The 121,896-nt window shown below is 34.2% G+C and overlaps 2 protein-coding genes across 7 annotated transcripts; one reads left to right on the top strand and one right to left on the bottom strand.

Moving 5' to 3' along the window:
• The first annotated feature begins 434 nt into the window (after nt 1-434).
• On the top strand, nt 435-82,603 carry LOC136034136 (troponin T, skeletal muscle-like). Of its 6 annotated transcripts, XR_010619120.1 has the most exons (10): nt 435-558; nt 19,522-19,609; nt 21,609-21,793; nt 24,780-24,958; nt 39,025-39,139; nt 42,815-42,880; nt 59,921-60,117; nt 62,692-63,505; nt 78,907-81,141; nt 81,444-82,429. XR_010619120.1 is itself a non-coding variant. In XM_065715306.1 (9 exons), coding segments are annotated over exons 2-9 (1,869 nt in total). In that variant the 5' UTR covers nt 435-558; nt 19,522-19,607; the 3' UTR covers nt 79,218-82,603. The 6 variants fall into 6 exon arrangements, 5 of the variants coding, with proteins under 5 accessions (XP_065571378.1, XP_065571380.1, XP_065571379.1 ...); XM_065715306.1 differs by having other exon boundaries at nt 78,907-82,603; XM_065715307.1 differs by having other exon boundaries at nt 439-493; nt 78,907-82,603.
• A 19,846-nt stretch (nt 82,604-102,449) lies between these two features.
• On the bottom strand, nt 102,450-104,127 carry LOC136034135 (ATP-dependent RNA helicase DDX19A-like). The gene is made up of 2 exons (XM_065715305.1): nt 103,012-104,127; nt 102,450-102,941 (listed from the first exon to the last, which is right to left on the bottom strand). Exons 1-2 carry the CDS (start codon nt 104,118-104,120, stop codon nt 102,650-102,652), a joined length of 1,401 nt encoding a protein of 466 aa, XP_065571377.1. The 5' UTR covers nt 104,121-104,127; the 3' UTR covers nt 102,450-102,649.
• Nucleotides 104,128-121,896: the final 17,769 nt, after the last annotated feature.

Here is a 121,896-nt window from a genome sequence, read left to right as displayed (position 1 = left end):
TTTAATAATACCGATTTTTTGCTAGCGCTAATTTGAGCTATTCAAGAATTTTCATAAATTTTACAGCCAATCGGAAAATTGTAGAAAAATCTGATTGGTTCAACGTAGCACTAGCTAAATCCTGGTATTCGTAAAACATCATTATGCATAGAAACCTTTGGATAATTTCGAATATCTAAAACAATTTTTTGCAACAAATATTGTAATATTCTAAAAAAGCCCTTTTCTAAGAGTCAGATATCCTTGTTTGCATAATGACTGTCGTATTTTAAGGTTTTTCCTAAACGATCAATTCCCGTGCATGCCCCAGCCCCTGGGTAATTACAAAAACGTAAAACAATTTTTAGTGATGAATAGATCGCTGTTCTCAAAGATTCCTTTTCCAAGAGTCAGATATGATTATTTTGAATGTCGGATGTGGCAGTTCTAATTTTGTCCCGAACACTCATTTCTCTTGGAACCTTCGCCATTTTAACAACTGTTTTCTTGAAAGGTGGTTGATTAGTTTCTTTTGCATTCTTTGGATTACTCTGAATAATATTTTTTGAAGAAAGCTAGGTTTGTACAAAATTATTTAACTACATTTACGATTGAAAATAATAAAAATGTCGGTAAAGCTAAAGTTGGTGCTTTGATACCCGGGCTAGGGCTTTTCGGGTCTAAAGCTGGAACGGTAATACTGATTGGTAATTGTGGTGCTCAGGAAAATCAATAAAACATGGATGATATGCTGGTAACTCCGTGCATACAGGGTAATTTTGGTAACGTTGCTTACTAGAATCGTCATACTTGGAAAACAGAAGTCGATAGTACACACAGAAATATGAGGACAAATACCCGTTGATGCATTACCACCAGGCCCGGATGGAATAGGTGCGGGGCTCTCTTTATGTATTAAATATTTAAATAAATATTTCTGCATAGTAGTTTACGTAAGTAAAGTAGTTCCCGAACGTGGTGCAAACTCTTATATCTTGTATATATTCGCATATATAGATTATACATTCAATTTCTTATGTTGATTAGAGGGTATGTGTTCTTTTAACATTCGTACGTAGCAATATACTAAAATCAGTGTAAGGATGTTATTTGAGCCTTCTTTGGGGAGTGGAGGGGGGAGGGCTGTAGTGATAAGTGCAGAATTTTAAAATGCTCTAATAAGTCCTTGAATTAGACGTTGGAGCTGTTTAAACAATAAAACCTCCTCGAAACATTTGTAACGTTTACACTTAATATGGCAAAACACCAGTAATCCTACTATTATTATTACTGCTACTACTACTAGTGCTACTACTTACTGGCACTACTACTACTACTATTACTGGCACTACTACTACCACTACTACTATTACTACTGCTGCTACTACGACTATTACTGTTACTACTACTGGTAGTGCTGCTAGAACTACTACTGACAACGTGTTACATCACCAAGCAGTTTGAGGTTAACACAGTTGCATAAAACGTTTCTCCTCCTCACTATGTTGGGACTCATACTCCTTCACATGAAGCTTGGTTCCCACCCAATTTAAGAACACCCTACTTTTCTGTTGAAAAGCAGAACTTCAGGAAAAGAATTCTTCCAAAGGAAACAATAGACCAAGAATAAAAGTTAAAACCACCGTTGAAAGAAATATTTCTAGGTTCTCATTGAAGTGTCCCTTGATGTCTTAACTCCCGGTAGCAGCTTTCTATTTTCTTTAACCTTTGAAAACCAGAAAGTAAAATAAATGACATGATAACATATCCTTGAATATATACTTGAACAGCCATCATTCTTTCCGGACAAAGATAAAGGTTACATTCCATGAATTTGGATTTTTGGTTCTTGGGGGGTATGTTGTCGTCATCAGGGCCGGATAAAGGGTGATTGGAGTGAGTGGGCCCAATAGGGCCCACGTTACCATCAAAATTGTTTTTGACCATAAGGGATAAATTATGAATTATTCAAATAACTAAACATATATTTATTTTGAGTTTGCATTGCTGGATGCGCTTTATTAGAGTTTGCGCTACGATCTTATATCCTTTACATTTTACTTTTATATCTCTCTTGATTTCAGAAAGAGTCGAAAATTCAACCTCACAAAAAAAGGTAAAGGATACGGCATTAGACTTTTACGGTCCCTACCGGTGGTGCTGATGGCTCTTCAGCCAGGAAGTGCAATGGGGGTTTGGGGATCAACCATCCTGTGCTTTCGCACACCCTTCCTGTTTACCTTCCCCAGATTTTTCCTGGTCCCCATTTAGAGCTGGGTCGACTCTGGCTAAGCTTACAGAGTCACGCCACTGACCCCCGTCCCAAACAAAACAATTGGGTACACATGATTTGAACCCACGTCCTCTCAGACGAAGGGTCCTGAATCCAGCGCACCAATCCACTCGGCCAGGACGGCCCACATAAATATGAATGGAAAGAACAACACAACTTTAATTGCTTGTTGAGCTTTTGTTATTTACTTTCGAAATACATGGTAGCTAATTAGCCTCGGCACATATTTGAGAGCCAATGATCTAGATTATTGTTTTTCAAACTTTTAAGCCTCCATAAAAAAAAGACAGAAGTTAATAATGACGAAGACCACACTGCCTTTCCATAATACAACTACAGAAGAGAGAATAATGAGGACTTTTTTCCAAGACTGTGAACCAACAAAACCTATTTGAATATTTCGGCCCTTTATCTAAGGGCCGTCTTCAGCAAAGAAAATAATAAACCATAAAACACTTACAATAAAAGTTTTCGGTTAAAAATCCATTCTTTTTTTAAAAATAGCCTTGGCATCATTACTTCTTAACGAAAAGTTCAGCCAAGACTGTGTGATAAAAGCTAACATTTTACAAGCTAAAAAGGTTCATTCATTAAACTAACTGTATTTACTTAAAAATTGGAATAATTTCTTATTGCGATATTTGCCTTCTCAGCAGCTAATCTTGTAGTTCTGTTGTGATTGGGCTTGTTTTTATTCGTTCCTAGTTTTGTTTTATTTTTAATTAGATTATTTTCTATAATTAATTTTTTGTACATAGGGTTGAGTGTGTATTCACCCAAGTCTCTATTTAGGGATGTATTATTATTTAAGTTTCGTTTGATGTCGATTGCCTCGCGGACAGTTTGTTTGACTCCTAGGTCATTGCTAATTAGAATTGCTTCGTCAAATAGAACATAATGGTTTTAATTTTCAAAAATATGATTGCTTAAAGCTGAATCGAAAGATATGGAGTTATTTCTAGATTTTAATGCTTTTTTAATACTTTCTTTGTGTTGCTGTAATCTTGTTCCTAAATTTTGGTGGTTCGACCAATGTAATAATTTCCATAACTACATGGTATTTGATACGTCCCTCTTAGACGAGTAATTGGGGTTTTATCCTTACCAGAATTGAGAAGATTCATTATACTTAAATTACTTGTGAATACAACACGTAAATTGTTTTTTGAACAGACTTTTTTCAGTTTTGAAGTAATTTTCGGATATTAGGTAGGTAAATCGTGCCTGTGGGATTATTCGAATCGTTTTCTGGTGTGGGATTTAAGGCTTTAGAAGAATGCATCTTTAATCTTTGAGCAATAACAGTATTTATGAGAGAAATTGGGTACCCGTTGCCAAAAAGTATGTCTGTAATAAAATTTAATTCTTTTTTAATATACGGCTCTGAACAGATATTAAGTACTCTATCCACAAGAGATATTACCACACCTCTTTTAACCTGTGGAGGATGGTTAGATTTGAAGTGAAGGTATCTATTATTATGCGTAGGTTTTCTGTAAACCGTAAAATCAAGTTTATTCACACTGCGTGTTGTATATGGGAATATACCGCATTTTGTATATGGGAAATTGAAACCTAACTAGTTGGGTTTTCTAATATGCTGAATCGGACGCTGTATTTTTACTAGGATAGCTTGACTTTTTGGGTTTTTTTTCTTCCTTTTTTCAAGAATCAGGCAGTTCTTATAAGGCTCGCATCTTTTGATGGGTAACGAAAAACTTGATGAATTTAATTTACTTGGAATTAGCATAAAACCTATTATGAGTTTGCCATAATATATGTAAATCGGAGCTAGTATTTTGAATTCTAAGAAATAGAACATTTTTAATACTAACCTACCCTCCTCCTGTTCTATGTTACTATACAAGTTAATCACAAATTTGTTTTTCTTCGCTATCATCTTTTCTTAAAAGAATATTTTTGTGACTAAAGAAATTACTGTATATGTTAAAATATATTTAAAAAAAAAAAAAAATGGACTTCCATCTTCTCGGATAAAACTTTTTCTTTAGATAAACTTGTGTTTGGCAGAAGTATTTATTCAGCAGTTTTGTTTCAGAGGTGGCCAAAACAGTCTGTTTGTTTAGTTTTAAATTCTTTAGTTTTAGCAAGATAAACCAACTGCTTTGTAATGAAAACAGGTAGAATCAGTAAGAAAACAGTTAAAATCTTAGACACTATAAAGAAAATTGATAAACATAAAAACTATTATGATTCTAGATATTTATGACACATAATTTTTTTTTTAAAATGTACAAATTAACCTAACACATGCTATATCTACTGGTATTCCTCAGGACAACGTGAAAGAATAAATTCACTTTGAAAGAAAATGAATAAGTGTCAAATACTCTCCCAAAAGGTAGGGTCACCATTTGGGTGGGGGAGTTGGCAAGAGGAAAATTGTTTTGCGATTTTGAGCTTTTTCCACTTTCTAACAATACAAAACTAAATCACAAAAGATGAAATAACGATACGGGGACCTCTAAAACAATTTACAGACAACAAAAAAGACCTTGCCATTGACCATGTCAAAAATCAAAAATGCTGTCATTTCCAATATATTCCTTCAAGCGGATCTAAGAAAGCAACAAAACTTCGTTCAGGGATGGATAATTCCCTTGTAATGGCGGATTCACACTACGCCGCAGAGCCTTCAAACAGTTCGTGGCAACGAACTGTAGTAAGGAGCGACCCGGCTCAATAGTAACCGAAACTCTAAAAAATAGAATTTTGATTTCAATAGTTACATCAAAAAAATTTGATTTTAATGCTGATTAAAACTTTCATATTAGCTGATAATATATAACTTTCGTCAAGACTAGTCTTATCTATCAAAAGTTACGAGCCTGAGAAAATTTGCCTCATTTTAGAACACAGGGGAACACCCCCCCTAAAAGTCATACAATCTTAACGAAAATCACAACATCAGATTCAGTGTAGCAGAAAACTTTACTGTAGAAGTTTCAAGCTCCTATCTACAAAAATGTGGAATTTCACATTTTTTGGCCAGAAGACAAATCACGGATGATTGTTTATTTGTTTTTTGTCTTTTTGTTTGTTTTTTTCCCCAGGGGTGATCGTATCGACCCAGTGGTCCTAGAATGTCGCGAGAGGGCTCATTCTAATGGAAATTAAAAGTTCTAGTGCCCTTTTTAAGTGAACAACAAAATTGGAGGGCACCTAGGCCCCCTCCCACGCTCATTTTGTCCCCAAAGTCACCGGATCAAAATTCTGAGATATCCATTTTATTCACCATAGTCGAAAAACTTAATAACGATATCTTTGGGGATGACTTACTCCCCCGTAGTCCCCGTGGGAAGGGTTGCAGGTTACAAACTTTGACCTGTGTTTACATATAGTAATGGTTACTGGGAAGTGCACAGACGTTTTCAGGGGGATTTTTTTGGTTTTGGGGGGAGAGTTGAGGTGGAGGGGCTACGTCGGAGGATCTTTCCATGGAGAAACTTCTCACGGGGAGAGACTTTCAATGAAGGGGGCGCAGGATTTTCTAGCATTATTAAAAAAAAAACAATGAACAAATAAATATGAAAATTTTTTCTACTGAAAGTAAGGAGCAGCATTAAAACTTAAAAACGAGCAGAAATTATTACGCATATGAGGGGTTTACCTCCTCGTAATACCTCGCTCTTTACGCTAAAGTATTTTTAGTATTTCAACTATTTATTCTACGGCCTTTGTGATTCAAGGGTCCTTCTTATGGAATTGGGACAAAATTTAAGCTTTAGTGTAAAGAGCGAGGTATCGACGAGGGGTGAACCCCCTCTTATACGCAATAAACACATACAAATATAGAAGTTCGTTACGTAAGTTAATTCGTAAATTATGTATATTTTTTACTAATGAAAATGTTCGTAGAAAATTAAAAGTTTAGTTGCCTTTTTAAGTAATCAAAAAATTGGAGAGCAACAAGGCTTCCTCCCTCGCTCCTTTTTTCTCAAAATCTTCCGATTAAAACTATGAGAAAGCCATTTAGCAAAAAAAAATTAATATGTAAATTTCGTCCAGAGATCTTTTCCAAAGAGGAAAAGATCATAACATACATTAATTAAAAAACTTCCAGAAATTAAATAAAAAAACAATTTTTTTTAAATGAAAGTAAGGAGCGACATTAAAACTTAAAACGAACAGAAATTACTCCGTATATGAGAGGGGCTTTTCCTCTTCAACGCCCCGCTCTTTACGCTTAAGTTTTTTACTGTTTTAAGAAATAGAGTTAAGAGAAAGAGTCAAACTTTAGCGTAAAGAGCGGGGCGTTGAAGAGGAAAAGCCCTTTTCATATACGGAGTAATTTCTGTTCGTTTTAAGTTTTAATGTCGCTCCTTACTTTCATTTAAAAAAACTTGTTTTTTATATTTAAATCATACTAAAGTAAACTCTGTCTGTAATATATTCAGTCAGTGGTATACGCGTGCCGTACATAGGATTTTACATTGCGTAGATTCATGCTAAGTTTTTAAAAAGTTAACATAGTACCAGTAAAAAACACTTTGTGGATGAGTAATTAGTAAATCTTGGAAAGTAATTAATACAAAATTTGCCTTGAAGGTCTTTCATGATTGATCAGAGCTTGATTTTCCATCTCCTTTCCTCGCATTTGATGCGAGGAATTTTTTGATGCGCATTTGATGCATCTGCTTGTAATAATTGCGAGGATCTTAGACGATGACTCTGATGGGTTGTTGATGGGTTCTGATGGGTGATGAATTGTAGTGAAGGGACATGTTTCAAAGTGACATATTATATTTAACTTAATTTAATTTCATCAGTTATCATATTTGACTCTTCTTTAAATTTGTGGTGTATAAAAAAAGAGTATGTGGAGTTAGTTGAGTATCAAAATGTTGAACTAAGTTTTTGTAAACTCTATAATTTATAGAATTAAGGTATCCTACTTTATAACTGAGTGGTTTATGTTCTGAACTTTTGATTTTTTTTTTCAACTTACTTATAAAAAGATACTAAATAATAAAAGATATATCAAGGACATAAGAACCTCCAAAAATCTTTGCAGACGGCGCAGCAACCCCTGCAAACAACAAACTTAAACAGCGAATGTACTGTTACATTACATAATAAATAAGATATTTTAAGACTTAATTTAATGCAATAATTTAGACTGGGAAGCACAAGATGACGTATATTGTATACTATCTATATCAACTATAAGATATAAATCTCAAGATTCAAAACAACCACGATAAAATTTCTTATATAAGCCATTAGTTGGGCGACCAGTAGTAGTTTTAGCAGGTCTAAAACCCTGCAAACAACAAACTTAAAGAGCGAATTACATAAATAAATAATTATCATAATCATATTATGATATTATAATATATAATTATATATAGTTATAGTTTTTATTATAATTATATTATAATTATAGTAAGGAGCTATTAATTATAATATAATTATATTATAATTATAATTATATTATAATATAATTATATATTATAATTATAATTATATTATAATTATATTATAATTATATTATAATTATAATTATAGTAATCATATTACATAAATAATTTGTTAGATCCCACTGTTCTTCCATTCATAATGAAATGAAAATATGCAACAATGGGTACAACTTTTGATTAAGACAATTAAAAAAGTATCTTCATTAAAATTTTTACCCATGATTATATTTTTTTTTATCTTTTTTTCATGATGAATTGCGTTGCAGACGCAACTCTTGGTTTTATCCCGATTTTTCATAGTCGGCCGTTTAAAGCTTATTGCTAGAAAGTCGTAAGTGTCTAACCTCCACAGTTCTGATAAAATGTATGATACTCAGGCCGGGTTGATGAAAATGACGTTCCATTTGGCAAAGCAGCGCATAATTCTTGGTTGGAGTCAAAATCGGTGGTTTTCGCTAGCAATTGAAGTAAGGGCTATAATGAGATAAGGTTGAAATGGATAGCTAGGACTCGGTTTGCCGATGAAGGATGACGGATTGCCCAACATCGTCTTTTATCAAAAGATCGTCTTGAACCAATGAAAAAACAGGTCGCTCCGAATGGGATGGAAGCATGTCTTAAGGAAATTAAATAAAAAAAAACTAGTTTTTTGTACTGAAAGTAAGGAGCGACATTAAAACTTAAAACGAACAGAAATTACTCCGTATATGAAATGGGTTGTCCCCTCCGCGGTCCCTCGCTCTTTACGCTAAAGTTTGACTCTTTGCCACAATTCTACTTTTTAAAACAATTAAAAACTTTAGCGTAAAGAGCGAGGGACTGCGGAGGGGACAACCCATTTCATATACGGAGTAATTTCTGTTCGTTTTAAGTTTTAATGTCGCTCCTTACTTTCAGTACAAAAAACTAGTTTTTTTTTATTTAATTTCTGAACGTTTTTGAATTAATGCATGTTTGATTTTGGCTCTCCGCACATAAATTATTGAAATGAAATTAGTATATTAATTTTTTTTTGGCTAAATGGCTTTCTCTTAGTTTTGATCAGACGATTTTGAGAAATAAGGGGTGGGGAAGGAGGCCTAGCTGCCCTCCAATTTTTCGGTTACTTAAAAAGGCTACTAGAACTTTTAATATTCAACGAACGTTTTTATTAGTAAAAAATATACGTACCTTAAGAATTAACTTACGTAACAAACTTTTATATTCTTATATTTTTATTATGTGTACGAGGGGGTTTGTACCCTCGTTAATACCTCGCTCTTTACACTAAATCGTAAGTTTTGTCCCAATTCTTTAAGAATGACCCCTGAATCAAAAAGGCCGTAGAATAGATAGTTGAAATCACTAAAAATATTTTAGCATAAAGAGCGAGGTATTTATCTCCTAAATAACTCGCTCTTTACGCTAAAGTATTTTTAGAACCCCTCATATGCGTAATAATCTCTGTTCGTTTTAAATTTCAATGCTATTCCTTACTTTCATTTGAAAAAACGTTTTCATGTTTCTCCCTCTCCCATGCTCAGCCCTCTCCCATCAACCCCACCCCCCAAACCAAAAAATTCCCATGAAAACGTCTGTACACTTCCCAATAACCATTACTATATGTAAACACTGGTCAAAGTTTGTAACTTGCAGCCCCTCCCTCAGGGATCATGGAGGAGTAAGTCATTTCCAAACGACATAGTTATTATGGTTTTCGACTATGTTGAACAAAATGGCTATCTTAAAACTTTAATCTGTTGACTTTTGGAAAAAATGAGCATGGGAGGGGGCCTATTTGCCCTCCAATTTTTTTGGTCACTTAAAAAGGGCACTAGAACTTTTCATTTCCGTTAGAATGAGCCCTCTCGCGACATTCAAGGACCACTTGGTCGATAAGGTGACCCCTGGGAAAAAAAAAACAAAAAAAAACAAACAAACAAATAAACACGCACCCGTGATTTGTCTTCTGGCAAAAAATACAAAATTCCACATTTTTTAGATAGGAGCTTGAAATTTTTGCTATAGAGTCCTCTGATATACCAAATGCGATAGTGTGATTTTCGTTAAGATTCTATGACTTTTAGGGGATGTTTCCCCCTTTTTCCAAAATAGGGCAAATTTTCTCAGGCTTGTAGATAGGAGCTTGAAACTTCTATAGTAGGGTTAAGTTATATATTTAGAATCAGCGTAAAAATTCAATTCTTTTGATGTATCTTTTAGCATCAAAATTCCGTTTTTTGGAGTTCCGTTTACTATTGAGCCGGGTCGCCCCTTACTACAGTTCCTTACCACGAACTGTTTGAAAAGAAAATAATTCGGTATTTCGGGGCTTCTGACATTATTACTCCTTTGCGGAAGTTAGGCTCAAAATTGAAAAAGGATTATATTTTTTCTCTGGGCCCCTTCCACCTCTTAGTTCGTTTATTTTCCCGTTAGTTTTCACCTGTTTTCGCTTTATAGTTGTGTTATCTCTTAGCAGTTCTTTCGTTAGTTGAGTTATGGTTGTGGTATATATGTTTTATCGCTCGTATAGTTGTGTTATTTTCGAATTATACTCCATAATAGAGAGGCTCCGAACACCCAGCATTGTATATTAAACTCTTAATTTGACGTTTTTTTCTAACGTGACCAGATTCGTCCTGCGCCCTTTTCATTGAATTTTTCCCCCCATGGCATATTTCTCCAAGGAAATATCCTCCCACATAGCCCCCTCCCTCAACCCTACCCCCAAAACCAAAAAAATCCCCCCTGAAAACGTCTGTACACTTCCCAATAACCATTATTATATGTAAACACTGGTTGAAGTTTGTAACTTGCAACCCCTCCCCCAGGGACTGTGGGGGAGTAAGTCATCCCCAAAAACATAGTTATTATGATTTTCGACTATGCCAAACAAAATGGCTATCTCAAAATTTTGATCCGTTGACTTTGGGAAAAAAATGAGCGTGGGAGGGGGCCTAGATGCCCTCCAATTTTTTTGGTCACTTAAAAAGGGCACTAGAACTTTTCATTTCCGTTAGAATGAGCCCTCTTGCGACATTCTAGGACCACTTGGTCGATACGATGACCCCTGGGGAAAAAAAAAAAAAAAAAAAAAACAAATAAACACGCACCCGTGATTTGTCTTCTGGCAAAAAATGCAAAATTCCACATTTTTGTAGATAGGAGCTTGAAACTTCTATAGTAGGGTTCTCTGATACGCTGAATCTGATGGTGTCATTTTCGTTAAGATCCTACGACTTTTAGAGGGTGTTTCCCCCTATTTTCCTAAATAAGGCAAATTTTCTCAGGCTCGTAACTTTTGATGGCTAAGACTAAACTTGATGAAACTTATATATTTAAAATCAGCATTAAAATGCGATTCTTTTGATGTAGCTATTGATATCAAAATTCAATTTTTTAGAGTTTTGGTTACTATTAAGCCGGATCGCTCCTTACTACAGTTCGTTACCACGAACTGTTTGATATTCAAGAGAAATGGGAACTTCTTAGGAGGGTTAAAAGAGAAATAATTTGAAAAGGTTGGGATGGAAGAGGAGCGTGCGTAGCTTTGCTGGCCTCGGTGCTGCAGTAAGTTGTTATTAGTAATAATAATATTGATATTATATTGATAATATAATAATCAATATTAATATTGATAATATTGAGCCAAGAGTGTGTGAGTCTAAGTAGAGTTTCTAGTCTATTTTTGAGAAGACAATCTGAAAATATGCAGTCAAGCCTTTATTCCATCGAGCTTTGTTTCTGCTTTCTACTGGGATTGTCTATTCTAGCATGCAAGCACATTAGCCTCAAATTAAATTGTGATTAAAATTGAAAAGTACTTAAGCTGTGTGACGATTTTCTGTTCCCTCTAAGAAACTGGAGCTTCCCCTTTGCTCCTTTCTAAGTAGTTATATTAGAAAGCTGGCCTGTGGAATAAAAAAACAACTTTTGATCAACAGAAAAATTCAACTCTGATCAATAGTCCTTTATGAGTTTATCAAAGTATAAGACATAAATTTTTTTTCATACAAAAATCCATTCAAGTGACACACTTTTAAAAATTTTGAAGAGTTGACAACTTAATTGTTGTGGTACACGTTAAAAGAAATCTGGCTCATTTTTGGTTTATTTCGTTTATTGATAATGATTTATGCTCATTTTGAGCTGAAATTAATATTTGACTTTATGTCTGCTCTTCTGTGGTTTAGTTAAGCTCGTTTTTTTTTTTTTTTGAAAAATATCTATTGTGGACAAACCAAAAAAAAAAAAAAAAAAAAAAAAAAAAAAAAAAAAAAAAAAAAAAAAAAAAAAAAAAAAATAAAGAGGCAAGGAAAGAAACTGATAGCCTTATAGTACCTGTGGTTCGATAACATAATATTATAAGTTTTGAAGTTTTTCATGGGACATGACATTTATAAGGTTTTGAGGGGTTAACAGCTCTAGTTCCAGTTTACAAGTTGAAAGAAAGAATCCAGATTGAAACTCAAAAGACAGTTTTGGGAATTAAAAATAACATTCAGCAATTAGGCCATCTATGCCAACGAGAGTCTATCATCTTTTCTAACTTTGGTGCGCTCATTATTGGTTCTTCAGATGCATTTTAGGCTAACACAGGTAATTGTCTATATTTCTTTTGCCGGAGACATTTGAGTGTAAGTAAATTTGGCTCCATGCGGTTACGAAATGATCAAACAGTTCGTGGTAACTAACAGTTGTAAGGAGCGACCCGTCTCAATAGCAACCGAAACTCTAAAAACTAGAATTTTTGATACCAATAGTCAAACAGTTCGTGGTAACGAACTGTAGGAAGCAGTGACCCGGCTCAATAGTAAACGAAACTCTAAAAAACGGAATTTTGATACCAATAGATATATCAAAACAACGGGATTTTCATCCTGATTTTAAATATATAAGTTTTATCAAATTTAGTCTTACTCATCAAAAGTTACGAGCTGGAGAAAATTTGCCTTGTTTTGGAAAATAGGAGGAATTACCCCCTAAAAGTAGTACTATCTTAACGAAAATCACACCATCGCATTCACCGTATTAGTGAACTCTGCTGTAGAAGTGTCAAGCTCTTATCTACAAAAATGTGGAACTTAGTATTTTTTGCCAGAAGACCGATCACGGGTGCGTGTTTATTTGTTTTTTTTTTCCAGGGGTGATCGTATCAACCAAATGGTCCTAGAGTGTCGCAAGAGGGCTCATTCTAACGGAAATTAAAAGTTATAGTGCCCTTTTTAAGTGACCAAAAAATTGGAGGGCACCTAGGCCCCCTCCCACGCTCATTTTTTCCCAAAGTCAATGGATCAAAATTTTGAGGTAGCCATTTTGTTCAACATAGTGAAAAAACATAATAACTATGTCATTGGGGCTGACTTACTCCCTGACAGTCCCCAGGGGAGGGGCTGCAGGTTACAAACTTTGACCAGCGTTTACATACAGTAATGATTATTTGGAAACGTACAGATCTTTTCAGGATGATTTTTGGTTGCGGGGGGGGGGGTTGAGGGGAGGGGGATAGGTGGGAGGATCTTCCCTAGGAGGAAATTGTCATGGGAGAACAGTAATTCCATGAAGGGGGCGCAGGGTTTTCTAGCATTATTTTTGAAAAACAATGATAAAATAAATATGAAAACGTTTTATCAACTGAAAGTAAGGACCAGCATTAAAACTTAAAACGAACAGAGATTGTTACGCATATGGGGGTCCATCTCTCCCTAAATAGCTCGCTCTTTATGCTAATGTATTTTTAGTAATTTTAACTCCTTATTCTACAGCCTTTGTGATTCAGGGGCCAATCTTAAAGAATTGGGACAAAATTAAAGCTTTAGTGTAAAGAGTGAGGTATTAACGAGGGGGCAAATCCCCTCATATACATGATAAAGATATACGAATATAGAAGTTCGTTACGTAAGTTAATTTGTAAGTTATGTATATTTTTTTACTAATAAAAACGTTCGTTGAAAATTAAAAATTCTAGTTGCCTTTTTAAGTAACCGAAAAATTGGAGGGCAACTAGGCCTCCTCTCCCACCCTTTTTTTCAAAATCGTCTGATCAAAACTAAGAAAAAGCCATTTAGCAAAAAAAAAATTAATACGCAAATTTTGTTTTAATTATTCATTTGCGAAAGCCAAAGTAAAACATGCATTAATTCAAAAACGTTCAGAAAAAAAAACAACAGTTTTTTTAACTGAAAGTAAGGAGCGACATCAAAACTTAAAACGGACAGAAATTACTCTATGTATGAAAGGGGCTGTTCCTCCCTCAACGTCCCGCTCTTTACGCTAAAGTTATTTACTGTTTAATAAAGTAGAATTGAGAGAAAGAGTAAAAATTTAGCGTAAAGAGCGGGACACTGAGGGAGGAACAGCCCCTTTCATACACGGAGTAATTTCTGTTCGTTTTAAGTTTTAATGTCGCTCCTTACTTTAAGTTAAAAAACTTGTTTTTTTTTATTTATTTACATTAATAGAATCGCATTTTAATGCTGATTTTATATATAAGCTTCGTCAAGTTTAGTCTTACCCATCAAAAGTTACGAGCCTTAGAAAACTTGCCTTATTTTAGAAAATACCCACTAACACCCCCTAAATAAAATCACTCCATCGCATTCAGCTTATCAGAGAACCCCACTGTAGAAGTTTCAAGCTACTATCTACAAAAATGTGGATATTCGTATTTTTTTGCCGGAAGACCGATCACGGGTGTGTATTTATTTAATTGTTTGTTTTTTTCCTTTTTCCCAGGGGTGATCGTATCGACCCAGTAATCCTAGAATGTTGCAAGAAGGCTCATTGTAAAGGGAATTAAAAAATCTAGTGCCATTTTCAAGTGACAAAAAAACTGCAGGGCACGTAGGCACCCTCCCACGCTCATTTTCTCCCCAAAGTCGCCAGATCAAAATTCTGAGATAGCCATCTTATTCCCATAGTCGAAAATCCTAATAGCTATGTCTTTGGGTGCGACTTTCTCCCCCACAGTCCCCGTGGGAGGGGCTGCAAGTTACAAACTTCGACCAGTGTCAAACAGTTCGTGGTAACAAACTGTAGTAACGAGCGACCCGGCTCAATAGTAACCGAAATGATGATTTTAAATATATAAGTTTCAGCAAGATCAGTTATACCCATCAAAAGTTACGAGCCTGAGAAAATTTGACTCATTTTAGTAAATAGAGGGAAAAACCCCTTAAAAGTCATATAATCTTAACGAAAATCACACCATCAGATTCAGCGTACCAGAGAACTTTATTGTGGAAGTTTCAAGCTCCTATCTACAAAAATGTGGAATTTCGCATTGTTTGCCAGAAGACAGATCACGGAAGCGTGTTTATTTGTTTTTTTTTTGTTTTTTTTTCCCAGGGGTGATCGTATCGACTGAGTGGTCCTAGAATGTCGCGAGAGGGCTCATTCTAACGGAAATTAAAAGTTCTAGTGCCCTTTTTAAGTGACCAAAAAAATTGGAGGGCACCTAGGGCCCCTCCCACGCTCATTTTTCCCCAAAAGTCACCGGATCAAAATTCTGAGATAGCCATTTTATTCACCATAGTCGAAAAACCTAAAAACTATGTCTTTAGGGACGACTTACTCCCCCGCAGTCCCCGTGGGAGGGGCTGCAAGTTACAAACTTTGACCTGTATCAAACAGTTCGTGGTAACGAACTGTAGTAAGGAGCGACCCGGCTTAATAGTAACCAAAACTCTAAAAAATTGAATTTTGATATCAATAGCTACACCAAAAAAATCGCATTTTAATGCTGATTTTAAATATATAAGTTTCATCAAGTTTAGTCTTACCCATCAAAAGTTACGAGCCTGAGAAAATTTGCCCTATTTAAGAAAATAGGGGGAAACACCCCCTAAAAGTCATAGAATCTTAACGAAAATAACATCATCAGATTCAGCGTATCAGAGAACCCTACTGTAGAAGTTTCAAGATCCTATCTACAAAAATGTGGAATTTTGTATTTTTTGCCAGAAGACAAATCACGGGTGCGTGTTTATTTGTTTGTTTTTTTGTTTTTTTTCCCCAGGGGTCATCGTATTGACCGAGTGGTCCTAGAATGTCGAAAGAGGGCTCATTCTAACGGAAATGAAAATTTCTAGTGCCCTTTTTAAGTGACCAAAAAAATTGGAGGGCATCTAGGCCCCCTCCCACGCTCATTTTTTTCCCAATGTCAACGGATCAAAATTTTGAGATAGCCATTTTGTTCAGCATAGTCGAAAACCATAATAACTATGTATTTGGGGATGATTTACTCCCCCACAATCCCTGGGGGAGGGGCTGCAAGTTACAAACTTTGACCAGTGTTTACATATAGTAATGGTTATTGGGAAGTGTACAGACGTTTTTAGGGGGATTTTATTTTGTTTGGGGGGGGGGGGGCTGAGGGGAGGGGGCTATGTTGGAGGATCTTTCCTTGGAGGAATCTGTCATGGGGGAAGAAAAATTCAAGGAAAAGGGCGCATGATTTTCTAGCATTACTATAAGAAAACAATGAAAAATAAACATGAAAACGTTTTTTCAAATGAAAGGAAGGAGTAGCATTGGAACTTAAAACGAACAGAGATTATAACGCATATGAGGGGTTCTAAAAATACTTTAGCATAAAGAGCGAGGTATTTAGGAGGAGATAAATACCTCACTCTTTATGCTAAAGTATTTTTAGTAATTTCAACTATTTATTCTACGGCCTTTCTGATTCAGGGGTCATTCTTAAAGAATTGGGACAAAACTTAAGATTTAGTGTAAAGAGCGAGGTATTAACGAGGATACAAACCCCCTTGTATACATAATAAAAATATAAGATCATGAAAGTTTGTTACGTAGGTTGCTAATTTATAAGTTACGTATAATTTTTACTAATAAAAATGTTCGTTAAAAATTAAAAGTTCTAGTTGCCTTTTTAAGCAACCGAAAAATTGGTGGGCAACTAGGCCTCCTTCTCAACCCCTTATTTCTCAAAATCGTCTAATCAAAACTAAGAGAAAGCCATTTAGCCAAAAAAAGAATTAATATACAAATTTCATTTTAATAATTTATGTGCGGAGAGCCAAAGCCAAACATGCATTAATTCAAAAACGTTCAGAAATTAAATAAAAAAAAAAAAAATTTTTAGCTGAAAGTAAGGAGCGACATTAAAACTTAAAACGAACAGAAATTACTCCGTATATTAAATGGTTTGTCCCCTCCGCAATCCCTCGCTCTTTACGCTAAAGTTTGATTCTTTGTCACAATTCTACTTTTTAAAACAATTAAAAACTTGACTCTTTGCCACAATTCTGCTTTTTAAAACAATTAAAAGCTTTAGCGTAAAGAGCGAGGCATTGCGGAGGGGACAAACCATTTTATATACGGAGTAATTTCTGTTCGTTTTAAGTTTTAATGTCGCTCCTTACTTTCAGCTAAAAAAATTAGTTTTTTTTTTATTTAATTTACATATAGTAATGGTTATTGGGAAGTGTAAAGACGTTTTCAGGGGATTTTTTTTTGGTTTGGGGGGAGAGTTGGGGGGGGGGGGTTACGTTGGAGGATATTTCCATGGAGAAACTTCTCATGGGGGAAGAGAATTTCAATGAAGGGGGCGCAGGATTTTCTAGCATTATTTGAAAAAAAACAGTGAAAAAATAAATATGAAAAGTTTTTTCTACTGAAAGTAAGGAGCAGCATTAAAACTTAAAACGAACAAAAATTATTACACATACGAGGGGTTTACCTCCTTGTTATACCTCACTCTTTACGCTAAAGTATTTTTAGTAATTTCAACTATTTATTCTACGGCCTTTGTGATTCAGAGGTTACTCTTAAGGAATTGGGACTAAATTTAAGCTTTAGTGTAAAGAGCGAGGTATTGACGAGGGTTGAACCCCCCTCATATACGCAATAAAAACATACGAATATAGAAGTTCGTTACGTAAGTTAATTCGTAAGTTAACTATATTTTTTTACCAATGAAATCGTTTGTAAAAAATTAAAAGTTCTAGTTGCTTTTTTAAGTAATCAAAACATTGGAGGGCAACTAGGCCTCCTCCCTCGCTCCTTTTTTCTCAAAATCTTCCGATAAATTGCAATTAATTAATATGCAAATTTGGTTTTAATTATTTATTTGCGGAGGGCCAAGATCAAAACATGCACTTATTCAAAAACGTCCAGAAATTAAATAAAAAAAAACAAGTTTTCTTAAATGAAAGTAAGGAGCAACATTAAAACTTAAAACGAACAGAAATTACTCCGTATATGAAAGGGGCTTTTGTTCCTCAACGCCCCACTCTTTAGGCTAAGTTTCTTGCTTTTTCAAAAATAGAGTTAAGAGAAGAGTCAAACTTTAGCGTAAAGAGCGGGGCGTTGAGGAGGAAAAGTCCCTTTCATATACGGAGTAATTTCTGTTTGTCTTAAGTTTTAATGTTGCTCCTTACTTTCATTAAAAAAACTTGTTTTTTTTAAATTTAATTTTACATATAGTAATGGTTATTGGGAAGTGTACAGACGTTTTCAGGGGGATTTTTTTGGTTTGGAGGGGGGTACGTGAGAGGATCTTTCCATGGAGGAATTTGTCATGGGGAAAGGGAATCTCAATGAAGAGGGCGCAACATTTTCTAGCATTATTTAAAAAACAATGAAAAAATAAATATGAAAAGTTTTTTCAACTGAAAGTAAAGAGCGGAATTAATGCTTAAAACAAACAGAAATTATTACGGATATAGGGGGTTCACTCCTCGTAATACCTCGCTCTTTATGCTAAAGTATTTTTAGTAATTCCAACTATTTATTCTACGTCCTTTGTGATTCAGGGGTCATTCTTAAGGAATTGGGACAAAATTTAAGCTTTAGTGTAAAGAGCGAGGTATTGACGAGGGGGTGAACCCTCTCATATACGTAAGAAAAGCATATGAATATAGAAGTTCGTTACGTAAGTTAATTCGTAAGTTATGTATATTTTTTACTAATGAAAACGTTCGTAAAAAATTAAAAGTTCTAGTTGCCATTTTAAGATATCAAAAAATTGGAGGACAACTAGGCCTCCTCCCCGCTCAATTTTTCTCAAAATCTTCCGATTAAAACTATGAGAAACCCATTCAACCAAACAAAATTAATATGCAAATTACGTTTTAATTATTTATTCGCGGAGAGCCAAAATAAAAAAATGCATTAATTCAAAAATGTTCACAAATTAAATAAGAAAAACAAGTTTTTTTAACTGAAAGTAAGGAGCGACATTAAAACTTAAAACGAATAGAAATTACTTCGTATATGAACGGGGCTTTTCCTCCTCAACGCCACACTCTTTACACTAAAGGTTACTGTTTTAAAAAGTGCAGTTAAGAGAAAGAGTCAAACTTTAGCGTAAAGAGCGGGGCGTTGAGGAGAAAAATCCCCTTTCATATACGGAGTAATTTCTGTCCGTTTTTAGTTTTAATTTCACTCCCTACTTTCAGTTAAAAAAAACTTTTTTTTATACATTTAATTGTAAATAAAGATGCACCAAAATTAAGTTGTTTCTTAACTGTTATAATTATTCTGTATATGAGGGCCTTACCTCGACCCTAACTGAGGTAGCGAGGTATATATATATATATATATATATATATATATATATATATATATATATATATATATATATATATATATATATATATATATATATATATAAATGTATGTGTGTATATTGCGAAAAATTAGCCTTCAAGCCATTTACGAATATTTCTAACCTTAATTTCATGTACCGAGAAAAATGCATGAATTATGGCCGAGATTCCGTATCTTCTGCTATTCATATGACCGCATTAATGTTTAGTTATAATCTATATATATGCTGACAAATATAAAGTTTATTTCTTCTAGATTTACTTTGTGCCGTCTGTTTGTTTAATAGCTTAGAACGTATTGTACATCTGTGTCTTTGGAACAAGTTCAGTCAAAGCTAGAGAATGTAAGTTATTCCTTGCATGTTCATTGTTTACAAAAATTCTGTGCTTCTAACGTGCTTTAACGGTGACGCTGGTATTTGGTTATTTTGGTAAAACACACAAATATATCCAATCTACATTTTCTATTTCGAAAACGCTGTTAAGAGAGAAAGCAACTTTTTATGAAAAAAAGAAAAAAACTTTTCGAATAGAGCATTAGATAGTAATCCATTCATTCTACGATTTTTAATTAGGACTTTGGTGGTTTTGTAATTATAGAAAAATATATAAATACAGATGAGCGACATTACACAGTTAGTGATAATGAACTGTAAGTAATGAGATAATGTTTTAAATAATAGTATCATATTGCTGCGGTACAAGGAAGAAGTGTGGCTAGTAGTTGACTCAAAGGCATAGCATGTTGCAAATGATACTAAATCCATCCTATTAAGCGAGCAATAATTGTATTCATGTATTTTTTTTTTTAAAGCGGCAATAAAGTTTTTTTTTGAAAATTGGCATACTAACTTTTTGCTGTGTGAAAAAACGATCTAGATAGGCTATAATTTTGTAAAAATTGGTTTTCCCCTCCCAAGCCCCGTAGCAGTTTTTGTAAATTGTCTGCTGACTGAAACTAGACACCCCTGAAGATATAAAGCCTTGCGCATGACTAGGAGAAGTTACATTGTTTGCTTTACATGCTATGTATTGCGGCAGAAAAAGTACTGTAATAATTTGTATAACAGGATACAGAGCTTTGATCGGTGATTATTGTTTGTTTAAAAGTATTGTCTGTAATAAGATAATTACTCATTTTTCGGTTGAAAAAAAAAAACGATCTAGATAGCACTTCAGAAAAATTTGCTTTAGAACTTAATTAAAAAAAAAAAATTTTACACGAGTGGCGTCCCAAATACCCAAATGTCCAATACCCCAGTAGTTTTACTTACAACAACGAATAACATGAAATGGAATTAAAATTGTTTCGCGAAAGAGTTTAAAAAATGTGCCTTTCTTTTCGCTTAGCGAAGCTCAGTCGCCTGGAACTATTATTAATGACATTCAGTGTAATATATCTACTAATGATATATTGACTTCTTAAATGTAATATTAATACATTGTAAAATCGTGCATACAGTTATTAACTATCGATGTTATATGTATCAATAACCCATAACAACCAATTAAAAATCAACAATAGTATAAATTAATAAGACATTTGTAAGATTGGTAACGTTTTACTGTGTTATGAATTTGGGGCATGTGTACAATAGCATACAATTATAATAACGTTTTGCTAGCGTCTTGATATTATTCATGTAACATTAGCGTAATGGATAAACGTTGTTTGCAGGTGCTAATATTTTTAGCATTATTTATTTATTATATGATAATAATGCCCAATAGTTGTTTAGACATTAACGATCGAGTGAATTAATATGGTGTATATTCGACTTCATGATATTTTATAAGCCTATTAAATTTCGTTTATTTTTATTTTTACGCAGGATATTGTACTAAAGAATAGAGTTGACTGATTTTTTTTTGTCATTTATGGCATTTATTGCCATTAACTGTATTATGGAGGGCCATTTGTACAATAGCATACAATCAAAATGACGATTAGCTTAGTTGAATAGCACGTTTTTTAGCCGTTTCTCCACCTCAGGACAGCTAGAATGAATAAAATATGACTCAGCAATATTAGTGTTATGTTGCTGCGTTTCAATAGTTGAGTGTCCATTTTCCAGATAAGGTTCAAATACGTTTACTATTTCTTCGGTTTTGTATTTACTCATATTTGAATTCCAAGGATTTAGTTTTAAATCCCTGAAAATAAAAATAAAAATAAATTGAAGAAAAGATATTTATTTTAAAACAGAAAAGTGAGTTGAGCGGCCCCCTGTACAACAATGAGCTAAGAGGCTAACTGAACTCGTTTGTATACTCGTATTTATAAATTCTGATGCACTTGAAACCGTACTTGTAAGCATTAAGTTGTGTTTAAAAATCTTACAGGCCTCCCATTTGGATATTTCAACCTCCACCAGTTCCTGCCAGTGGCCAGCGGAGAACATCTGCCACATCTATAGTACTTTCACAACCTCTTTCGAGAAGCAATTCATTGAGTAACCAAATGGCACCAACGATTCCAGGGCCACCACCAATGCCCCCAGGCCCGCCCCTTCCACCACCCATGCCAGGTAAAGTTTTGTCGTCATTTCTTGTTTTCCTACAATATTTTACGATGACCAAGTGAACTGTCAATAGAAATGTGTAACTGTCGATTAAATTAATTCTTTATTTTCCTAGTAAATTTTGGCTAACGGTTTCTTCTGATGTCATTTGCTAAAACGTCGTGACGGTATGATGTGACACCAGAACGGGTCTCAATCTTTCCAATAATCTGTATTTCTCCCGCTTTAATACCTAGGCACAACGAAGTTAAACATGTCCATGATTTACTTTGGCAGACTATGCAAGAAGTATTGAAGTAAAGTTATGAAATTTATTCCATAGCCCGTGTGGGGGTTCTTCAATGTCACATTATTATTATAACTCTAATAACGATAATAATAATAATAATAATAACAAAAAGAGGAATGTATAAGCTATACAAGGTCTCAAAACGCTACATTCCGCATTCGCAATAGCAACAACGCAAAATAAATAACATAAGTGAAAATTTTCTCTCGTTTTCCCTCCACCCCGAACAGTCATAAATTTACATCCTTTTTTAGGATTCTTCATGCACACATGTACAAATACGAACTATTGTCCTTTCTACAGTCGTCTGCAGGATCTCTGACGACTCAAGGATATCATAAGAAAAATGTTTAAAAAAAAAGATAGCAGCTGGCAATTCTCCAAGAATGTGGACCACTTCATCATATCGTGAATTATATATGGGGCAAGAGACATCCTCTAATGCCTATCAAACAGTTCGTGGTAACGAACCGTAGTAAGGAGCGACTCGGCTCAAAAGTAAACGAAACTCTAAAAAACGAAATTTTGATACCAATAGATATATCAAAAGAATTAGATTTTTATGCTGATTTTAAATATATAAGTTTCATCAAATTTAGTCTTACTCATCAAAAGCTACGAACCTGAGAAAATTTGCCGTGTTTTGGAAAATAGGGGGAAATACCCCCTAAGAGTAATATAATCTTTACGAAAATCACACCATCGTATTCAGCGTATCACAAAACCCTTTGGTGAAAATTTCTAAAGTTTGGGGAAAATTGCTAAAGTTTGACTCTTTGCCACAATTCTGCTTTTTAAAACAATTAAAAACTTTAGTGTGAAGAGCAAGGGATTGCGGAGGGGACAACCCATTTCATATACGGAGTAATTTCTGTTTTGTTTTAAGTTTTAATGTCGCTCCTTACTTTCAGTTAAAAAAAAACTAGTTTTTTTTATGTAAAATGATACAGTCATGATCTTTATCGTTTGAGCAGTAGCATCCCAGAATAAGTTGTTTTTGCTAGTTATCTCCGGGTAGGATTACTAGCTGTATAATTTTATTTATATAGGCAATTAAATTCAGATGTAATTCAAAATTATGTGTTATGAACCATTCAACAAAGAAAGAAAATACGCAAAAAGTAATCAAATATGGCTGGAAAGTACTCAGGAGAAGGGGAACTGGTTTTGATCTCCCCCACTTCCCCCCAAAAGAAATATCAAACTCGTAAATTGGTATAGAATTGCAGGAAAAAACTTCAGCCCCCTTTCACAAAAATTCTTTGGGTAACCCACTGTAACAAAAATTATTTCTGCCTTCCCTCCCCCCAGACAAAATCCTGGATTCGGTCGTCTTTCGTTGTCTACTAATTTTGTATGTAACCATTTCTTCAATATAGTAACATTTAAAAAGAAGAGAAAAAGAACAGCAATATGTAATCTCCATAAGTGTTTTTGTTCTACGACACAAGGAGAAGAAGCGATCTCCCAGCGTCGGGAGATTTCTTAAAGCATAGGTTAAATTTCTGGGGATTTTTGAATGAAAATAAATATAAATAAACTGAGATTACTTATATTTTAGATATTTAATCAAAGTTCTTATTTTCCAATATAAGAGCCAGTAAACCATCTTGCAATACACCCCTAGCATATTGTAATATATAAGTTACGAGATTTTACTCAAAATGTAAATCATGATATTTTATGGATGTTATATATTTTATGGGCGGTCACGTCAGTTAACTTGAGAAATTAGTACAAGGATCTGAAGTAGAGAATAAAATGAGGTAGTTGGTGGGGGGGGGGGCAATTGTTCCTTTGATTACACAGTCTCTAGACTCTTTAGAATGCTTTTTTTGGCCCTTTCATTAAAAAAAAAAACAATAAGAAAATTGCCCCCTAGATTTGGGAAAATACATTTCTTTTCCCCCTACATTTTCGTGGATATACGTCCCTGAATATGTCTGCGAATCCTGGCTCGTCTTTAAAACGATTACAAATCATTTTGAGTTTCACTATCGGTGACATCATTCTTTTGGCAATTTCTTAACTTTATAAGTTTCTTGAAGCTTTTATCAAAATGTCTCAGCAACAAAATATACGTAATTTGCAGTATTATATTTTCATTTAAAATGTTGGAAAACCATTCGTTAAATGAAACACCTACAATAAAACGACCTTTTTTTTAGACTCTAAAAGACTTTCTGGAAACATTAGTGGAACTCCACTGTTAAAGGTGTCCAGTCTCTACTTCTCTCTATATTTTTGCTTGAAAGTGTTCTTTCTTTCATTTAATCAGTAAACAAATTCGTAAAAATAAACTAAGAAATTAAAAACTACGTACTCAACTTAACGAAAACATTTTTATGTCACTTTGTCATAAATCAGTAACCAGGAATGGTTATCTCTTCTCACTAAAAAAAGGATTGAGAGACGGAATTAGTTTTGGAATATGTGGAAACGGGAGGATTCGTTTATGTATGAAAAATATGAGTTGACGATATCCCATGAGAGCTAGAGAACATAAATAAATATATGAAAACTTTTGAGAACATAAAACGCATGAAAGCACGATCAAATATAAAGAATGAACATATTATTTAGAATATGAGAACATAAATAAGTCAACTTGAAACAATACAAAACATAGAATACGTTTTATATTATTTATACATTTTATATTTTTTAATGTTATTTTATATTATATTTTATTTTTGTATTCAGATAAGAAAGAAATATCGGAATCTGCAAAAGCAAAGTTAGAAAGACTGAGGCAAACACCGAGGAAAAGACCAGATTGGACTACAATGATGAAAGAGGTTGAAAAGGGGATCCGTTTGAAACACGTCCAGCCAAATGACAGAAGCCGACCAGTACTACCCAAAGCTAAAGCCCGAGGAAAGGTAAAACAGTCTTCATTGAACAATTAACTACTCATCCAATAATGAGAAGCCGTGGGGGTGAAAAAGAGTAGACACACTGGATACTCGCTTCATTTCCATGTTAAGTTCTTCAAGATACCATCAAAATCTGGTTAGAACTAAGCTTACAGCAATTCGTTTCGTTTAACAGGTTTAACAATGAAGCAAATGACAAAAAAAAAACCGATGTAAAAGAAAATATTTTTAATAAATCTCACAGGAGAAGGGGGAGGAACAGTTTCAGCTACAAGTTTTCTACTTTTTCAGGGTGTGGGTCTTGCACGCATCACCAGGGGGAGGGTATCAGAAATTGATTTGTAACACATTTGAAATAAAAGAGATTGGGCAGTGGATCAGTCATACCTTCAATCAAATTATAGAAATAGACCAATTTAGCCATCATTAAAGGGCTGAAAAGGTGTGACATATTCTACTTCCTAAAATGGCCTGTATTTTCATTCATTGATTGTTATATCTTTTACCACGTCTAAGGATTGTATAAAGCTAATTTTGATGTTTCTGAAACTGTTTTTTTTCACTGACTTACCTCCCCCCAAAAGAGTACAATTTGGTGTATTGCTTCATACACTATAAAACTCAATCTGTTCTTAAAACACAGGGAGAAATAAGAACAAGGCACAGGGTGAAAGCCCATAGTTAAAGCTTAAGGAAAAGTGAATGATTTGGGCAAAGGGCCTGATATGCATTTAATAATGACCATATCTTTTGTAAACTTTCAGGTTGAATAATGCTAATTATTAGCATATAAAACAATAACTTTTTTAGGGGGGAGGGTGCATAAACTTCCGAAAATATGTAGAATGTACGGATTCTCCATATTTTCATTGTCATTAAATTTTTCTGAGTCAGTGGGTGAGAGGGATAATGAATATTACCCATTTTCCATTCTCTTGCCACACAGTAGCTTGTCTCATTTATAGGTAGCAGATGAGTAGTGATGCCACACTGGTTTTAAGCGCATCCCTATCCCTAGTTTTAACCGGTGCCCTAACCCATGTTTCCATGGGAACCCTATCCCGTCATTCCATGAAAACTAGCGGTTCTTTGTTACGTCATAAGGAATGTTTTCTAAGAGATTCAGGTGGTTGTTGCGTAATAGGGGATGTTTCCTAGGAGATGCATGTGTCTGTTACGTAATAGGGAGGGTTGCTATATAACAGGGTTTGTTTAATTTTGGTTGTTACATAATAGGGCTTTGACTGCTACGGAATAGGAGGTGTTAGAGTCTACTAGTCGAGCGGGCCAATTTTATGAAGGACATTTTTGTTCAATACGTTTTTTTCAAGACGTTTCAAGACATTTCAAGACATTTTTTAAGACACTTTTCTTCGAGACGCTTTTCCTGACGTTTCAAGACATTCCAAGACGTTTTTAAGATATTTTTTCTACATGATCTATTCACGATTTCTTTGGTTGCTATGTAACTGGGTTTGTTTACTTTTGGTTGTCACATGTTAGGGCTTTGACTGTTACTGAATAGGACGTGTTAGAGTCTACTAGTAAGGAGGCCAATTTTTTAAGGATATTTTTCTTAAATACATTTTTTTCAAGACGTTTCAAGACATTTCAAGACATTTTTTAAGACACTTTTCTTCGAGACACTTTTCCTGACGTTTCAAGACATTCCAAGACGTTTTTAAGACATTTTTGCTACACGACCTTTTCAAGATTTCTTTGGTTGTTATGTCATAGGCTCTGCTTGTTACATAATAGGGTTTCCTTTTTACGTATTATGACTTGTTAGAGTCCATTAGTCAAAAGGGGAACTCCCCGTCGTAATTCAGGGGGACATGCACTTCTGTGTTACGTAATGGAGAGGGGGGACATTGGATGATACGTTGTCAGCGCACATGTGATGCGCTGGGGTATTATATAATGACGGTACGAATGTCGGTGTTGCATAAAACTTCAAGAGATTAAACTGTGCGTCCTACCCAGGTGAGCTTCCAGTAAAGCTGTTACGTGAATTCGCCATTTTTCTTGCTAAGCCACTCTCTTCTATAATCAACCAATGTTTCCTTCAGCAAGTATTCCCTAGTGCTTGGAAAAGAGCATATGTCCACGTTATTCCAAAAGTAAGGTGTCCAAAATCTTGAGATCCACTCCGGCCTATATCAATAACGCCGAACCTTTCAAAAGTTGCAGAAACGTTTATTTACCGCAAACTTATGTCACAGGTCTCTGCACATCTAGACCCGTATCAGTATGGATGCTTAAGAGGCAGCAGCACAACTGTATATTTAGTACGGATGTACCATCTCATTGTCGAGTCGCTCAACCGAGAAAGTGCTATAGTCGACCTTCTCCTCGTAGACTACCGAAAGGCTTTTGATCTTATTCGCCATTCCGTTGCTATCACAAATCTACGCACCATGGGTGCGCAAAAACATATTCTCCATTTAGTGATCAATTTTTTACAAGCCCGCTATCAGTGCGTTTACAGTCTTTTCCCAGTAGATACCGACTCCGAATGGGTTGAGCTTACATGCGAAGCCCCACAAGGTACTAAGCTCGCTAGTCTACTGTTTTTGGCAGTGATAAATTTCATCCTTTCCAGCTATGAAGAAAGATTTAAGTATGTAGACGACTTGTCAGTCCTACTGAAGTACATTGTTTAGAAGTCTGAGGCTGTCCCCCAATTCTGCAACGAAATAATCAACAACTTCAAAGATGAATGTACTGCGAACAGCCTCCAAATCAACGAAGGAAAGGCTAAAATCCTTCGCTTTAATCCCCTGAAGAGAGACTTTGTGTGCCCTCCTCCTCCTTATCCTAGTGAATCTTCGGCAGTAGTGCTTGGTGTCAAGTTTAGCATCGACTGCTCTTTCAGCCTCCATGTCGATAAAATTATCAAATAGGCAAATAGTGCGATGCGGACACTTATGCTAATGCGTCGATTTGGTTTTTCAGTGACACAACTAAGGATAGCCTATCCTACTTACATTCGACCAATTTTAGAGTATGCATGTCCCGTATGGGGCCCACAAGTCAATAACACTATTTACCTAAGTGACCAGCTTGAGTCAATACAAACAAGAGCAGTCAAAGTAATATTGTGCGATGCTTTTACCGAATATAAGTTAGCATTATCCACTTTACAAATTCCCTCTCTTCAAGAGCGTCGTCTCAGTTTGATCCTTGAATTTGGCCAATATCTTCTCAGAAGTGATAAATACAGATCGATACTACCACCAGTTTTAGTGAAACATCGAAGTACTAGGTTGAAGAAATTTAACAGATTAGCAGCACCTCCTTCACGCACAAATCGTTTTTCCAACTCATTCATCCCTTTCTTTGTATCAAAGTTTAACAATTGTTGATTTTAAACTATTTGTTTTCTGTTTTTTTTTGTCGTTTGATTTAATCCTTTTTTCTTTTTGGTAAGCACAAGCGCCATTTAGTTTTATGACTACGAGAGATTGTGCAAATAAAACCTATTCTATTCTATTCTATTCAATGCATTTTTCTCATGGAGCCTGTATATTCTGAAGATTTTTGACATCATTTAGAGTCGAAATAGCCATTTCCATCTAAAACAACTGCGTCCTAGACAGCTGGACCAACAATCTTTTCCTACTATTTTGATTCAGGAAATAGATTCTACGAAATAGCTAATTCCACACACGGAAAAATCCCTGTCCCGCTTACTAGACTGAGTAAGCTACTGATTACATGTTTCCTATGATTTCAATAGTTGACATGCAGAGGGGAAAATCGACTAATAGAAATTGTTTACACTTGGTATGCACCTGCATGTCAAGTAATGCATTAGAAAGTTTTGTCATATAATATTTCTATCAGAGATGAAATTAAAGCGAGAGTACCATTATGGCTAGAATATACAACACCTTCATACTAGATCAATAGTTTTTTCTTTTCTCTTTACTAAACAGAAGTTTACACTTATATCATGGACACTCTTAAATGAGTATTCCTATGTGCTTAGACTAAAAGATGCTTAAATTGTATTTGTGAAATATATTGAAGTTTTATCCTGGATCAATAAATCTAAATGACACAGACTTTTGGACTTAACAATTTTATTAGGAAAACAAACTCACAAAGCATTATTAAAACACTGAAAAAGCAATTATAAAATAACAAAGACAAAAACAAAACGTGAAAAGAACTTATAAAGGATAACATATAAGCAAAAGGATGAATAAATTAAAAACAAAGCAGGGGCTCCTAGCAACCAATTCCAGAGGAATGTGTTGTTATTAGGGGCAAATTTAAACCCATAAATGATGTTTTGAGGGCTTTTAATGAAAATGCTTTAGTTGTTCGAACCAAAACTATTCATACCCGGATGATAAGCGCAAATTTGAATAGCATTTTCTCTTCAAATTTCAAATAATCTCGTTAGAGGTAAATTTATATCCCATTAAGATAAGTTTGAGGGCTTTTAATGAAAATATTTCGTTTCGTAAGGCCAACACTATGCATCCCCGATTGACCGGCACACATTTGAATAATACTTTATCTTCGATTTTCACTTAATCTGGTTAGAGTTAAATCGAAGCCACATAAAATTTTTTTCTGAGAGGTTTCAGTGGAAATGCCAAGTTTCTTTGAACCAAGGCTATGCATATTTACGCCACTTGGAAAATATGCTGCTGACTCACCTCCTAGTGAGCCATTCCAGCAGACCCCCTAACATCCAATTGCAGTAAGGGTCTAGAAAACAATTCTAATGGGACCCTAGCAAGTGATTCCAATGGGCCCCTAACATCAAATTCCAACGGGGGTTCCCTAGCAATATTTTCAGAGGGGAGGTTTGTTAGTATAGAAAAATTGAAAATAAATTAAGAGTTATTTTTAAGAGGTTTTAGTGGGAACTCACAACTTTTTAAGAGGTTTTAATGGGAATACTAAGTTTCTTCGAGCCATGGTTATTCATATTCGCAACTCCCTAACAATATATGGTTAGTGCACCCTAGCAAACGATTCCAGAGCGGGACGGTTGTTATTAGAGATAAATTTAAACCTTATTAAGAGTTATGCCTGAGGGGACCCTTAACAATGATCCCTAATTTTTGACAGGGTGTTAGATTTTACGGGTCAGTCCACGACCAAAAGATTTATTTCACACCTTTCACCTTAGCTTTAAGCTGTAGAGCATGTTAGTTCAACTAATTCACGCCACTGTGGCCATATGTGGCTAATCTATGGCATCCAAAGATACATATTGTCATTCTTAAGACATTTTTCTAGATATTTTCATGATAAAAACACGATTTAAATCCATTGATTTGTGTTTTTGAAAACCACCCCTCGAGGTGATGCCCTCCAGGGCAATTAACACCACCGTGCCCAATTATTACTGACCCTTTGGCACCCTCTACCATCACCTCTTCTGTCCCAAGTTATTTTCCAGATATTTTCTTGCTAAAAAATAATGCATCAAATCTATGATTCGTGTTTTTTGCAAGCCAACCCTACGTGATAAGAAATGTCATTTCACATCACCGTGTCATACTCTGCCTTGACCTTTTCAACCTCTAATCATTTCTAAACCATTTTGAGGCATTTCTTGATCAAATATATGCTTTAACTCCGTTGATTTGCGTTTTCGTAAGCAAGTCCTTTCTTGGTGCCTCCAAAACACTTCACACTACCATGAGATTATGTGCCTTGCTCCGTGGAAATTATGTGCCAACCATAATCATCTCAAGGACATTTTCAGCCTTTTTCCCACAAAAATAACCTCGCAAATCTAAAATTGAACACTGTTTATGTTTGAACAGCGAAGCCTAGCATTTCATTTTTAGAACGTGATAGTCCAGGGCAATTCAGGCCACTTAGAAGTTAAAATGTTCCTTGAACGAGCCTTTTCCTTATTTCCAGTAGTTTTGTAAAAAAATGGCACTTTTTCTCCCCGATTCCACAATTTCGATTCTGCCAATTCCACTCCAAGCTCCGTCAATTCCAAGATTTCTTATCCAGCTGTCTCTATGGCAATCTGTGGCTGTTCATTGATGATAGCTAGTTTATTATACCTGTTCTAACAACATCATTTTTGTTCATGAAACTTGCTGTGTGCTGATTTTTTGTTTGTGAAACTTTTTGCATGTTGATTTTTCTCTTCGTGAAACTTGTGCATTGATTTTCACCATGTGAAACTAATTTTGTTCATGGAACTTGTTACGTGCAGATTTTTGCTCAAGGAATTTGTTGCATGCGGATTTTTGTTTGTGAAACTTGTTGCACCTTGATTTTTCTCTTTATGAAAACTGAACATTGATTTTTCTCCTCGTGAAACTGATTTTCTTCATTGTATTTGTTACTTCGTTATTTTGGCGCTTGGAACTTATTGCTAGCTGATTATTGTTTGTAAAACTTGGTATATGTTTTTTCATCTTCGTGGAACTTGTACATTGATTTTTCTCATAGTGAAACTGGTTTTAGTGATGGAACTTGTTGTGGGCTGATTATTGTTTGTGAAACTTGCTATTTGTTGATTTTCTCTTCGTGAAACTTGTGCTTTGTTTTTTCTCCTCGTAAAACATACTTTCTTCATGGAACTTTTTGCATTCTTATTTTTGCTCGTGGAACTTGTTGCCTGCTAATTTTTGTTCATGAAACTTGTTACCTGTTGATTTTTCTCTTCGTAAAACATGTGTATTGATTTTTCTCCTCGTGAAATTGATTTCATAGAACTTACTGCGTGCTGATTTTATTCGCAAAACTTGTTATTTACTGATTTTTGTTCCTGAAACTGGTTGAATTTTGATTTTTCTCTTAATGAAACTTGTGGTGTGAAGTGTTTTTGGGGCACCAAGTAAGGGTTTGCTTAAGAAGACGCAAACATATGGAGTTAAAGCATAATTTTTGATCAAGAAATGACTTAAAATGATTTTGAAATGACGAGGGACTCCAGAGAGCCAGCTGTAGTGTGACACGGATTTGTAAAATGACATGGTGTATTTCGTAGGGTTGGCTTGAAAAAATAACATATATGGATTTACTGTATGATTTTAACAATAATATATATGGAAAACATTTTAGGAATGATGAGGTAGTGGTCAGTGGTTACTAAGGGGTCAGTAATAATGGGCCACAGTGGAATGAATTGCCATGGAAGGCATCACTTTGAGGGGTGGCTTGCAAAATCCTGAATCAATGGATCTAAATCATATTTTTATCATCAAAATTCTGGAAAACATCGTAGGAACAATTACACATATATATATTATCAGGTGCCAAGAGGAAGCCAAATATTGTTACGGTGGCATGAATTGCCTGGAATAGCATGTTCTTTAGCTTACAGGCAAGGTGGAAGATGTTAAATTAATTGTCGGTGGTGGTGTGACTTAAATCTAACACCCGATGAAAGAAGTGAGAGATTTTTATTAATATCTTCTGAAAAATAACTCTTAACAAGGTTTAAATTCATATAAGTCTTAATTTGGTTTAAAGTTATCTATGATCTATGATAAAAAACTTCTCCTCTGGAAATGGTGGCTAGGGGGTTCCCGTTCGAATTGAATAGGGGCCGCGCTGTTATTGCTCGCTGTGGTCTGATTGAAGTTGGTTTCTACACTCCCCGTGGAATTCGATTTTAGGGGCCCCTGCTGGAACTACTTGCTAGAGGGGTCAACCACCTTTGTCACAGTGGCGTGATTATGCATGACCATGGTTCAAAGAAACGTAGCATTTCCATTAAAACCTCTCAGAAATACCTTAATGTTGCTTAAATTTACATCTAACGAAATAACATGAAATTTAAATGGAAATATTATTCAAGTGTACCCTTGTTAATCGGAGTTATATAGTCTTGGCACAAAGAAACGAGGTATTTTCGTTAAAAACCCAATAACCTATAACAAGGTTATGTGAAATTTTTAAGAAAAAATACTGCTCAAATGTACACTTGTCAACCGAGGGTGCATAGTCTTTGCTCAAAGAAACAGGGAATTTTCATTAAAAACCCTGAAAATATCTTAAGGGGGTCTTAGCCCCCACCTTTCTTTAATTCAGGGTTCTTTTTGCTTATATTTTATCCTATGTAAGTTTTCTACGTTCTGTTTTTCCCGTTGTCGAGTTTTAATAACGCTTTGTAAGTTTGTTTCTATTGATAAAACCTGTATGTACAAAAGTCTGTGCCCTTTATATTTACCAATCCAAGACCAAACTAGAGTATATTTCACTTATGCAATTGAATCATCTTGTAGCTTATACACATAGGTATGTTCATTCAAGAATACCCTTAATATAAGTACTAAATTCATAGCAGTAAAAACGAAAAGGAAAAACTTTTGATAATGTAAGAAGGTATTGCATATTTTAGCCCTAATGGTACTCTCACTTTTATTTTATATCTTACATACAGTCATACATTTATTGTATGATTATACATTATTATTATACATTATATTATATACATTATATACATATTATACATTACATACATACATTTATTTTACAGTCATAGGAAATGGGAAATCAATGGCTCAATCATTTTGTTAAGCCTAACAATGATTTCTCTGCGTGTGGAATTTGTTATTTCGTAGGATCTTTTTATTGAATAAATATAATAGGACTAGATTTCTGGTCCAGCTGTCTGGGGTACAGTTCCATTGGAAGGAAAATGCCCTTTCCCTCCCTAATGTGGCCTACGCATAAAGATAGGTATTTACATTTTCCTCCCATTACTCTACCTGCATAAGAATAGGAATAGTTATTTCTTTGGTTGACCGAGTTATGTCAACCAAATTTATGTCAACCAATTAATGTCACCTTTAAACATTCAAATAAAATACAGAGCTTTTTAAACAGTGGCAAAGATAAAACCAGCCCTATTCTGGGTAGGGGTGTTTGTAGAATTCCCTGTTTTTTTTGGCCGTTTTTATATTGAAAAAACCCTACAGCAACTAGGCGAGAGGTTATTAGAATATATCTCTTCAATAGACAAGGCCACTAGGCTACACCAAAGGTCTGAGATTTTTTATTTTGCCTTGGCTCAACATTTATATGATACTCCGTACCATTTCATATTATTTGACAGCATCTCCATTATTTCCCCCAAGGTCTCATTCACGTTTTTGGGGAAGCATTTCAGATAAAAAAAGCACATACATCAAAAGGTAGCTCTCAATAGAGACACGGGAGAAACTTCTGTAAGTCCCATTTGTGACATAATTATTAACTGACCGTTTTCACATAAATCCTCAAATTTTTGTTGCACAATCAAATAAAATATCTGATAATAATGTACCTGGGAAGCGATTAGCCTTTAAGAGTGCTGTAAGTAAGATGAAATTGTGAAATGACATTTAGACTGGTGTTTTTTATTCAGTTACCCTTTCACCGTTACTGGGAAAGGGTCATCATAATTTAGTCTTTTGTTTTGTTTTAAGGTTTTTTTTTTAATTTTTATCAGTTTATTCTGCATTGAGGACGGTCAAGCGGAGGCCTTGACCGAAATACTTGCATAATTTTCAATTTTTTCAATGGCTGTTTATTGTTCTAGTTCTTCTTTTCTTTGCGATTTTGTGTCTTGCCTATTATGTAGCAAGCAAAGCTTATGACACACCAACTTAAGACATCTTGAAAAATGTCTTGTAAAAAAATGTCTTAAAACATCTTGAAATGTATTGAAAAATGTTTTGAAGAAAATATCATAAAAACGTCTTGTAATATCTTGAAACGTCTTGATAAACGTCTTGAAGAGAAATAACTTAATGAAATTCCCTCGCTTGATTAGTGGACTCCAACACGTCCCATTACGAAACAGTCAAAGTCATATTATGTAACAACCAAAACTAAACAAACCCTGTCACATAACAACCAAAGTAGACCCTCCCTATTACATATCAGATACCTGTACCTCCTAGGAAAGATCCCCTACTACGAAAAATGCACCTGAATCTCTTCAAAAGCATTCGCCGTGACGTTTCAAGCACCTTCAGGCTGACATGGAATGACAGAATTTGGTACCCATGGAATCCTAGGATAAAAATACGATTAAAACTAGGGATAGTGATGCGATCAAATTCAGTAAGGCTTCACTACTCAGGTGTTCATATCAAATTCAAATCATTGAACCAGCTACAGCAAAACCAAAAATTTTGATGCTTGACCCTGTTAAGTGGAAACTTTCACAACCATTAACTTCTTAAAAAAAGAAAAAAAATGAGAACTTAGTTGTTGCAAGTGCAGTTTCGGAGGTAGCCGGTGCCTAACTCAAAAAGGTGAAGCAAGTGTGAAACATGTGGCAAGTGGCCATTTTTTGGCCATTTTTGCAAGTGCCAAAAATGGGCTAAAATGATGTGAAACTGGACAGTCTGAACTATCCAGTTTCTGAACAGAAACTGAAACTGTCCTTTGAAGGTGTGATTGTCTTAGCGAATCAGATTATTAGCGATTAGATTACTAATGTTCGAATATTTACAGACAAAATCTATTGTCAAAGTTAAGTGATTAGTTTTCATTATTTATTTTCACAGTTCAGTGTTACAACGCCAATTAATATCTGGTTCTTCCCCAAAAACTTCATAATTTTGAATTAACTAAAAAGACCTTTGATAATTGCAGTTTTTAGGTATGAATAGACCTAAAATGGATCCATGCAGGGGCGTCACTTTTAGAGTGAGGTGGCTTTGCTATTGTTCACCCAGTCGGTTACTGTAATTTTTTGTTTGTTTATGAGGATAAATAGGCTGAGGGAAAAATATGACGTAAAATCAATCAAAGGAGATCAGTCTCTGTCGGTATTAAACTAAACATAAAGTAATTTTAATAGCAATATAACCCAAATCGGTCAGTAAAATTGACCATCCAGTCCGTAAAATAAATTACACCCTTCCCCCAAAATACTTTTGCTTATCATTTCTCTAGGCCCAGAGGGAGAAACAGTGTTACTTTTATGATATACCCCTGACTTAGTATTCTTCTGATATGTTTCTCTGACGCTCAGTCCTAATGAAATTAAACAAAAAAAAAAGTTTTTTTAAATGAAAGTAAGGAGCGACATTAAAACTTAAAACGAACAGAAATTGCTCCATAGATGAAAGGGGCTTTTCCTCCTCAACGTCCCGCTCTTTACGCTAAAGTTTGAATGTTTCTCTTAACTCTACATTTGAAAACAGTTAAAAACTTTAGCGTAAAGAGCGGGGCGTTGAGGAGGAAAAGCCCCTTTCATATACGGAGTAATTTCTGAAAATAAAAAATAGTAAAATTCCATTTACTATTGAGCCGGGTCGCTCCTTACTACAGTTCGTTGCCACGAACTGTTTGATATACCTAAGTATGATAAAAATTTAATAGTTTAGAACAAATTTGGCCTCTATATTTGCACATTAATGAGGGGGAGGGTAAAACATAGTGGATCTGCATCCCTAATGTGTCAGGTGCAATTATTCTGCATATTCTGTATTAAGAGTTGCTTCCTATTTTGCACTGTCCAATTTCTTTGTCCTCACACTCCGTTATCGTGTAAATATATAGTCCAAATTCAATATTTTCCATAGATAAGATAAAATTTATTGCAGAAAGTCTGGGGTCCATAGCAGCACTTAATACAGTCTGCAAACAAAGGTTAGGAATAAAATATAACTTTAGATAATAAAAATAAAAAAAAACGGAAAAAGAACAACAAAAAGACAAAAAAAAAAAAACACCAAGGTTCAACATTTTAACCAACAAACACCAATCATAATAACATTCAAATACTAAAAACCGTAACAAGCTATCCCCTTACACATGATTCCCTATCTTTACGAAGAAACTTACATAACTATTTAAAAGCACATACGTTCCTTTCAGCCATCCACTCAATTAACCAGCATTCACTCCCAAACACTCGTCTAAAACATTCATTCCACAACTGAGGCAGCTCTTCGCACTCGGATACAAAATGAAATAAATTCTCATTTATAAATCCACACACAGGGCAAAAGTAGGGGCTAGCCGCCAGCCTAAGCTTTCCAAAAAATATCTTTCTCCCACCTAAACCCAAACTATCCCCTCTTACCAATAAAAAATTCTTCAAATCATCTTTATTCAACCAAAATTTAAAATAAACGTCCTCCCCCCAACACTCTTTAGCTTGGGAGTAAAACCTAAAAGACATAGATTGGTCCTTATGAGCTCGCCACTCTTGGATTTCTTTGTCACTTAGGGTTCAGCGAACTTCCTTCCGTACTGACACGCTTTCACCAATTGGGCCTTTCCTTCATTCCACATCTCCGAAAAGCCACATTTGGAAACGAATCATGTCTACCGTCCTTCAAGCTCACCAAATAAGCTGACTTAAGAAGCCGAGCTCTAGGTAGCCTAATTATTTTCTCCCAGAATGTTACCATTCTAACCAATTTAACACTCCTTAAAGTGATAAGCCCCAAATCTACTTGTGATAAATCCTTCAATATATTGTCACTTTATTTTGTCTTGTCTCACCCTAAGCTGAAAGAAATTAACGAAAAAAAAACGAGAAATTTGTGTTTCAGTATTCGTTCTTTAAGAATTGGGACCAAAAGCAAAACTTTTTTTGAAACAAACAAATGTACCCCCCCCAAATCGAAAGTTGCTCCCGTTGAAATTTCTTCCATTGAGAATTTTTCTCGCGGAAAATTTCCCCATGAAGGATTTCTCCCGTGGAAAATCAGTCCCATGAAAAATTCGCCAGACAATTCCAATCCCGCTGAAAATTTCCCCCGGAAAATTCCCCAGGAGCATGTCCGCATGTAAAATTAAATCGCCAAAGAGAAAGCAAGCCAAATAAAAAGAATTTGACATAGGAATTCTGGCGACTTTCCCCGTTTATTTTCAAGCTTATCCTTATAACTTCACCTCCAAGAATCTTCCCTCCCTACTGAACATTTTGATCGCAGAAAATCTCCCCACCCCTTTGCAGAAATCCCTCCACCCGAAAAATGTCTTTATACCTCCCAATAAAAATGCTATATGTAGACAATGGACAAGTTTAATAAATTACAGCCCTTTCTCCGAGGATTGGTGGTGGATCCACATCCACAAAGGTATGATTAGTGGACTTTTAACTATACTAAGCAATAAAGCTACGTCAAAATTTTGATCGGACGACTTGGAAGAAATAGGGGCATGGGAGGAAAGACGGTTGCTCTCCAATCTATTTGGTCATTTAATGAGGCACTAGACTGCTTAATTTTCGTTTGAATGAGCCCCTACCGATCTTCTAGAACCATTGGTTTGCTCTGCCCACCCCTGAGAAAAAAGCAATGCATCAGAAATATTTTTTCTGGCCAAGAAGAACAACAAAATTCTAAATTTTTGCAGACGGGAGCTTGAAACCTCTACAGTAGGGCTCTCTGATACCCCGAATTCGATGGTTTGATTTTCATTAAAAATTTTTGACTTTTTTCCAAGAGGGGTTCCCTATTTGAAAATGAGGTATATTTTCTCAGGTTCTTAGCTTTTGATGAGTAAAGTCACAACTTTCTGAATTTTATATATTCAGTTATCAGAATTTTTATATTCTGTTTTATCAAATTTCCGTTTTTTAGAGTTTCGGCTACTATTGGGCTGATTGGCTCCTTACTTACAGTTCGTTACCAAGACCAGTTTGATTGCAATGAACTGAGATTAAAGTAAACTCACCAGCTAAATAATGTTTTTACATCAAAGTTTTTGTGCTAATGAACTCTGAGTAAATGGCTACGATTTGTACCAGTAATACACATTTTGCAAATGGAGATACACATGGGAGAGGGCTTCAGCCCCTTAGGCGTCTTCGACACAGAAGGTAAAAGTAATCGATACTCACTTCCCCCAGCCTATTAATAAAAGGTTAATTATATATTTGTTTTACAATCACCAATTAGTTTATAAGAAAATAGTAAGGGCAGGTCACCTGGGACTCCCTAAAATTGCAGGCTCTGTGGAAATAGACATGATCTTGTCCCAAATTTTCAGGCCTGTTATGAAGGCAAACTTTCTCTAATATCATTCTTGCTTCGTGCCTTTGGGAATTCTTGCCTTTGGGAATATTAATTAGTCCTTGTTTATGCTTCTTATTAAGTAAACATTTCTCTCATTTTCTTTTGTAGTTTGTATACGATTCAGAGAAGCCAAATCTGCACAATCAACTTCTCGGGGAAATTCAGAGGGGTGTGAAACTGAAAAGAGCCGAATGTCATGACAGATCTAGACCACAACTTCAAGGTAAAGTTTATAAACATCTTATATTTATGTCGTCTATGCATCAAAGGGTTTTTCACTCTCAACCACGTGGTGTACATTTCGAAGTGCCACTTGTTTGGCGACGCCAGATACATTTTGGCAAAGCCGTTTTTTTCCGTCACGTAGGGTATATACCACCCAACGTTTTGAACATTTCCACACGTGTCCCACGTGCCAAGGCTAGTAAGCGACTTTGTGTACAAGAATTTTGAAAATAGACAACCCTTTGGTATGGATGTGTACGATTAAAGATTAAAGGATAGTTCTATATTTTTTAATTTCTTAAACAATTAACCCAGGTTTAAAAATAAACCTTAGCGTCGACTATTTATGAGGTCTTAAAGCAGATCCCTATCTTTAAGATCCCTTTGTGTCACTGTTCTTATACATCATTATAAAATTAGCAATTGGAATTATGTATTGTCTATGCTTAGCACACGGACTTGTATCCAAACCTTCTCTTTGATATTGCATTAAATAAAAAAAACTAGTTTTTTTAACTGAAAGTAAGGAGCGATATTAAAACTTAAAACGAAGAGAAATTTCTCCGTATATGAAATGGGTTGTCCCCTCCGCAGTCCCACGCTCTTTACGCTAAAGTTTGACTCTTTGCCACAATTCTACTTTTTAAAACAACTAAAAACTTTAGCGTAAAGAGCGTGGGACTGCGGAGGGGACAACCCATTTCATATACGGAGTAATTTCTGTTCGTTTTAAGTTTTAATGTCGCTCCTTACTTTCAGTTAAAAAAACTAGTTTTTTTTATTTAATTTCTGAACGTTTTTGAATTAATGCATGTTTGATTTTGGCTCTCCGCACATAAATTATTGAAATGAAATTAGTATATTAATTTTTTTTTGGCTAAATGGCTTTCTCTTAGTTTTGATCAGACGATTTTGAGAAATAACTGGTGGGGAAGGAGGCCTAGCTGCCCTCCAATTTTTCGGTTACTTAAAAAGGCTACTAGAACTTTTAATATTCAACGAACGTTTTTATTACTAAAAAATATACGTAACTTAAGAATTAACTTACGTAACAAACTTTTATATTCTTATATTTTTATTATGTGTACGAGGGGGTTTGTACCCTCGTTAATACCTCGCTCTTTACACTAAATCGTAAGTTTTGTTCCAATTCTTAAAAATGACCCCTGAATCAAATAGGCCGTAGAATAAATAGTTGAAATCACTAAAAATATTTTAGCATAAAGATTGAGGTATTTATCTCCTCCTAAATACCTCGCTCTTTATGCTAAAGTATTTTTAGAACCCTTCATATGCGTAATAATCTCTGTTTGTTTTAAATTTCAACGCTATTCCTTACTTTCATTTGAAAAAACGTTTTCATGTTTATTTTTTCATTGTTTTTTTTTATAGCAATGCTAGAAAATCCTGCGCCCTTTTCATTGAATTTTTTCCCCCATGGCATATTTGTCCAAGGAAAGATCCTCCCACATAGCCCCCTCCCTCAACCCTACCCAAAACCAAAAAAAAATCCCCTGAAAACGTCTGTACACTTCCCAATAACCATTATTATATGTAAACACTGGTTGAAGTTTGTAACTTGCAACCCCTCCCCAAGGGACTGTGGGGGAGTAAGTCATCCCCAAAAACATAGCTATTAAGATTTTCGACTATGCCAAACAAAATGGCTATCTCAAAATTTTGATCCGTTGACTTTGGGAAAAAAATGAGCGTGGGAGGGGGCCTAGATGCCCTCCAATTTTATTGGTCACTTAAAAAGGGCACTAGAAATTTTCATTTCCGTTAGAATGAGCCCTCTTGCGACATTCTAGGACCACTTGGTCGATACGATGACCCCTGGGGAAAAAAACAAAAAAAAAACAAAAAAAAAAAACAAATAAACACGCACCCGTGATTTGTCTTCTGGCAAAAAATGCATAATTCCACATTTTTGTAGATAGGAGCTTGAAACTTCTACAGTAGGGTTCTCTGATACGCTGAATCTGATGTTGTCATTTTCGTTAAGATCCTACGACTTTTAGGGGGTGTTTCCCCCTATTTTCCTAAATAAGGCAAATTTTCTCAGGCTCGTAACTTTTGATGGCTAAGACTAAACTTGATGAAACTTATATATTTAAAATCAGCATTAAAATGCGATTCTTTTGATGTAGCTATTTATATCAAAATTCAATTTTTTAGAGTTTTGGTTACTATTGAGCAGGATCGCTCCTTACTACAGTTCGTTACCACGAACTGTTTGATTACATACTGTTCTTTATAAACACAGGATCAACAGTCTTTTGAGAAAACTAGGAGGTGATACCTCTTGGCAGCAAACCTGGTGTGAAGTTCGTATTGCTATAATATTGGTAATACAAATTTGTTAAACCGCAAATAGGGTCGTCATAATGTAATACATTTTAGTCTACAAATTGCAGCTTATCCTTGTATTTCTATAATCCCAGTAGCCACAAAAGGCAAAATGCTAGGTATGTTAATTTTTGCTTTACAATATAGGAGGCTTCCAAACTTCTGTTTATCTTCTTCTTATTCGTTTCTGTTTTATTCTGGTGTTTAAATTATCTTATTTATATTCATATTATTTATTTTCGTTTATATTCTTATTAATTTTCTATATAACATTTCTCGTTTATTCTGTTTATATTTTCTTCTTATTCAATCTATTGTGTACAGCCTAAATTTTCTTTCAGACCTACTTTCTAAGAAAAATTATTATCAAAACAGCTTGTTTTGTTTCTGTATATGACCTTGGCTAGTTCCTGACAATCCCATGATCAATAGTCTTTGACTCAATAAAGCAAGATAAAGCAGGCCAACAATTTTGAAAATATGGCCCTCTTACGTAAATGACCGATGCCATAACTTGTCTAGTCCTGTTATATACTCTAACCACTGGTGAGAATAAAGTTTTTTTTTTACGTTGATCTATCCCTTTGAAACCACTTGAGCTAAATCTGGTGTCCTGAAACCATGTAGGCTCAAGTCTTTTTGATGTGGGTGAACAAAACAGGCTGAAAGAAGCCAGATCTGAGCTGCACAGGAGTTAGGTACTATTTTTTGCACATGGATCATTGTACAAGATAATAGAGTTACTGAAGCTTAGGATGATTTGTAGTCATAGTATTTAAAATCATGTTGTGTATTAATAAGACAATGCCCTAAATTTTGGGTTCTTCATGATCCTTCTCCACAAAAGTATGCCCAGTTAAGTTTTTAATGGTGGGAGGGGAGTCCAAAATCTTTTTAAGTAATTCCGAACTTGGATAAGAGTTTTCGTTGATAGAAAACTATTGAATTTCTCCAAGAGATTAGACACACCAGTTAATATTTTAGTCTCTTCAAGAGGGATAGTGAAGTCCATTACCCTTCTAAGGGCGCTCTTGCTCCATGCTTCATATCATTTATAATGAGTGAAATAGTTAAGATAAGGGCAGGAAGGATTGATGAATGTGCTCTTTAGAAGGAGGATTTAAGGGTCATTAGCTTGCTAATGAGCATAGAAATTCATGTCTCTAAGACCTACTCAATATAATAAATTATTGTTTTAGGTTCTATATGAATATCAATACACTTTTTACTGCAGTGTTCAGACATTTTATACCTTATTTTCCATTGCTTTATCATTTTTCCACACTATTACCCCTTCTAACCTTTACTTATACCCTTTATATAGGACTAAGAAAAATACTACGACAAAACAGTCAGCCTTCATTGGATGGGTCAGTTACTCCTGAACCAGGTAAGAAACTGTAGCCAGAATAAAACCAATTCAGATTCAATCTTGACGCCACCTAAGTGGGTAACATTGGGTCTAAAATATTCAGTAAAATTACAAATTTTTATTTCATGGCTCTTTCAATCGTCCTTGTTGCTATTTATATATTCATCCTCTAAAAAAAAAACAAAAAACAATGAAATAAACATAGCCACTACTAGAAGGCTAAATGACCTGTGCACAACGACAAAAGACTATTTATAACGGCCGGAGCTATAGACCATTATAAGTGAGATGAGGCGAAAAGAAAAATTCGATATAGATACTGATTTTTCATATCCTACAATAGACACTCACTTTTGTAAGAAATGTCTCACTCAAGTGACATATTAGAATAGAACCTTATAAATACTTTCAAAAGCAAGACCTTTCGGATTCATTTAATGTGATTAGCCAGAAAAATTCGATGTCTTTTATAAAACATCGCCATCTTATCGTTGAAATAAATTTTTTTTAAATTTTCGTGAAACAAAATATCTTTTTAAATATCTTGTAGAAACAAAAGACGTTTTTAATGTTCTTATAGAATTAAAAACTCAGCCTCGATGGATTTTAACGCGTTTTCAACGGATCAAATTCTAACCATTGTTGACATCTATAAGATATTGTAAATATATAAATGTCCTGCAATTTCTAAAAAAATATTGTTGCCACGTCAACTATGACTTTCTTATTACCAAATCTCTTAATTCCTTAACTACCATCCTAAGTCTAAAATCCCATATAATAATTTTAGTAAACTAAAAGAAAACATTTTAAACCCAAATACCTGTAGCTTTTTATTGGGTAAATCATTATATTTGTAGGGCAACCACATTCTGAACATGAATGTAACTATTTTGGACTTGACTAATATTGATTTAGCGGCTGCACTGGTAAAAATGACGCAAGCGAATTTCGGCTTCTGGTATTTACTGCATATTAGTCTGGTTTGGGGAAAGTTACTTCAGGATATGTAAATCTGCTATCCATTCTTTTTTTGACTCTAGTTTTATTTAAGTAAAACATTACTTAATTAAATTTAAGTTTAACTAATCAAATTTTAATTAGATATTGCGGACATTATTATCCAAGCATTAATTATTTACCCTAATAAACACTTAGATAGATCTATCAAATTCACTTACACCTCCATTTTAGGAAAAATCACTCAGTGATAATTTGTTGCGCCCCTTGAATTATGATTCCCTAGGCCAGGGCCTATGATCCAGATTTGAATGAATGATTCAGTGGTTGATTCATCTCGAGCTATGAAACAAAAATTCAAAAGCTACACAGGATTTCCAGTTCAAAAATTTGTTCCCCAGTTGGCTCAAAAATTGAATTAGAATTTTACTAATTTAATGTTTTAGGGTTCTTTCAAATTACACAGTAGAACTTTACCACAAGCGTAACTTAGACTTTACGTAACGTTATGTAATCCTACGAAAATAACTTTTTAGACAACCCTGCCTTTCCACTTACACTTAGAATGAAAATATCTTAAAAATGATTAAAAATGTTGAATAAGACCGTGAAAAAGCTTTAATACAAAAAAAAATAAAAAGAATATGAATATAAACCGGGAGCCCTTATAAACGAAAAAAAGAAAAGAAAAACAGGAAAAAATTTACTACATTATAATTTGTTTAGATGTGAGTTTTTCTTTCCTTTGATTTTTTTTGTATTGTGTCTGTTGTGTTTTTCTTCATACGTTAGTCTAGGCTAGTTTCTTTCCGTTGGTAGAGGCTTCCGGATGTGAAGCCGAATTGATCGCCTTCTATTATTATTCTCGTATTAAAAGGTTGTTTTATTTTAAACTGTAACTAAGAATTTTGTGCTTTTTAATACATTTTTCATTGCAATCGTAATGTTCTGGGTAAGTTTTGTTCATAATGTAGGAGTGCCGAGTACACTCGAGTGCACTCTATCTCAACATAGAAATTCGCGTTATGTAAGATTAAATAAAAAAACAAGTTTTTTTAACTGAAAGTAAGGAACGACATTAAAACTTAAAACGAACAGAAATTACCCCGTATATGAAAGGGGCTGCTCTCAACTCTACTTTTTAAAACAGTAAAAACTTTAGCGTAAAGAGCAGGGCGTTGAAGAAGGAGCAGCCCCTTTCATATACGGGGTAATTTCTGTTCGTTTTAAGTTTTAATGTCGCTCCTTACTTTCAGTTAAAAAAAACTTGTTTTTTTTATTTAATTTCTGAACGTTTTTTAGTTAATCCATGTTTTGATTTCGGCTCTCCGCAGATGAATAATTAAAGAGAAATTTGCATATTTATTTATTTGGCTAAATGGCTTTCCCGTAGTTTTGATCGAATGATTTTGCGAAAAAAGGAGGGGAAGGAGGCCCAGTTGCTCTCCAATTTTTTGGGTACTTAAAAAGGCAACTAGAACTTTTGGTTTTTACGAACGTTTTCATTAGTAAAAGATATACGTAAATTACGAATTAGCTTACGTAACAAACTTCTATGTTCGTATGTTTTTGTTACGTATGTGAGAAGGTTCGCCCACTCGTCAATACCTCGTCAATAACTCTTTGCATTAAAGATTAAATTTTGTCCCCTGAATCACAAAGGCCGTAGAATAAATAGTTGAAATTACTAAAAATCCTTTAGCGTAAAGAGTGAGGTATTAGGAGGAGGTGAACCCCTTACATGCATAATATTTTCTGTTCGCTTTAAGTTTTAATGCTACTCCATACTTCCAGTTGAAACAAACTTTTTCATATTTATTTTCTCATTGTTTTTTTTTTGAAATAATGCTAGAAAATGCCGCACCCCCCTTTATGGGAATCTTCCTCCCCCATGACAAATTCCTCCATGGAAAATTTCCCCCACATAGCCCCCTCTTCTGAACCCCCCTCCCAACCAAATATCCCCCTGAAAACGTCTCTACATTTCCCAATAACCATTAATATATGCAAACATTGGTCAAAATTTGCAACTTGCAGCCCCTCCCACGGGGACTGTGGGGGAGTAAGTCGTCCCCAAAGACATAGTTATAAGGTTTTTCGATTATGCTGAATAAAATGACTATCTCACAATTTTGATCCGAGTACTTTGGAAAAAATGAGCGTGGGAGGGGGCCTAGGTGCCCTCTGATTTTTTGGTCACTTAAAAAGGGCACTAGAACTTTTCATTTCCGTTCGAATGAGCCCTCTCGCAAAATTCTAGGACCACTGGGTCGATACGATCACCCCTGGGAAAAATAAAAAAAACAAACAAACCAACAAATAAACACGCATCCGTGATGTGTCTTCTGGCAAAAAATACGAAATTCCACATTTTTGTAGATAGGATCTTGGAACTTGTACAATAGGGTTCTCCGATACGCTGAATCTGATGGTGTGATTTTCATCAAGATTCTATGACTTTTAGGGGTGTTTCACCCTATTTTCTAAAATAGGGAAGATTTTCTCAGGCTCGTAATTTTTGACGGGTAAGACTAAACTTGATGAAACTTATATATTTAAAATAAGCATAAAAATGCAATTCTTTTGTTGTAACTATTGGTATCAAAATTCTGTTTTTTAGAGCTTTGGTTACTATTGAGCCGGGTCGCTCCTTACTACATTTCGTTACCACAAACTGTTTGATTATGTTGGATTATGGAAAAGTTGATATAGCAGGAACAAAATAAAATTCTGTGTGGGGCTTTGATTAAGACACTTTTAGAATAAATTAAAAAAATTTCATAGAAAGCCTTTCACGCTTAATCAGAACTTGTCAGTAGTGATGCATAGATGGGTTTGGATTGCACGCCTGAGGCTCTAAAGATTACATCCTAAACCTCATTGCATATACCCTAAATTTCATTCGAATATTACAGACGGGACACCTCACTAGCATATTCCTGTCAGAACATGATTAACATATCTTCAACCCTCACTGAATAAGAAGAATGACCAGTTTGTATATCCTGGTTGTGCTGTTTAAGAGGACGGGTGCAAAAAATTTCAAATACAGGTTCTATTTTGCAGAATGCTGAACATACTTTATAATACGAACCTAATTTAATGAATCAAAAAGTGACAAATCTGTTACCCCTTTAAGGGGCCCCAAATGCCCCTTCCCAGATTTTGGCCCCCTTTTCTTAACTTAGAATTGTTTTTTACAACTTTGATTTTTTTGATTTTTTTTACTTCGAAATTTTTTCAACTTTTTTGGGAATTAGTTTGGAAACTGAACCAACCGGAAAACGCACCGATGTAAAGTTGGATGCTGTATTTGAATTTTCTTTATTCGCTGGCAATATCTCACTACTCTTTGCCCTGTGGTAAAAACAAATGACTTTAAAATCCTTGTGCTCCAAATTTCCAAGACATTGCCACCGTTGACAAAAATGGACCGCAAGGATGGTTTCTTGAAACTGATGGTGAAAAACCTCTGGAACCTCATGACTCCGTAAAGGATTTAGTTTTTCCAAGCATGAACAGACCGGTGACTATGCTCTCTTTCATTCTACGTAATATTTCTTTGGTTGAGAAATGGGGTATGCACTGGATACCTTCAAACCAAAACTTATTGCTGACTTTGATCCGAAACAGAATACTATTTTTCATCATTTGTTTTTCGATGGATGGTAGCCAACGGTTTCTGGGTCATAAAGATTCATAGAGCCCCCCTGTTGTTACTACATTACGCCAATATACATTTTTTATGTAAATATGTAGTATTGTACGAGTCATTGTTTCAATAAGAATATTTCATTAGATGATTTTATTATGTTTCCAATATTTAATATTGCCACCCCCGTAGTGTGCCATGGCTCGTCATCGACAGTAGTTGGTCTATTATATGCTTTAGATAAATATTGATTCCGCACAGGAGCGATGAACATTAACCTTTCCAAAAAAGTAAAGAGCATAACATATTCCAAAAAAGCAAAGATGAAACATTTGAAGAAAGTGTGTGCACTTGAGTAAGTTATCGTTGCGTTGAATGCCAACAAAGACAAACATTTGAGCTGAGAAAAAAGTAGTAGCGGTAACACTATTTAAGAAGTATGCGTGTATTGTCATGACAGTGAAAGATTAAGTTTCTTTGGAATATCGAAAAATTCACCATTACTGATGTTGGATATGTGAGAATTATATTTCCAGAGATGATAACACTCAAAGTGAATGTAAGCATAAAAATAATTGTCGATGATGAGGGGCAACTTCTTTCTAGTGCTTGTGGTAACACGTTACCCAGTGAGAAACCCTGTCACCAGCTTTTGGGTATTAGCATTCAACGGAAGGTCAAAAGAAAACAGGCACACTCCTCTACAAATATCATAAACTGTTTCTTTCCTACGTTCTGGAGCTTCTACATGTGTAAAAAAAAAATGTGGTAACAGATAGTGAAATTGCAGGCAAAATAAAAAGGCATTGGCAGATAACATCAAAATGGAAATAAAGATGAATTAATGAAAAACAAAGAGACTGTGAACGTTATTAGTACCATTGATTCTATACCAACAGATACAGTCAACAAACCCGATTATACTAATCTCAAAACGTATTTTGAGCCTGTAGGTGACACCACAGTAAAAATTGTGTATGACTTGAAGTAGATTAATGATTATTGTACTGGTTATGAACTAAGAGATGAGAATAGCTATACTATAAAAAGAGAACATGACGAAATATTTTATGGAACAGGTTCAAAATTTAGTTTTAACGGTCGCTTTTCATTCAAAAACTTTGAATGAAAATGGTATAGTTGTGGGCCTCAAGCCATGGCTAATTGTAGAAAAAGCCAAGACAGATAGTCCAATTGAGTGAGAAGCAAACTTGGCATTAATTTTCCCTTATTAGGATTGTATAAAAAGGGGGTTCATTCATTGGTTAATAGATATGTCTATCTATTATCTGTCCATGCATCATTGCTAGGGCAGTTGAAACAAGGTAGATAGTCATAGAGCTAATTTAGTGATAGAATCTTTAGTTTTCCAAGCGTCTGTCACGCCTGCCAAGAGTATCAGGCAGGTATAAAATTGACAGAAGACCATTAGATTGCCTGGAACGAGAGGTAAACAAGGGACGGTTACCTGTGGTCTTAGGCAAATCTAACCAACAAAATAGAATTCAAACATGAGACCTTTGTTTAATGATTTTGATAATGTATAATATTGTATTTAACAATGTATCAATTAAAATTTTCTTTTGCATTTTGGTGTTATGATGGGTATTTTTAGCAGGCTCATATTAGAATTGGACATGATATGGTGATATTGAGGTTGATATAGACAATTTGAAATGATGTCTACGTAAATTTGACAGGTTATTAGGAAATGATTATGTCAAATTAATATCTTGAAACTGGATAATTGAACAATAGGTTGTTAAATTGGTAAAAAAATGAAAGGTTGTAAACTTAAATAAAGGATTTGTCTTGTAATTGGTTTGTTTTGAAGAAATGTTTAATATCACATGCTAGAAACAAGCTTGAATCAAGATACCCTGATTCAAGATACTACTATACCCTGAGAAACCTTCACTGATTTTGTAATTTGAGTTTTTTTAACATGTTCATATTAGACTTAGAATGATGCTGGTAATGAGCATGACATAGACAATTTGAAATTATTTGTGAAGAGAAAATAATTCACTGAAGTATTTTTGTTGAAATAACTGCACTTAAGGTAGTACATATTTGCATGAAAATTCATGTTGGAGTAATTTAGTACTCCACAAACTTTTATCATGCTCAAGCATATCATAATTCACTTTCCAATTATAGCAATTGGAGGGCTCTATGGACCTTTATGACTACAAAACCATTGGCTACCATTCATCACAAAAAAAACATAGTGAACAAAAATATTCTGTCTCGGACCTAGGTCGGCAATAAGTTTTTGTTTTGAAGGTGTCCAGTGCATACCCCTATCTTCTATCAAAAAATATTCTATGGATTCAAAGAGGCCTTAGTCACTGGTCTGTTCGTTTACGGAAAAACAAAATTCTTTACCGAGTCATGAAGTTTCAAAGGTATTTCATCATCAATTAAAAAAAAATCCTTGCGGTCTATTTTTTCTCAACGGTGGCAATATCGGGGAAACTTGGGGCACAAGGATTGTAAAACCATTTGTAGTTACTACACAGCAAAGATTAGTGAAAAATTGCGGGTGATAAAGGGAATTCAAATCCAGAAAAACTGCATCCGACTATTCACCGTTGTCTTTTCCTGTCGTGTCAGTTTCCAAACTAAGTCCAACCCCAAGAAAGCTGAAAAAACTTCTAAGTAAAAAAATACAAAATTTTGAAAGTAAAAAAAACAGTTCTAACTTAAAAAGTGGGGGGGGGGTAAATAGTTCTGTGGGAGGCATTTGGGGGCTTTGAGGTGGGAAAGGGATAACCATAAGTTCCCTCTAAAAAAATGCCTTAGCAATTTATTCATTGGGAACATAAGTTCACCGGTCTACTTTACCCAAGCACTTGTTATAAGAAAAAAGGGGTAGCCGATTTGTCACTTTTTGGCTCATTAAAATTCGGTTCTTATTATAAAATGTGCTTAGATTACCGTTTAATGAAACGTGCATTTCAAAATTCTTTGCACCTGTCATCCTAAGTAGCACGAACATAAGTAGCACAATATACAAACTGGTCATTCCTCTTATTCAGTCAAGGTTGGATAAATTTTAGTCATGTTTTGTCAGGAATATGTTAATGAGAAATCTCGTCTGTTATATGCTAATGAGATTTAGGGTAAATGCAATGAGGTTTAGGCTATGATACTTAGAGCCTCAGGTTTGCAATCCGGACCCACCTATGCACCATTACTACTGTCTATCTTTATTCCATATTTTTAGTTGTTGAATAGACTGCTATATGACGATGATTATGGTGGTTTCATTGGTTTTTACGTTGATGCCGTTTCAATCTTTTTATTTCCGTGTGAAACTTTATGCTTAAACAAAGGCAACTTAACCACTCAGAATAGAAAATTACGCACGTAGTGTGAAAGCCGCTTTGTATTTGTTTCAGACAGAAAACATAGCGCTTATTTTTAAATAGATAGTAGCAACTTTGATATGGGAAATAGACCAAATACTGGAATATTGACCCCAGTTCCTCTATATTTTGCAAGATACAAGTATTGAATTCACGTTACAGCTTTTTATATAGCTTTAAATTAGGTTACGTGATTTAAGCTCGTTTTTGGGGTAACAATTTTGGAAATCAAGCTTAAAATTACATGAAATCACAAATGTGAGCCACGTGCAAATTTGTGTAGCTTTAATTTCACATACGATAAAAAATGTGAAGTAACGTAGGTATTCCAATTTCCATGTCGCCCAATAACTGAGGGTGCGTTATGACCTAAGAATGTAAAGCAAAAGCAGCAAGGTGAAATTGCCCTGCGAATTTCAAGAGGTAGGTTAGGTTACCTAACCTAACCTAACCTAACCCAACGAAATTGGCGCGTTTTCACGCCAATTTTTCATCTTTTCTTTTTTCAAAGGTTCAAACGTCATTAATTTCCAAAACTAACAAATGTATTTCTATACCGCTCACACTTAAAAACAAGCAAATTTAACAGCTTCACCACATAAAAAAAATTTAGAGCAATTAAAGATTGACAGATAGCATCTGCTTAGCCGTTTTGTGGGGTGCTTTTCCGTCATAAGGGCATATCATCCACAGTCAACGCTGAAAAATGGACATTTTTTTATTCTAAAAGTACTAGCAAATAGCTGCAAAGTCTTGTAATTGTAGAGTATTAGTCTATCTCAGAATTTTGCAAGCAAAATTCTTAACTCTTCCTACCTCTAAGAAGATACTCTTTTGATTAAATATTTAAGAATAATGCCAGTGTTACATTTTCAATGCTGAGGTGCAAAAGGCTTTTATTGACTTAAAAAAGAGATAAGAAAAAAAAATGCCAGGAAGACGAATGTATTTATCAGCTGTGACTCTAAACAGAAGCAAACCTAATATTACCAACAACAGTTTTTTCACTTTACAGGCATGACAAATAAAACTTTATTTTCAAAATAATTCTGCAAGAAGAGGATAGTACTCTTTTCTGAACAAGCTAAAAATTGCAAGAAGGAAGGGGGGGGGGGTAAGGGGCATGAGCCACCATTGGAAAAGAATATCATACCTTGGGCTTGTTCTTGCTAAGCCAAAAGATTTTTGTACCGTTCTTAACATCACCCCAAATAATATGCGCAACTAGAAAACGATTTTTGTACAGACTCGTAAGTATGCTATAACTCAAATTATTAGGGAGCCGAACGTTATGGACTATATTTTATCGCATAAGATAGAGTTTGGCTGACGAAATAAAACTCAACTCCTGTCAGAATATAGCCTAAGTATGTTTTAGCTGACCTCTTAATAATCGATCTCTCATTGTATGGTGTAGAGTTCGGCTACCAAAATGAAGTTCGACTCCTGTTAGAATATAGGCTAAAATACTTTTTAGCTGACCTTTTAATAATCGATCTCTCATCGTATAGGGTAGAGTTCGGCTGTCGAAATGAAACTCTACTCCTTTCAGAACATAGCCTTAAGCGTTTTTTTTTAGCTAACTTCTTAATAATCGATCCTTCAATGTATGGTGTAGAGTTCGTTTTATGGTGTGGACTTCGGCTGACAAAATGAGACTCAACTCCAGGTATAACGTAGATTCAAATATTTTCTAATTGGCTTCTTAATGATGGATTTTTCTTTTAAATAGCTTTCAGCTTTTAATTATACAAAATTACATTGCTTTGAGCTTTGAATTTTTGAATATTTTACAATAAATCTGGTCCAGTACCAACTGTAACAGAAAACCCCCAAATATTATGGAAATAATAAAATGTAAATATTGCTTCCAAAACGCAAATACTATCGGATAATGAATAAACTAAAGAGTGATTTCGATGCTGCTTAGCTTCTCAGAGAGGCTTATTTATTTTATTCCAAGTATAATTCTTAATCTTAGGAGAGGGGGGGGGGATTAAAAATGAAATAAAATGCAGTAAACTTTCAGAGTTTAGAAGGAAGGGTATGAGTCACAATCGGACAAAAATTTCATAGCATCTTTTGAACTGTTTTGGTTCAACCAAACGATTTTTTATTACATTTTCTGACAAATTCCAGGATATTCTGCTGATTATTTGCATTAAAATTGTCCCCCCCCAAAACTCCCGTCGCAATTAATTGCTACGCATATGCTTGGCTATCAAAAACTTTTTTTATTGTATAAAGAAGGACCTGAGCTTAACCTAGTTGTCGCAACATCATGTAGGCTAACATAAAACTAAACTTTAAAACTTAAGTTGATAATTTTCTAGCTTTTGTATAGAAAAAACTTTTATCGTCATACTTTCCATACAAAGTATGATTTCTATACGTCATACTTTCCTATGGCGGAGTATTGATGGTGTAAAGATTATTATCCTCATACAAAGCATGACTTTTATATGTCATCAAACTGTTCGTGGTAACGAACTGTAATAAGGAGCGACCCGGCTCTATGTCATCAAACTGTTCGTGGTAACGAACTGTAATAAGGAGCGACCCGGCTCAATAGTAACCAAAACTCTAAAAAATGGAATTTTGATACCAATAGCTATATCAAAAGAATCGCATTTCAATGCTGATTTTAAATATATAAGTTTCATCAAGTTTAGTCTTACCCATCAAAAGTTACGAGCCTGGGAAAATTTGCCTTATTTTAGAAAATAGGGGGAAACACCCCTAAAAGTCATAGAATCTTAACGAAAATCACACCATTAGATTCAGCGTATCAGAAAACCCTACTGTAGAAGTTTCGAGCTCCTATCTACAAAAATGTGGAATTTTGCATTTTTTGCCAGAAGGCAGATCACGGATGCGTGTTTATTTGTTTTTTTGTTTTTTTTTTGTTTTTCCCCAGGGGTGATCGTATCGACCCAGTTGTCCTAGAATGTTGCAAGAGGGCTCATTCTAACGGAAATGAAAAGTTCTAGTGCCCTTTTTAAGTGACCAAAAAAATTGGAGGGCACCTAGGCCCCCTCCCACGCTAATTATTTTCCCAAAGTCAACGGATCAAAATTCTGAGATAGCCATTTTATTCAACGTAGTCGAAAAACCTTATAATTATGTCTTTGGGGATGATTTACTCCCCCACGGTCCCTGTGGGAGGGGCTACAAGTTACAAACTTTGACCAGTGCTTTATACAAGCTTGTGAATCTTGTGAAGCTTGTGAATCTGTTTCCCTCTTCCCTCTCCATTTGTGACCCCTTTGAATGTCGGGAGTAGCCACGTAGTGTAGTTTATCGTTATTTTTGTAGACCGAACGCACAAAATATAAGTCAAACAGTTCGTGGTAACGAACTGTAGCTCAATAGTAACCAAAACTCTAAAAAATCGCTTTAATACCAATAGCTACATCATACGAATCGAATTTTAATGCTGATTTTAAATATATTAAATAAAAAAAACAAGTTTTTTAAACTGCAAGTAAGGAGCGACAGTAAAACTTAAAACGAACAGAAATTACTTCGTATATGAAAGAGGCTGCTTCCTCATCAACGCCCCGCTCTTTACGCTAAAGTTTTTTACTGTTTTAGAAAGAAGAATTGAGAGAAAGAGTCAAACTTTAGCGTAAAGAGCGGGGCGTTGATGAGGAAGCAGCCTCTTTCATATACGAAGTAATTTCTGTTCGTTTTAAGTTTTACTGTCGCTCCTTACTTGCAGTTTAAAAAACTTGTTTTTTTTATTTAATTTCTGAACGTTTTTGAAGTAATGCATGTTATTATTTTCCAGCTGTACTTTTTAAATTAAAAAAAATACTTTAGTGTAAAGAGTGAGGAGTTGCGCAGGGGACAACCTCTTTCATTTACGGAATAATTTTGTTCGCTTTAAGTTTTAATGTCGCTCCTTACTTTCCGTTTAATTTTTCTTTTATTTAATTTCTGAACGTTTTTGAATTAATGCATGTTTTATTTTGTCTCTCCACAATAATTAATTCATGAATAATTAATTATTAATTGTTAGTAATAATTAAGTAAAAAATTAAGATCAATAATCATCTCAAAATTAACACAAGCAAATATTATCATAAATCAAAGTGTAGCTAATTTCACGTGTAAAGCTTAGAGTATTAAGATGAAAAGGGTGTCAAATGCACACATCAACAATATTTTTGGAACGGCTTAACGTGTCAAGGCGAAATTTCCGGGGCATCATGAAAGTGATGTTCAACTGAACAAATATGCACATTTTAATATGCACAATCTAATTTCAGGCATGTGGTCAATTTTCGGGGTGATTTTTGGAGCTTCCATCTGTATGTTCGCCATAGATTGGCCCAAAGTTGAAATATTTAAACTTTTATATCTAAACTGACCTACCAAATAATGCTAGTAAATCCTGCTCTCCCTTCATGGAAATTTTCTTCTCCCATTACAAATTCTCGAAGGAAAGTTCCCCCAGCATATCCCCCTCTTCTCAACCCCTCCCCCAAACCAAAAAAATCCTCCTGAAAACGCCTGTATACTTCCCAATAACCATTACTATATGTAAGCACAGGTCAAAGTTTGTAACTTGTTGCCCCTCCCACGGGGACTGTGGGGGAGTAAGTCGTCCCCAAAGACATAGTTATAAGGTTTTTCGACTACGCTGAATAAAATGGCTATCTCAGAATTTTGATCCGTTGACTTTGGGAAAATAATTAGCGTGGGAGGGGGCCTAGGTGCCCTCCAATTTTTTTGGTCACTTAAAAAGGGCACTAGAACTTTTCATTTCCGTTAGAATGAGCCCTCTTGCAACATTCTAGGACAACTGGGTCGATACAATCACCCCTGGGGAAAAAAAAAACAAACAAAAAAACAAAAAAACAAAAAAACAAAAAAACAAATAAACACGCATCCGTGATCTGCCTTCTGGCAAAAAATGCAAAATTCCACATTTTTGTAGATAGGAGCTCGAAACTTCTACAATAGGGTTCTCTGATACGCTGAATCTGATGGCGTGATTTTCGTTAAGATTCTATGACTTTTAGGGGGCGTTTCCCCCTATTTTCTAAAATAACGCAAATTTTCTCAGGCTCGTAACTTTTGATGGGTAAGACTAAACTTGATGAAACTTATATATTTAAAACCAGCATTGAAATGCGATTCTTTTGATATAGCTATTGGTATCAAAATTCCATTTTTTAGAGTTTTGGTTACTATTGAGCCGGGTCGCTCCTTACTACAGTTCGTTACCACAAACTGTTTGATAAGTTTCATCAAGTTTAGTCTTACTCATCAAAAGTTACGAGCATGAGAAAATTTGCCTTATTTTGGAAAATAGGGGGAAACACCCCTAAAAGTCATAGAATCTTAACGAAAATCACACCATCAGATTAAGCGTATCAGAGAACACTGTTGTAAAAGTTTCAAGCTCCTATCTACAAAAATGTGGAATTTTATATTTTTTTGCCAGGAGGCAGATCATGGATGCGTGTTTATTTGTTTGTTTGTTATTATTTTTTTTTTCCCAGGGGTGATCGTATCGACCCAGTGGTCCTAGAATGTTGCGAGAGGGCTTGTTCTAACGAAAATGAAAAGTTCTAGTGCCCTTTTAAGTGACTAAAAAATTGGAGGGCAACTAGGCCCCCTCCCACACTAATTATTTTCCCAAAGTCAACGGATCAAAATTCTGAGATAGCCATTTTATTCAGCGAAGTAGAAAAGCCTTATAACTATGTCTTTGGGGACCACCTACTCCTCCACAGTCCCCATGGGAGGGGCTACAAGTTACAAACTTTGGCCAGTGCTTATATATAGTAATGGTTATTGGGTAGTTTACATACCTTTTCAGGGGGATTTTTTGGTGGGGGGGAAGGGTTGACAACAAACAAACAAACAAACAAATAAACACGCACCCGTGATCTGCCTTGTGTCAAAAAATGAAAAATTCCACATTTTTGTAGATAGGAGCTTGAAACTTCTACAACAGCGTTCTCTGATACGCTGAATCTGATGGTGTGATTTTCGTCAAGATTTTATGACTTTTAAGGGTTGTTTCCCCTTATTTTCTAAAATGAGAGAAATTTTCTCAGGCTCGTAACTTTTGATGGGTAAGAGTAAACTTGATGAAACTTATATATTTAAAATCAGCATTGAGTTTCGATTCATATGATGTAGCTATTGGTATTAAAACGATTTTTTAGAGTTTTGGTTACTATTGAGCTACAGTTCGTTACCACGAACTGTTTGACTTATATTTTGTGCGTTCGGTCTACAAAAATAACGATAAACTATACTACGTGGCTACTCCCAACATTCAAAGGGGTCACAAATGGAGAGGGAAGAGGGAAAAAGATTCACAAGCTTCACAAGATTCACAAGCTTGTATAAGAATGGAATGCGTAGGGTTGGGGTATAAAGTGCTCTGACTTCAGCGCTTGCTTTTACCTCGTGATTAAAACAAAATAGGCAATGCCACTATTTTAAGTTTTTCTGTAGAATAGAAATCACAAACTTGAATTTGACTCTTTTCGGCACACTTGCTTAGTCGCTACCCAAGAGAAAAATCATGGAAAAATTTTAGGCACAATAGAAAGAGATAATAAGTAGAGTATAATTTGGGTTTTATTCAATCCCCTCCCCTCCTAAAGTCTTGGGTTCGCCACAGTTCGTAAATTAGATATTTTAAAATATGTATAATATTTCTTAGAAAATCTGCCAAATTCCCCTTCGAAATAAGAAGAAACTGTAATAGTATTATATATTCAGAAATGTATATTTAGTGGAAAATTTTGACACCGCAATTGGATTTTCCTGAACTCGTTTAATGGGAATTAAAATTGACCTAGAATTATTGTCATGTAACAATATTTAATTTATAAAAATTTCTGAAGAAATAAGAATTAAATATTCCCCCCCCCCAAGAGTGCTAGAAATAGGCAACACAAAAGTTTGTACCACTAAAGAGTTTCCATTCATTCACAAGCCTTTGCTATTAGGAATTCTACCTTTAATGGATCTGCATATATGGCCTTTGCCCTGAATTAGAGGATTGAAGGGAATATAATATTTCTATTAATCTGGGTTGAAGCTTGGTTAATTTCAGTAATAAGTTTGAATAACTGTGTTACAATTAAGAAGATTGCCATACATTTTCAATTATAAATGACACATAAAAAAAAACATTTTTGTAAGTGAATGAACGGGGGTGACCACTTAAAGTGTTATTGAACGCCTATAAGTTTTTTTTTTGTTTTATTTTATATACTATTTTGCATTGGCCATTGGGATGCTAAGAGCATTATTTTATTTTTACCATAGTCCTTTGGCTTTTCTTTTGCGGTAAATGCATTTCTATCCAGTTATCTATCTATGGAAAATTATTATTCGTTGTAAAGGAAGAAAAAACGACCGAGAGGCCAAATTCCTTAGCTACCACCTAGAGTTGTGAGAACCATTTTTTCTTTATCATATTTAAGAAATTACAAATAAATTTTTCATTATAGTGGAATTGCTTGAATTTATGAGCTTATCTATATTCCATAAATTATCCACCCATTTTATTTAGCTTTTATTTCCTTTTGTTAAAACCCTTCATTACTTGCTTCTAATGTAATTAAATGAAATAAAAACACTTTTTTTGAACTGAAAGTAAGGATAACATTAAAACTTAAAACTTACAGAGATTATTACGTATATGAGGGTGTTGCCCAGTCCTCGACACCTTGCTCTTCACGCTAAAGTTCTTCGGCATTTCAAAAAAAATTACTTATTGTTGAAACTAAACGACCTTTGTGTTTCCAGAGTCGTTTCCTTAATTTAGCGTAAAGAGCGAGGTGTTGAGGAGGGGGCAACCCTCTTGTATACATAATAATTTCTGTTTGTTTTAATTTTTAATGTTGCTTCTTACTTTTAGTTGATATAGCTTGTATTTTATTTATTTATTTTTCGCTCGTTTTTTAAATAACGCCAGGATATCTGGCTCCACCTCCACGGAAAATTCCCCATAGAAGTATACTCTGGACAATTCAATCCTAGCAAAATTTACACAGGACAATTCTGGAAAATTCATCCAGTGCAAAACTTCCCCTGAAAAGTTCATCCCCTGGAAACTTCCCTCTAAGGAAAATTACCGTGCAGAATCCCCTCAGCAGAGAATTTGTACTCCCCTCCCCGCCTGAAAAATGTATGCGTACTTTCAAATAACAAATTCTATACGTAAACAATGTGAAAATTTTATAACTTAAAAACCTTTTCTCAGGGGCTGTAGGAGAACATAGCTATTGAGCCTTTCAACAATGCTGTACAAAATGGTTATTTCAAAATTTTGATCGGACAATTTAGGGGAAAAAGTGGCATGGGAGGGGCTTAGTTGCCCATACATTTTTTGGTCACTTAAAAAAATACTAGAACTTTTCATTTCCGTTAGAATGAACCCTCTCCCGACGTTCCAGGCCCACTGGGTCGATACGATCACCCCTTGGGAAAAAAGTGAAATAACAGTCATACGTGATATTTCTTTTAGCAAAATCACGAAATTTCACATTTTGGCATGGTGTGATTTTCGTTAACATTCTATGACTTCTAGAGGGTCTTTTCACCTTTTTTTTTTTAGAAATTCAGATAAATTCTCTCAGACTTATGGCTTTTGATGGGTAAGACTAAATTTAATGAAATTTATATATTAAGAGTAAGCATAATTTTCCAATTCTTTTGATATATCTATTGGTATAAAAGTTCTGTTTTTTGAAGTTTCGGTTACTATTGATCCGGGTTGCTCCCTACTTACAGTTCGTTACTGTGAACTGTTTGATGCTTGGCCGTTAGTACCCTTCCGATTCCGCTAAATTCAAAAGAAAACCGTTGCTTTACTTAATTATGATCACTAAAAAATAAAGCAATTAATTGACCCGAAAGGGTTGCTAAAAACATGCCAGGTGAGTGTACCACCTGTCTGCATCTCCCTAATCCGGCCATTCAATTAATAATAAGGATTATTTGAGCTTTCTATTTCCAATTCATTTTTGAAACAGTTTTTTAGAATTTTTTTTTTAATCAATTAAATCTCAATTTTTTAATCTCAATTTTTTTTTTTAGGTTTAAAAGTTTTTCGAAGGCAGCTTACCGTGGAAGAACAAATTCAAAAGATTGAGGCCGGTGAGCCGATTGAAGAGGAAGAAGAAGAACTCGAAGATATCGATCAACTAAGAGATGATTTACAGTCGACAAAACAGTTGCTTGAAATAGAAGTTCGTGATAAGGGAAACCTTGTTCTTGAAAACCGTAACATGAAGGTAAGAACAGGGGCATTCAGTCCACAAAAACGAAATAATGCTGTGCGGCATATCCTATTGTTTTAAGCATGAGCCTGCTGAAAATGTAGAATCTACTTGTGATGATGCATTTTATTATCTGTTAACTATGGTGCAAGGCGTATCCCCCCTTTAAAATTCTTACGGAAAATCTCTCTGGCTCGTGGCGTTAGATGTCTAACATTAAACTTGATGAACTTTATGGATTTTTAATCAGCATAAAAAATAATTCTTTTGATGCTTTAATAGGTGTTGAAATTTAGTCTTTTGAATTTGATAACCATTATCACATATAGTAAGGAGTGTTGCTCCTTACTTACAGTCTGTTACCTCGAACTGTTTGCTTCTACATCATGTATAATTTATTCGACATGCATTTTGGCCTAAAGATAGAATTTCCATAATCCATACTCTTCTTCATTATCTTTATTTTCTGAATTTCCCTTTTGCTGCTCAATTATACATGAGGCAAGAATTTTCCACGGGAGATTGTTGGAAGGGAGAATTTTCCGCTGGGGGATTTTCCGGTGGACATACGTCAGACACCATTGACTATTAGTAATGTTAACTATACATCTTTTCGTCTTTAATTTTGGCTGATCAGTCAACAGTGCGAGCTTTATGCCCAAGCTACCAGGGTTGCCATAGCATCACAAAAGTACTATTTTAGTGCTATTTCAATATGTGTAGTACTGTAGCACGTGCTCAGGATTGTCACATATGGGAAGAAAGTGATATTTTAGCGCTATTTTATTACTATTACAGTCAAGTTTTTGACTGTAGCATCGACCATCGCTGTGTGGAACGCGAATTTGGGCAGTTGTAGCACTTTGGGAACTGACCGTGGTGCCAACCCTGCAAGCACATCAAAGTCACACTTGTCAATGAAATAAAAGTTATATGAATGATATAAATTTTTCTTGATATCAACATCACGGTAGTATTTCGGAGCTGGGAAATTGAAATGGCAAGCAATGGATTTGAAGAGCTTGTGCCCCAGTAATTTGCTGCCATTCTTATTTTATTTTTTATTATTCTATTCTTTATTGTATATTCTATTATTCTTTATTCTATATTATTTATTAAGACTTTGTTCACTTATTATACCTTAGATTCATGTTGCAGACAGAAAAAATGCTGTTCTAAGCATTCACCTAGTCTAGTTTAAAACAAAGTGTGCCTTAACTTTTGACTCTGACTGGTCAGTCGCAAATTTTACGCTTAGGAGTTGAACTATGTTTAATTCGAGACGTTAGGAACTGCACACATAATTGGACCTATAATCTTGCGTAATTAAGTGTGACTATGTCGTGACCCGAGCTTAATAAATTTCCATCAACATGTACTAGCACTTTTAATTTAGATGAATATGTAGGACAACTTTTTTGTAGTTTCCTCTTTAACCCTTTAACCCTTTGGGATTTTTCAGAGTTTCACCCTTGGGTTCAGGTTAATATACTACAATTTGAAGAGATTGCTTTTACAGATAAAAAGCTGCTGCTCCAAGCATCTATCTTGTCTAGTTTCAACAAATCGTGCCTTAAGTATTGGCTCTGATTGGCCAGATACAAGTCTTATGCTTATTGAATTGAACAATGTTCAACTCAATAAGTTACGAGCGGTACGCATAATTGGCGCTGGAGTCGTTCGTAATTTGGATTTTGCTTATGGATACATTTAAAAACCATTTGTCTGAAGAAAACCTAATTATTCCAGTCGTCGTGAGCTTTTAATTCTTTTTTTGTATTCACTTCTCTAATCCAATTGCTTTTATGTAGGAAAGTTATCTAAAATATTCTAGACTTGAACAGTTCAGTTGCCAAATTGAAGAAGCCCAATAAAACAAAATAAATTTCAACAAAGCAAATGGTATATCAATCGACTTATAAAATGTTTTCATAGCTTTTGCCAATTTTTTGCTATTGGTTTAGCGAGGGCACCCATATATAAGCTTGAGGCGCAGGGTGCAGCCCCCTAAAACATCAAACATTTACAAAAAGTAAACTATATGCTAAAAAAGAAAAAAATGATGATATCCCAGCAAAAAACATTTTAATTTATCAATCATTGAAGTACTGAAAAGTTAAAATAAAAATGAATAAATAAAAAAACGACAATGCTCTTTGGGATCTGATTTTGCCTTCTCTGGATTCTAAAACCATAGTGAAAGCGTTTAATCATGTCATGGTCATAATCAAAATCATATTCTATCCAAAGTCTTAGATACAACGGATACAGAAAGTTTTGAGCGTCGTTTACTTTAATCCTCTAATGTGTATGTCTGCAAATGAACATAATGAACTTAATGATGTCTATTTTTGGACCAGTTACAATTTGAAGTTGGTATTAGATTGGAAACAATTTCCGGATATCCGGAAATAAAGCAAGCACCAGCAGTGACGATTATTTTTCTTTACTCTTAACTACCTTTGTCTCTGCTTTTCCTTTTGTTTGTTTCATCAGATTCTTTATGTCCGATTTAACTCAACATTTTATCATTTATTTATTCACAGCATGAAAATTTGAATAGTTCTTCAATGATCCCTTTTTTTATAGAATGAAATGAAGAAGCTACAAGACGAAGTAGAACAACTTCGTAAACTGCGATTCGACCCTCGTGCTACCATGCCCATTGAAATTTCCCATCCAATGAATGGGATAGCAAAAAGTCAGTCCAGAAGTAAACCAAAGAAGCCCTGGAATGATAGTGACAATGAAAGTGAAGATGAAAGTGAAGAATCCGATGACTTCGGTTTAGAAGCACTTGAAGAGGAAATGAGCAAAATGAAAGGAGAATTACAGCAGAGTAACCATGCCAAGATTGTGTGGGAACAAAAATATAATGACGCCGAAAAAGACCTGGCTTTAGCACAGGCAAATCTAGATGACATGGAAATGAGGTGTGTTGTACTGGAGAGAAAGTTAAAACGTGCGATGCAAAATGCTGGATCTTCCATACCCGACTGCAAAGATATGGAATGTCAGACGGACCCACTTGAGCCTGACCCTGAACTTATTAAACAAGTGGAACGGCAAGTGTTAGCACGGCAAGAAAGTACAAGGCACGAAAAAGATGAAAGCGATTCAGAAGAGGAAGATGAAGAAACAAAGAAACTCAATCAGCAAAACAAGGAGTTGAGAATGTTCCAGTCAAAAATTAAATCGTATAAAGAAAAACAAAAACAGGCTGTAAGTGAAAGATCTTTCTTAAAGCAACAAATGAAGAAATTTCATAAGGATATACGTTTAGTGAAGAAAAAACACAAAGCACTGAAGAAGGAACTGGATAAACTTGCTAAGCAAATGCAAGAAGTAGAAGAAGAAGAAGATGATGAAAGTGACGAGGACGAGGAGGATTCTGTTAAGACAGGTATTAAATAATGGTTATATTGTTCATTGGAGTGTATTCCATTCGTCTTAAGTGAATTCTAGTAACTAGGCCACCATTTCACAAGACCATTATAATTCAAGCGGCTGTTGTGGTAATACTAGCAAGATTTTGTAATTTACAGAATGATAGGAGAAAAATAAGTCAAATTTTAAATAAGTAAGCTTCCTGGGATTTTCTGTAGTCCTTTTGGTCACGATTAGATTATTTGAAGTTTGAACACATAAAGTAAAGTAAAGATTAAAAAAAAAAAACGTTTGGGATTTTGACATGATTGATGGTGGATAGCTTATTTATTAATAATTAATATACAGATTAGTATTCATCGCTAAAAAAGTACCACTGAAATATATTATTCCATAATACTATAATATATTATTTCATGCTACATTTTTCGAAAATGTTGTTTCATAACTATTTCAAACAGTTCGTGGTGGTAAGGTACTGCAAATAAGGAGCGACACGCCTTAATAGTAACTGAAATTCTACAAAAGTTGGAATTTTGGAATTAATAGAAATGCCAAAAGAATTGGTTTATTATGCTGATTCGAAATATGTAATCTTCAAGGTGTTAACCATCAAACGCTATGAGCCTGGGAAAATCGAGAATATTTTTGAATATGGAGGGAAACACCCATAAAAGTCGAAAAATATTAATGAAAGCCAATCCATCATATTCAACCTATCAGAGAATACTACTGTAGAGGTTCCAAGCTCCTATCTGTAAAATGTGGAATCTTATATTTTTCCCAGAAGAAAGATTAGGGATTAGTGTTAATTTTTTTTCAGGGTTGACCGCATCAAACCAATAGTCTTAGAATATCGTGAGAGGGCTCATTTAAATAGAAATTGTAACTTATAGTGCCCTTTATATATGAACACAAACTTGGAGGGCAACTAGCCCCGTCCCATGCCCTTTTTTCCAAACGTCGTCTGATCAAAATTTTGAAACAACCATTTCGTTCAGTATGGTTGAAAGGAACGATAACTATGTCTTTGGAGACGAATTGACCTCCAGAACTACAGGAGGAAGGGCCTCGGGTTATGAAATGTGCTCATTGGTTACATTTAGCAATTGTTATAGGGATGTGTATCCACATTTTTCAGGGGAAATGGAGATTTTCTGGAGATGAATTTTCTATGGTTAGAATTTTCCATTGGGATGGAAGTTTCTGGGGATAATACTTCCAGGGGAATCTTTACACTAGGGAAATTTGAAAGAATTCATATACAAAATTAGTTTTATTTGTCTTACTTTCTCGTCAGCGACCCCATTTCATATGGATTTGCTTTTGGGGGAATTATCCAGGGAAATTTTCAGCAGAGTCAGAATTCTCTGGTTAGGTAGTATAATTATCTGGGGGATTTTATGTAGGTGGGGGGGCGGTTACAACGGGATAAATTCTAAATTGGGGGAATATCACCAGGAGAAATTTCAAATGTGGAAATTTACTGCGGGAGAAACATTCTGTCCGTGACCTTAAAAAGGATCAGACATTAAATAATGAAATAACAAAAATGAATAGAAATAAATTTTGATGCGTTTAATTTTTTTAACTCCTTGGAAAAAAAACATTTTCAACTCCCCCCTTAAAAAAGAAAAATCCTGCATAAGACCCTGTCTCTGAACATGGGTGTACCCCATGTACATGCGTCATATTTATTTGAGTCACAGCTGGAAAACTTATACGTATATTCACCATTGAAATTACAATGTTGTGCTGCTCTATGGAAAGAGTTGAAAAAATGACTTGGTATTTTATTGTTATTATCTTTTGCTTTTTGTTATTGTCCTTACTTTTTATGTTTTTATTTAAAAAACACGGAAAAACTATTTGGGAGAAAAAGGCGCCAAATAGTCATTCCTATCTTAAATGTCAAATTATTACTCAGCTTAAACTTTTTTTAACCAATTCCATGTATAGACAGAGTTTCTAAGTGAAAAAAATTGCAAAGTAATATTATACCGTTTCACTTGCAAATATTATTTGTGTCCAGGCATTTAGACTGTACGTAAAAGATTGTCAATACAATTGCATATATAAATTCAATGCGAATATTGCAATTTTAGCCCCCTTGTTTAGCGACCTTTGCAAATTTACGTATAGAGTTGGGAATATTTTGTGGTATCGATTAAATTTTTACGTCCTTACAAATAATGAAATAAAAAAAAAAAGTTTTTTTAACTGAAAGTAAGGAGCGACATTAAAACTTAAAACGAGCAGAAATTACCCCGTATATGCAAGGGGCTGCTCCTTCTTCAACGCCCTGCTCTTTACGCTAAAGTTTTTACTGTTTTAAAAAGTAGAGCTGAAGAGAAAGAGTCAAACTTTAGTGCAAAGAGCAAGGCGTTGAAGAAGGAGCAGCCCCTTGCATATACGGGGTAATTTCTGCTCGTTTTAAGTTTTAATGTCGCTCCTTACTTTCAGTTAAAAAAACATGTTTTTTTCATTTAATTTCTGAGCGTTTTTAGTTAATCCATGTTTTGATTTCGGCTCTCCGCAGATGAATAATTAAAGCGAAATTTGCATATTTATTTATTTGGCTAAATGGCTTTCCCATAGTTTTGATCAAATGATTTTGCGAAAAAAGGAGGGGAAGGAGGCCCAGTTGCTCTCCAATTTTTTGGGTACTTAAAAAGGCAACTAGAACTTTTAGTTTTTACGAACGTTTTCATTAGTCAAAGATATACGTAACTTACGAATTAGCTTACGTAACAAACTTCTATGTTCGTATGTTTTTTTACGTATATGAGAAGGTTCGCCCACTCGTCAATACCTCGTCAATAACTCTTTGCATTAAAGCTTAAATTTTGTCCCCTGAATCACAAGGCCGTAGAATAAATAGCTGAAATTACTAAAAATCCTTTAGCGTAAAGAGTGAGGTATTAGGAGGAGGTGAACCCCTTATATGCGTAATATTTTCTGTTCGTTTTAAGTTTTAATGCTACTCCATACTTCCAGTTGAAAAAAAAACTTTTTCATATTTATTTTCTCATTGTTTTTTTAAATAATGCTAGAAAATGCTGCGCCCCCTTTATGGAAATCTTCTTCCCCCATGACAAATTCCTCCATGGAAAATTTCCCCCACATAGCCCCCTCTTTTCAACCCCCCCCCCATCCAACCAAATAATCCCCCTGAAAACGTCTCTACATTTCCCAGTAAACGCTCGTCAATGCAAACGCTCGTCAAAATTTGCAGCTTGCAGCCCCTCCCACAGGGACCGTGGGGGATTAAATTTTCCCCAAAGACATAGTTATAAGGTTTTTCGACTATGCTGAATAAAATGGCTATCTCAGAATTTTGATCCGACTACTTTGGGGAAAAAATGAGCGTGGGAGGGGGCCTAGGTGCCCTCTGATTTTTTTGGTCACTTAAAAAGGGCACTAGACTTTTCATTTCCGTTCGAATGAGCCCTCTCGCAAAATTCTAGGACCACTGGGTCGATATGATCACCCCTGGGAAAAAAAAAACAAACAAACAAATAAACACGTATCCGTGATTTGTCTTCTGGCAAAAAATACAAAATTCCACATTTTTGTAGATAGGATCTTGGAACTTGTACAATAGGGTTCTCTGATACGCTGAATTTGATGGTGTGATTTTTATTAAGATTCAATGGCTTTTAGGGGGTGTTTCACCCTATTTTCTAGAATAGGGCAGATTTTCTCAGGCTCGTAACTTTTGATGGGTAAGACTAAACTTGATGAAACTTATATATTTAAAATCAGCGGTAAAATGCGATTCTTTTGATGTAACTATTGGTATCAAAATTCCGTTTTTTAGAGTTTTGTTTACTATTGAGCCGGGTCGCTCCTTACTACAGTTCTTTACCACGAACTGTTTGATGAACTTGTATCGCCCTTGTTTTGACTTGGTTGATTGTCATTTGTTGGTCTTAAAGACAAATTAATTATTTTTCACTTAAAACGTAATCTTTCCAAAGTGGAGGATGCCAGTACGAAATAAAAGCTTTGGGATAGTTCCAAGACCTTGAGAAGACTGGAAAAATAACAACTGTTATGAATTTTGTTGGAAGAGGAAAGTGTGCTTATTGCCAACAAACATATAGAAAAATCAAATAATTTAGATAATTATAATGATTTTGCATTCATAATGAAGATTAATGATAAATGGAAAACAATCTTATAAAATGAAAAGAAAAAAGAAAACTGCAATAAAAGTATTTTTACGAAGGGTAAAATCAAATGGAATAGCTGGGAGGGAGTAGGCTAAGTGGTCAGTTCCACACTGTAAAAAAAGTGCTATGTGCAACAAAAACAAGTTGATCCAAATAATGAGGACGATTTGATAGTAATAATAAGGAATATTAATAATAATCGAAAAGAATAAAAAGCAAACGCAAACAAGCGATCCAAAAACTACAGTAAATTTGTTTTGCCACAAAAGTGATAAAATAAATGTGAAAACATAGAAATAGTAAGTGGCCGGTTTCTTATGGTATATTAGTCTACATTGTCAAGAAATTGGTAAGTAATGCCATGATAGTATTTGACGTCATGCTGATATATACCGTCACTTAACATAAATTACAAAAGATATTAATGTGTTGGAATGAGAAAATACTGATTATTGCCAAGAATTCTTGTGAAAAAATTAAATATGCAGAGAACTGCAACTATTTAATAATGATAATGAGAAGTAACGAAGATTGAGAAACGATAATATGAGAGAGAATAAAAAGATGAAAAAAGAATCAAATACATAAATACAGACTTTTGACTTTTTTTATTTTTGTTTTGACTTTTATTTACATAATAAAAAACTATTACACATATAAATCACTACTTTAGGTAAAAATTTAAATTTTTCTAATGCGTAGCAATTAACTGCATAAGCATTCCTAAAGGCGTCCTACCTGAAGAATAATAATAATAAAAAAATACATAAATGTTCCTAGAAGAATCCTACACTAATTAGAATTACAATAAAAAAGAAAAAAGACAGTCACCTTCTCTCAAACACCCTCAGGGTAACAACCCTCCTCCAAATACGACTCAATGCATTTCAACCCCTTCTAACCGCTCCTCCCTCCAGCCCTATCAACCACTCTGATCCCCCCAAGAAAAAAACTCATTCCCCAACAAATACTCTTTTAATCTTTTTTTTAAACTGTGAGAGGTGCTCAGCCACTCAACACCCACATAAAGTGTATTCCATACAGAAGGGACAAGACACTCCAAAGTAAAACCAGATCTTACACTGTTTTCAATATCCAAAACCAAGTTATCATATCTTCTTGTATCATGCTCATGAAGAGAACTTCTAAAACGGTGAAACTCATTAAAAGTTTCCGGGCTAGATTACACACATAATTAAACACAAACATCGTCGATTGATAGTCCTTTATCTGTCCAACATTGAGTAGCCTTAGAGACTTAAAGCATGTGCTGGTGTCTTTATCAATTTTTACGTACATCCCAATTATTCTTGCTGCTTTATTTTGTAGAATCTGCAAACACTTGTAATTAACTTAAAAATGGCTGCTCCAAACTAAACATCCGTATGATATATACGACTAGATTATTGCAAAATATATCGTGCGAAGACCACGTTCCGGCAGAATATACTTCAGTCTTCTGAGAATGCCAACTCCCCGTACAAGCTTGGCGGAAATAATGTCGCGATGATGCTTCCACGAAAGATTAGAATCAATATGGAAGTCGAAGTGCCGCAGTGATTTAACTTGTAAAACAGGCTTTGCACCTAATGTCCTAAAGTCCTAAATAGGACTTTACTGCTTACATCAAAAGAATCACCACTCTACAGACGTTTTCCTTACATATACGGACAGCAAACTTAAACTTGTAAATACTTCCAATCTTTTGAGAGCATCGTTAGCTTTTGTTATTATAAATACTGTTAGCGCAGTGTCATACACAAAAAAAGCAATACATACATCCTGTAGATAAAAGCGCATCATGTCCACGTAAACTAGATGAAGTAAAGGGCCCAGCACAGAGCCCTGAGGTACACCACAATTCACAAGAAAAGACGATCAGACTACATTATTTAAAACGACTTTAAGGGACCTATCGTAAAGATAGCTGTCAAACCATCTTGGGTAAACTCCATTTATTCAAAGACTTCTCATTCAATGAAGCAATACTTGGTAGTAAACCATGTCAGCAGCTTTTCTAATGTCAATGAAAATAGACATAGGTACGTTACCTGAGTTTAATGCACAATTAACACTTTGAACCACTGAAACTGTGTCTGACTCAAAAGCCTATTCATCTGAAGGAAATTATAGAGCTGTTTATGTGCGTTTTCTTCATTATCTTTTGATATGGGTCTCCAGTTTATGTTATACGGGTCTCCAGGTAAAAAGAAAAAAGGTTAATTTTTATTATTTAATTATTGTTATTCAATGACAAAGAGCATTGATATATTTTGTTAAGTTTGTTAAGTTTTTGTTAAGTTAAATTAAGGCTTTGGCAAAAGGATTGCAAAGAGTGCTTAGAAGAATCAATTTATGTCAAAAATTATAATGATTGAGCAGTCTAAATGAAAACTCGCAAAAAAATAACATTATGATAAACGTATAAAAAAAAAGACATAACAGACAGACACAGTTGTAACATATTCATGCCAAAAAAGAGATAGTAAAATAAAAAATGGAATAATAAAAAGAATAGTATATTAGGTAAGCCACATATCAAGTAATCATAGAGTAGTCTGTATTGTCAAGGAGGTGGGTATGTATGTTTTAGAACAACGTAATAAATAATAAACCTTTTGAATTTTGTCGAAAAAGGAAAGTAACACTCATTGCCAAAAAATTTTAGAAAAATTAATTAACGTAGAAAATCGTCGTGATATTGCAATCACAGTGAGAATTCAAAGAAAGTTTGAAAAAACGTTATAAGAAATGTAAAAAATGAACGAACACAAACAATAAAAACACATTATAAACAAAAACAACAAAAATGAAATAGTGAAACGTAGATTGCACATTGCACACAAATATTAAAAAAACAAATGTATGAAATATTATTAAGATTTTGCAACCAAAACGATAATTAACAAAAATTGATGCAAAATAATCGAAAATGATAATTAATAAAAACTGAAGCCCTGCCTAAGGAAAGAGTCATGAGCCTTTAACATAGGCCTAATATCTATTCTTGTTTTTTCTCCGGCAACTTCGTCTAGAAGGAGCGGTTGTATGAAATTCGTACCGGGCTTGTTTGATTGGAATTGAAAGTTCTAGCATATTTTTCGCAGCCAAAAGTGATTGAAAGGTGACGGTTCCCCTTTTTGATTTTTTTGCTACGCAAGACACCCATAGCCCCAAACACACTGGATGAAATTTTGAGACAGTCATTCGCTCAAAATTGTGAAAAAGTCCAATAAATGTGCCCCCGAGGACAACTCAAACCACAAAGCTCTGAGGCAAAGGACATATATAATGCAAATTATCATTTGTTTAAACATCGATTTAAGGACGGATTAAGTAAAAAAAAAATAACAAGTTTTGCAGCTGAAAACAAAGTGCGGCATTAAAACTTAATGCAAACATAAATTATTTTGAATATGAGTAGAGTGGCAACCCAACGCTCTTTATGCTAAGGTTTTATAGTGCCAAAAAATGTCTCTTATTCTAATACAACGGCCTTTGTGCTTGAAGAGCAATTAATGAGGAAATGGGACAAAGACTCCAACTTTTCCATTGTAAAGAGTGCGGTTTTAAGAGTGAGCAGTCCCCTTCATATAAGGAATTCAAATTTGAATTCAACTTCACTTTATTTTGCCTTGATATTCTTGTCAATTACAAAATAACAGCGGAGGTAAAAAAAATAAATTAGAACACCTACAAAATTAAATTATTCACAAATGGTTTATTAACAATTATTCACGAGTACGAATGAGGAATGACGAATGATTTACGAATGAATAATCTGCGTTCGTTTAAATATTACTCTTTAATTTCATTTGAAAAAAAATGGTTTTTCATTTAACTTTTGTTTGTTTTTAAAGGTATACATAAGGTTATTTTAAACGCAATGAGGACTACTGCCATATACAACCTCGTTGCTTAAATCAAATTTTACTTTCGTACAGCAATGCTTCGTAAAAAATGTTTATTTCTCATTAAGTACATGGGCTTTTCAAGATGTGTTACCATTGTTACCAATTATTACCATTGTTACCATTGTTACCAAGATGTGTTACCATTGACATCTTTTCCTCCTTAAGATGTCTGCGTTCTTCCTACTGCACACTTCTTCCTGTATATATATTCCATAAAACAAAGTTTCTTTAACTGAAAGTAAGGAGCGACATTAAAACTTAAAGGAAACAAAAATTATTCCTAACATGAAAGGGGCTCTTCCCTCCTCAACGCCTCACTCTTTGCGCAAAAGTTTGACTCTTTGTCACAACTCTGCTATTTAAAACAATAAAAACTTTAGCGTAAAGAGCGAGTCGTTGAGGAGGGTAGAACCCTTTTCATATACGGAATAATTCCTGTTCGTTTTAAGCTTTAATGTCACTCCTTAATTTTAGTTAAAAAACTTGTTTTTTAAATTTAATTTTTGAATGTTTTTCAAATAATACAGGTTGGCGCACTGTACATGAAAAATTAAAAGAAAATTTGCATATTAATCTTGGCAGATTTATTCCGCATATGAAGGGTTACCCCCTCCCCAATATCTTTCTTTTTACGCTAAAGCTGTTAGCAGTAAAAAAAAACTTCCTATTCTAATTAAAAGGCCCAAATGTTTCAGTAGACGTTCTTACAAAATTGGGACAAACAGTCAAAATTTAGCGTAATGAGAAAGATTTTGAGAGGGGTATAACCCTTCATATATGGGATAATTTCTGTTCGTTTTTTTAATGCTGGTAAATCTTGCTCACCCTCTACGAAATATACCCCCACCTTACAGGGAACTCCTCCGTGGAAATTTCATCCAACGTAAAGTGCAACGTTTAACGAAAAGATTGATCAGGTGGGCAGGTTCACTTACCTTGGTAGTATTATTAGTAAAGAAGGAGAGAGCAGTGAAGATGTTAAAAGTAGAATAGCTAAGACTCAGGGCGTTTTTTCACAGTTAAAAAAAGTTTGGAAGAATAGGAAGATAAGTCTGGAAACCAAGATTAGAATATTGGAGGCTACAGTGAGAACAGTGGTCAAATATGGCTCTGAAGCATAGTTGCTTCGAAAAGCGGACGAAAATTTACTTGATATTTTCCAGAGAAATTGCCTACGGATTGGTCTAGGTACCCGGCTGACTGACCGTATTTCAAACAGTAGGTTGTACGAAAAAAGTGGTTCAATCCCGCTTTCTAGGACTATAATGAAAGTAAGGTCGAGATGGCTAGGCCACGTTCTCCGGATGAAGAATGACAGATTGCCGAAGATTGTCCTTTTTGGCCAAAAGTCTGGGGCTACATGGAAGGTTGTTCGTCCTCGTCTGGGTTGGGAGGATGGCATAAATAAAGTTTAAAGGAAATGGGAGCTTCCTGGGAGGGTGTAAAGAGGGAGGCCTTGAATAGATTAGGTTGGGGGAGGAGTGTGCGTAGCTGTGTTGGCCTCAGGCGGCTTGGTGCTGCAATGATTTGTTAGTAGTAGTAGTAGCAGTAGTAAAGTGCACCCTTCCCCATCAAATTCCATCCAGGCAGTTCCATCCTCGCTGAGAATACCAACTCCCTGTAAAATTGCTTGCAGACAATTCATCCTGAAAATTTTTCCCAAGCATTCTTTCATTTGAATAAGACTTTAATCTCTAATCGGTTTTTAAATCACTCCAGAAATGCCTCCTACCGTGGAAACTATTTCCCAGAAATCAAAACACGTGGAAAAAATCCCCTGGATAATCCCCCCAGAACATTTCCACATAAAAAGGTCGACAAAGAGAATGTAAGACAATTATACAGAATTTCGTATAATAATTCTGTCAAATCCCTCCAAAGTAACATTCCCCTGGAACATTTAGCCCCCAGAAATTTCCCTTCCCAAGGAAGATTCTCCCTATAAAAATCCACCTGAAGCAGAGTCCTCCCCCCAAAAAATGCTTGTATATTTCCCAGTAAAAAATTATATACGTAAACAATGGGCAAATTTCATAACTTACCGACCTCTCCCCAAGGAATTTGGGGAAGGGGTCATTTTACACTTGAAGACATAGTTATTTAACCTTTCAACTATACTGAACAAAATAGCTATCTCAAAATTTTGATCACATAATTTTGGGAAAAAATTGCCGTGGGAGGACAGTCACCCTGCAATCTCTTTGGTCGCTTAAAAAGGTCACTAGAACTTCTAATTTTCATTCAAATGCACCCTCTCCTGATCTTTTAGGACTATTATTTCGATACACGCACCCCTGAAAAAAAATCGCATCCTTGATTTATCTTCCGGCAAAAAAGAGCAAAATTCCACATTTTCGCAGATAGGAGCTTGAAACTTCTATAAAATGGTTCTCTGGTACGCTGATTCTGATGGTGTGATTTTCATTAAGCTTCGTTTACTTTTAAGGGGTATTTCTCTCCTATTTCAAAAATCAGACAAATTTTCTTAGGCTATTAACTTTTGATGGGTGAAGCTCGATGAATTTTATGTATTTGGAATCAACATAATTAGCTGATTTTTTTGAAGTATCTATTGACATGAAAATTCCATTATTAAAATTTTGATTACTATTGAGTCGAGTCGGTCTTTACTTACAGTTTGTTACCACAAACTGTTCAAAAAAATGGCTTCATATTTTTCCGGGAAAATTGGCATCTTGGGATATTCTCGCATAAAAAAACAAACTAGATAGGTCACAAGTCTGAGAAAATTTGTTAAGAGCCTTAATTATGGATTTAGCAAATTATGTCATGTACTATGTTAGTACATCATATAAAAATTTCTTATGACCTTATATAAGCATTTTCTTATATGATGCCATGCATAGAATAAATAAGATTGTTGAGCTTTGAAACCATCAATTACTTATCTAACATAATGTCTGTGGAAGGCCCAAACACCAAAAATTTGCGCTTGCAGTTACAATAAATGCTGATTCTTTGCAACCAGTACCTTAACTATCAAACGTGATAAGATGTGAAAATCGAAAACCTGGACCATCAATTGCAGAAACACTAATATAGGTAGCTAAAACAAAGGTTATATGTTTTAAAGCATAAAACAGAAGCAAATACACACGCATACACAGAAGAACAGTGGCGGGGCGTCAAAAATAAACATGAAGAGCAGACACACGCGGTTTAAAGACATGTGACACCGAGCATGAGAACAAGTCAAAAATAAAAATGAAAAGCAAATACACACGGGGCCAGAAAACTTGCGATACCAAACATGTGAACGAGTCAATGGAAATCAACCAAGACAGCGAGAATCAAAACGTGTCAAAATTGAAGATGATAGCGATGATGAATGGGTTTGTGATTTTAACATGAATAAGGTCATCAATGCCTACCCTGCCTTTGAAAATCAAAAACCTAGACTAGATATATCGTTGGAAGAAAAATAATTTTCTGTCCCATCACCTGAACAAATAAAGAAACAAAGGTTCGGCAAAATGTCCTTAATAATAACAAAAGACAAGCTGAGGCAAAAGGAAAAACTTTTTTTCCATCACCTGAACAATTAAACGACACAAAAATTCGGCGATATGCCTTTCATAATGACAAAAGACAAGCCGAGGCAAAAGAAAAAGTTTTCGTCCTACCACCGGGATAAATAAAAGAAACAAAGGTTCGGCCAAGTGTCCTTCATAGTGACAGTAGAGAAGCCGAGGCAAAAGTTGTAGGTCCAATAAGAAAAAGGTAATATTAAAAAGGCACTACTTCTAATTTAAGGTCCATTTGTACGTAATGACATCAAGAAAAGGCTCAAATTTGTCTGTGCATGCCGATATATATATATATATATATATATATATATATATATATATATATATATATATATATATATATATATATATATATATAAATAAGTTGTCTGTGTGTGTGTGTGTCGAGTGACGTCATGTTTGTGTGTCGACTGACGTCATGAAGTTAGTTGTCGTCATGTTTGTTATGACGATGACGTCATTAAAGGTATTTAAGACATTCGTTCACGGAAAAATGTTTAATTGTAAAATGACTAAATGACTAATTGTTACAATTAACAATTTAATTGTAAATTGTTAATTGTAACAATGGCAAAAGCCGAGGAAGCTGCTCAAAGAGTCTATGCCAAAAAACTTGCTGCTGATAGAGAACGTAAGAAAAGAAAGCATGCCGAATAATCACAAGAAGAGCAAGAAAACAGGCTTGTGGCTAAAGAACGCAAAACCGCGCAGTTAGATGAAAATCCACCTGGACAGCGAGAGTCAAAACATATCAAAACTGAAAATGATAGCGATGATGATTGGGTTTGGGATTTTGACTTGGATAAGGTCATCAATGCCTACCAGATTTAAGTTAAAAAAAAAACAAAGGTTCGGCGATATGTACTTCATAGTGATACTGAAAAATAAAGAAGAAAAAGAAAACTGAAAAAAGAAAAAAGGTAAAAAACTAAAAAAAAACTAAAAAGAAAAAACACTCAAAGAGAAATTACAGACCGGGAAACAAATGACGACCGAGACAGAGGGAATATAAATGACGGCCGGGAACCTCAAAGAGAAATTACAGACTGGGACACCCGGACACAAATCACGACCGGGACACAGGGAATATAAATGACGACCGGGACACAGGGACACAACTACAACGGGCACGCCGGGGGGCGCACAGGCGGGATATATAAATGACGACCGGGACACAGGGATTGTTCGAATAGAAATTACAGACCGGGACACCGGGACACAAATGACGACCGGGACACTCAAAGAGAAATTACAAACTGGGACACCGGGACACAAATGATGACCGGGGCACAGGGAATATAAATGACGACCGGGACACAGGGACACATCATTAGAATAATGAAGTATAGATCTGAATACGGATTGTTTTTCCCATGGACAATTATATGTTGCATGTTCAAGAGTCAGTAAACCTGACAATCTATTTATATGCACAGACAATGGGACAGCGAAGAATGTTGTATATTCGCATGTTTTACGTAGTTAAAAACATATCATATCTATCTCTATTCACAGGTGGGACACAGGGACACAACTACAATGGCACGTAACTATTTACATGCATATTACAATCTATTTACATGCATATATATATATATATATATATATATATATATATATATATATATATATATATATATATATATATATATATATATATATATATATATATATATATATATATATATATATATATATATATATATATATATATATATGTATCTATTCACAGGTGGGACACAGGGACACAACTACAATGGCGCGTAACTAATATGGCGCGTAACGACTTACGTGCGGGGGGGGGTCCTGGGGGGGCGCAAAGTGCCCCAACAACTAGGTGTTGGGGTGGCGTGAAGCGCCACCCCAACAGCTAGTATATATATATATATATATATATATATATATATATATATATATATATATATATATATATATATATATATATATATATATATATATATATATACTGTATGAGCTATGGTCAGTCAGTCAAGTAACTAAAAAAATCCCTTGGCAATTTCCCTGGAAAACATCTAGCGAAACTTCCTCCGGTTCTCGGAGCATCCACGATTTAGAACCATAATTAACCACTGTCGTCACTGTAGCTTTAAACATTCTAATTTGTGTTCACAGACTTATTTTTCTATTCTTGCAAGTCTTTTTAAATTGTGAAAAAACACTCTGGGCCTTGGCGATTCCATTTTTAACATTTTCAGTACACCTCACACCTCTTTAGTTCATACTTTAACACCTTTTTCAGTTTTTTTTTACACTTCTCTTATTTTCATACGATGTATCACTTAAATATTTCTTGGGAAAGCTCCTCCTCCTCTCTATTAAACATAAGGCCTTTTCAACAGTATTTCTAGCTGAATTACTGACAGATTACTTTCCTAAAATTATTTCGTCGATTTTCTACATAGTCAAATTCTAAACTTTCCAGTTTAGCATTTAACTATTCTTAGAAAGATTCTCTCAGACTTTCATCCTGAAAACAAGTAACGTAATAATTTCCTGGAAAATAGTTACCTTTCTTGAATTTCAGTTTCAAATGATTAATGGTTTCTGACTGAAGCCTTATAGTAAATGTCTGTATTAAAGGTTTATTTTGTGCAGACCAAATGTATTTTTAAGAACAAATGCATCACCGCGTTTTATTACTGCCTCTGAAACTAGAAAGCCTAGTAAGTAGTTTTACTATAGCTTGTCGACTGGCTCTCTTAGAATTTTCACGTAAAAAGTGCTCTAACAAGGGCACTAGAACTTTTAATTTCCATCAGAATGAGCCCTCTCACAACATTCTAGAACCACTGGCTCGATACGATGATCCCAGGGGAAAAACACACAAAAAAAACAACAAATAAACACGCATCCGTGATCTGCCTTCTGGCAAAAAATACAAAATTCCACATTTTTGTAGATAAGAGCTTGAAACTTCTACAATAGGGTTCTCTGATATGATCAATCTGATGGTGTGATTTTCGTTAATATTCGATGCCTTTTAGGGGGTGTTTCCCCCTATTTTCTAAAATAAGGCAAATTTTCTTAGAATCGTAACTTTTGATGGGTAAAACTAAACTTGATGAAACCTATATATTTAAAATCAGCATTAAAACGCGGTTCTTGTGATACAACTATTGGTATCCGTTTTTTTTAGAGTTTTGGTTACTATTGAGCCAGGTTGCTCCTTACTACAGTTCGTTACCATAAACTGTTTGAAATATCTGTATTAACTATTTATTTTGCGCAGGCTATATGTATTTTTAAGAACAAATGCACCAACGTGTTTTACTACTGCCTCTGAAACTAGAAAGCCTTGTAAATAGTTTTACTGTAACTTGTTGACTGGTTCTCTTAGAATTTTCACGCAATGTTTTTCGGTATCCTTGTGACCAAAGTGTTGTTTTGGGCCACGAAATTGCGGAAACGCCACTTCGCAACATCTTTTTCTACTGCTTAAAAAAGGCACATTCAGTTTTTAATTTGAGTTCTAATGAGCCTTCTCACGGTTTTCTAGTACCTTTGGCTCGATAGGATCATCCTTGGGACTAAGAAAACTATCTTCGTTGTTTTTACTGCAGGTTTGTTTTGATTAGTAGGATTTATTCTTAATTGAAGCATGGCTTTCCAGGGTCTCAACAAAATTCTTGCACAGAACTTGACTAATTAAGCCTAGAATTGCCTTTGATCTTCAAACTCTCTGTTAAAATTCATATAACATTAACTAGAGCCTAGCATAATTCCTTTATGAAATAATATTGACGAAGTCTATGTTTACAGAAGAAGCAGAAGATGAAGAGGAAGAAGAGGAAACTGAAACTGAAGAAGAATCCTCATCCGAAGAAGAAGACGAGCTTATAATTAACGATGATGACAGCGAAATAGACGATTTAAATTTGCCATATGATAGAAGATTTGAGAAACATCAAACAAGATCGAAGAGACACGAAGAAAAGCTGGCAACGCTTAGGAAAGGGAATTTGATACTTAAGCAAAGTGCTGAAAAAGTACAAGAAGAGCTTAGGAAAGAAAGAGAAACCTACCTTGAACTAGACACGGAATTGAATACAATGCTTGCTGAACTGGGTTAAAAAGAAATGTTATCTTAAACTAAATGATGTAATATTTTCAATAGCTCAGATGTGGTTGTTCAAAAGGTGTTTTGTTACATGACGTGAATTTTGTGGAAGAGAAAGGATGTTGAAACATAGTTCACCTTGAACTAGACATTGAAATTGGTACAACAAAAGAAGCTTCCTTTTCAATGCCTCGGTGAAACTGAAATGCATATTTTAGTAGTTCGGCTGTGATAATTGAAATGGTGTTATGTTATACGACGTGAATTTTGCTGGAGAGACGAAATACTGAAAATATCCCATTTTAAATTACGTACTGAATTGAATAGAATGATCGGTGAACTAGTTTACTAGAAATGCCGTTTAAAATTTCCCAGTGAATTGATATTGTATTTTAACAGTTACGTGAGGGTAATTCAAATGCGTTATGCTACAGGACTTGAATTTTACAGGAGAGTAGAGATATAGAAAAATAGATTAGATTTATTGATCCAAATTAATTAAAACTTTAGGATCTTGAAAAATAGAAAGCTTATTAATCAAATAACTTGATAAATAAACTTGACTGACAATAAACAGTTTTTATAGCCTACTGCCTGTTTCTGGAAATTATTTTCGTATTGGTTTGCATCTAAGATACATTGGTGTTGAATCAAAGGAATTATAAAAAAAATTTATTGTGACAAACTGGTCTAAAATATCAAACAGTAAAACGGATCAGTTTGGATCTGACTTTTCGCGTATTTTACTACTACTACCACTACTACTACTACCACTACTACTACTACCACTGCTACTACTACTACTGTTACTACTACTACTACTGCTACTGTTACTACTATTACTACTGCTACTACTACTACTACTACTACCACTACTACTACTACCAAACCTACTACTACTAACAACTCACCGCAGCATCAATCCACTTGAGTTTTATGCGGAAACCAATCAGATACAAACACAAAAATGTCGTAACTAAAATCGCATTTACTGTTTTTACTGCCTTAAAATTTCATATAAAAGACCCAATCTGATCAAATTTTTAATCGTCAATTTTTAAATTTTGAATAGTAAACCTACATCATACGAAACAAATAATTTAATGCTAATTTTGAGCTTAAAATCAACCAAATGATTGAAACACTAGTCAGTGATTATAAGTTTAAACACCAAAATACTGAGGGGGGCCATGCTTTAAAAAGTGAGGTTTTGAGTTCTTTATCGTCTTCTATCTTCAAGGCATATATACTTAAAGAAGAAGCCTCATTTAAGATTTGATGGAAGGAATTTTTATTTCAAAATTTCACTTTTGTGAGTTTATTTCAAAAATTTTGGTGGAGTAATGTCTTTCAGTTAGTGAAAAGTGAACAGTAAACAGTAACAGTAAAATTAAAAGTAGCAGTATTTTAAATATTAGTATTTTAAAACTAAAATTAAAAGTAAAACTAAAAAAGTAACAGAACAGTAAAAACAGTGAACAGTAAAGTCTGGATAAATGCAACACTATATACAGATTCTCACATTTTGGCTGTCAACGACAAAAATTTGGCTTGGAAGTTGGGTTCAAATTTATCCCCCCCCCCTCAAGTTGGGTTCACCTCTGAGATAGTTTCTGTTGTTTCTAAGTCTACATGATTTTTCCTTTTCCAATATTTAGGGAAAAAGGGAGCAATGTGTGGATACGAACTAAGTACTGGTAGTTAGATAGAAATAAAAACTTAGAGGTGCCTATGGTGAAAAAGGAAGAAAACCACTTAGGAAGAAAAACCTGTGGTGTGATAAAAGTTACAAATATTAGTTTCACAAAAAATACAATAAACCTGATGAAGTGCCACAAGCAAGCAAACGTTAGCGTACCTTCAAATTAATTGTTTTCAGTATTTTAATATGTACCACTAGCCAAATGGCCTAGCCTGATACGATTTAAGTGTTATCAGTGATATGCCTAAGGGTCATATCTGACACATTCACGTATCTGGTGTAAAGACCAAAAACCATTTTTCAAAGAGAGGATCAGCAGATAAACGTTGATTCGGAGGATCGAAGTGTGATTGAAAATAAAATGTCCTGCTCTTTTTGAATATGGCCGGAGGCAATCTTAGGGGGGAGGGGTAGAGGGGTAAAAATATCCTGGGTTCAGAAAAATTAGGGCCACAAATTCTTGAATAAATAATATAACACTTAAAATCGTTGTGGAATTTTTCTGGTCTCTGTAATAAAATTAAGTATGAGGCAAAGTTAATAGAATAAAATAATTTATAAATTATTAGTTAGTTAATAAAATAAATTAAAAATAGTGGAATAATAATAATTAAATAACAAAATTAAATGAATTTAGTTAGTATTAATTGAGTAATTTAAATAATAAACTAAAAACAGCCAAAAAATAATTATTAATTAATTAAGAAATTACACAATTTTGTTAATAAATGATTATTTCAGTTTGGCGTGAAAATTTTGTGAGAGACAGGGGGAGGGGGGATAATCAAAATTTTTCCCTGGATGCAAGAGAAGTCAGAACTGCCACCGAGTATAGCTCAGTAAACAGTTTTTTCATTATTCCAGAAGTTTGAAAATATCACATGCAACCTTTCAGGATAACAGAAACGGTTTAACAAGGCTTAGATTCAGGTTGGCTAGGGGTATCTAGTTATAAATTTAGTGCTTAGATTTTTCCACATGTTTCAATTTATTTTTAGCGAATTTTAACGATTGTTCCTTCAAGCTCAGAATACATGCAAACAACAGCTTTCATAGACAGCAAAATAGCGCAAAGAAAGAAGAAAAGAAAGAAGTGGGTACAACATATTTATTTCTTTTAATCAAGGTATTTTCTATAGAAGGAGCTGTCATAAAAATTTTGGAAGGGGCCCATTCGACTATAAATCAAAATTATTGAACTAACAAATGAACTAACCCCCTTTTTATACAATCCTAACAAGGGGGAGAATTAATGCCAGGTTTGCTTCTCACTCAATTGGACAATCTGTCTTGGCTTTTTCTACCATTAGCCATGACATGATGCCCAAAACTATTCCATTTTAATTCAAAAATCAACGGAGGTTAGTTCTTTTTAATAGTAAAATATGTATCAGCCTTAATCTTTTTAGTTTCTGCTTGTTTTGAGTTTGACTCGGTTATTTATTGTAATTTCTGCTTGTTTTAGATATCATTCATGATTTGATGCGTCTATATGTTTGATAAATTATAGTCCAAGCCTTGCATCTTTTATTATTGGTTTTAGTTTTATTGCAACTCGTTATTAAATATATATGTAGGCTGAACTACTTTCTCCATCACCTATTAGTGGGCTTATTGTGTTGAATGTAACGATGTAAGCTATTTTTTTTTATGTAATTTTAGATTTTAATTATGGAAATATAGTGTTAAACATTTAATTTGAGAGGAAGTTTTGGGTTCTAAACTTCCAGAGCATTGAATGTTAAAAAGTATATAAATGCAGAATTATGTGTAATTTTAGTATTGCCAGAAGATTATGCCAAAATTAAAGATTTTTCCTGCTAAACAAGAATTTCAAAAATCAAAACTTTCAGCAAAACACGAATCTAGCTGTAAGCTGATGGGTTAATACCCTTGGGTATGTTAGGTAGGCTTCTTGAGAGGGCCAGCTGCGACAATATATACCCTAAGTGAAAACTTAGTAAAACTTAGTAAAACTAAGTGAAAAGTAAGTGAAAACTTAAGTGAAAACTAGTACGCCAGACAATTTATTGAATTATGAGGTAATTGAGTGTTCTATTTGAAACTGTATTTTGTAATTTGTGTTGGAGTGGACTCGAGTAGATGGCATCCCGAATCCCTTTGCCCTTCGTCCTAAGTGGACTCGAGCGGAAGGAGGCACATGTCTCAAATGCCTATCACCTCCACACCGCTAGTGGTTGAGCTTGTAGAGATGCACGAAGGATTCCCACCCCAGGTCAGGACCTGGGTCTTGGCAACACAACGATTTCAGCCTGCATCCCGAAGAGCATAGGATTGCAAGCCTGGTGGGCTAAACAGCTGGGCTAAATCGGCTCAACAGCTGTGTATTATGCAGCAAAGAATATTTGATCCAAATAATATAGCACCGATTTGATGACGTATTTGCATATACATTTTATGAGAAAATTTATTGTTAAAATTACAATTGTGATTATCCATTTCCCTTCTCTAATACCTATCATACCAACTGTAACCCTACCCTGTTCCTAAGCCTCACTAAGGGAAAGACAATTAGCAAATGAGCTTTTATTATTGTTTTTCCCAGTTTAACTATATTCAAGTTTGCTTATAAAAATTCGACATATCAAGAAAGGAAAATAATTTGAACAATATCTGCATCAAATGCATGATGTATTGTAAAGAAAACTTAACAAAGTATATCAACGCTCTTTGTCATTGAATAACAATAACTAAATCATAAAAAATAAATTAGAATAGTTAGTATTAACTGAGCAATTTAAATAATATACTAAGAACAGCCAAAAATAATTATTAATTAATTAAAAAATTGAACAATTTTGTTAATAAATAATTTTTTTTTCAGTTTTGTCTGAAAATTTGTGAGAGACAGGGGGGAGAGGAGGGTGCACTAATCAAGATGTTGCCCCAGATACAAGAGAGGCCTTACAACATAAAACTTGCTTGTCAGTTTTTTCCAACTATTTGTTTATGGGACCATAACTGGACTTAATTTTAGTTACCGTTCAGCTACTTTGTTTCCGAGTATCAAACAGTATGTGGTAACGAACTGGAGTAAGGAAGGGACCTGCCTCAATAGTAACCGAACTCTAAAAAACAATATTTTAATACAATTATTTTCATCAAAGAATCGTATTTCATGCTGATTTTAAATACATAAGTTTCATTAAGTTTAGTCTTACACATCAAATGTTACGAGCCTAAGAAAACTTGCCTTATTTTAGAAAATGGGGGGAAACACCCCTAAAATTCATAGAATCTTAACAAAATCACACCATCATATTTAGCGTCTCAGAGAACACTACTGTAGAAGTTTCAAGCTCCTATCCCCAAAAATGTGGAATTTTGTGTTTTTTGCCAGAAGACAGATCACGGATGCGTGTTTATTTGTTTTTTTCCCAGGGGTGATCGTAACGACCCAGCGGTCCTAGAATGTCGTGAGAGGGCTCTTCTAACTGAAATTAAAAGTTCTAGTGCTCTTCGTAATTGACCTAAAAATTGGAGGGCACCTAGGCCCTTTCCACGCTCATTTTTCCCCAAAGTCACTGGATCAAAATTTTTAGATAGCTATTTTGTTTAGCATAGTCGAAAAACCTAATGACTATGTCTTTGGGGACGAATTAATCCCCCAGAGTCCCCAGGGGAGGGGCTGCATATTATGAATTTGGACCATTGTTTACATATAGAATTGGTTATTTGTAAATGTACAAACGCTTTCAGTGGGACTTTTTCGCGTCGGGAGGGGGATGGTTGGGCCGAAGGGAGGTGGTTATCTGGGAAGATCTTTACATGGAGGAATTTATTATAAGGGAAGAAAACTTCCATGGGATTCCAAAGGGGCGCAGGATTTTCTAGAATTATTAAAAAACAGAAAATAAATTAAAAAAAAAACGTTTTTTCAAGTGGAAGTAAGGAGTAGCATTAAAACCTACAGCGAACAGAAATTATTATGTATATAAGGTGGCTCTTCTCCTCCTCAATACCTCACTCTTTACACTAAAGTATTTTTAGTAATTTCAACTATTTGTCCTACTGCCTTTGTAATTCAGGGTTCATTCTTAAAGACTTGGGACAACATTCAAGCTTTAATGTAAAGAGCGAGGTATTGACGAGTGGGCGAACCCTCTCATACACGTAATAAAAATATACAAATAAAGAAGTTCCTTACGTAAGTTATTTCGTAGTTTACGTATATTTATTACTAATAAAAACGTTTGTAAAAAAACAAAAAGTTCTAGTTGCCTTTTTAAGTCAGCAAATATTGGGAGGCAACTAGGTCTCCTCCCCCATCTTTTTTTTTATCAAAATCGTCCGATCAAAACTATGAGAAAGCTATTGAGCCAAAAAAAATATATGCAAATTTTATTTTAATTATTTATGTGCGGTGAGCCAAAATCAAAATATGATTAATTCAAAAACGTTCAGAAATTAAATAAAAAATGCGTTCTTATGGCACTTGTATCTTATGGACCGTTAAATCCGAAAAATTAGAAAAAATGAGGTATTTTTAATGTATGAACGGATTATCGGATCTTAACGAAATCTTATATTTTGAAGGATATCGTGCCTTAGAGCTTTTATTTTAAATTCTGGCCGGATCCGGTGACATTGGGGGGAGTTTAGGGGAACCTAAAATCTTGGAAAACGCTTAGAGTGGAGGGATCGTTATGAAACTTGGTGGGAAAAATAAGCACAAGTCCTTGATACTGACATAACCAGAATGGATCCGCTCTCTTTGGGCAAGTTTGGGGGGAGGGTTAATTCTGAACAATTAAAAAAATTAGGTATTTTTAACTTACGAAGGAGTGAGCGGATCTTAATGAAATTTGATGTTTGGAAGGATGTCGTGTCTCAGAGCTCTTATTTTAAATCCTGGCCGGATTCGATGACATTGGGGAATTGGGGGGGGGGTGAACCTAAAATCTTGGAAAACGCTTAGAGTGGATGGACAGGGATGAAACTCGGTGGGAAAAATAAGCACAAGTCCTAGATACGTGATTGACATAACCAAAATCGATCTGCTCTCTTTGGGGGAACTGGGGAGGGGGAAGGATTAGTTCTAAAAAGTAAGAAAAAATGAGGAATTTTTAACTTACGAAGAAGTGATCAGATCTTAATGAAATTCCATATTTAGAAGGACCTCGTAACTAAGATCTCTTATTTTAAATTCTGACTGGATCCAGAGTCACGGGGGGGGGAAACCCTTAAAGCGGAGAGATCAGGATGAAACTTGGTAGAAAGAATAAGCTCAAGTCCAAGATGCCTGAATGACATAACCGGACTGGATCCGCTCTCTTTGGTGGAGTTGGGGGGGGGAGTAATTCGGAAAAATTAGAAAAAACGAGGTATTTGTAACTTACGAAAGGGTGATCAGATCATGGTGATAGTTGATATTTAGAAGAATCTTGTGCTTTAGAACTCTCATTTTAAATCCCAACCAGATCCGGTGACATTAGGGGGAGTTGGAGGGGGAAACTGTAAATCTTGGAAACCGGAAATCTTTGAAAATGCTTAGAGTGGAGAGATCGGGATGAAACTTGATGGGAATAATAAGCACAAGTTATAGATACGTGATTGACATAATTGGAACGGATCCATTATCTTGGGGGGAGCTGAGGTTTGTTAATTTGGAAAAATTACAAAAATTGGGGTATTTTTAACTTAAGAACGGGTGACCGGATCTTAATGAAACTTGATATTTAGAAGGAACTCATATCTCAGAGCTCTTATTTCAAATTCCAACCAGATCTGTTGACACTGGGGGGAGTTGAAGGGAAAACTGGAAATCTTGGAAAACATAAATGTCTTAGATACGTGACTGACGTAACGGGAGTGGATCCAATCTCTTTGGGGGAGTTAGGGGGTGAGTTCAGTGCTTTGGGGAGTTTGGTGCTTCTGGAAGTGTTAGGACGATGAAAATGGGTAGGCATGCCAGCGAGCTGCACCAATTGACTTTATAAAGTCGTTTTCCCCGCTTCGACCATCTGGGGGGCTGAAGGGAGAGGAGAAATTAGAAAAATTGAGGTATTTTTAACTTACGAGTGGGTGATCGGATCTTTATGAATTTTGATATTTAGAAGGACCTCGTGACTCAGAGCTCTTATTTTAAATCCCGACCGGCATTAAGCCTCTGATTTTTCTTTTAAAGCAATCTATTGGTTCTTGGAATTTTTCTAGAGCTCATACCATATGAGCTCTTGACTCTTCTAACCTCGTCAAAAGTGCCATATGAGCTCTTAGCTCTTTTTTTTTAATTTAACTTTCTTAGCTCTTTTTAGTTGAGATAAACAATCAAACTTTAGCGTAAAGAGCGGGGTATTGAAGAGGGGACAGTCCCTTTCATACACGGAATATTTTTTTTTCGTTTTTAGTTTTAATGTCGCTCCTTACTTGCAGTTAAAGAAAACACTTTTTTTTTATTTAATCTGACCATGAGGCAGGGTATATTGTTGAACACGGTCCCAATAGTAGATTGGATGAAGCCAGTAGCAGTGGTGCCAATCGATGGGGATGCATTTGTCCTGCTTCATATTTTAAAAATTACGTTCTTTTTTTGTGTTTTCACTCGAAAATAACTTTTTTGGCATTTTCATTGAAAAAAATAACACAAAATTAACCTTCAGGACTGTATTCAGGAGAGAGACTCGGGGTTTGCACCACCTAACCTGAAATTTTTGTCCGACAAATAAAAACATAGCAAAAATACATATAAACACATTTCTGATGCGCCTTTGTTTTTTTGTAATTAGCCCCCTCCCCCACCAAAAAACAAAATCCTAGATACGACCTTGATTGCCCCCCATCAACTTTAAATCATACATATTACTCCTTACACATTTTAATGAATTGGTGCCACTGGCCAGTAGTAGCTGGGAAATAATTTCAAATTTTCCCACTTTCCGTAAAAAAAGCTGGGACATATGACTCGAGTAATTTCTAAGAACAACGCAGTTTAAGCTACGTTTTTTGCCTTTTTTTTCCAAATGAATTTGAATGTATAAAATAGTCCGTTTTAGTGAGCAGTAAGTAAGGAGCGACCTGGCCCAACAATAACTGAAACTCCTTCTTCGCTCTCCACCCTAAGAAATAGGTTCTGATAACAGTTAATACTTCTAAAGAATTGGCGTTTTATCGGATTTCAAACACATAAAGTTCATTAAGTTTAAATTTACCCTTGAAAAACTAAGAGCCTAAGACAATTTTCATGACTATCAAAAAACGAAGACACCCCCCCAAAAAGTCAAAGAATCTTAATGAAAAGTATATAAACTGCTTTGACGGTTGGGATAATATTTGGTAAACTGATGGAACTCGATCTGTTGGAAGATAAATTAATTCAACAAGAAATGGATTTATATCTTTATCTCCGAAAAAAAAAATATTGCTCTCAATTCTGGCAATTTTTCTAGGGTGGAGAATTGGTTTTGGAGGGCGGGCATTGCCTCCTAGCTAAGCCCATACTTCAACTTACTGTATCATGTTTTGTTTGAGTCCTTCAATTTCGAAAATATACAAAATATAAGCTTATAAGAAAATATAAATAATATATATATATAAGATAATAATAATAATAATAATAATATATATAATAATATATCTATATATATAAAAATAAGTTGTCTGTGGATGGATGGATGGATGTGTCAGGTGACGTCACCTGAAAAAACTGGATTAGGTGACGTCAAAACTGAAAAAACTAAAAAAAGGCAAAAACTACAAAAAAAACTAAAAACTAATAAAAAAAATAAAAAAGCTAAAAAACTAAAAAAACTATAAAGGTAAAAACCAATAAAAAACTAAAAAAAAAAGTGAAAAAACTAAAAAAAGGCAAAAACTACAAAAAAAAACTAAAAACTAATAAAAAAAGTAAAAAAGCTAAAAAACTAAAAAAACTAAAAAAACTAAAAAAAGGTAAAAAACTAAAAAAAATAAAAAATAAAAAAAATAAAAAATAAAAAAAAACTAAAAAAAAGGAAAAAACTGAAAAATAAGCTAAAATAAAGGTAAAAACCAATAAAAAACTAAAAAAAAAGGAAAAAACTAATAAATGACGACACTCAAAGAGAAAGCGACCAGGACATGTACACCGGGATACAAATGACGACCGGGACACAGGGAATATAAATAACGACCGGGACACAGGGACACAACTACAACGGGGACACCGGGGGAAACAGGGGGATATAAATGACGACCGGGACAAAAAAACTAAAAAGAAATAAAAACTAAAAACTAATAAAAAAAACTAAAAAATCTAAAAATCTAAATAAGCTAAAAAAGAAAAAAAAAGGAAAAAAATAAAGGAGAAAAACAAAACTAAAAAACGAATGTATATATAGACCGGGACACCGGGATACAAATGATGACCGGGACCCGGGACACAGGGAATATAAATGACGACCGGGACACAGGGACACAACTACAACGGGGACACCGGGGGAAACAGGGGGATGTAAATGACGACCGGGACACCGGGACAGGGAATGGTCGATTAGCAATCACCATCAACAAAGCTCAAGGGCAATCATTAGAATCATGAGGTATAGATCTGAATACAGATTGTTTTCCCATGGACCATTATATGTTGCATGTTCAAGAGTCGGTAAACCTGACAATCTATTTATATGCAAAGACAATGGGACAGCAAAGAATGTTGTATATTCGCAAGTTTTACGTAGTTAAAACCATATATATATATATATATATCTATATTCACAGGTGGGACATAGGGACACAACTACAATGGCGCGTAACTATTATGGCGCGTAACGACTTACGCGCGCGGGGGGGCTTGGGGGGGGCGCGAAGCGCCCCCACCAACTAGGTGTTGGGGTGGCGCGAAGCGCCACCCCAACAGCTAGTATAATATATATAATAATATATATAATAATAAATATATATAATAATTAATAATAATTAATATATAATAATATAAAATAATAATATAATAAATAATAATATATATATAAGAAAATATAAAGCTTTTAATTGTTTTAAAAAGTAGAATTGTGGCAAAGAGTCAAACTTTAGCGTAAAGAGCGAGGGATTGCGGAGGGGACAACCCATTTCATATACGGAGTAATTTCTGTTCGTTTTAAGTTTTAATGTCGTTCCTTACTTTCAGCTAAAAAAACTAGTGTTTTTATTAAATTTCTGAACGTTTTGGAATTAATGCATGTTTGGTTTTGGCTCTCCGCACATAAATTATTAAAATGAAATTTGTATATTAATTCTTTTTTTGGTTAAATGGCTTTCTCTTAGTTTTGATCAGACGATTTTGAGAAATAAGGGGTGGAGAAAGAGGCCTAGTTGCCCTCCAATTTTTCGGTTACTTAAAAAGGCAACTAGAACTTTTAATTTTTAACGAACTATTAGTAAAAAAATACGTAACTTAAGAATTAACTTACGTAACAAACTTTCATAATCTTATATTTTTATTATGTATACGAGGGGGTTTGTACCCTCGTTAATACCTCACTCTTTACACTAAATCGTAAGTTTTGTCCCAATTCTTTAAGAATGACCCCTGAATCAGAAAGGCCGTAGAATAAATAGTTGAAATTACTAAAAATACCTCAGCATAAAGAGCGAAGTATTTATCTCCTCCTAAATACCTCGCTCTTTATGCTAAAGTATTTTTAGAACCCCTCATATGCGTAATAATCTCTGTTCGTTTTAAGTTTCAATGCTACTCCTTCCTTTCATTTGAAAAAAAACCTTTTCATGTTTATTTTTCATTGTTTTCCTATAGTAATGCTAGAAAATCCTTCGCCCTTGTCATTGAATTTTTCTTCCCCCATGACAGATTCCTCCAAGTAAAGATCCTCCAACATAGCCACCTCCCCTCAGCCCCACCCCCAAACAAAATAAAATCCCCCTGTAAACGTCTGTGCACTTCCCAATAACCATTACTATATGTAAACACTGGTCAAAGTTTGTAACTTGCAGCCCCTCCCCCAGGGATTGTGGGTGAGTAAGTCATCCCCAAAGACATAGTTATTATGGTTTTCGACTATGCTGAACAAAATGGCTATCTCAAAATTTTGATCCGTTGACTATGCGAAAAAATGAGCGTGGAAGGGGGCCTAGATGCCCTCCAATTTTTTTGGTCACTTAAAAAGGGCACTAGAACTTTTCATTTCTGTTAGAATGAGCCCTCTTGCGACATTCTAGGACCACTTGGTCGATACGATGACCCCTGGGAAAAAGAAAAAAACAAACAAACAAATAAACACGCACCCGTGATTTGTCTTCTGGTAAAAAATACAAAATTCCACATTTTGTAGATAGGAGCTTGAAACTTCTACAGTAGGTTTCTCTGATACGCTGAATCTGATGGTGTCATTTTCGTTAAGATTCTACGACTTTTAGGGGGTGTTTCCCCCTATTTTCTTAAATAATGCAAATTTTCCCAGGCTCGTAACTTTTGATAGGTAATACTAAACCTGATGAATTTTTTATATTTAAAATCAGCATTAAAATGCGATTCTTTTGATGTAGCTATTGATATCGAAATTCAATTTTTAGAGTTTTGGTTACTATTGAGCCGGGTCATAATTCTTGGAGTGTTATACAGATTTATAAGCCGTGGAAGAGGCTGTGCCATGTGCGTGCAAATGGTCGAAAGGGCATATCTCAGAATTAAATTAGGATGTTGGTTCGGAACTTTCAGGGATCTCTTTAAGGGGGAAGGTCAATGGACGAAAACGCAATATTTGAACGTTACTACTACTACTATTACTATCTATACAACACTACTACTTTTAGTACCCCTCCAACTACTACCACTACTACTATGATACAAGTTCTATTAAGACTAAAGGTATGAAGGTAAAATTTTGAGAAAATATAGAGGGTGAATTTGAACTGTTTCAAAACACACTGTGTCCATGTAGATTGTCAAAAGGGTGTACCTGCAGTACTTTTGGAAATACTTACCACTTCAAACTGAACCCTTCAGGTCATCATGAGGGGGATGTTCAATTGGCCAAAAGGTAAAATGTGCATCCTACTATTTCTATTAATACTTCTGATACTACTGTAACTACTACTGCCACTACCTCACTACTACTGCTGCTGCTACTGTTAATGACTAAGGGTATGTACCATTGCTAGTAATATTAAGACTAAGGGTATGAAAATTTGACAGAGAGGGAATTCAAACCAACTAACTTCACATCATGGGCATGCAAGTTGCCAAAAGAGCTTTTTCTGGAATAGTGTAGGGAATCAAGTTGGAATTTTCTGGGAATTCTTAAAGGGAAAGATCAACTGACCATAAGGCAATATACGCATGGTGCTACTAATGACAATACTCCTCCCACCATATAAACGGCTTCTGTAGTGGGTACTACCAAAGCTGAGGGTATTGAAGTGAAACTTTGGGGAAATGTTGAGTAGAAAGTTGAGCTAAATGGAAACATACTTCGTGCATATAAATTGTAAAAAAGGCATATGAGAAATATTATTGGAACGGCTTACCGTATCAAGCTGCAACTTCCACAGTATCATGAAGAGGATGTTCAACTTGCCAAAGGGCAATATTTCCTTGCTACTACTCCCATTAATACTGTTGCTACTACTGTCATTGCTACTGCCACTACAGCACTACTACTGCTGCTACTACCGTTAAAGAATATTAAGATGAAAAATTCAGACGGTGTTAAGGGGAAAGTGGAACTAATATAAAACGAACTGTGCAAATGCAGGTTATCAAAAGGGCATATCTGCAATATCATAACAACTGCTAATTATATTAAGCTCAAATATCCAGAGCTTGATAAGGAGAATTTTTAACTAAACGAAGTTCATCTAAACAGCTTGTTATTACCACTAACGTAACCAGTACTAGTGTTATCACTGTTAATACTACTAATATACTAAAAAAGTACTGGTAGGACACCTAGTGCTACTACTAGACCTACTATTACAACTATTGCCAAGCGTAAGAAGGTGAGATTTTTAGGTAATATTAAGGGAAGAAGTTCAGCTGAATCGTAACATACCGTCTGCGAGCAGGCTGTCAAAAGGGCGTATCAACAATATCTTAGGAACAACCTTGTTTGTGAAGTTGGAAATTGCATTTCTAAGCTGTTTTTTGTCGTTTACAAAACAAAAGGAAAAATGGAAAAAAGGAACAAAAAAGGAATAATTTGTCATTAAATTAACACACAAATATTTTCTGGCCTGAAAAATTAGTCAGACAATCTAAATGGGTCAAGGTTTTGGGAGAATATAAACTGAGCCTTAATTTTGGAAAAATATTTTTGGAACAAATGATATTACTTTTATACGCATCTAAAAAGCAACTTGCATCATTTTTAATATCTATGATGCACATGAAATTATACAAGATGGCAAGTGAACCCAAACGACGTGCATCATAATGAATCACAAAAGAAATCGCCAACGATATTGAAGAACAAGAAAATAGAACAAAGAATGAAACTTCATGCCAGAATATAATAATTCAAATGATATATATATATATATATATATATATATATATATATATATATATATATATATATATATATATATATATATATATATATATATATATATATATATATATATATATATATATATATATATATATATATATATATATATATATATATATATATATATATATATAAATAAGTTGTCTGTGTGCGTGTGTGTGTGTGTGTCGAGTGACGTCATGTTTGTCGACTGACGTCATTCTAAGGATTGAGCTGTTTGCGTCATTAAGTTGTTTGTCGACTGCCGTCATGTTTGTCAACTGATGAAATTACATACCGGGAAACCGGGACACAAATGACGACCGGGACACAGGGAAAATAAATGACGAACGGGAACCTCAAAGAGTAATTACAGACTGGGACACCCGGACACAAATCACGACCGGGACACAGGGAATATAAATGACGACCGGCACACAGGGACACGACTACAACGGGGACGCCGGGGGCACAGGCGGGATATATAAATGACGACAGGGACACAGGGATTGTTCGAATAGAAATTACAGACCGGGACACAAATGACGACCGGGACACCGGGACACAGGGAATATAAATGACGACCGGGACACTCAAAGAGAAATTAAAAACTGGGACACCGGGACACAAATGACGACCGGGACATAGGGAATATAAATGACGACCGGGACACAGGGACACATAATTAGAATGACGAGGTATAGATCTGAATACGGATTGTTTTTCCCATGGACAATTATATGTTGCATGTTCAAGAGTCAGTAAGCCTGGCCATCTGTTTATATGCACAGACAATGGGACAGCGAAGAATGTTGTATGTTCGCATGTTTTACGTAGTTACGCGCGTGAGAGGGCTTGGGGGGTGCGAAGTGCCCCACCAACTAGGTGTAGGGGTGGCACGAAGCGCCACCCCAACAGCTAGTATATATATACATATATATATATATATATATATATATATATATATATATATATATATATATATATATATATATATATATATATATATATATATATATATATATATATATATATACAACTCGTGACCGGTGATTTTTTTATGTCAACAACCATAACGAATGTCAAATTTACTAGTCTTTTATGTAAATAACGACGAAGACCACACTGCCTTTCCATCACAAACACCAAAAACAAGATGAACAGTAGGGAATTGTTTAAGACAGTGGGAAACAAATTAGAATGAATATTTCGGCCCTATGTCCAAGGGCCGTCCTCTGCAATACAAATAAGAAAAAACAACTTACAAGAGGACAAAATCATTGAAACTAAAATGAACAGTTTTTCAAAACAGTCCCAGCATCCTTACCTCAGCGAAGTTCAACCAGGACTGATAAATAAATCGTTATGAAACGAGGCAATTCAATGAAATGAAAGAAATTGATTTAAAAACAGGTTTTTAATACCAGCCTAGCTTTTTTCGCTACTGATCTTATAGGTCCATTTCTGACAGGTTGACTAAAGTTCGGTCGACTAAATCGGCCGAATTACATGTATAAGATTTTTGAGAAAACAGCAAAGGTTTGAAGGCCGTACATAACTATTTTCCAACGTTGGAGGTACAATTGGCCTTAAAGGAATGTCTTGCTTATGTAATTTGGTAGACCATAAAATTTTGGACAAAAGCTACCTCGGGGAAAAAATCTATTATGTAATCGTGGAGTAATTTCTAACAAAATTATGAAAGAATTAAAAGATCTAAAACAAAATGGTAAAATTACTCCACAATTATATAATAAATTTTTCCCCCGAGGCAGCTTTTGTCCAAAATTTCGTGGGCTACCAAAATTACATAAGCAAGGCATTTCTTTAAGGCCAATTGTAGCTTGCACGAAAGCCCCCGCCTCCAACACTGGAAAATGGTTATGTACAGCCTCAAACCTTTGCTCTTTTCTCAAAAATCTTATATATGTAATTCAGTCGATTTAGTTGAAAAACTCAAAAATGTAAATATTTCAGAAAATACAATTATCAGTAGCTTTGACGTTGTGTCTATGTATACAAATATTAATGTAGCAGAATCCGAGAAATTATTAGAAAATAAAATAACTGAAAATTATGACTTAATAGAAGTTTCAGAAACAGGATTAGATTGCAACGTTTTAATGACCTTGATTAAACTTTGTAACAAGTATTCAATGTATTTCCCATTCCGTAATTTTTTCTACAAACAAATAAATGGCTTACCCATGGGTGCGCCTCTTTCCGGGTTACTGGCGAATATTTATGTAGAGCATATTGAAAATTGGGCATTAAATTCATATTTTTTTAAACATATCTTTTGGGGACGTTACATGGATGAGGTAATTTCACTTTGGAACTATGGGAAAAATGAACTTATGTTTTCTTTTTAGATCACCTTAATACAAATGATAGGAATTTACAGTTTACCTTAGAAATTAAAATTGCAAATAAAATCTCATTCCTAGATGTTCTAATTATTTGTAACTTAGATGAACTCAGTTTTACTATTTATAGAAAACCAACACAAAACAATAGATATTTAAATTTTGAATCAAACCCCCCCCCCACAAGTTAAAAGAGGTATCGTAATATCTCTCGTGGGTCGTGCCCTAAGCATTTGTTCTGAATTTACTATTTACAGAAAACCAACACAAAACAATAGATATTTATATTTTGAATCAAGCACCCTCCGCAAGTTAAAAGAGGTGTCGTAATATCTCTCGTAGGTCGCGCCCTGATTATTTGTTCTGATTCCTACATCACAGCTGAACTAGACTTTATTAGGGACATACTTTTTGGGAAAGAGTATCCTCTTTTATTTATTAATAATACAATTAACTGTAGAGTGAAAAGACACTCCCATAAAATCAACGATAATTTACCATGTGAAAATCCCGATAAGCCCCAAAACATAATTTACCTCCCATATATCCCAAAAATCACTAGAAATCTTAAAAAAGTATGCACACAAAATAATCTGTATTTTGTATTTACTAATAATTTGAAAATCGTAAATCTCCTAAATTCTGGCAAAAAAAAAACAATAGATATTAACACAGAACCTGTCACAAATAGACTTATAAGATCAGCAGCGAAAAAAGCTACGCTAGCATTAAAAACCTGTTTTTAAATCATTTTCTTTCATTTCATTGAATTGTCTCGTTTCATAACGATTTATTTATCAGTCCTGGTTGAACTTCGCTGAGGTAAGGATGCTGGGACTGTTTTGAAAAACTGTTCATTTTAGTTTTTCTTGTAAGTTGTTTTTTCTTATTTGTATTGCAGAGGACGGCCCTTGGACATAGGGCCGAAATATTCATTCTAATTTGTTTCTCACTGTCTTAAAAAATACCCTATTGTTCTTTTTGTTTTTGGAGTCTTTTATGTGTTTTAAATAATGTTTTTTCAACTGAAAATAAGGAGCAACATTACAACTCAAAACGAACAGAAATTATTACGATATGAGGGGGTTCGTTCCCTCGTCAATACCTCGCTCTTCATTCTAAAGTTCGAACTTTGTTCTAACTCCTCAAAAATGACCCCTGAATCACAAAGGCCGTATAATTAGAATAAATAGCTATATTGAAAGTACTTAAAAAGCTTTAGCGTAAATAGTGAGGTATTGACGAAAGTGCGAATCCGCTGATACACGTCATAATTTCTGCACCTTTTAAGTTTTAATGTGGCTTCTTACTTTCAGTTGAAAGAATTTGTTTTTTATTTAATTTATTATCGTTTTTTAAATAATGCTGAGAAATCCGGCTCCCCCTTCATGTAAAACTCCCTTATCCCATGAAAAATTCCTCCTTGGACAGATCCTCCAATTCAACCCACTCCCCAGGACACCCCCCATAAGAAAAAATTTCCTGAAAACGTCTGTATACCAGTAGTAGCAGGTCTATGTGTATTACGACAGCCCGCCCCCTTCGATCCCAGGTACTGGAACTTTTTTTTAATTGACCCCAAAAATTATTTTGGGACGCTGAAGATTTCTTGTTATGCCTCCGAAAATATCAAGAATGATGCTTTACCTGGTAATGAGTAATTTTTCATGTTGTCAGTGAAAAGAAAAAACAATACATTCCGTCACAGCCCTCACATCTGATCTTTCTAGACACCGATACTGTTCTAGCCCATGCCCCGATGTACTATTAGAGTTGCTAATACTTTTTTGGTATTATTCCAAGAATATGCATCCGAGTTTCCGGGAATTTCTCGGTATATTTTCGAGTATTTCAAAAATAATGCGTTGTCTGGTATTGGGTAATAATCCATGTTGTCAATCAAAGAATACACTCCATCCTGTGACTGCTCTCACATCTGGTCTTTTGTAGTAACAGCTGAGTAGACAACATTTCTAGCTTCTAAGCAGTTTTCTTTTAACCGCATGATAAAAGGAAACTGCGGTTTAACCTTAAGCGTGTGTTAGCCCAAATTTATTGAATACTCCTATAATATTAATAAAATCAAATTTATTTTAAACATGGATGTTCTTATTTCTGAAAATTAAAATCCAAGTTTATTAAATACTAAAATAGTATTAATACAATCAGATGTATTTTAAATGTGAATGTTCTTATTCCTGAAAACTAAAACCCGAGTTTATTCAATACATATATTATTAATAAAATCAGATGTATTTCAAATGTGGATACTCTTATTTCTTAAAACTAAAACTCAAGTTTATTAAATACTCAAATATTACTAATTAAATCAGCTGAATTTTTAACCTGGATGAAAACTAAAGCCCAAGTTTGTTAAATGGTTAAATACTATTAATAAAACCAGAGGTTTTTTAAAAGTGAATTTTCTTATTTCTGTAAACTAAAACCATAGTCTATTAAATACTAAAAAAATATCAAAGAAATTTGATGAAATTTAACCATGTGTGCTTGTTTATATTTTAGAAAATTTAAACACAAGTTTATTAATATACTCAAATATTATTAATATAATCATATGTATTTTACACATGGATGTTCATATTTCTGAAAACTAAACCCCAGTTTTACTAAATAATCAAATATTATTAATAAAATAAGAGTTGTTTAAACGTGGATGTTTTTATTTCTGAACGCAAAAACTGAAGTTTATTAAATACTGAAATACTATTAATAAAATCAAAGGTATTTTAAACTTGAATGTCTTTATTTCTGAAAACTTTAAGCTAAGTTTATATCTTTTAAACGTAGATGTTATCATTTATGAAACCCAAAACCCAAGCTTATTAAATGCTCAAAAATTATTAACAAAATCCGAAGTATTTTAAACGTGGATGTTCTTAGATCTGAAAATTGAAACCCAAGTTTATTAAATACTAAAATAGTATTAATAAAATCAGATATATCTTAAAGATGGATGTTCTTATATCTGAAAACTATAACTGACAAATCTAATTTAATAACTTAATTTCTACGTAACCTAAACTAAAGAATCTAAAGTAGCAAGACTTCACACAATTTTTTTTGAAAAATAGTATATAGATTTTTTATTATATATAATTTTTTTTGTCAACAATGTTTTTTAGCCTTAGTTTAGAATTATACACTTTTTTGGGGGAATCTGAGAGTTTCTTGGTATGTTTCTAAAAATTTTTAATAATGATGCTTCATCGTGTATTGCATAGTTTGGTAGCCCATATGTCGATATAATATTGGAGTTGCTAACACCTTTTTTGGCATCATTCCAGGAATATACACCCTAGTTTCCGAGAAATTTTTGGTATGTTTCCGAGAATTTCAAGAATAATGCGTTATCTAGCATGCAGTAATCAGAAATAATAATAAAAAAAATAATAAAAATGATAAAGAAATAAAATGATATAAGATCCGAAATAAAGAAATAATAATAATGAAATAATATAATACATCCTATGCCAGTCCTCATTTAGAGTCTATTGAGGTAAAAACTGAGTCAACAAAGTGTTTAGCTTCTATGCATTTTTTTTGTCCATGTTTGTTCTTATTTCTGAAAACTAAAACCCGAGTTTATTAAATACCCATATTTTACTAATAAAATTAGATGTATTTTAAACGTGAATATTCTTATTTCTGAAAACTTATATCTCTGAAAACTTAAACTCAAGTCTATTAAAAACTAAAATATTATAAATAAAACCAGGTGTATTTAACCGTGCGTTTTCTCATTTCTGAAAACTAAAACCCAAGTAAACTAAATACTAAAAAATTATTAATAAAATCAAATGTATTTGAAACGTGGATGTTCTTATTTCTTAAAACTACAACCCAAGTCTATTAAACATTCAAATATTATTAATAAAATCAAATGTATTCTAAACGTTTATGTTCTTATTTCTGAAAACTAAACCCGAGTTTATTAAATACTCAAATATTTTGAATGAAATCGTATGTGTTTTAAACTTGAATGTCTTTATTTCTGAAAACTAAAACCCAAGTTTACTAAATTCTAAAATTATATTATTAATCAAATCTGATATATTTTAAACATTGATGTTCTTATTTCTTATTTCTGAAAACTAAAACCCAAGTTTATTAGAAAGTCAAATATTATTAATAAAATCGAATGTATTTTAACCGCGTGTGTTATTTTTTTGAAAACTCAAACCCAAGTGTACTAAATGCTTATATGTTATTAATGAAATCAAATGTATTTTAATCGTGGATGTTCTTATTTCTGAAAACAAAAACCCAAATATATTAAACACTCCAATTTTATTCATAAAATAAGATGCATTTTAAACGTATATATTCTTATTTCTAAAAACTAAAACATAAGTTGATTAATAAATCAAATATTATTAATACAATCAGATGTATTGTTGCCGCGTGTTCTCTTATTTCTGAGAAATAAAACCCAAGTTACTTTAATACTCATATATTATTTAGAAAATCAGATGTTTTTTAAACGTGGATGTTCTTATATCTTAAAATTAAAACCCTGGTTTATCAAATACAAATACTATTAATAAAACAAGATTTGTTTTAGAGGTGGATGTTTTATTGCTGGAAACTCAAACTCAAGTTTTTTGAATACTCAAATATTATCAATAAAATAAAATGTGTTTTAAACGTGGATGACTTATTTCTGAAAACTGAATCCCAAGCTAATTGAATACTCTAATATCATAAATAAAATCAGATGTATTCTAAATTTGGAAGCTCTTATTTCTGAACACTAAAACCCAAGTTGATCAAATACTTAAAATATTGTCAACAAAATCAGAAGTATTTTAAACGTGGATGTTCTGATTTCTTAAAACTAAGACCAAAGTTTATTAAGTACTCAAATATTATTAATAAAATCAAATCTATATTAAACGTGAATGTTCTTATTTCTGAAAACTAAACCCAAGTTTACTAAATACTTCAATCAAAAGCGTATTAAATACTCAAATGTTATTGATAAAATAAGATGTGTTATAAACTTGAATGTTCTTATTTCTGAAAACTAAAACCCCAGATTATCAGATAATCAATATTGCTAATACAATCAGATGTGTTTTAAATGTGGATGTTCTTATTTCTGAAAACCAAAACCCAAGTATTAAAAAAAATAAGATTCATTTTAAATGTGGATGTTCTTGTTTCTGAAAACTAAAAACGCCAATTTATCAAATAGTCAAATAAAGTAAGATGATTCAAGATATAAGTAAAGTAAAACCATTTTTGATCCGCACCATGAAGCAAAAGAAATTGCCCACAATACACAAACACCCCGTTCTTCGTGTATTTGGGCTTTTTCTTGTGCTCTGCACCAAGGATTTTTCTTTGTTTTTTTTTTTTATGCAAAACTAAAAACTTTACAAGGTGCAACAAAACTGTGTTTACATGTATTTCTGTTGCATTGTATGAACTGGATAAAAATTTCAGGTAGGAGGGGGGGCAAACTAGGTAGCCCCCCTGGATTCGGCCTTGAAAAAGAGTACAGCTTTTCACTCGGTTGAAGGCAAAGTCTAGAGCAGTCAAAGTTGGACTGGCTCCAGCCTTTCTTAAGATCTTAGTACCAGTTTAATTTATGGGAAATCGCTAAATTCAAAAGATACAGAGCGTTTACTTGTAGAATATGTTGTAACTCAAAAATGTTTAGTTCTATTTACTGGCTAAAATTCTATATAGAAGAACTAATCAGGTTTCTCGTTCTTTTTACTGGCTCAAAGATTGACATAGAAGGCGAACAAAAGGGACGATTAACATCATACCCTAATTTGGAGAAAAAAGTAATGAAGTGCAATAAAGCTATAAAGGTCATTATTTGACCTTTGATACAGCAAAAAATGAAACATAGATGATTGCTCATATTTACCATGTTTACCAGAAAGCTATATTTAATAAAGGAAATGCGTCAATAATCGGGCTAAGTTCAAACCACGACAACAAATAATAGAATAAAGACAGAAGCGCAGCAAAAACTTTACACGATTTCTTTCGTTTAAAAAAAAAACAAAAAAAAATTCATTTCGGTTCATTTTGAGAAGCTCTTTTTATTCATATGTGAATAAGCTACTTTCACAAGTAGCGGCGACACAAGAAAAGCATCTTGCCATCTTGACCCATCTTAGATGAATTCATAACTGAAATTCGCATTTCTTAAGATTTCTCCTATGGTTGGCTCAAAAGTATGAAATATTTAGGGCAGCACCACATTTCTGTCAGTGTTCTCAAGTTGAATGGTGAAAATGAAAAAGCGATGCTAATTAAATAGATTTTACTACACTTTTCTTCTGTAAATTGTCAATTATTAACAGTCTGTTAATTTCCATAGACAACTACATCTTCAAAGGAAGGTTAAACCTTTTTTAGCTGTTGTTTTTTGTTCTTTTTACTGGCTTGAAAATTGGCATAGCAGGCTCAAAGAAGTGACGATTAACGTCAACGTCATTTCAGTTAAGATTCTGGTTAGGCAAACTGGTGACAGATCTACCCTGACATCCCCATTAGGCTTTGCAAGCAGGGTCAGTGACGGGAATATGGACGGAAGAGCGAGCTTACGACAAACCATTTAAGAATAAGAATAAGGGACCAAAAACCATTTAACAATACTAGAACTGGTTCAGCTTTTTACGCTCTCCCAAATTTTTTTTTAAGGAGAGCAAGGGTCTTTATCAAACGACTATACAGGATGACATCATTTAGAAATAAAATGTTTATCTTTCAGTGGTTTTATTTAGATACAAAACAAGAACAAACAAATCAATTTAATAGCTAATGTACACCTGTTTAGCGAGTAGAAAATGAACAAGTTACCTCTGGTATTCTATTGGAATAACAATATTCAGTCAGAAATTTGCTTACTTTGCTACTATTCGGTAAGCCTTTCCACTTCTTCTAAATTATCTGTATCCAGCCTTATTATCTTCCGGTCAAAGTGGTTCTCTATTTGTTTGAGTGTATTATATGCCTTAGGGCCATCAACCATATTGATTGCCAGTCCATTTCTACCAAATCTTCCCGTTCGACCAATCCTATGTAAATAAGTTTCACAGTCGGCGTTCCCATCCACACCAACAGGTAGGTCAAAATTGACAACGAGTGAGACTTGCTCAATATCGATTCCCCTTGCTGCGACGTTAGTAGTGATCAAAACTCTATTTCTGAATCTTTCTGAATCTTCAGAAAGATCTCTTCTGAATCTTCCTTTTTGGAAAAGGAAGATTCAAGTACCCTTTTCTGGTACTTTCAAGTACGGTAATCCTCTGGTCAACGTTGGGTTCACCACTCAACAATCCAACCCCATGACCATCATGAGTTAACTTCTCCGCAAGCCATGTGGCCTTCTTCCGCGTATGAAAGAAAATAATCGCTTGTCCAATTGACGCTGAAGAATAGATTATAGCAATTGCTTTATATTTAATTTCTTGTGAGGAACAATTAACATAATATTGTCTAATATTTCCCAGAGATTCTTCCTCTCTCTTTAATCGTATAATATTCGGATTCGTTATTAGGCACTCAGCAAACTGCATCACATCTTTGTTGTATGTAACCGAGAACAACATCATTTGACATCTCCTTGGCAAAAGATTATGAATCCGAATGCTCTGATCTTGCAAACCTTGTGTGTCAATCATAATATCAGCCTCATCTAAGACACACACTCGTATCTTTGACAGGTCAAGACATCTGAACTTAGTTGCCCAGTCAAATACTTTGCCTGGTGTTCCAATTATCACCTGTTCGGTCAGTTTCATTCCTCTTGGTATGTTTTCACCGGTAACAGCATACCTGATGTGAATATCAGTGCAAAATCGACCTATTTTCTCAATAACCTGACCTATTTGAAGAGCCAGTTCCAATGTGGGAGATAAACATATCACTTGCGGGTATTTGTGTGATGGTTCTACTCTGCTCAGCATAGCGATGACAAATGCTGCTGTTTTACCAGTACCGGATTGAGATTGAGCAATCATGTTTTGCGGTGGATCAGCAAGCAAAGCAGGCAAAGCCGTTTCTTGAATCTTTGATGGGGCGTTGTATCCCATTGAATAAACACCTTTCAAAATATTTGGCTTCAGATGTAGGGCTTCAAATGACTTCACTGAATACAGTGGTGAATTTGGATCTTTTCTTTGAACCTCAACGTCATTTTTTGAAGTAACAAGCCCTGTTCTGATCACTTTTTGCAGTAAAGCTGTATCAGCAATAGATATATTTTTAGTCTCTTCTGGATTTTCATTCTGTTCAGTAGTCTTGTTACAGTCAATGATCACGTTTTTAACCTGTCGAGCAAGTTCTTGCTCTTGTAAGTCAGCAGCTTCTCCCAAATCAATCATGCTTTAGTATTCAAAAAATCTGAACTGTGGTCTTCTGCTACTGCTCAGTGTCTTATATACTGAAAATGACGCCATACATTGAAATGTTTGAAATGACTTTAAATGAAAATGACGTCATTATATATACGCTAAATTTACTACGTCATATCTTCTATATTAGCAAACATACTAGTTTTCCAACTTGAACCACTAATGACAAAAGTTATTCATTAGATGGTAAATGAATTTCAACATATCCCCTATTAAGATAAAACCTAAGTAAATTTTTTATTTACGTGGATTCTCTTGCGCAAATTACTAAAAGTAACGAAAATGAAGTATTGCTTACATTTTATTTAGAAATTTATTAGTGAAATCTTTATTTCACTCGAAAGATTCGCAGAAGGGAACATCTTATGTATCATGGTATAAATAAAACACAATGGCTTTAAAATATGATTCATGGGACTATTGGACTTAGACGAGGGGGAGGGTATTTGTCACCTTACCTGTAATCCTTATTTATATTCTGTGTTCAATAATGTTTTTCTGTCGCGTTCTGCAGGCCTAATTAATATGTCTTGTATTGCAGACAGTCTGCTATTTTAATAGCCGTTCAAGTTTTAGCCTAGTCAAGATTAGCCATTTTGTTTGTAAACTACTTGAAAAATATGGTCTAATGCTAAACGCTGAAAAGTGTGATTATTTAGTTTTTAATGCCAAACACTAAAGTAGTGATCTAAGTTGGCGTTGGATTGGGATCATTATTTGCTTCTTTGTATCAGCTACCTGCTTTAATCCACTTTTACTACTACTACTACTACTACTACTAGAAATAACTCACAGCAGCTCTAAGCCACCTGAGGCCAACACAGCCACGTATGCTCCTCCTCCTACCTAATCTATTCATGGCCTCCCTCTTTACACCCACCCAAGAAGTTCCCATTTCCTTTAAATCTTTATTTATGACATCCTCCCAACCCAGACGAGGACGACCTGCTTTCCGTGTAGCCCCAGACGTTTGGCCTTGAAGGACAATCTTTGGCAATCTGTCATCCTTCATCCGCAGAATGTGGCCTAGCCATCTCAACCTTTTTTTCATTATAGCCCTAGAAAGTGGAATTGAACCACATTTTTCGTACAACCTACTGTTTCAAATACGTTCAGTCCGCCAGGTACCCAGAACAATCCGTAGGCAATTTATTTGGAAAACATATAGTAAATTTTCGTCTGCTTTTTGGACGCCCATGCTTCAGAGCCATAATTGACCACTGTCATCGCTGTAGCTTCCAATATTCTAATAATAATACACTGATTTGATGTATACTTGCTGTTTCTATTGAATGTGGTTTAAAAAATAATAATTAAAACATCTTCAACTCAACTTTATTATAATGTTAGTGGGTGAAAAATAAACTAATTGTGTCGTTTATAACATGTTAAATCGACCTTTTTGTTTAAATGTAAGTAAAAATTGGAGTAAAGTAATATTCTACACCAGAAGAATCTAGAACGGTCTCTTTTGGAATTGAGAAACCCCCGAGTCATCAAACACTTTTAGTCATCAGTTTAATATATTATGAGCAAGTTCAGTTTTATAGAATAAGGTCTTATCCTTGTATAATATAACAGGTAAATACATTAAAGTAATCAGTGCTGTGTATGAGAATAACATTGCTGTGGTTAAATTAGGAAATGAGGTTAGTAGCTGATTTCATATTAATAAGGATTAAACAGGATTTTGTCCAATACCCATTTATATAGATCATTTTGATAGACTTTGTCCTAAGGAGCACAGCATAAACAATGGGAAAACACGGGATCAAAAGGGGAAATAAATTCTTGTAAATTAGATTATGCTGATAATTTAAGCGTCCTAGATGAAAATGTAAGGAACATGAATGAATTTTAAAAGTATCTTGGGTTTTGGGGGTGCAAGAATAGGTTTGAAGATTAATTTTAAGAAGACTAAGTCGCTTAAACTAACTATAAATGAAGATGAATAGTTGCTGTTGGGTAACGAGATGATCCATCAAGTGGGTAGCTTCACTTTCCTGAATATTGCTTATGAGTCTTTTGCTGTACAATATGCCTATTAGGTGAAATAATAGGTTCTGAACTCTCCTCCCAATTCAGAAAATAACCTAAAATTTACGAGTAAATATATATTCTTTGATACCCCTCTTTCCCATTCGATTCCTTTGTTAAAATAAATTGTTGCTATCAGACTGATCCCGAAATTAATCATTTTTTGGTATCCTTCAATTTAGGTATCTTTCCCATATTATAACATCATGACATTTTCAAGCTATTTCAGCTAACCCGAACGCATTTTATCATTTTTGGTTACAATGAGCCACGGTTTGCCCTTTACTAGGTTGCAGCTACCGATGCAGTCAGGACACACGTTAATAAGAAAAGATTGAAAATGTTCAGGATTGGATTTTTTCTTTTTAAAATTGAAAAAACACAAACGCCAATAAATAGCGCCTGAATAAAATTAATTAGTAAGATTCATTACTTAATCAAACCATATTGACTGATTTATTTATGAATAGAGAATCAAAACTGATACATTCTGCAAAGATTATAGTAACGTCTTCATTGGCCGCGAGCAATTTTGTATCTATTTCAAAATTAGCTTAGTCTTAATTGCAATTCCTGGGCACCATGGAATTGACCACTCAGTAAAATACGAGACTATTCTCGCAATTAAAAAATTGAAAAAAATCTAGTTGAAAATAATGAGTTGTCGGATTGAAAAGACAGAAGTTATCCTATATTAGGATGAAATCCACCCCTTTGAACATCTATTATTTCCACTTAAGTAATTTAGTAAATGCTCTTCTCTCTTTCTCTCTTGCAACAAAACCAGGCTTTTTCACGCCTTATCTGGCACTTAAAATTCAGATAGTTACCTCAGTGTGAAAACCCAATACACTTTGGAATTTGTTCAACCTTAAGTTCCCCAGATGGCTGAACTTGTGCAGCTACTTTGCTGACCTTTACCCCAGGCCAAAAGAATTGCTAGGACAAGACTTCAGCCTTCTTCCCAAGGGGCATACGATTATAAGTCCAGCGTGCCATCCACTTGGCTAGGGGGTCCTAGCCATAAGTTCCTTATCCACTTCGTATAAAGTACAAGCAAGAGAGCCGGCTGTTCACGGTCTTCTTCTGGCCTGATTCCATTTGTTAAAACTAGTAATTCATACTTTTGCCCCTAAGTGAATAGGCTTGGCATTTCGACCCTAGCAGATATGCCCAAAAGCTACTTGGTATGGTGCTCAGGCCTTTTGGTACTTGTTTGGTACTCATAAATTTTGGTACTTGTGTATTATACGCCAGTCACTCAAGTTTACGCTGAGAAAAACTCGAGAACAAACCGGTTTCTGAGGCTTTACATGACGTTACCAAGATCTGATCCCATGGCTGTTTTTCTGGATTTTTTTTTTGTCAGTGAATTCGTTTTGGGATTGTAACAAATAACAGATCTCATGGTTCTAAAATTAATCTGCACAATATTAAGGATTCTAGCTTGATTCCTTGATTTTTTTATAATGTCAGGGTTTGATTTTTTTTAATCAATTTTTTTTAATTAAAAAATTTTTAATTAAAAAAGGAAATTTTATTTTTTTTTTAATTAAAATTTTTTAATTAAAATTTTTTAATGAACAAATTTTTTAAAATTATTTTTTTTTAAATTTTAAAAAAAATTTAAAATTTTAAAAAAAGGTAATTATTTTCAATTTTAGCATTAAATTTTTGATTAGATTATCCAGTCTTGACAAATATTTTTAGCAAACAATATTCAAATGAATACAACTTCAAAATTAATATTTTAATGATATGTAATGAGGAAGAAACACAAACTCGAGAACTTTTAACAAACCAGCTGAGCAATCAAGTTGAAAAAACCTTTTTTGAATTGTTAAAGCTTTTGATTTATGGTACAAAGTATAAAGAAATAAATAAATACATAGAAGGACAACTGATAACTAACACTTGATTTCTATAGATGAGACTAGGCTATTCACAGTGGCTTCAGTTTACAGAGATAAAGGAGGGGATAGGCATTTTGTTGTTTTTTCGATTTTTTCAACTAAAATATCAGAATAAGGCATTTTTCAATAAAAATATCAAGGAAAGGTATTTTTCAAAATTTAGAAAGGATCCCTCCTCCCCCCCCCCCCGCTGAAGCCACATACTCCCTCATGTGAGCTGATGCATAGATTTGCTCCCACTCTAAGACGTGACTCGTCTAGAGGGCTCTCCTGTCTCGTTCGTACGTTCTACTGAGTATGTTCTTTGGTCTTCCTCGGTGATCGGTGCCTTTCAGTTGACAATGGACGAACATTTTATGAAGCCTATTATCCAGCATATGGAGGATATGTCCAAGGTATCACCACCTTTGTTTCCTCACAACAGAGGCAACGCATGGTTGGCATGTACTAGTACGGATCTCGGCGTTGCTTACATGGTTTCTCCAGCTGATCCAGCAAAGACAGTTATGTTCAAAGGTGGTAAGACGTTTCTTGTGTTGCGTGGCTAGCCTTAGTCATTCTATGGAGTAACTCAAAACAGACACAACGTTGCTCTGGAGGAGTCTGAGTCCGGAAAAGTTGTTTAGCACAGAATTATAGGATAGCCGTCTCTCTTTCTCTCTGTCGTCAGGCTATTGTATTTATAGCAGTCTGTATTTCCAAATTCTTTTTTTTTCATGTCATTAAATATGCCTTTCAATCTGTCCCTTAATTTATGGAGATTTTAAAATTTATGATTTGTCTTCAATAGGCGCTTGCTATTTTAAATATTATTTTTACTGGGTTTACCGACATTTTTTAGTAACATTGATTGGTTTTTGACATTTAAAATCAAAGAGTCCTTGAAATTAGCAGAAATAGATAACTTTTACCGTTATTCTGAATATATTATGCCCAGGGGCGTAATTAGCTATAGGGTGGGGGATAACTGCCCCCTCTAGACTGAAGTTTTCCCCTCCTAAGACCTTAGTTTGCCCCCTCCCCTTATGTAATTTAGTTTCTGCAAAAAAACCTGTTAAAAATAAGATGAGGATGCATAATTAAAGTATCCAGAGAAAGAGGTTAGTTTCCTTTAGTATATCTTTGCCTTTATGGTAATATATAGATCAAATTTCAGTTTTGACTGTCATTTTCACTTGATTTGGGAAAATTGGCTCCAACTTACCCCCTTAACCCCAGTATTTTGACGAATTTCAATTATTTTTTTTTATGTATTTTATCAGTTATGTTTTTAAACTAATTTTAAATCAATGGATTGTCCAATGGATTGTATTTTTCCAATTATATTTTTGTATTTTATATACTCCTTGATTTTGAGGAACAAAAAAAAAAAAAATATGAAAATTGCCCTATACTTGAATGTTAAGTGGACAAATGTTTCGTAAAACGGAGTAGTATTTCATCTCCTTCATTCTCTCTACTCTCTTCAAGCCTATTATATATCGGTGCTTTATTCCATGTGTTGACGCAATTCTAAATTTCATTGCTGTATTTTATATGCTCCTGGATCTTTAAGGAAATAAATAATTAACAATAATAATGCAAGGTTCGTTAAAATATTTTTTGTTGATCAACTACAAGCTCTGACCGATTTTTTCAAGTAACAAAGTCAAAAAAAGCTAATTTGATTGGTTAAAGACAAGACATTGGTCATTAAAACAAAATAAAAAAGACACAAACTACGTGTTGCACTCGTAATGCACAATTCAAAGTGCCATCTCATTTAAAGAAAAAAGCAAGACTAGATGGCCACTGTTCCGCTCGTAATTCAGCACAAATGAGCTTTTAAATGTATTTTTCACAACTAACCAATTAAAAGATTTAAGGTAGGTTTCTTTGAAATTGTCAAAATGAATATTTTGACAATTTTGGCGAACTTTCAAAAGTGGCAGAGGGGAGTAGGCTTTTCCTTTTTCTGTGCTTGATCTGGGGAAAGATGTAAAGAAAGTATTAATTGGAAATACTTGGGTACAAAACTAGCTTTTATATAAGCTTCCAGATTCCAGATATGTATAAAAAAAAATAATGGGAACTGCCTTGGCAGACAGTGTCTCTTCATTCTTGTCCACCCTTGTTAACGCATAGAATGGAATTACCGAACTGAAAGAAAATCTTCGTCAAGATATTCACAAGCAGATGACCGAGAAATACTCAGGGACAAAAATGTGATCCATGAACAAGTAATTAACACAATATAGTCACTGAGATCTATGACGCGGTCAATCTGAACTACAGTTCCAAGTTTGCTAGCATTGAAAAATACCTAAAGGGTTTTATCCTCAAGTTAGATCTCTAGAAAACCGTATTGAAATTCTAGAATACCACAACAACGATTTAGAACAGGAAAGACGGTCGAATGCTCTTCTAATCCACGGACTGTCTCAGACAGGGGGAGAAACACTGACTAATAGTGGTTTAGGGCTAGTATTAGGTTGAGGATCAGTATGATGGCTACAGATATTCAGTCGACCGAGCACTTAAGTACTCAAACAACTTAAGCAGAGAATTTTCTCCTGCCTGTTCTTGTAACTATTAATTCCTCTGATTGTGCAAAGTGCGTGTTTGCGAATAAGAAGAAACTGGCTCAATTTATATCTTGTAACTGATTTATATCTGAATACTTAACACTAAAGCCCAAAAACTGTTTAATGTGGCACGTGCTAAATTTGGTGTGAACTTATGGCGGCTGCATCTTAGCTAAACCAGAAAACAATTCAGTCATCTTGAAAATCAGGTCACCTAATGACTTAATCAATAATCAATAATCCATTGTTGTGATATGTCGAATCATTATTCAGTTTCTTGCAATTTGGAATTCTTTGTTTTGTATCCTGAGCTTGTTTTTTAATAATTTTCTTGTTCGTTTGTTGTTTAAATATTTAAGAATTGCAATCTTTTAGTGGGTTAATGTTTTTTATCATGGATAATATGACCAAAAGACTGTCAGATATGACCTATAGAATTATCTTAAATGGATTGAAACAAAAAAGTGAAAAAACGTACTTGCAAAATGATTTTATGAAACATAAATATGAGATGAAAAAACCTAGAAAACAGTAAATTCACTCCTTGATCAAAAGGGTAAAATAGAAGTTATCACTAAACTAAAAACTGAAAGGGGAAATTTGGCCACTTCGAATGATATAAAAACTATTTATGCAAATAGATTTAAAGTGACGATGTGAAATTATTTGAAGATGCTCGAAAAAAAACAGGTTCCCAAAATAGTTCAATCTGAAGTTCTAGTAAATGCTCAAATGATTTTTAGTCCTTGTGATATAAATCACAAGACAATTTAGTCCAATAGGTCCAGGACAGTTTAGTCCAGGACAATTTAGTCCTTGTGATAAAAAATTACCAATGGTGGTGCATTCGAATTCAATTGTTGTAGATAGGATTTCCCAGAAAATTGCAAAATGTGTTCTGTCAGTTATAACACCTATTCTATCTCATTTATTTAATAAATAAATGGGAAAGGGAATTTTCCAGGAAGTTATTGAAGGTCCCTAAGATAATACCATTACACAAAGGTGATAAGAAAGAAGACCTTTGAAATAAAAGGTCCGTTTCCATTCTCCCTTGTTTTCTAAATATATGAAAAGGTAATTGGATTTAGGCTGAATGTTTATATTGAATAAAATATCTTATTAACACTCAATTTGGTTTAAGGAATAGAATATCAACCGAAATGGATACAATCAAACTCGTTGATTGGGTAAATGAGGTATGCGAATTGGGTTTGATTCCAGCTGTCTTATTCTTAGATTTAAAGAAAGTCTTTGACACAATTGACCATAAAAACTTATTATTTGAGTTGGATAAAATCGCTGTGACTGGAAAGAGCATCTTACGGTTTAAATCTCACTTGAGTGGCCGGAAGCAAATCGTGGTGAATGGATCTTCAACTTCTGTAGCTAATTGGATAACATGCAGAGCACCCTAAGGGTCTATACTAGGTGCTTTTTTGTTTCTATTTTTATCAACAAATTAAGTATTATTTGTTAGAGGCTGGTATAATCCTTTTGCAGATAATACTCTTTTGTCCTGCGCCATCAGTAAATCTACTTTAAGATGAAATGAGAAATGTAATGGTCGATTTATTGAGTGGACATATTTTAATCTTTTGACATTAAAATATACCAAAACTAATCCAATTTTATTTTCTCGGAAAATTATCTTATCTTTTAATCTAAGATTTTGTCTTTTCAATTCTCTGCTTATGCAGCAAAAGAAAGAGGGTAAACTCAATAATGATTTATGTTCTTTAACGAGTCACCTCTTTTAAAGTCAGGTGTGACGAAAATGTGGCAGGGCGTGAGGTCAAATATTTAGCGACATCTTCAAAATCATAAAATATAGGTAGCAATGTCAATTGAGATAATCCCGTTATGCAAAGCCAATAAACCTGCTTCACAATGAAACAGTGAAAATACTCGAACTTTTTTTGGGCAATTTGAATTTTTTTTACATCAAACATCAATTTTGAAAATACATCAGAGATGTTGAAAATTTATTAGACAGTTAATATTTTGGCATGGTATTTTAAATACATAATCTTGCTAATTATTTTTACGAAAAATTTCCGTTGGTTCTGCCCCCCTCCGTCATCTCTTAGGCGATCTAAATTACACCGAACTAATTCTATGAGTTTCAAAACGTCTAGATTTTTAATTATATTCCAAATAACATTAATTTCAAACAAATATAACATTAAAATATATTATGTTGTTTCTGTGTATTTTACCCATTTTAGGGTAGCCTGCTGTGCCCTACTCGCCCAGCATTTCTATATATATATATATATATATATATATATATATATATATATATATATATATATATATATATATATATATATATATATATATATATATATATATATATATATATATATATATTATTCCTTGTTTAACTAGGTTATTCTTTGTTAAAATTGATATTATGAAGAGACGTTCTGGTATGTTTCTTTTATTAATATACCCAACTATACAAGCCTGGTCCCCATTGGGCGTTAACGTTCTTTGCAGTTTAATGTTAATTAAATATAACAATTAAAACGATTGAACGTATTTTTAAGTATGTCCTTATTTTCGCATATCCTGAAACGTATCTCAATACATACTTGCTCAAAATACATAGCTAAGGGCTGGAAAGTTTCCTTAAGTTCAAATAGCGTAAAGTTAAGAACAAAACTTAGGGGATGAACCTTTAAAGACCCTAAAATAGAAAAGCTTAAAATATTATTTCTGAAATAACCATACAATATATTTTTTTTGTTTCCGTAGAAAATCAAAATAACTTGTCTTTCAATTAAAGTGTATTTACATGATAAAAGCTTAATATGACAAGGAGGGTTAATTTCAAAATTCAGGTCGGGATGTTTACGTTTTATTGAGTTTTAAATAAATACAACGTAGAGACAATAGGGAAAATTTCAAGACAGTAGAAATTATTTCTGTAGATATTTCGGCCCTATGTCCAAGGGCCGTCTTCAACACAATACAAGAATAAGAGAGAAACTATATACATACATAAAAAAGAACTTACATCAAATTGTGAGGATTAAAACTGAATGATTAAAACCACTTTTAAAACATTTTTTAAAAATAGCCCTAGCATCCTTACTTCAACGAAGTTCAACCAGGACTGGCGAAAAAAATGAAGTGAGAATATAAGCTCATTCAAACTGAAGAGAATAAAATGATTAGATGCAATTTCTTAAAGCTAATCTTGCTTGTTTAGCAGCCTGTCTCAAAGGCCTTTTCGTAGTTGGTTCAGTACTATTATAAATCGGTTTAGTAAAATATTTTGTTAGATCATTTTTAATTAAATTTGAGTATAAAGAATTTAGTGAGTATTCCCCCAAGTCCCTGTTCAAAGAAATATTATTATTTATTTTGAGATTAATTTCGATTGATTCTCGAACCACCTGTTTTATCCCCAAATCATTACTAATGAGTGAAGATGTTTCAAAAAGTATCATGTAGGACGGATTATTAAATATATGCCAACCTAAAGCAGAATCAAAGGAGTTGTTGGAACTATTTGAAATTAAGGCCTTGTCTATGTCATTTTTATGCTGTTGTAACCGTTTGTCTAGATTCTGATGGGTCCTGTCGACGTAGTATTTTCTGCAATCACATGGTATTTGATAGACCCTCTTTGGCGAGTAACTGGGGTCTTATCTTTACCCGAATTTAAGAAATTGATGATTTTAAAATTATTAGTAAAAACTACGTACAGATTATTTTTTGTGCAAATATTTTTTAATTTTGTTGTGATCTTTGGGATATACGGAAGATAGACAATATTTAAGGGCTTATCAGTAGCCTCACATTGTGAAGTACCTTCTTCGATTTTACAAGAATGTCTTTTTATTCTACGGTTAATTATTTTATTGACAAAAGGAATGGGGTATCCATTACCAAAAAGAATATCTCTGATAAAGTTTATTTCTGCATTTATATATGAATTGGAGCAAATATTCAGGGCACGATCAATGAGGGAAGTTACAACTGCTCTTTTAACTTGTGGGGGGTGATTTGAATTAAAGTGAAGATATCTATTGTTTTGTGTGGGTTTTCGATATATAGTAAAATCCAGTTCATCAGCATTGCGAATAATTAATACATCTAAAAACGGAAGTTTATTTTCAATTTCAACTTCTAGTTGTCAATTTCAACTTCAACTTCTAGTAAATATTTGCTAGTAGCCCGGATAAAGGTGCTCCCATGGGTAACCCATTTTTTTGCTGATAAAAAGAATCGCGAAATTGAAAATACATAGAAAACTTATTACAAATTTTAACAAGAGTCATTAACGCTTCACAATCAATTCCTGTCGCTGAAGTCTCGATCAAGTGGTAGTTTTCTTCTACTTTGTTTTTTAATAATTCCTCTGAAATAGTTACATCTATATTTGTATACATTGAAACAATGTCGAAACTACTAACTATTATGTTTTCTGAAATACTTGTGTTGCTAAGTTTTTTAACCAAATCTGCCGAGTTACGAATCTATGAATTTTGAGAATACAATAAAGGTTTGAAAGCTGTATAAAGCCATTTTCCAATATTGGCAGCGGGGGCTTTAGTACAAGCTACGATAGGTCTTAAGGGAATACCCTGTTTATGTATTTTTGGTAAACCGTAGAGTTTAGGACAGAAACTACCACGGGGAAAAAATTTATTGTATAGTTGTGGGGTGATTTTACCATTTTGTTTTAGCTGCTTTAATTCATTTATAATATTATTAGTGAACTGATCACTAGGATCATGAGTTATTGTTTGATATGTAATTGTGTCATTTAAATGCAAAAGAATTTTGTTGTCATAGTCTGTCGTATTCATGACAACAAGTGAATTGCTTTTGTCTGCTTTAGTTATTGTAATAGAAGGATCTTTTCGGAGATTAGATAGTATTTTTATGTCGTGCAAATTTTCCGGTGTGGAATTGGTAGGAGGCTTAAATTTTTTTAGGCTGTTATAGAGGATATTTATAAGACCAGATCTAACTTCATCCGGGTTAGAGACAGAAGGATAGTGTTTATGCAAAGCGGACTCTTGAGAGGAAACTATATCTACCACAGGAACCTGTTTCGGTAGAAAAGAAAATTTTGGGCCTTTTTCTAGTGTTTCGATTTCCTGGGGTTCCAATGTTTTAGAATAGAGGTTAACGATAGCAGGTCCAGGAGTGAATCTTGGAGAATAAATACGGTTTCTCATCGAAGATTCATTTCGTAAGCCTTCCAATTTTTTATAGAGGCGTTCCTTGGACAAGCGAAAATCGTGGCTAAACAAATTTTTTTCTAATCTAACAACTTGAGCAAAATCAACGGTGGACAGGTTTTCCAGCAAAAAAGTTTCCAACGATTTTCTCTCTGGAGAAATAATATGTCGTTTCTGTTTTTTGTACTTAATAATATGGACTAGGGTTTTTAACTGTAGTGTATGGGCAAATTGCGCTTCTTTCCGGGTATTTAAATGTAATTTATATCTTAAAGACTTGGGAATAAGGTTTTTATTTCTACAGGATTCTAAAAAATTTTGTTGATAATATTAGCATGTTTTGCTAATATTTTTGCTGGAAAACCTGTCCAAAAATTTGTTTAGCCGTTGATTTTGCTCAAGTTGTTAAATTAGAAAAAAAATTGTTTAGCCACTATTTCAGAGGAATAATTAAAAAACAAAATAGAAGAAAATTACCACCTGATCGAGACTTCAGCGACAGGAATTGATTGTGAAGTGTTAATGACTCTTGTTAAAATTTGTAATAAGTTTTCTATGTATTTTCAATTTCGCGATTCTTTTTATCAGCAAAAAAATGGGTTACCCATGGGAGCACCTTTATCCGGGCTACTAGCAAATATTTACGTCGAGAATCTTGAGAATTGTGCATTGAATTCTTATTTTTTTAAAAACGTCTATTGGGGTCGTTACATGGAGGACGTAATTTCACTTTGGAATTATGGGGAAGCTGAGCTTCGGGGCTTCTTAGATCATCTTAACACTAATGACCGAAATTTGCAGTTCACCCTAGAAGTTGAAATTGAAAATAAACTTCCGTTTTTAGATGTATTAATTATTCGCAATGCTGATGAACTGGATTTTACTATATATCGAAAACCCACACAAAACAATAGATATCTTCACTTTTATCAGCAAAAAAATGGGTTACCCATGGGAGCACCTTTATCCGGGCTACTAGCAAATATTTACGTCGAGAATCTTGAGAATTGGGCATTGAATTCTTATTTTTTAAAACACGTCTATTGGGGTCGTTACATGGATGACGTAATTTCACTTTGGAATTATGGGGAAGCCGAGCTTCGGGGCTTCTTAGATCATCTTAACACTTATGACCGAAATTTGCAGTTCACCCTAGAAGTTGAAATTGAAAATAAACTTCCGTTTTTAGATGAATTAATTATTCGCAATGCTGATGAACTGGATTTTACTATATATCGAAAGCCAACACAAAACAATAGATATCTTCACTTTAATTCAAATCACCCCCCATGCATTGAATTCTTATTTTTTTAAAAACGTCTATTGGGGTCGTTACATGGAGGACGTAATTTCACTTTGGAATCATGGGGAAGCTGAGCTTCGGGGCTTCTTAGATCATCTTAACACTTATGACCGAAATTTGCAGTTCACCCTAGAAGTTGAAATTGAAAATAAACTTCCGTTTTTAGATGTATTAATTATTCGCAATGCTGATGAACTGGATTTTACTATATATCGAAAACCCACACAAAACAATAGATATCTTCACTTTTATCAGCAAAAAAATGGGTTACCCATGGGAGCACCTTTATCCGGGCTACTAGCAAATATTTACGTCGAGAATCTTGAGAATTGGGCATTGAATTCTTATTTTTTAAAACACGTCTATTGGGGTCGTTACATGGATGACGTAATTTCACTTTGGAATTATGGGGAAGCCGAGCTTCGGGGCTTCTTAGATCATCTTAACACTTATGACCGAAATTTGCAGTTCACCCTAGAAGTTGAAATTGAAAATAAACTTCCGTTTTTAGATGAATTAATTATTCGCAATGCTGATGAACTGGATTTTACTATATATCGAAAGCCAACACAAAACAATAGGTATCTTCACTTTAATTCAAATCACCCCCCACAAGTTAAAAGAGCAGTTGTAACTTTCCTCATTGATCGTGCCCTGAATATTTGCTCCAATTCATATATAAATGCAGAAATAAACTTTATCAGAGATATTCTTTTTGGTAATGGATACCCCATTCCTTTTGTCAATAAAATAATTAACCGTAGAATAAAAAGACATTCTTGTAAAATCGAAGAAGGTACTTCACAATGTGAGGCTACTGATAAGCCCTCAAATATTGTCTATCTTCCTTATATCCCAAAGATCACAACAAAATTAAAAAATATTTGCACAAAAAAAAATCTGTACGTAGTTTTTACTAATAATTTTAAAATCATCAATTTCTTAAATTCGGGTAAAGACAAGACCCCAGTTACTCACCAAAGAGGGGTCTATCAAATACCATGTGATTGCGGAAAATACTATGTCGGCAGGACCCATCAGAATCTAGACAAACGGTTACAACAGCATAAAAATGACTTAGACAAGGCCTTAATTTCAAATAGTTCCAACAACTCCTTTGATTCTGCTTTAGGTTGGCATATATTTAATAATCCGTCACACATGATACTTTTTGAAAACTCTTCACTCATTAGTAATGATTTGGGAATAAAACAGGTGGTTCGAGAATCAATCGAAATTAATCTCAAAATAAATATTAATATTTCTTTGAACAGGGACTTGGGGGAATACTCACTAAATTCTTTATACTCAAATTTAATTAAAAATGATCTAACAAAATATTTTACTAAACCGATTTATAATAGTACTGAACCAACTACGAAAAGGCCTTTGAGACAGGCTGCTAAACAAGCAAGATTAGCTTTAAGAAATTGCATCTAATCATTTTATTCTCTTCAGTTTGAATGAGCTTATATTCTCACTTCATTTTTTTCGCCAGTCCTGGTTGAACTTCGTTGAAGTAAGGATGCTAGGGCTATTTTTAAAAAATGTTTTAAAAAGTGTTTTTAATCATTCAGTTTTAATCCTCACAATTTGATGTAAGTTCTTTATATATATATATATATATATATATATCTATATATATAAAAATAAGTTGTCTGTGGATCTGTGGATCTGTGGATCAGGTGACGTACACTAAAAAAAAACTTAAAAAAAGGAAAAAACTGAAAAATAGAAGAGAAAAAGAAAACTAATAAAATTAAGAATAAAAATAAAAAAAAATAAAAAGATAAAAACTAAAAAAAAAGTAAAAAGAAAAAACGAAAAAAAAACTAAAAAAGCTAAAAAAAGGTAAAAACCAATAAAAAACTAAAAAGAAAAAAAGGAAAAAAACTAAAAAAAATTTTCATCTAAAAAACTAAGAAAAACTAAAAAAGGTAAAAACTAAAAGAACTATAAAAGAAAAAAAACTAAAAAAAGGAAAAAAACTGAAAAATAAAGGAGAAAAAGAAAATTAAAAAAATATAAATAAAAATAAAAAAACTAAAAAGATAAAAACTTCAAAAAAAACTAAAAGATAAAAACTAAAAAAAAAAGTAAAAAGAAAAAACGAAAAAAAACTAAAATAGCTAAAAAAAAGGTAAAAACCAATAAAAAACTAAAAAGAAAAAAAGGAAAAAAACTAAAAAAAATTTTCATCTAAAAAACTAAAAAAAACTAAAAAAGGTAAAAACTAAAAGAACTAAAAAAGAAAAAAAAACTAAAAAAAGGAAAAAAACTGAAAAATAAAGGAGAAAAAGAAAACTAAAAAAATATAAATAAAAATAAAAAAACTAAAAAGATTAAAACTTCAAAAAAAACTAAAAGAAAAAAACTAAAAAACCTAAAACAGGTCAAAACCAATAAAAAAGAACTAAAAGGGGAACACTGGGACACAAATGACGACCGGGATACTGGGAATATAAATGACGACCGGGACACAGGGATTTTCAATTAGCAATCACCATCAACAAAGCTCAAGGGCAATCATTAGAATCATGAGGTATAGATCTGAATATGGATTGTTTTTCCCATGGACAATTATATGTTGCATGTTCAAGAGTCGGTAAACCTGACAATCTAAATAAATGACGACACTCAAAGAGAAAGCGACCGGGACAAAAGGAATGTTCGATTAGCAATCAACAAAGCACCGGGACACAGGGAGTATAAATGACGACGACCGGGACACAGGGACATAACTACAAAGGGGACGCTGGGGTGCACAAGGGGATATATAAATGACGATGGCGACTCAGGGAATGGTCGATTAGCAATCACCATCAACAAAGCTCAAGGGCAATCATTAGAATCATGAGGTATAGATCTGAATACGGATTGCTTTCCCATGGACCATTATATGTTGCATGTTCAAGAGTCGGTAAACCTGACAATCTATTTATATGCACAGACAATGGGACAGCAAAGAATGTTGTATATTCGCAAGTTTTACGTAGTTAAAAACATATATATATATATATATATATATATATATATATATATATATATATATATATATATATATATATATATATATATATATATATATATATATATATATATATATATATATATATATATCTATCTATATTCACAGGTGGGACATAGGGACACAACTACAATGGCGCGTAACTAATATGGCGCGTAACGACTTACGCGCGCGGGGGGGCGAAGCGCCCCCAACAACTAGGTGTTGGGGTGGCGCGAAGCGCCACCCCAACAGCTAGTATATATATATATATATATATATATATATATATATATATATATATATATATATATATATATATATATATAGTTTCTCTCTTATTCTTGTATTGTGCTGAAGACGGCCCTTGGACATAGGGCCGAAATATCTACAGAAATAATTTCCACTGTCTTGAAATTTTCCCTATTGTCGCTACGTTGTATTTGTTTGTTATGGAAAGGCAGTGTGGTCTTCGTCGCTATTGAGTTTTAGTTTCCTAAGTATTTTGGATTTCACCTGTTTTACCTGTTTAGTTATTTAACCTGTTTGTTTTACCTGTTTAACACAACTCAGCTTCACTAAACTATTTGCATCACCGTTTGTTTTAAATGCTTTTAAAGTATTAAAAAACGCAGAAGCTCCAATCAGTGGTGGATTTTAGAAAGGAGGAACGACTGGGTTCATGGCTTTATCCAGAAAGGGGGTAGCTAATTTAGCCCCCCTCCCCCAGAAATGTTTGCCCTATTTATAAAAAAGAATTTTTAAAATATATTTTTGCACGAAGAAACCATGATAATCGCAAATCTAATTTTAAAACCCCCAAACCTTTTTTTTTACCGCGCCCCCTCCAAAAATCCAGAATACGGTCCTGGCTGCGTTATATAACTTTATTATTTTTTTAGTACAATGACTTTTTTATACGTTATAAACTTTTTAAAACGAGTAATACAACTTTTGCTCTTGTCAACAGAGCCATATAAATGTAAGTAAAAACTGTAAAAACTGAACTAGTCTGCATCCAGGCCAGAGAGGAGAGAGACAACGTATTTCATCCCCCCCCTGAAAGGAGCACAATTGCCTTCTTGGATATACCACTGTATAACGTTCTAATTTTCTATTTCCTTTGGGTCTGACACACAGATGTGATTTTGATCTGAAAATAATCGAATAAGAAATGAAAAGAAAACCATAATGATAGCCTTTAGCCCATTTGTATGTGTTTATTAGTAAATGATACCATTTAGAAATAAAATGTTTATCTTTCGTTGGTATTATTTAGATAAAATAAAATAAAAGATTGAATGAGAAATCAAAACTCCATAGGGATAGCCTCTAACTAATTTGTATGTGTTTCATGGTTTATCCTATTGCAAGCTTGAGCAAAGGAAGATAAGTCAAAGAAGAATTGTCATGTGTCCACAACAGGACAGGTAGGATCAAGGACAGTGGTATATAAAGAGTATGACCGAGGAGAGTGTCGAATACCCAATAGGAAAACAGAAAAGTTTTCTTCCGACATATTAAGCGCAATAGAAAACAAATAGCTTAGGTAGAACAATAGTGCCGAGGTAAGCAAGACAGTTGTAAGAACAGAATCACAAAAGCCAGTTAGCTCCAAGGCGTTGTTCCGTCTGGATATGAATGCATAAGGAGTTGTTATCCAAGTTCGTTTTAAAATTTTCGGGCTTCATTTGGACTTATTTGCATAATTCTAGATAAAA

Source organism: Artemia franciscana, chromosome 12, assembly GCF_032884065.1.
Source record: "Artemia franciscana chromosome 12, ASM3288406v1, whole genome shotgun sequence".
Taxonomy (NCBI): domain Eukaryota; kingdom Metazoa; phylum Arthropoda; class Branchiopoda; order Anostraca; family Artemiidae; genus Artemia; species Artemia franciscana.
This window is presented reverse-complemented; position numbering and strand designations above follow the sequence as displayed.

What these genes read in the sequence shown, in the direction of transcription:
- LOC136034136 (XM_065715306.1), top strand. An exon ending in AAGCTAAAGCCCGAGGAAAG is followed by an intron (nt 24,959 to 39,024) that starts GTAAAACAGTCT and finishes TTTCTTTTGTAG; the next exon opens with TTTGTATACGATTCAGAGAA. An exon ending in TTGAAAACCGTAACATGAAG is followed by an intron (nt 60,118 to 62,691) that starts GTAAGAACAGGG and finishes CTTTTTTTATAG; the next exon opens with AATGAAATGAAGAAGCTACA.
- LOC136034135 (XM_065715305.1), bottom strand. Translation starts at nt 104,120, where the DNA reads ATGATTGATTTGGGAGAAGCTGCTGACTTACAAGAGCAAGAACTTGCT. An exon ending in CTTGAAAGTACCAGAAAAGG is followed by an intron (nt 102,942 to 103,011) that starts GTACTTGAATCT and finishes AGAAAGATTCAG; the next exon opens with AAATAGAGTTTTGATCACTA.